This window comes from Talpa occidentalis, unplaced genomic scaffold, assembly GCF_014898055.3.
Source record: "Talpa occidentalis isolate TD23 unplaced genomic scaffold, MPIMG_talOcc4v2.1 talOcc4.12, whole genome shotgun sequence".
Taxonomy (NCBI): domain Eukaryota; kingdom Metazoa; phylum Chordata; class Mammalia; order Eulipotyphla; family Talpidae; genus Talpa; species Talpa occidentalis.
This window is the reverse complement of record NW_023601212.1, coordinates 76,820,702-76,964,880: the sequence shown is the minus strand read 5'-3', so window position 1 is coordinate 76,964,880 and position 144,179 is coordinate 76,820,702. Positions and strand designations below refer to the sequence as shown.

Below are 144,179 nucleotides of genomic sequence, written 5' to 3'. Positions count from 1 at the left end.
GGTTCTGTCTGCATTTGTGATGCAAGAGATAAACAGAGACAAGATCTTGTACATTTATTCAGGTAGAGATCTGGGGACAGGTCTTACTGACTCTGACTGAAGCCAGAGGGCAGAAATAGAAATCCCTCTTAAAGTTATGGATTAGGTGAAGTGTAGGAGACAAAAGGCATGTCTACAATAAGGGATGCAGAGATTTGAGATGCAAAGATGAAAGTGTAGTAAAATAATGAATGGAAGATAGATTTAGAGCAACTTAAATAGAATATGAGCAACTGAACTAGCTACACAATTAAAGCACAATTTAGGGCTTAATAACTCCATACCATTACTCAAAACATTCCCTCCAGAGCAGAGAGCTACCTGATCACCTCCCAGGGACACCCTACCTAGATTTCACGGTCCAATTTAAGACTGTATCCTCTAAGAAGCCTTGATCAGCTTGACTCCAAGTGACATCTGCACCTGCTGCCTTTGCATGCTTGAGGCTGTGCTTCTTTCTCTATCCTGCCCAAACTTGAAGGCCCATTACTTCAACCCTTCTCTTGGCAATATTGTCTAATCCCTTAACTGTATTCATGCATTCCAACAGCCCTGCAAATGGTTTTGAAGACAGAGTTACAGACATAGAGTATCTGCTGTGGGGAATGAGAACAGACATTGCAAGAGATGTGGAATGACATTCACACCTCAGCTGAGGTTAAAAACAACGCATTTTTAGACATTAACGGGTGTGGTTATGTGGAACAGAGGTCCACGCTCGAATCTAACAGGCTTTAGAATCCAACCTAACTGGCTTTGAATTCTGGCTCTATTACACACTAGCTCTGTGGACAGTCAAGCAAGTCATTTCACTCCCTGTTAATTTGTTCATCTCTAAAACAAGGATCATAATAAATAGGCTGAAGTCTTTTCATTCTGAAATGCAAATTCTCATTTGACCTTGAGGCTTTCTCAAGCTACAGTCCAAAACACTCCTTCATTCTCTAAAGTCCAGCTTTTGAAATAGCACTTCACACTTTCTGCCTTCACTTCTTTAGCTCTCATTTACTACACAAACAGCTACAGCTGAAGGTCACTAATAGTCTGCTCAATGCCACCTTTTCCGTGAGACCTTCTCTAATCCCTCAATTTGTGATACCACACAGCTCTGATATAAAGTTGTAACTTGCTTCACTCCAGGCCTCTCTCATCCCCTTTCCTGATATTTATTTGTCTCCACAGCACTCAGCAACTTCTACATACCCTGCCATTCCCTTACTCAACCTCTGCATACTGTGCTGTTCTGTCAGTTCTGCCATCTGCATCCCTCAATAAGAATGTGAGCTCCTTGGTGGCTGGGATTTTTGTCTGTTTTGGTCAGTGCCAACAATTTTGATGCTAATAAGTGTTTGCTAAATGAATATATGAGTATGTGCTCATCTAACCTTGATTTAACCTCTGAGACACTTGATGCTGCCTTTGCTTCCTTGTTCTTGAACTTCTGGGACATTCGTCCTCAGGTTTACTATGGCCACTGGCCCCCCTCCCCCCATCTCTGTTGCTCTTTCCTTCAAGATGTCCCCTTGTTCTCTATTTGATATTTTCCTTCTCTTTTCTTAACTTTGATGACATGTGAGGAAATCTTTCAGGAGTTTCTGAGCATTAATGTGTATAATCCTTATAATTACAGCAACCTGAGAAGTAGGTATTTACCATGAATACCTCATTTTATAGATGAGTAAACAAAGGCACAGAGAGGTGATTATCTTGCCAAACACCAGGAAGAAAGTAAGTGACAGAGCAAGGACCACTCCTGGGCAATGTGGGTTTGGAGACCTTGTGGTTTGGGCATCCCTGGTGGCACGAGGGGTTAAGTCTCAGCACTATGAAACTATCTGCAGCCACTGCAGCATGAGTTCGATCGCCAGCCAGGGAGCTGACCCACATGGCGCAGCAGACCTCCTCTGTCTCGCCCGCTGCTCCCCTCAGCAGTGTATTTTAGTCAATCTGCCCGTTCTGTTCCCTACTCTGTCCCTGGTGAATCCTCTCACCCTACCCACATCTCTGGCCTGCACCCCAGCTCTTGCATGCATAAATAAATATATCTTTAAAAAAAAATAGAGACCTTGTGGTTCTTAACCATGATTAAGACTTAGCACTGCTAACGCTGCACATGTGCTCTGAATGCCTCCATGCCTCTTTCCGAGCCTGGACCACACTCCTGAGCTCCAGACCATGTGCTGAACTCACCTGGGCATACCTCAAGTCTCACATGCTGGGTTCCAGATCTCCACAATAAAGGGATATTACAGTAGAGTGAGTCAACTGATTTCTTGGTTTCCCAGTGCATATAAAAGTTATGTTTATCCTATATTGAAGTCTATTGGATATGCAATAGCATTATGTCTAAAAAAACTGATTAAAAAATTGATTAAAAAATACATTACTGTTAAAAACTGGCAGCCACCATTGAGCCTTTAGCTAGTTATAATCTATTTTCAGTGGAGGGTCTTGCTCTTGCTGCTGTCTGTTTGGGGTGGTGGTGGCACTGGGTTGGGGTGGCTGTGGCAGTTTCTTAAACTAAGGCAACTATGAAGTCGGCTTCACTGATTGACTTCCATGCACAGAAGCTTTCTCTGTAGGGTGTGGTGTTGCGGGTTTTACCAACAGTAGGACTTCTTTCCAATTTGGAGTCAATACTCTCAAACTCCATTGTTGCTCCATTGTCTCAAACTCCATTATCAACAGGGTTTAGTTTACATAATAGACTAAATCCTGTTTTCTTTTTTTTTCCCCATTTTTTAAAAAAATATTTATTTATTTATTTATACAAGCACTGGGTACAGTCAGAAGCGCAGGAGGGTGAGAAAATTCACCAGAGCCAGAGCAGAGAAGAACAGGCAGAAGGACCGAAGTACACTGCTGAGGGAGGCAGTGGGCGGCAGGAGAGGTCTGCGCGCCATGTGGGACCCTTGTCCGGGGGCCAGGGATCAAACCAGCGCTGCAGAGTCTCAGGCAGCTTCACAACCCAGCACTCAACCGTTGTGCCACCAGGGAGGCCCCTAAATCCTTTGTTTTCATCTCAACAACGTACAGCCTGTTCACCAGGAGCAGTTTCTCAAGAAAACACTCTCTTCAATCACCCACAAGCAACAACTCCTCTTCCATTGTATTCGAACATGTTTGAGATTTAATTCACCTGCATCACCCCTACATCCCTAGAAAATAGCATGTCTTTGGCACACAGCAGGTGTCTGTTCAATAAACGAATGGCCACCTCTGCAACAACTGCTTTATTCCTGTTCCTTACCCTCCTGTGAGTCATCCACCTTGGTAATCACCATTCATCTTTTGCAGCTTAGTCACCCTCACCAGGAACCCATCCCTAATTCTCTCATCCTGCCAACTAAGCAGATACCCTGTTTTGTGTAATTTTATTTTGTGCAACCTAATTTTATTACAGAGTTTATGTTCTGGGTGGTAGGCGAGTTTGCTTTTCTGTCCTCCACAAACAGCCCTACTCTCCACATCAGTTATAATGAACTTTGCTTTGTGTGAGTTTGGTGGGCCCAAGAGAGCCTCACAAGGACACCGTGAAGAGTTTCCTAGCACTATTATAAAACATATTCACAGAATTTCTATTTTTGAGGAGGGCTGTCTTCATGAGGACTTTGGGAGAAAAGTCTTTCATTTCTCAGTATCAGGAATAGTTCTGACATTGCAGTGCAACCTGTTAATTCTAGTGCCAGTGTAACAGGGTGGTGTCCAGAAAGGGGGAGGTTCCAGGTTCCTTCCCCACCAAAAAGGAGTAGGGAGCTGAGCAGGGAGAGAAGAAGCTGCAGAGGAGACTGAGGAAGGAAGGAAGCAGGATGGAGCCAGAAGGAGACTTGGAGGAGGCACATGGAGCCGAGAGACATGTGAAGAAACTGTGCTTGTCTTTTCGTCCTGGACTGGGTGACACAGATGTGGGTGAGACCCGTGGGGAGGTGACAATGGCGGTTTTTGTCTTGATTTTGATTTTGCTCTTTTCCTTCTTGACTTGTCTGGTTGTTTCTGATCCTTTTCTGTGGGTCCCCCCTGTGGAAGATGCTTTAGACTTGTGGCAGGCTTTGGGGCCTTGCTCTGGGCCAATCCTGCTTGGGTGGACTTTTACCCATGAGGGAACGCGTAACTTTGGGTGCTGATTTAGAAACTATATTCTTTGCCTTTCTTGTATAGTTTACTAATTGTATTAAAGTTCCTTTTCATTAAAATCTCATATGTTTTGTGTTGATGTGGTGGATGGCAGAACCTATTTAGAGCAGGCAGTTTTGCGGGGTCTGGGGTGCCCCTCCCTGCCCTGTAACACCAGCAAGCACAGGGCAGGCTCAGTATCTGTTCAGGCAGACGCATAAAGAGAGTCTTGGAGTCCTCAGTGGATTTTTCAGGCATTAATTCTCCCTCAGGGAACCAGATACACAGGTGCACCAGGCAGAGAGGCTGGCATGCAAGGAGGCTTGCAGGGTGGGGCAGGAGGGCTGGGAGGCAGACAGGCAATTGAGCCTCCCAGCCCCCATTTGAATCCTTACGCTCTTGCTCTAGGCTTTCTCTGGCATTCTCTCTCTCGCGTAGTCTTGTGGTCTCACCTATTCTTTAATCATACCACTGGTCCTCTTTGAGCCCAACCTCTAGGCTCATGCATGCACACCCATACTCCAAGTTTCCACAATCACCCACGAGTGACCCACACCCATGCTCCCAAGTACCTTCTGCATTAACGAGATCAAGGCCACAGGTGATAGCCAGAGGGTAGTGGCATAAAAAGCCTGATTAATTCATTTACACTACACTAATGAACCCAGCACATGCTGATGCTGATCAGGTTCTGCCTCCCGTGGGCTGCCTAGAAAATCGGGACTCCATTACAGAGCAGGCACACAGCTCTACAGTTCATCTTTACTGTTATAATAGCTATTATTTGCTCAAGTTTATACAACCCTTCCTTTAATATTAATGGTAACGGCAAACATTTGTTGAGCATTTATGGTGCTTCAAACTTTGTGCTAAGTAACTCAGGCTTTTGTAGCATTTAAAATAATCCACTGAGTTAATATTTTAACAGCAACAAGTTATAGGTCACAAATTTAGCTGTGCATATGACACAACTTTCCTTATTACCTGTTTTCTCTGCCTCCCCAGGCCTGTGCTTATATTTTCAGAGGTTTCGGTGTTCAAAGCATCAGCAGAGAGGCTGGGCTGTGGGTGGCCCTTTGTACCTCGGTGGGTTCATCTGTCCCCATCAGGATCCCATGAAAGGGACTTTACTTCCACGTGATCTCAGTCACCGACCCTCAGGAAGGGCAACTCTAGACTCACTGCTAAGTTCCCATTTTCCCAAGTCTACCCTGAGTCTTTGTACCTCTTCAGGTTTAATCAAGGGGAGGCCCAAGGCCCATCCAAACCTGTCCTCACATATTTACATATAAGGAACACACAGGGACCCTGAACTTCTCAGCCAAGAGAAACCTGGAGCAAAGGTTTACCTTCATGCACTATAGGCAGTCACACACAATGACACGTTACTTGAGGAATATGTAATCAGTAGGTTTAAAGAAAACATCAGTAATGTATGTAGCATGCACCCAGGAGAGGGAGCAAATTGTTGGCTGGAGAATTTTGTTTTTAATTAAACAGGTAATGTATGCTTGCGTTTAGTCCTATAAATGAATATGTATTCACCACAGAGGCATGAATCCTATTAGGCCCTCCTGTACATAAACTGTATGGGTGATTACCACTGATTACTGTACTATTAGAGACCTGTGCATGGAGTGGCTTGATTGTAGCATGCCTGGCTCCTGAAAGGGCTCCCATGTGCTTTGCCTGAATTGTGGAGAATCAGCAGGGCTTCAGATTGCCTGGCAATTCAATTGTGAGTTTGCACAGTTGTGGTGGGGGCTGCAGCAGCACACCGTTAGATGGAACACTATCTTTACTCAGCCCTGAGAAAGGGAAAAGAGGGAGAAGATGGCAGCAAGGAGCCCCCAAGAGACTTGTCCCCTGAGCACGGCCTGGGTGCAGATGACCCTGGCAGCACCTGCTCAGCGATGCCATCTCAGTGACTCGAGGACCACAGTCACCTTTATTTATATTAGTCTTAATAATTTCATCTCTAACCTACCACGTTCATACTAGACACTTGTATCTCACTTTGGAAATCACGAATGCAGGTCTAGCAGTGAAGTGCATTGAGCTCACCTGGGCTTTCCCCAGAGTGCCTCTGCTTCCTGCTTTCCAGGGGGACCCTGCACACCGGGTGAGCACAGCGCATCCCCCTAAGTCCTCTGCTTCCTTTGCTCTTCCTCTGCCTTGAACTCTGGCTTCCAGCCTTTACCTTTCCTTCCATCAAAAACACTCATGCCAGGCCTCCCCTGGTGGCAGCGGTTGGGCGCTGGGTTGCGAAGCTACCCAAAGCCTCTGCAGTGCCAGTTCAAACCCTGGCTGCCGGAGAGGGTCCCACATGACGCAGAGACTTCTCCTGCCACACCCGCAGCTCCCCTCAGCAGTGTATTTCATCAGTCTGCCTGTTCTGTTCTCCGCTCTGACTCTGGTGGATTCTCTCACTGTAAGGGCAGGACAGGCCACAGAGCAGGTTTTCTATTATCCCACAGACTGGGTGAAGGAGGAGTCAGAGTCCTCAGTGGTTTTTTTGCAGGCTTTTATTGGGATTTACCCGGTACACAGCAGGCAAGGGTGCTGGGAGGCCAGGAGGCTGGCAGTCCTCCCAGCCCCCAGCAAATCCTCGCTCTATCTGGGCTCTCTGGCATTCATTCTGCTGCTTCTCGGCTTCTCTTTTGGCTTCTGCTGTGTCCCTGTGACGCCACCCTTAAAAGCCCAGTCTTAGCCCAGGTGAATCCCATCTACCTATGCCCACACCCCACTCCAGGTGCCCGCCATCAGGCATGCATTCAGGACCGCAGGGTTCCGTCATCTATCCTAATGGCAGGAGGGCAGAAAAGCCTGATACCTTTTACCTTACTCTACAGTCCACCCCCTCAGGGTTTTCTGCCATACAATCTACATATATACAATTTTCTTAGCAAACATAAACAATGCAGCCATGGCCCACAAAACCAAATACATCACAATATAACAACAAAATACAAAAGAACACAAATAAGTCCAGGCCGGGGACCAACCTAGTGGCAAAAGACAATTATTGGCACCAGCAGATGATCCACCAAATCTGCTGCCGAAGGCACTGCTCATACGAGGGAGGGGAATCACTCACGGCATCTACTGTAACACACCAGGAGCAGTTAGGCTTCCTGGACTTCTCTGGCTGTGGTCTCAGCTATAAGCCACACACAGCATCCACCCCCAGGATGCACTAGCTCTGGGATTGATGATTCTATTCTGTTGGGGGTAATTGCCAAACCTCAGAGTTTCTGTCTGTAGTCGCTCCAACATTCGGCCTTCATGGCCACCAATGCGACTCGCAGACCCCTGCACTCAGGCCAACCCACTGCACAAGCACATGGGTCGGGGATCCTTGGATACAAACTCTACATTCGGCTTGGGCTCCACCCCAAGCCACATTCCCCACCTGTCCCCCAAAGAAGGGTTCCTCAGCTCCTCACCCTCACTCGAGAACGAGCAGGGCATCATCCACAGGTGATTTTACGAGACCCACTGTCCTTCCTCAGCTTATTTAGTGCTTAACAGCCACTGAGGGCTTCCCAAACTTAGCATTAGTACCAGCTTTTGCCTTCTCAGTTGGCTTTTCTCCTCTGCCAAGCTGTTGGGCATACACATGCTGCTTTTGGCCATCAAGGCCCACTGGCCACCACCAGAGTCTCAAAAAAAACATAACCTGCAAAGGTCCTCCACCTTCTGGCGGGTTTGTCAGTCCAAGTCCATCAGTCCAAGTCTGTTGGCCTCTCCCTGCATCAGCACTGGCAAGCTCCGAATCGTGGTCCTCTCTTCGCCGATGATTCTTGCTGCCTCAGGGGTCGTTGGCTGGTCCTTTCAGGTGTCGTTGGCTGGTCCTCTTGTGTGTCTCCTCCTCCAGGTGTGGTCTTATTCCGTAGCTCCTGGACCTTGTCCACCCTCTGTGCCACCATGGTGCCTCCAGCACTGTCACAGGCTCACACAGTCTGTTACTCCTTAGTCCCTCCAGGTCTTCGGAAGGCTCCATGCCCGTCTGCATGGATCATCCTGCCAACTATACCAATTGTAAGGGCAAGACAGGCCACAGAGCAGGTTTTCTATGATCCCACAGACTGGGTGAAGGAGGAGTCAGAGTCCTCAGTGGTTTTTTGCAGGCTTTTATTGGGATTTACCCAGTACACAGCAGGCAGGGGTGCTGGGGGGCCAGGAAGCTGGCAGTCCTCCCAACCCCCAGCAAATCCTCACTCTATCTGGGCTCTCTGGCATTCGTTCTGCTGCTTCTCGGCTTCTCTTTTGGCTTCTGCTGGCATCCCTGTGACGCTGCCCTTAAAAGCCCAGTCTTAGCCCAGGTGAATCCCATCTACCTATGCCCACACCCTACTCCAGGGGCCCGCAGGGTTCCGTCATCTATCCTAATGGCAGGAGGGCAGAAAAGCCTGACACCTTTTACCTTACCCTACACTCACCCTCCCGCACTTCTGACTATACCCAGTGCTTGTATAAATAAATAAATAAAGATTTAAAAAAAAAAAAAAACACTCATGCCACACAAAAGGCCTCACATTTATATTAAATATCCAGAGTAGGCAAATCTCTATCACCTCAGGCTGCTGAAACAAAAACCATTGACCGGGTGGCTCAAGCAACAAACATTTCTCCAAGTTTTGACAACTGGGAAGTCCAAGATCCAGGTGCCAGTCACTGTCCAGTGCATGCAAATCTGAACCCTAGAGGTCTGTGTTTGAAACTACCTCTCTCATTGAGGGTCTTAAGGCATGGCTTTCTTCTTTAGGAATTCCATGAACCAGATGACAGGTTTAGGGCAGGTACTGTATTAGAGTGAAGAAAGGAAGGCTGCAGGATATTTATATACAGTTAACCCCATCTCCAAAGTCTGATATCCCTGAAATATGGAGAATCATAGATGGAGTCAAGATGTGAACACATTTGGAAAAATGAACAATCACTCTAATGTGCAGAGATGGTTACGGATCAAAGAAAATTGATCTGTGTTAAATTTTTTATCATTAGAATTATCCTGATGATAAATCTTTGTTCCATGACAGATCAGCCTGAGCCAGGCTGAGTTGAAAAGAAGAAATGGATCCAGAGAAGCAAGAGCCCTCCTGCACCTTTCCTAAGGCCAAAGGTCTCTAGGCAAATGACTATGGGGACACTCAGAGTCCTGATGATGACCCCTGCAGGCCACAGCACCCACACCAACACCTGCAGAGTACATCTGTAAACCAAGCAGAAGGCCAAATGGGAAATATCATTTAAACCAGGAATACCATCAATAACAACAGTGCCCCTTGCTTACCAGCTAGAACCCTGGTACATGCATGGGCGGACTCAGTAAAGAGTCCAAGTTGAATAAGCACTTGCCACTTAGTCCACCCAGAAACTTCTTCCTGGGGCTGGAATGTCTCCCAGCAATACAACTAGAACTGAGTAGCCTGCTTTCTAACAATGGCTGCTGAGGAACAGAGCAAGCCAGGTGGGCCTGTCCAACCCACTTAGCCCAGGTGGGACAGGCACCGGGCATGTCAAGGTTCTGTAATTAACCATTCACTGCTGCCTTCCACAAAGTAAAGCTGTAATTTCCTGACTATCCAAGGTGACACAAGCTCCTCTTCCAAAGGCATTAATTAGGAACATCTCATTCCCTGTGGCAGGGGTGGAGCAGATCTTTCCAACTCGAGTGTGTATTTATTTAGAGCTATTACCACATAATATTTACAAGATACTTAACGTGCATTAATTACCCTGTAATGAACTCTATGGCTATAATATCCATGTTCTGTCAGGACTGTAAAGTGCACACCCCCACACACATAGTTTTTTATCACCTTGGGGGAAAAAAAGAAAAATTAAAATTAATTGCATACCATTAAATGCTTATTTTTAATAGAAAACTTGCAAATGATGTGAAAATGCAATACAGGGTACATAGTAAATCAAAAGCAGATAACACACACTTCTAGACACACTCTACTGTTTTTATGAGCATGTTTTACAATCCATTCATTATGCTGTCTGTCCTTTTGAAAGCTGGTTATTATATCGCTCATACAAAGAAACATGTGAATGGCTGTGCAGCAAGCCATGAAAATCAGAACAAAACTGAATGTTTCTGCTGCTATTTGAATCTTCCTCCCTCACTTCTCTGCCTGGAGAATTCTTATGGGGGGTGTACGCCTGTAAAATACCACTCAAAGCCTTGTATGAGTGAGAGAAAGAAGAAGACAAGCCATGGCAGGTAATGATTCAAGATGGTGGTTAACCAAAAAATGGTCAGCAGTCATCCTATTTTGTCAGGGCTGACATCTTACCTAGAGGCAAGGAGATGAGGTAAGAAGATTAGGCTTGCACAGAATGCTCTACCTCATAGAATTTGCAATATTGTGATTTATGAGAAATATATACTTCCTTATTCCTTATTCAGATAACCAAACTGTATTTCTCAAACATATTTGATCTTCATCCACAGTTCTAGGCCCACAGTTCACTAGTCTTGGAATGTCTGCAACCCTAAATGTGGAGAGTGACGAATGTGTCTCGTTATGTTAGTGAAAGTTGCCAGGAAAACCAACTTAAATCAAGGGTGGGACTTTCAACCCTGCCCCTGATTTTCTGGAAGGAGAGAGGGGCCAGAGGTTGAGTTCAATTGCCAAAGGCCCATTAGTGAATCAATCATGCCTAGATAATGAAGTCTTCATGAACATCCAAGCAGAGGAAGGCTTTGGACAGCCTCCAGGTTGGTGAGGATGTAACGATTTGGGGAGAATGGTACCCCAGAGAGGGCATGGGAGCTCTGTTCCCTTTCTCTATAACTTACCCAATGTTTCTCTTACATTTTGCTATTCCTGGATTATATCTTCCAAAATAAATTGATGATCTAGTGAGTAAATGGGTTTCCTGGATTCTGTGAGATGTTCTAGCAAATAAATCCAACCTGAGGGCATATTCTGGTATTCTCTGATTTATAGCCTTATGGTCAGAAATGCAGGTACTAGCCTGATCTTTCAGCTGGCACCTGGAGTATAGTTTTGGGAGACTGAGTAGTTTACCTATGGAATGTGATATAATCTCTGGTCAAATAGTGTCAGAATTGAACTGAATAGAGCTGAATTTTCAGGAACTCTGCTGGTATCCAAGAATTGTTGCAATTGGGGTCCACATTGTAAATGGGTTGGGAACCCTACGCAGAATGCCAGATCACCTCTGCATATACCTCTCCCCCAGCAATATAAGTCATCTTTATATTATACAGGCAAATCACCATCCAGGCTGTCTTTCAATGATGGAAATATCCTAATACATCAAGTAGAGCTTAATTGATTCCATTTTCAAATATCTTCCTAATCAAAGCCAAAATCTTATCTCTTTATAAATTCTACTCATTTGTTATAATGTTGACTTCTGAGCCCATGATATTCATCAGTGAGTTTGCCCCCTCTTTTATTTGCCCACCTTTTAATCATTTGATAATAGGCATCTAACCCAAGAGTCTTAAACATTTTGGTGGTTTGAAGACTATCTTTACCTTGTTAGAGGTCATGCCCCAGTCAAGTAGTTTTTTCAGAAGTTATCTATGGGTAAATATAGGAAACCTATAATCCAGATCAGGGTCTTCCAATGGCTATTCATAATGACCCTGCTTTTCTAGGAATCTTCTTCTTGACCCATAAGAAGGAAGAGTCTATTTCCCTTTCAGGACAAAGGGTTTTTCAGGTTCTCATTGGCATCTTGATGGTATTTTACCTGGCTGGATTCTATCCCAGTACATTTGTGAGTTTCCTAATTACAGTTTCTAGTTTTATGATAAATTCAGGAGCATCTTTTATTGAGCTTACCACTTATGACAAGCATGCACTAAAACTATGAAATGAACATCTTATTCCAAGAGGAGGATTACAGACAAGAGGACTAGTTGACACAAATACATGCTGGAAATGATCCAGACAAGAGGAAAATTGAATACATTTCCTAGGTAATGCCAAACATTCCTTATTTTTATGCTAACTGAAAAATGTGAAAATTACATATTGAATTGTCTTTTACTAACAAAAAAAAAAAGACCATGGCATAGCATTGCGTTTTTTTGGATCATAAAACTGAGAATATTCATTCAACAAACATATTGACAGCTACTTTGTGCCAGATATTATGGGAGACTTGGAGACAGAATAGCTGTAGATACTGCCCTAGAGCTCCCACAGAGGACACAGATATACAACTTTGATTATGGTGTGTTGTGTGCCACAATAAAGTCATTTCTGATTTGCCAAGAAACCTCTGAGGAGAAAATAACCACCTCAAGCAGACAGAGGCAATGTTAAGTCAGCTGGGTATTTAAGGGCAGTAAGAGTCATGGGGAAAGATGAGGTTAGGGGGAAAAATTCCATTCAAAGAAAACAAACAAGACCAGTAGAGTGAGAGAACATGGCAAATTTGGCAACAAAATTACTTAATTATGACTGAAAACTAAAGGGCATGGGAGCAAGAACAGTAAGAAGAGACTGATTAAATAGTTTGGGTTTATGTCGTGTATGGCATTGGGTGCCTTGCTAAAGAGTTTGGGGTTTAATATGAAGGAGATATGAAACAATTTGAATTTTTTGACCTAGAAAAATTAAAATTGTGTTTTTGTGTTAGGACTAGAAGTTGTGTGACAATTATAGAAGAAGGAGTGCAGGGTGACTCAGGAAAAATTATTGTCCCGGAGTCAGCAGCTTCTGCATCTCTTCTTGGAAATAATCCAGACCTATTGAATCAGAAACTCTGGAGGTTGGGAGCAGCAATCTGTGTTTTAACAAGCCCTTCAGGTGATTTGATGCATGCTCAAGTTTGAGAGCTACAAATAAATGCTGATGACTCGTTGAATCCTTCTAAACATTGCAGATTCCCAGAAAAATGTGCTAAGACTCCCATCATTGATAATGAATAGATGGAGTCCAAAATGAAAAGAGTCTGGTGTTTTCTTCTTAAATTACATTGCATTTCAATCATAGATGATATCTGGAGTCTAATGTACACAATGACTATTTCTGAGTCTTTGGGTCCTTATTATTAAATGGGGGAAATTGGCAGAAGGAAGAGTGATTGGCTGTTCTGTTATCAGTCATTGTTAAAGTAACAATAACTAGATGCCAGACTAGAGTAACAGGAATCTTTTTCTTCATCTTTTGACAAGATGATGACTATAATAGACTTTAATGTTTCTATATTTTACTAAGACAGACACTGTATAGTTCTTTGAAATAAGTGGACAAACAGTATGTTTTATATCCATTTATTAACATACAACCCCATTCTTCAAGGGTCCTGAGCAACATAGAGGAAATACACATATTAAAATAGTAAAGTAATATACAATAGTCAGGTATAATACTACTCTTTGCACAGAAGGGGGCCCTGAAAGTTTCCTTTTTGTGACAAATATTAACCTTTTAGCTACTAGAGGTAGAGCATCTGGTAGGTGATCCCAGGGAGGGACCATTGTAACAGAAAGGCACTTGTCAGGGACAGGGACGATCAATCACATGAATGATGATCATCTTACCTGAAAGGAACATTAAGGCTATCATAATTCCCTGACATTAAGATTGTCATAATTCATTAAGAATGAGCTTATGTTGGTGGGAGTGCAAACTGGTCCAACCACTATGGAGAGCTGTGTGGAGATTTCTGGACCTACTAAACATAGAGCTTCCACAGGATCCAGCAATTCCACTCCTAGGTATTTACCCAAAGGACACAGAAACATCAATTCCAAAGAACACCTGCACCCCTATGTTTATAGCAGCACTATTTACAATAGCTAAGCTTTGGAAACAGCCCAAATGCCCAAAAATAGATGACTGGATCAAGAAGATGTGGTACATATATACCATGGAATATTACTCAGCATTCAAAAAAGATAAACACATGCAATTTGCAGCAACATGGATGGCGCTGGAAGGGATCATGCTCAGTGAAATAAGCCAAAAAGAAAAAGAAAAATACCGGATGGTCTCACTCATAGCAGGAATCTAGAAAACTTAAATAAGGGACCAGGAAAATGAATAACTATAAGAAAGTGAAAATCAAAATCAACAAAAACTATGAACCAGAGACACTTTTTGGGGGGTGGGGGCCGGGAGGGGAGGGATTGGGGTCAGAATGGGAGGATTGCAATTGTATGGGGAATATAAAAATAAAATTTATTAATTAAAAAAAAAGAAAGAATGAGCTTATGCTGTGCCATTTGTATGCATCTGATCGGATCAATCCCATAGTGCCCATCTCTTCTTATCCTCTGTCCAAGACTACATTTCTAAACAAAAATGGTCAAACTTTAAGTCTTCATCCAGTTTTGACTCATTGATATAAAGTATCAAATATGGATTATTTAATCATGTGTCTCTATACATTTTTTAATTTTAGTGTTTCCATTCTCACAAATCCACCTCCAAATCCTTCCTGGTACAAAATAGGCAACAGTGAACATTTACTGAGAGCATGAATCATGGCAATGTGGAAAGTTACTGGGAGAGAAAAATGAGAGATCCAGGGTGTGTCTGGACAACTGCCCTAAGAGATATTTTGAGTGAGTAACTTCATTTCTCTATACCTCATTTCTTCATCTCAGAAATAAAAATATGTTTAAAAACATCATTATTTTCAACCTCTACTAGCATGGATGAAATGGGAAAAAGAGAGTCAGAAAACTAATGACCTGTCTGGAAATTTTATAGGCCTAACCAAAATATCTGCTACACTCCTCAGAAGTTTCTGGAAGATCCAGGTGGGGGCTCTCTTTCAAGTGAGCAGGAGTTGATTTATGACTCTAGTCCAAGAGCCATGAGAAACTCAAGGGTCTAAATTGCTGTTTCCTTGAAATTATTCCGTTCCAGTGAACTCAGATGAAATGAAGCAAAAGCAGACTCTCATAGAAACCCTGGTGAAGCAAAATTGCTGATTCTCATGAGCCTCCAACCTGCCCCTGATAAATCTGCTGACACCGTCTAAACATAAGCCTCTCACAAGGTTAACAGGAGCCCCATCAACAGGAAAGAAGATGTAAAAGTGTCTTCTAACCTAAATTCTGAGAGCCAACCCAGGTCATTTTTCTGTCAGTCTTTGAAAACAGACCTAGTCTGATGTCACACCTTGTGTCAACCTTCCCAAAGTGACAGCCAAAACTTCAGCACTTCAGTACTTAAGATTTTTACAGAGTTTCAGATGATGTTGAATAGTCAAGATACTTTAAGGCCCCCAAAGAAGGGGTGCAGGTTTTTATTAGGGGAGCAATTGGTTTTAAAAATCCAGACTTCCACTGCTGAACTTCACATGTAACATCTCATTTAAATCCACACCGAAGTTTTATTAGTTGACAGTTGAGGAACCTGAGACTTAGAGAAAGCTCAAAATATGTGTCTTCTGAGAAATTTTCAATTTTAAACTCAATCAAGAGCAGCTGTGAAAGTGTGAGATCATCTTGGCATCTGATTTAAAATGCCAGTGAAGTCTTTGTCTCTTTCCTTTCTTTTCTGCCAGACCAGATCACAGCTTGCATGCCTTTCTACAGAGGCTAGCAATATTGCAGGAGCGTTTGCCAAAGAGCTTTCATGTTATTTAGAGGGAATCAAGGAAGAAACTTGAATGATGATGATACAGTGTGCAACTTCAAGAGAGATGGGGAACAGGGAACAGGAAGCCAGTTTTCAGGAAAGAGGACATGCAGGGGAGAAATTATCCCAAGCAGGGGTAGAGTGATAGCAATTGTAAAATTGTAAAGAAAAAGTTATAAAATGGATCTTTCATTGTAAACTTCAACTTGTAGATAAGTCCTGAGTCTTTTGACAACCAAACTAAATCTGAGAGAGAGCTGGAGGAACATAACATAGTGACTGATATGAAGACCAGGACTTCTTCACATGAAAAGTTGGTGTTAGAAAAGCAGCCCTTCCTTTACTGAGAATGAGTCACAAAAGGTGTATCATGCCTCTATGGGGGCCACACTTATCGTCCATGATTTGGCCATCATCTGGCGGCCTCTACCCACATAATCGGTGTCCAGTCTGGGTTGGCCCTGACTGTCGTCAGTGAGACTGTTGGTCTGTATGAGTCTCTCGCATCTCAGCGTGGTAACTGCAGGGTGGTTAGGGAGTGCTCAGAGAGACAACAAACAAGACAGAAACTACATGGCTCAGCACTGGAGTACCACTGTCAAAGCAGTCACAGGCCCTTCCAGAGGAAAGGACACAGACCTCACCTGTCCCGAGGTGTTAACATTGTCTCTCTCCTTTTCTGGACCATCACTCTCCCGGCCACTCTATGCAAACCTTTCACTCTTCTCTGGGCTCCTTGTTCTCCTTGGCATGTCTAGATAGTCTTCTGCTTTTCCCCCAGACACAATTTTGGCTATTAAATTTCCAAAAGTTATGGACAAATGGTCCCCAGGTTTGTGGGATGTGGGCTGGTCTCATGTTCATCTAGGCTGGTTATTTTTGCTAAGTTTTATGTATCCTCATACCAAATCCTTTGTGAAGGTGTAACTGTTTCCTCATTAAAAGGTGAGGAAACTGAAGCTTGGGAAGGCTAAGCAAGTGACCCGCATTCCCACAGCTAGTGAGTTGTCTAACCACATCTTCAGCTGCAATCTGAAGGCTGAGCTGTACAATCTGGCCGGTGCTGTCAGTGACTCTTCACAAAGTCTCTGTTCTGGGCATGCAGTACGTAAGGTTGGTTGGCCATGTAATCAGTACTGGCTGGTAAATTCTAAGCAGAGGTAACAAATGTCATTTCTGGAGAAAGATTTAACTGCTGATGTAAGACCCTTGTCCAGAATTTTCTTTTTTCCTTTACCATTGAGACTGGCACCATTTGAGAGAGTGCCTGCTCGGTCAGCCTGAGTCTCTAGGTGACCACGATGAGCAGAGCTCCCTGCTAACCCACAGTGGACTTGTAGCTTGAGGGAGAAACACTTGTGATTTTAGTACATTTGTGATTGAGTTATTATACTGTATAATCCGGACTCTACCATTGGATTGACTGTATCATCTCTTTGATCTTCAGTTTCCCTGGTAGTAAAATGGGATGATAATTACTACCTAGAGACACTGCTGAAGTGATTGGACATAAAGTATAAGGGTAAAATATCAAGCTCAGTGTTTAACACAAAGTAAGATATACTAAATGTAGGATAATGTACAGTCACCGGTAAGGAGTACACCTGGCTGTGGCCTGAGCAGAATGGGGACGAGGTTAGTTCAGCCCCACTCATATGGACAGCCTGGAACCTGTCTCCATTGTGGACCTCTTCATTAACTAAGCATCTGCCTGGTACCTGTAGGATATAAACCAGGTAGTCTCTGGTGGTAGAGAGGCCAGAGAGAAGCAAACCACAGTGTGGGGAAAAGTAGTGCTGTTATGGCTTATTATGAATGAGATGATCACCAGGATCAGAATGGGTCATAAGTGAGATTCAAGCCAGTAGGTGATATAGACAGAATAGACTTCTGTCTATATATGGCCTATATAGACATATAGGCTTCTCTAAATATGGCCACACTTCTCTAAATATGGCCACAAAAATAACTTGATGGCCCTGAGTTTCCCAAAATAGATCTCTCTCATAACCAAAGAACAACCAGGTAGAAAAATGATGTTTTAAAAACTGAGTTTCATTTCCCCCTAGTGAGGGGGGAACTTCCCCCCGAGAGAACTGAGGAAGTGTCTCTTATTCAAATGGATGCCAGTCTATGATTGTCCAATTATTCACTGCATTCTGCCTTTGATGGCCCAGATGTTCTCAATTTCTTGTAATAAATTCTTTCATCTGAAAAGTCGTTCTACTCAGAAATGCAAAACCCTCTCCAGTTCGCCAGCTTTTTTGATGAGCTGGTATAATTGGCCTTCAATTTGCTTATTGTTTTGCAATAGAAAGCCCAAGTTTAATTTCATTTCTGTAAACCTGTAGACAAGAGCCGACCATTCCATCATTTAAGTCATTCTCCTCATTACCATCCTCTTTAGCTCTGCCCACCCCCATCTCCATTTTCAGGAAAAGGTTGTGGGAAACTTTTTTCCTTCTTCTTTTTCTACTTAAAAAAGAAGGAAATTTTCTCATTGAAAGATATTTAAATTTGACTCAATAACATTATTTATTGGACACCTCTTCTATACCCTCCTATTTAAAAAAGCAACATATGTACTTATCATCATGTGTAATGATCTGTCAATTTATTAACATCTTTAATTACTAACCTAACTATATAGAACAATATTTATTGAAATCCTTCCATGATTCTCCAAACCACGTAAGGCTTTGTGATAGATACAGATGTGCACAAGGTAGATTTCTGGCTCATGGAGTTTGGGTATGTTCATAATAAGTATATAACAAATTATCAATAGCAGATAATTAAATTTGCTCATTCATTGATCAAACAATTTATCATGGTTAAATACTATAAGATCAAATTTTCCTTGTCTTTATATTTTACATTTTTTGTGGGACTAATAAAGCGCCCCCCCCCCAGTCACTGTCACCATTTTTCAATTCCATGTCCAACATTAAGGCAATTTCACTTTATTGGGTTGAGGAACTGGACTCTGTGATGGATATGTCACGGACATGTGTTCAGACCATAACATAGAGATAATGTGTCAGAGAGGTTATAGCACCTGCCCTGAAGAACTGAGTCCAAATTTGTGGTAATATAGCTGCTATGTGACCTCAGTCAAGTAACCTAGCTTCCTACCTCAGTTTCCCTATTCATCATGGTGAATTTGACCAAGCTAAGGTGTGTCAAGCTATTATATTACTTTGGGTATATTAATGAGGATGTTTCTGAAAGAAATTAACATTTGAACCAGCAGACTGAGTGAAGCAAATTGTCCTCTCAATGTGGGTGGGCCCCATCTAATCACTCAAAGACCTGTCCAACCACAACAAAAGGTTGAATAAAGAAGAATTCACTGTCTTCAAATGGTAAATTTGGTACAGAGTAATCCAAACGGAGGCTATACAATTGGATGTCCTGGGTCTCTAATTTGTCAGCTATAGAGTTTGGGATTTCTAATGTCCAAATTACACAAGTCAGTTCCTTAAAATATATAAAGTTCTGTTTCTCTGAAGGACCACAATTAATACACTATGTATTTGGGATAGTAGGACCAACATCATTAAATGTTATGATATAGAGAGTGCTTAGAATGGTTTCTAGCACAAGTTAATGCCTCTGTAAACATTAGCTGCTGTTAATCTCTAGGTTCTGGCACACAGAGCTTTCTGGCTATTTATATCTCAAGATGTCTCTTCACTACCAATGCCCTTATCTTGTGCTGCCCCCTTCCAAGACAGAATTGATGCTTCTTTGAAGTACTTAGCTGATGTATTCATTTTCTCCTTTTGTTATTTCACTTGAAATCACATCTTCTCCACTCAGTGAAAAATGATTCTGTTGGGTCATACACAGATTCAAACAGAGTAACTCGACATAATCAGAAATTACTTGTACTCTGAGATGTCAGGTGGGTCTGCAGCCATTCTTCAAGAACATTTTTGGTAATTCTATAGATGAAAGAGGATTGTGAAGATTTTATAAACCTTTCTTTTTCTCTTGCCCTTCTTCCAGATGAGAAGAGCCCTCAACAGACCTTTGTCAAAGAATAAATTTCTAAGGCCACCAATTTGGATCTCAAAAGCCCAGTTTCAAAGGAACCCTCAGCTCACGACAGACACTGCTATCTAAAATAAACGCCCGAATAGCTATCAGTTAAGGTACACACAGAGCAGATGGGAAATCTGCTATTTCATGATTGCTCTGTGAATTCAAGAGGTCTTTGTCTGAGGACAATAGTAATATGAGCAAATATTCAGGTTTGCCATTATGGGTCAACCAGAAGATCAAGCAAGAAAATCAAATTAAATCTAATTGACTCAGTGATGCCAGCACCATTAGCACAGAAAACAGACACCACCAGACATCTTTCTCCAGGTCTCCTGGCCCAACTCTTAGAAATGAGGCTAGAATATACCCATTCTAATACTTCCACATATATTTGGGGTTAAGTACAATGTGGTTTTATTATTTCTATTTAAATAAAGCTGATTCACCACAGTGAAATACTTCCCCTGTGACTTTAACCAAATGAGAGTCCTCTCAAAAGACTCTAGACATGTTATCAATATGAAATGTACTCTATTAGTTATTTAAATGCTGCTAAATTTAAGCTCTATTAACAGGATGACCAGGAAAATAATCATCTCTCATCCATAACTGTTCTGTCAATCAATTTAAACAAGTTAACAGTAAGATTTGATTTTACCCACAACTGCTTGCCTGCATTTTACTCAAAGGGGGAAAAATCCTGTCTATAGCTATATATCTTTGTTTCCAGACCTGCTCTATCCCCGTTGAAGACACCAGCTCCCACCTGATCTTTCATCTTTGGCACTTCCCTCTCACATTCCTGTCTAGTGGATCACAGAGGCTGATGACACCATTATCCACTTTGCACTTACATCTACCCTTTCCTCTCCTCTGCTCTGCCATCTCTCCTATCACAAAGGAGCCATCATGGGCAGATAGATCTGGCTGGAAGACATTCTAGGGTTCCCTGTGGAAAGAAAAGTTGAGGGCAATTGGGTGGTAGCTTTAGAAACTGATCGAGGCAAGAAGAATGAAATTTTCCCAGCAGTTTAAGTCACTAAATGTCACAGATGTAAGATAAAAAAAAAAATCTAAAACCAGGGTTTATCTGAATGGTCTAGTTCAAGGAAACTGGGCAAATAAAGGCCATGAGCTTGGACAGCAGTTAAGTGCCACGTGATGTGGAAGTCAGAATCAGGGCTTCAGTCATCCCTGCTTGGGTTCAAATAAGATTAAATAGGCAAAGCAGGATCAGGCAGGTTTATAGCAGACAAGTACAAGAGCTAGATGTCAAACTCCGACTAATGGCATCTTTCCCAGGAACATGCCATGTAAAATATTTTATATATATATAAATCCCTGGTAAAGATCTTATTGTATCTCCTCAAGGGAGATACAATCAACAAAAATATGAATGATCTTCTTGCTTTCATTTCTAAATTGATTCAAAGGACTGAACCTTGGTTTGGACAAATATTGATTATTTGTAACTGAAATCATATTTAAATTTCTCAGCTCACTTTTATTCTCAGAAATGCATTCTACTAAAACTCTCAAGTGCTGATAACTATAATCAAGCTATCATAATCATAATAATTATAATAATGATAATAGCAATATACTTGTATCACACTTTACAGTTTATAAAATGCATTCCAAGATGCTTGCAAATGTATTATCTCACACATAAAAGGGCATTTTCCTATATTGACAAAGTTTGGTCTTGAGCATGAAAACTATCAACAAATTGAATGATCATTACGAATTAGCACTTGAAGGTCTTTGTGGCAGGCTTTGTCTGCAGAGCTCCTCAAGCTCCAGTACCACCCCAGGACGACGTCTCAGAGCCACATCTGCGTTTTTGTTGCTGGTCAGCCTTGGGCTGCCAGAACCCAAACAGTCTGTGTGTAATACAGCATGGAAGTGACTAAGAATTAATATTTTTCCCCAGAATGTTCACATCCCTTAACCAATGACTGATGGATATAAAGATATAAATACTTGGACTCCTTTATCTCTTGGCTAGGTTAATTCTGAAATGTGTGATAAAAAGCATTTCCTAGGGCCTCCCTGGTGGCACAACAAGGGGTTAAGATGCAACCTATGATGCTATCTGCAGCCACTGTAGCACAAGTTCAATCCCCAGCCCAGGAGCTATCCACATGGTGCAGCAGACCTCTCTCCTTTCTCGCCTGCTGCTCCCCTCAGCAGTATATTTCGTCAGTCTGCCTGTTCTGTTCCCTACTCTGTCTCTGGTGAATCCTCTCACCGCCCTCCCCCCCACACACACACACCTCTGGCCTGTACCATAGTTCTTGTATACATAAACAAATAAATCTTAAAAAAATAAAGCATTTCCTAATGCTTCCCGTGGGCTTAAGCTTCAGTTGTCCTTTGTCATAGCTAGAGTTTTAATTACTTTTCCTCTGGTATTACTTCCTCTTTTCCATGCTATCCCTGCAACTCCCAAATTAACTCTGCACCCTCAACCCACTTCTCAGAAACTACTTCTTGGCTGACCCCTATTCAGATCGTGTCAAAATTAACCATGAATATTCTGAATCAATGGATAACATGAGCCGAGCAAAAGATAAAATTCTCACTAAATGAAACAACCTAAATATCCAACTGAACATTCATTTTATTCTTTAAAATGTCTCTCACCTGTCCATAGTAAGACAGTGGCTGCTATTATCATGCTATTGTAAAAAAGGTATTGAGTGGACAAGTATTGAGCGGGCAGTTTGAGCAAAAATGAAGTCATTAACCTTGACCTCTCAAGTTCACAACCTAGATTTTAGACACAGAAACAAAGCAGGACTGATAGTGTAATAGTGGACATGAACTGCAGGTACACAGAGGAAGGAGACTGACTAACTATTCACCCATGAGCAATTTGAAGTGTAACCAGACTTGGAAAAACGGAAATAACAGCGTCAGGAAATAGCCACCTCTGATTGCACCCCAACCAAATCAGAGGCCTACTGCTTGCTGGCTAATTCCCCTTCAGAAGAATGGTGTCAGTAGCATATCATCTCATAATCTAAACAAAAAGACAAAACTAGAAGTAGTGATCTTAACAAATCCTCAGAGACCTTAGCATTTGTCACAAATCTTGTTTGCCCTATCAGAAAAATTGATGTCTCACAACCAGTTCTTATACCACCTGTCTCTGAAGATAGAATAGAAATAGTCCAAGTTACAATCATGTTCTGCTGGAAGAAAACAAACAGTTTTCACAATAATGCATCAAAGAGTGGGACACTTCCTTTAATCTCTGTATCTCTGCTTCACTGAATGAGTGCTAAGCTGTTCACTTAAGTGTAAAATCAGTCATCTTCACCCCTTCTTTCCATTTTCAAATATGAACAAGATAATCTTAGGACAACAAAGACGGCATTACTTTATATAGTAGATAACAAACAGATGCAACTTGTTTTTTTAGAAGCTCTATGGAACAAATATATACAGTTTTTAGAAGGATTGTGATAAATTTGATGGTTAGCTCAATGCTGATTACTAATAGCTTTGTCCAAGATCACTCAACCACATAAGATAAGGGCAGAAATTTAAATAGCTGGCTGCTATTCACTTAGAAAGCTGTCTGCTTGCTGCTAGTCAGTCATTTTTGCAAACCTTTTACGTGCTTGTTTTCTCTTAGTCCTCAGAATAGTTTCTGATTATAGATAGATAATCTTGGTTTTGTTTTGTTCCTTTGTTTTGTTTCTCTATATCACATATGAGTTAAATTATCTGGTATTTTATTTCTTCTTCTGACTTATTTTGACTATAATCCCTTCCAGTTCCATCCCTGTGGTCACACATGACAAGATTTCATCTTATTTTTATAGCTGAATAGAATTCCACTGTATAAATGTACTTCATATTCTTAATCCATTTGTCTGTCATTATGCACTTAGGTTGTTTCATAAGTTGGCTATGGTAAATAGTGTTTCAATGAACATAGGAGTGTATATATCCCTTTAAATTAGTGTTTTTACATTCTTCGGGTAGATTCCTAGGAGTAGAATTGCTAGATCATATAGTAGATCTGTATTTTGAGAAACTTTCAGCCTGTTTCCATAGGGGCAAAATTCCCATTAGGGGTATACAAATGTCCTTTATCCTACATCCTCTCCAACACTTGTATTTCTAGTCTTTTTGATATGGGATATTCTCACATGTGTGAGGTGATACCTCATTGTGGTTTTGATTTGCATTTCCCTGGTGATATGTGATAGAATCATTTTTTCAGATGCCTATCGATTGACCATCTGTATGTCCTCTTTGCAGAAGTGTCTAGCAGTTCTGCTCATTTTTTAATTGGGTTAATTGTTTCCATTTTGTTTGTAGATCATGGATATTAGCCTCTGGTCAGATGTATGATGTACAAATATTTTCTCCCAATCTTAGAAGGTGGACTGAGCAGAGGCTGGTGTGATGAGAGTGGATCATATCTCAGCAAGTATTGAGCATTATGCATAACACGTAGCATCTGTTACTTGACACAGTTCTCTAAGTACTCTCAAATAGTTTCTCTATATCTTGAACACCTGTGTTGCAGACAGCTGTATGGTGTACCCCCACTCACCATAAACAAGGGGGTATACAACTAGACCTGCTGGTGTAGTTTGTGTTCCAAATACCTAAGCAGTCAGGTGCACAAGTGAAGGAATAGGATTTGGAGTTAAAGAGGTATCAGCAGGTGCTCCCAGTACAAGAGCTCCAGGGGGCCCTGAATCTTTGTCTTCACAGTATCAGAAGCTTCTGCAGCTAATATGCCCTTTTAATGGCATCCAGGCTAGCTGCAGGGTGACTGCTCTAACAATGCATGTGTTTTCTACTAATTAGAGCATCATCATTATTTTGAAATACTTGATATGAAAACATTCTGTTGGATTTGAAACACATTTGCATTATCACAAAAAATTTCAACATTACATTTGTCAGTGCAAAAAAAGGATAAACTGTTAGCTCCATTAAATACTCTTTAACCATTGCAGATTTTGAATAGTTGTAAAAGTGGTTTTAAATTTTTTATCACCTACCAGTGTGAATAAATTTTCTCACCACTGGTGACTATCAAAAATTGGAAAAGATCGTCATTAAAAGGTCATTATCAGGAATTGAGTATTGCCTTGTTAGGCATAAGCCCGAAATGAAAAATTATATTCATGGAGTAATTATAGTCATCGAGTAATTATATTCACAGCTGAGTAAGGTCCAACCAGACAAGTCCACCTGCAGACAGTAACTTTAAACTGTGGCTATCATATAAAACAAATAGCCACTGAGGTTCTGGAGACTGTACTGAAGCAGGTGTATCCCACTGGGAAGTCCATGCTCAGAGAGAGAAGTATCAAGCCATTGGCCATTTGCATAACTTTCAGCCTGAGATTAAACATGGTTGACATGGTACATGGGGCAGTGAGGAAGCCGATGGGGCAAAAAACGTAGCTCTCCGTCCAGGGGAACCATTAAATCTGGGTCAACTATAGTGACTGGGTAGAGAGACAAAATATCAGAGATAGAACCTTATAGTTTTATCTTCCCATAACCATAACTCTGACTACCCCCTAAACCAAGAACGCAACTGAGTTAAAGAAAGCAACTGAGTTAAATACCAATGATCTGAACTGATCAAAGTTACCAACCAAGAAGCAGAGTCTGTAGTTTAAGTCCAGGTAAGTCAATTGCCCACCAAAACAAAACCCATAAACATTTATTATTGAGAAATTAAAAAGTCAAAAATTTCTACAACTGTGTATTCATAATGTTTTATTATTCAGTTAAATATATATATTAAAAATATATATAATATATATAAATATATGTGTAATATATATCACACACACATATATAACACATATATATTATTTATATATAAATAATATAAAATATATAAATATATTATGTAACTGAATAATAAAACATTATTGAATAATAAAAAAACAGAAAAATCTCAAGAGCATATTGACCCATCATTAGTTCTAATATAAGCCAGATATTAGAATTAAAAAATGAAAGTTAAAACAACTGTCATAACTATCCTCAATAATGTGAAAGAAAATATGCTAGTGACGAACAAAAAGACAGGAAGTGATAGTAGGCAAAGAGTAATAATAAAAAATAGCCAAATGGGAAGTCTCTAACTGAAAAATATATTACATTTAAAAAGTCACTGGACAGATCTAACAGAATGCCAATGACACCAGGCAGAGTAAGTAAACTTGAGCTAAGATCAATAAAACTGACCCGTAGAGAAATGGTAAAATTGAATATATAAAATTACATTTATAATTTAGGGTTTTCAATAAGGAGAACTCCAGACCTAGATGTCTTCACTGGTGAATTCTATCAAACATATAAGAAAGAAATAATAATAACCTTATACAAACTCTTTCCTGAAATAGTGCTATTACTTTCCAATTCATTTTATGACACAGCATTACACTGATTACAAAACCAGAGGAATATATCACCAGATGACTTCATATTCAATATATATAGCTGTCATAACTTAGGTACAAAAATCCCACACAATTATAGCGAACTGAGTATTTTTACATAAACAGATAATAAATTTGGACAAGAGGGTTTATACCAGAAATTACAAGGTTGGTGTGAAATCTGAAAATGAATCAATGTAATTCACAATATCGTTGGAATAAAGAGAAAACACATGATCGTTTTATCTTTTTTTTTAAAGGTTTATTTATTTATTTATACAAGAACTGGGGTACAGGCCAGATGCGCAGGAGGGCTAGAGGATTCACCAGAGACAGAGCGGGGAACAGAACAGGCAGACTGACAAAATACACTGCTGAGGGGAGCAGCAGGCGAGACAGGAGAGGTCTGCCGGGGCCATGTGGGATTCTCGCCGGCGCGCCTGGATCAAACCCACACTGCTGAGGCTGCGGACAGCTTCACAGCGCTGTGCTCAACTGCCTGTGCCACCAGGGGAGGCCCAACACATGATCATTTTAATAGATGAGGAAAAAACATTTTTAAAATATCTCTAAGAAAAGTAGGAGTAGAGGGCCTCCCTGGTAGTGTGAGGGCTTAAGACGCAACCTTTAAGGCTGTCCGCAGCCACTGCAGCACGAGTTTGATTCCTGGCCAGGGAGCTACCCATATGGCGCAGCACCTCTCCTGACTCGCCTGCTGCTCCCGTCAGCAGTGTACTTAAGTAAATCTGCCTGTTCTGTCCCTCACTCTGTCTCTGGTGAATCCTCTCACCGACCCCCACCCCCCCCTACCTCTGGCCTGTACCTCAGTTCTTGTATGCATAAATAAATAAATCTAAAAAAAAGAAAAAAAAAAAGAAAAGAAAAATAGGAGTAGAAAGAAATATCCTTAACCTGATAAAGGACATCTATGAAAAACTCATGGCTAACATCATCCTCAGTGGTAAATGACTAAATATTTTCTACTTAAGAAGCAGGAACAAGGCAAGACAAGGAAAACATTTGTATATATTCAGTTTCAAAAGGAAAATTAATTCTGTATTGGTAATGACATGACTACGTACTAATAGTCTTAAGCAATCTGCAAAAAAGCTACTAGAACTAATAAGTAAATTTACAAAAGTCCTAAGATAAAAAGTTAATATAAAAAATAAAAGTTAATATAAAATTAAATGCATTTCTATATACTAATAAGCATGCTCAACTAGAAAATGAAATAAAACTTACTTTATAATTAGAAAAAAATAAGTAAAATACTTATGAATACATTTCAAAACATTTAATTTTTTCACTGAAAACTTAAAAATAAACATTGCTGAGGAAAATTAAATAAGTCCTAAGTTTTGGAGAGTTATAATGCTAATGGAGTCAAAGACTGAAATATTGCTTTTCCCTATTTATTCTATTAATACAAAATAATTTAAATTGATATAACAAGAGGCTCTTTTGAAGAAATTGACAAACTGATTCAAAAGTTTATATAAAAAGTCAGAAGTCTAGAGAAATCAAGAGATTGATTTACAATTCCTAATTTTAATACTTGTTATAAATTTACTGTAATCATGATAGTGTAGAGCTAGCAAAAAGGTAGATGCCAAAATCAATAGAACAGAGTAAAGAAATAGACCTCTGTATTTATGACCAATTGATTTTTGACAATGCTTCCAAGATAATTCAATGGGGAACGTTTAGTCTTTTCAATAAGTGTTGCTAAAACAATTGGATAGTAGTATAGAAAAAAAATAAACGTCAACACTTACCACACACCATACAAATGAATTAATTTCAATTGGGTTATAGATCTAAAATATTAAGCATAAAAACTGTGCAATTTCTAGGAGGAAAACGTAAAAGAAAATGCTTTATGTTGGGTTAGGCAAAAATGTCTTTAAAAAAGGTACAAAAAGCATTAAAAATTGATGAATGAGCATCATTAATTAAATTAAAAACTTCTTTGTAAAAAACAGAGTGAAATACTGATAAACACAATACACAATACAGATAAACACAAAACACAGATCAGTATCAAAACCATTATGTTAAATGAGTAATAGCCAAATCACAAAATACCATATACTATATAATTTCATTCTACTATATAATTTCTTTCTACAAAAGCCACCAATATAGAGGCAAAATCAGATCAGCAGTTGCCTTATACCAGGAGTTAAAGAATCAAGTGAAAAGGAACTGCAAACTGCAATGCATGCCTTAGACTGAAGGTGTTCTATACCTTAATTGTGTTGATCATTACAAGACTGTATAAAATTGTCAAGACTCATTTCTATATAAAATAGATGAATTTTATTTTATATAGATTATGTCATAAAGCTAGGAATGACCAAAAAAATTATGTTGACAGACGCATGCTAAAATTTCTCATTATAAAACATTGAAAAGATTATGATGGAAGCTTAATATAAATTCAATATTTAATATCTGCCCTAATATTTCTATTTATTTTCCTTAATCATATAATGTGAAACAAGTACCATGATTTTTTTTTCCCCCTTAAGCAGCCTATGGGCATCTTCAAACCCCTGTAACTTACCTAAGTGTTCCATGCAATTATTATCATTTTCTGTGTGTACTAGGGTGTGGGAAAATTTGGGCAATAACTCTCGACTGTTTACATAAACTCCCCAATAAAGCTAAGGCTGAGGTCAATAAAGGGTTTGAATCAAATGGCTTGCTTTCAACCTCCCTCCTCATTGTCGCCATCATAAAGTACAACAACTCAGTAGTATTTGATACATTCACAGTGTTGTGAATCATCGCTACCACAGCTTCAGTACATTTTTGTCACTCCAGAAAGAGACCCTTATCCCAACCCTTGAATGTATGTATTTCAATCTTTGTACCCTTGAAATCTCAAAGCCACTTGGGTCCCCTGTCACTCTACCCAGAACCATAAGTGAACAAATGCACTCTGGTGTCAGTGAAGGGACTTGTGCTCAGAGTGTGGGAACAATTCTCTGCAAAACGTTTTACACACCTCAATCAGAAAAAGTGCACACACCTGCAAAGTTAAGTGCATGCATGTGCTCTCCAAGATGGAGGTACCCTTAGGCTAAAAAAATGACCAGGACATCCCAGCAGGTCCTACCCTGAGGCAATCTCAAATCATTGCCATTTTTTAATCAGTCAGTGAAGAAACAGCATGCCATACCCACAAAACCACTCTAGAGAATTTATGGGGGAAAGTTGGGGTGGCTGGATCACAAAATCAAACAGCAGAAAAAACAAGTTTTGGGAAGTTCAGGTACCAAGGCATTTCAGGGGACTTAAGTGATAGAGAAAGTCTTAGTGTGTATCTAGGTGATGCCATTCCACTGTCTCAACTCAGGAATAGCCAGTACCACGCGACCACCCAGTGTCTACTCCTGTCTGATTGGCCTTAGATGGTCATGTGCCAAAACCTTAGCTAGATAAATGGGGTAATATGATCAACAGGTCTATCGGATCCTCAGGATACTCAGGAAATGATGGAGAGAGGCTTTGCTAAAAAAAAAAAAAAAAAGTAGGCTGTTTTTGGGCAACTGATATTATGCCTCACTGTTCTAGCACCCAATTAATAATAGGTAGCTCTAATCATGCGGTCACAAGGACACGTGAGGCTTAGGAAATCAGCCTGATTGCAAAGGCTGGTACTTATGTAAACAATCCTATAAGTTATGCCCAGTGTCCAGGGAACAGTGGATGGGGCAAAACAACCAAATCCAAATCAATCTGAACCAATCCAAGCAGCAAGCACAGTTCTCAGTCAGAGTCCACTCACACCAGGGGCCCAGTCATTGTTCCAGATGCCACTATTACACAGAGAAAGACTCAGGTGACTCCCTACAGATGGACTGCAGGCCATGAGTTTGAACATAATTCTTCCAATTAAGTGGGGAAAGGCGTAGGGCTTCAGGCTCTTTCATAACATTTAGGAGAAAAAAATCAAAATTGAGCATGGTCGAGAAGGCGTACAGTAGAAATGGCAGAATTATGGGCTCTGAAGTAAGGCAGACCTTAGTTTTACTTTCAGTTCTTCCGTTTCCTAGCCATGTGAATATCAGTGAAATATGTAATCACAGTGATGTGCATTACCACTATTACTATGATGAAGAACTACATGGTGATGAAAGTGGTAGAAAATAGGCATTAGAAATAGGAATCCAGCTCAGGAACACGAGAATTACTAATTCCAGACCCTATCCACCTAGTGTGTTCCACTCCCTAGTGATAACGCAGAAATGAGATAAAGTTAAGGTTGTTTGCAAAATATTTTTTTTTGAGGATTTTAAACTCTTTTTAAAATTTTTTTGTGTGGAAGAACTGGGGTGTGGGCTGGGGGTTGGGGTGAGAGGATTCACCAGAGACAGAGTGGGGAGCAGAATAGGCAGATGCAAAGAAATACACTGCTGAGGGGAGCAGCAGGCGAGACAGGAGAGGTCTGCTGCGCCATGTGGGTAGCTCCCTGGCTGGCCGGGGACAGAGCTCATGCCACAGTGGGGATGGTGCTGAGACTTAACCCTTAGGCCACCAGGGAGACCCCTGTTTGCAAAATATTTTGACCCCACTTCACAGAAGCTACTGAAAGCAATGACAACAGAGCATTTTGTATATATTTTTTTTCTTTTTAGTGGACAAATATTATCTAAGAGAAACAACTCATTTTTATTTTCACTCCGTAGATCACATAATTTTGCACAACTCTGTTTGAAGAGCTGCAGATTAAAATGCAACTATACAAAAGATATATCTTCAAGAATAATGATGTTTGTTAAAAAAAAAAAAAAAGTCACACTGCTCTCCAAATGTACATTCTCTGTTTTTCTTCCTGAGGTACAACATAAAATTGTCATTTTGGTGTTGTCAATACTTATTTAATTCATGTAGAAGATATCACTTTCATTGAAAAGCCAGTCCCCAGCCAATGCACACAAAACAGCCTCGTGGGTGTGGAACAGAACTGCTGACTGCACTGTGGATAAGAACACACATCACTACCGATGGCACACAAGTAACAGAGTAGAATTTAATGTCTGTCACTTGCACAGTATGTTTGTAAGTAGAACCTTGATGGGGACCAATTAAAAGGAATCAAGCTCTAAAAGAAAAGGAGTGGGTGCTGCAGGGAGGAAGAAATAAGGGAGTATTTATGGAGAAGTCATTTGCTTTTTATCTCATAAAGACCAGAAATTCTCTTTGGCAGATGGATATATCTTAGATGAATAAAAATGAGAAAATAAATTACCTAAAATGTACTGTGTTTAGTAGATAAAAACTTTCAAGACATGACTGCCACAGCAAAAAATAGTAAAACAGCATTCTTGATGGCATAAGGGATATGGGACTATTGGTGCAGTTTTCTGTGCTCACTTTTAATGCTGGAACAATAAATCAAAGAAGTTTCCTGTAACTCTGTCTTCCTTCCTCTGGGTCCCATTTTTCTTGTTCATCCTTAACTTCCAAGTTCCCAGTAGGTCCAGTTTATCTCCTAAGGTCAAGGGAACCCCATGCAGCTGCCTCACCTCATGGTTTCCCATTCTACATACATTTTTCTCTTCAGTAATTACCATTCCAGGGAGCTTAGAGTCCTGTGCGCTACTGGCTATTCTCATAAACACATGAAGATATCAGAAGAAAGCATTTCAGTTCAACTTATCTCAGATCAGATGTCTTTTATCAAATAGTTCTTATTCAAAGTGGGTCAGGAACTACCAGGAATCTGAGAATGAGAAGAAGGCATCATGTCATGAAGAAGGACCCTGGGAAATGCTCAAGGACTCTCATCTTAAGAGATGGGAAGTGGTGTTAATGCTGAGCACTTATTGTGCTCCAGGATGACAACAAGACTTTCTTACTTTCTTAAGAAACATCAAGGAGGAGGCCCATTTCATGCTTGATAAAACTGAGATTCATAGAGATTAAGTAACTGGGGTGAGTAAGATTAGGCAACATAAATTGGGAGGATTGGAACTTAGTTTAAAATTTCCACTTTGGGGGCCTCTCTGGTGGCACAAGGGGTTAAGTCTCAGCACTCTGAAGCTATTCACAGCCACTGCAGCAAGAGTTTGATCCCCAGCCAGGGAGCTACCCACAAGGCTCAGTAGACCTCTCTTGTCTCACCCGCTGCTCTCCTCAGCAGTGAGTTTCAGTCATTCTGCCTGTTCTCTGGTGAATCTTCTCACCTGTTCTCTGGTGAATCCTCTTACCCCCCGCACCTCTGGCCTACACCCCAGTTCTTGTATGCATAAATAAATAAACCTTTCAAAAAATATTGCCACTTTGTAAAACACGTGTTTTTCCCACTACACTTCCTCTCACACAAGACACCTCACAAAAATTTAATTCCACTTATAGGAAAATCTAATCCCTAAATGAATTGCTTATTTGTGACCTGGAAAGCCATAGACATGGATTCAAAGTCTAGATAGAAGTCACCATATTTTGACATGTATTTTCTTCAGAATGCATTTGTTTATATTTGGAAGGAAGAACATGGTTTTTTCTGCAGCCACAGGGTATGAGGCAAGAGGGGTATGGCCTCCAGGGCTCCTTACATATGGAGGCAACCAACATAGACCCTTGTCTAGGTGTTTGGGGGATTATCTGCTATGGAAGTTCTTATCAAAAGGTACAATTGAGCTTTCCTACAAGTGATGGTGTGACCATGATGGTAATCTTTCAGAGAAAAAAAAAAATGGAGCTGAATGGGGAGTTTGACACTGAGATAGAGTAAGATTTCTAGTAAATGATGACCAAGAAAAAATTTAAGTTCTGCAATATATCTCCAGTGCTCAAAAGAGAGACTGGCATGTAACAGAGACTCAGAATGAGCAAATTAATTGATTAACAAAAAGGACTGAAATATGTGTGAACTTTTCTGCAAGAGAGAGGTTGGAGGGTAAACTCTGGTGATAAAGTCACCCAGAAGAGAAGGGCCAATGTATATTGTGTGGCAAACATAGAAGCTCTTATAGCTCAGGGAGTGTGGTCCTGTCATAGTGAAGTGCTGTCATTACCATTGATTTGCTTGGCATTATTTTGAGTTTTCTATCCCTTGAAGAGTCCTCCCACACGATATCTCCCACATCTCTCTTCAAAGACAGAAACCTTGAGACTTAATACAGAGTATGACTTGTGATTAGAATAATCCTTCATTGATAATTCATATATTCAGCATGAGGTCCACTAAGGACCATCTGCTTTCCATATGCCAAATATTTCTTTCCCAGGCAAAATAAAATTTGCAATCCTAAACTGGATCACACTCTTGGTTATCTCCTATTATTTTAGTTACATGGCATTGAGCTCTCAAAACAAACTTAATTTTCATCATATTGAATAAAATAGAAATAACCCAGCCAGGCTGATCTATTAGGAAGAAGGTAGGTTGCACAAAATCAAATGGCAATATATTGCTGCTGCTCTAAAAAAGAATTGCTACTCTAGAGAATACTCCCTTCCTAAATGGCTATAAAGGCCCTGTGCTCCAGAAAAGGCAGAAGAAAAATTACCTCCCAGCTTGTGCATTTATTTTTATGGCTGTGGTTGATTGTTCCTCCCACTCCTGCCTACAACATACCCCAGTGCCTGTCAATTCCCAGACCTAATCCGACACCAGTTTCCAAAGCCCCAACTGGGCCAGTTTGCTGAAATGACATGATATGGTCAGTTTTTGCCAGGCACACAAGTCAGGAATTATAAAGTGAATGAATCTATCTGTCTTTATAAGTACATTGTGAACTTTATAGTTTAATATTAAACTTGCATCATAAAAAATGGCTCATAAATGGCTAATAAAAGCCTAGTTTACAGCTTATAAAGTGCATCAGTACTTTACACCGGTTTGCTTAGGAAGATTTATGTGCAAGCTCTTTGTCTCCTGGTTAAAGATTATTTCCCCCCCAAAAATCCATTAAAAATAACTTTTGAAAAATGGACCTTTGGTTGAACTCTGTGCAATGCCAGATTTGAGGCATCCAAGACATTCAACCCTAGCGTGCTGGTGCTTATTAATGTCACAGGATGTGTCTGGGGTTCCAGAGAGGCCCAGGGTGGATAGCACCATGGGGTGTCCTTGGAAGCAGGCACAGTCAGCACTGATAAATTGGCATTAACCTCATAATCAAGAAATATCCACATCACCTTATATGAAATGGTGTGCTAGGCCCACTTCTGGGGGCACAAAGAGCTTTGTGGAAACAGCAGAAATGCCAGCATGCCAAGTGTCAAACCACAGAGTTGGTGGGCTCCCGCCAAGAGCACTCGGAATCTCCTTTAATGAGTTGTCGAGATGGCCCAGCCCTTCCTGCATCTCCCACTGTCTCCTCTACTTAATGCACTCGTGATGTATGTAACTGCAGCCCACTCGCCCCTCCGCCCTATTGCAATTTTTATTACCCATGGCACTGCTTTATCCAGGTTTATCTGCATCATTATGTTCTCTTCTCCTATTTCATTTTTGATTTTTATTCTAACTCAGCGACTGGCAGCTGTGTTGCCATCTCCCCTCCAGCCTCTGGGTGCGCCTCTGTGCTTCCAGAGACCAAGGACCTTCGTAACGTATAAACTATAACTCAAGACAGTGGTGGCATCTATGATGCAAGGCCTTGATGTGGGGTAGGAAGCTGTTCCTGCATCGGTCTTACCTTGAGGTGGTTGTGACGCTTTGGGGCATTTAGTGAACTTAAAGCAGGTCAGAGGTAAGGGGGCAGTGAGAAAATTAAATGCTCCCTAACATGTCAAATGATTCTCAGATGTTGCCTTGTCTGCTAAATGCAGTTAAATCCCCTGCTTCCCACCCAAGCTTGTTAAGATTGGATGAGATGACAGCAAAGGGCTTCAACTACTATCATACATTTTCCAAATCTACAAGAATGTATTCATTTTATTCTCCACTACTATCCCTTACACCCCTTCAACCTTTTCACCTTTTCTCCTTCCTCCACCTGACTCTTAACCTCAGAAACCTCCATTCAGTTATCAATGTTCTATACTTTATAATTATTTTGTTTTGTCCAGTCATCTGCTTTGTTTCCTTATATTACTAAAGTGTGTGAAATCATCCAATATTTGCCTTCATCTTTCTGGTTTACTTTGCTTTGGATAATTCCCTTAAGTTCCTTCTATTTTGCTAGAAATGATAACATGTCATCTTTCTTTATAGCTGGATAGTATTCCTTGTGGGGCTACAGCACATCTTCTTCACCCAGTCCTCTATCAGGGGACACTTAGGTTGCTTCCAAGTCCTAGCTATTGCACATAATTTGCAATAAACATCAAGTGTAGAAGTTTTTGAGTTGATAATTTTATGTTCTTAGTATAGATACCCAAAAGTGGGATGTATTAATTATGAAAGGGGGATTTCAGCACTGTCTTTGTCAACTTTTTAATATCTAAAGAACAAGCAATCAAAATTTATGTCCTCCTCATTTTTTTATTTTATGGGAGTAGTTTCATATTTTCTCAAGAGGCATTCAATCACCCTTGCATTTATGAAACTAAATCAAACTAGATCAAAGGAATAAAGAACTCAAATGCTGCCCTCACTCAGTTTTCTAAGAAAATAAAGAAACTGAGATGTTGGCATAAAGAACAGCGTGCACTAAGGGGGAATTGCTCTGGGGCCTTCTTGAAGAAGCCAAGACTTAATCTACATCTTGAAGACAGAAATCATTCCTTGTGATTCTAAAGCAACATCAAATGAACTTTAATTTCAGAGATTTGGAAAGGGAGGCGCTCTTCTTTCAGGAATTACCTCATCTCTGCCAAATATTGGTGACTAGAGTTTAAGTCCTTCTACATCTCATTCCAAAATGTTGATGGAAAGCCAAGTTGTTTGATCAATTGTAGCAAATACAAAATTAGAGTGCCACATGGGTTGTGTCCTTTGTATTCTTTCATTTGAAGAACTTCCCCTTTTGGCAACAAAAAAGTTTCATGACCTCATCCCTGGACCACAGTCAAGGTAGAAGACTCTAGTCTAAGCCCCAATCATTCCCAATGATGCATCTACCTGAATCTGAAAAGATACAGGGCTTTCACCTAATGACTCTAAAGCTAGGAAGAGAATATAAGATGGAGAGAGGGCTTTGGGGACCTGGCACCCCAGTATTCAGATATTCCAGGAATTCTCCAGCCATTCCATATTATAGGAGAAAGTAACTTCTGTGTTTCATTTGAACCAGGTTTATTGAGTTTCTGGGTCTTGTGGTCAACAGCACGCTCACTACATCTTGAGTGTTAGGGAATCCACAACGAATGAAATGACAAATCTTCTTACCATCCTAGTTTCTATTATAGTGGGAAGAGACATTCCTGATGCCAATTAAGCAAGTAACATAGACAAGATGACAGTGATAGACACGAAGAAACATAAGGCAGGAAAAGGGGAGAGGCCTAGGAAGGGGCCACTGTTGTTTGAATAGGGTGGCCTGGGACTTGGAGGTAAAAGTGTGACTCCTGGGGTAAGAGCATTCCAGGAAAAGCCTGTGACCATGGCCCCCTTCCTGAATGGTGCAAAGGAAAGAGGAAGTAGAGGAGTAGCAGACAAAGAAACAGTAGGGGCCACTTCCTGCAGGAGCAGAGGAGCCATTCTGAAGACTCTAGCTTTCACCCTGAAAGAGACAAGAGCCTGGAGTGTGGGGCACAGGTGTGGCAGTGTGATATGCCTTCTGTCTCTGAGCCACTCTAACTGCTCTTTTGAGAATAGCTTGCTGGGGAGCAGGAAGGGAAGCAGGGAGACCACTTAGGCTAATACAATGACTTAGCAGGAAATACTGGTGACTTGGACAGAGTGAAAGGAAGGAACTGGGGGAAACAAGTTGGATTCTGACTGTAGGACTTAGCAGCAAGTGAGTGTAGAGTATGATAAAAGAGGTGTATTTTGTTTTTCCAAAGCAAATCAAAGAATGAGGGAGCCATTACCTGGCATGGGGAAAACCACAGGGGAAGAGGCTTAAGAGAGGATGTATATATACAAAATGAGAACATAATTGTGTGATTAATTTATGTTTATTTTCCTATATACCCACATCTCTTTTCTTCTTATCCCAAACTGGTATCTAAGCTCTGCCATTCTTTTAGCCAGGGATTTGAGTGGGAAGAAACAGAAGTAAGAACCCTTCATCCAGGAGTCCTTCCTAAGTGTGTAACAGACTTAGCAAACCTTGTTGAGAAAATGGTTCTGGATCTTTGGCCAGAGGAATAAGAAAAGTCTTATAAGGTAAGGAGCTAGAGAAAGGACATCCCTCTCAGGCTGACAGGAAGAGGAAGTCTGTGTTCCCAGGCAGGGGAGCCAGGTCCCACTCTCTGGCCATGCTGCCGGGGGTGCAACAGACGCCCGCAATGAGCAGGTGCACAGCCCTTTGGCTCTGGGTCTGCAGCCTTTGCAGAATTTCCTGCTCTGAGGAGAATAGCAGTCAGCAGAGAGAACCATAATTTAAGGAGAGCAGAAACAGAATCAAGAGACATGGAGGTGTAACCTGTGGGGACCAGCGAGCAACTCCAGGCACCTGTGGTGCTGCAGTTATCAGAAAACCCTCTACTTGGCTCAGCACGGTGGCGGGACGCCAAGATGTCTGCAATTAAATTTTCTGCCAGCTTCAGGGAAAGAGGAGTTGAGAGTTTTGAGAAATGAGTTATTACACTGAGTTATGGAAAATGAAAAACATGGTATTTCTTGAACATCTGAATTTGTGTGTCTAGATTTATGCCTGTCAGACAGGAAAAGGCATATCAAATGAACACAGTCCAAACTACTTTATTTTATGAGTTCTATGTTTTCTGACCATTTTCTGTGAAAGTCTATCTGTGGCACACTTGCAAAATCAGCATTATTTTTATCCTCACCTCACTGGGAACCCCAGCTGTTAAGAAATCCTGGCCAAGACCCCTTTCCATTCAGTACTAACCCTCTGTCACCACATAGTGCTATACAGATAGATTTTACCCCATGCAATAATAAAAGGTTTCTTCAGATAAGGCACATAAAATCATTTTTCTTGTGAATGAAACTATATTATAAATACTCCAGGTAAAATAACTCAGTATAGAGATTTCATGAAAGCCACTTATCAAATGAATGCCATCCCGAGTACACAGACCCCCAAATGATGTGTAAGATCCATCTACTTGCTGTGGCTGATGCATTGCAGAACACTGAGCTTTCAGATAGGCAGCTCTAGCTCTGCAATCCCTGTTTGTAACTTCTTGTTCTGAAGACTAAGAATCTTGCACTGGAAGACAGTGTTTGACTGAGGCTGGTTGCTGCAGGAGTGAAATCAGTGACATACAAGTTACTTCAGGGATGGAGAAGCTGCCTTCCAGAAGCTGCCTTATTGAGTAAGGTAGATATCTATGGGCTCCTTGGGTCATTCAAGGACAGAGTGATCAATTAACTCAGACTTGCACGGTTTCTGTAGATGATTCAATCACGCTCAACTTGTCCAAAGGACCCAGGAGTCCTCTCAGGCTTGCAGACCCATTGACAGTAGGAATTTGGAGTATGACTAACTGATCTTCCAAGACTTCCAGAGCCCCCAGCAGAACCAATGAGCCTGACCACAGTCAACCTCTCCAAACTTCTGTGATAAGGATTAGACCTGCAACCTGTCCAGCCTTGGAAAACCATCTGAGGCTGCTTTGTGCTAGAGTTGACCTTCACCAAATTTCTCTCAGGGAAAACTTTCAAGTTGTTCCAATGAACATAGAAGCAATGGTTGTGAACACCCAGAAGTCCTAGAACCTGAGGGATCTGCCTCCTTTCCTTGTTTCCCAAAAGGCTCTTCCAAGAACTCTGATCCCAGGGATTTCAGTCCAAATAAATAAGCCCCTCCTAAAAGAGCAAAGAGAATGGTGTTCCCCACTTTGGCTCCCTAGGTACACTCACTACTCTGGGTTCAAAAGCATCATTCCTCTCCATGCCCATTCCCCAACAAACGCCTTCCCTGGGCTTAAGCCATTTGATCAGGGAGTGATCATAACATACAGCTTCCTCAAGTCTTCACATTGCAACTACCCCTGGGATTGGCTACATAATTTGTGGGTACCAGTGCAAAGTAAAAATGTGAGATTCTGTGTTCAAAAGCAATTGAGACCTGAATAAAAATTACTATTTGTTAATAATTTCAAAATTCTGTCATCAGAACATTAAACTAAGCATGAGGTGGCACAGCTCTTATGCCTGTGGAGACAGCCCAACTCACCCCTTCTATCTACAGCTCAAGCCACCTCGTCAGTGACGTGATAACAATCAGCAGTGTAATAACAATGGTTTCCTACAGTCTCCCTCAATAGATAGTGGGCCCTGAACCAGACCAGATAACCATACAGGCCTGCCCAGAATATAGGGAGTCATGAGGCCAACCAGCAAGGTCATCCTGGAGCACCGCTGCATGTAGGAAGGGAGAAAGACAAATTGCTAGAAGGGAACGTTCCAGCTTATAAGGTGGAAAAATCACTTAGGGAATCACTTTTCAAGGTTAGGGAGGTAGGCAAGGGAGGGGAATTCTTGAGTCTCTGGTGTGAGCTTTGGCCTCCCAGAAACTTTTCAACAACCAGAGAGCCTCTTCCTATGATACAGTAAAAACCTGAGGTTCAGACAGAATGAGAGATTGGCTTACGTTTTGCAAGTAATAAGTCATGAATGAATGACATGTCTCCTTGTCTTAACTCACTTAGAGAAAGCCTTTTGACATCCTCACTAACAGCCTTAGATCCTAACCACTGAATCCCCATTGAACAATCATGCAGCATAACCTACTTGACTCATCTAAACTATTATCATATACAGACATGGAGATGAGAGACCTCGCCCAGTTGTGGGCACTTTTGTGTTTCTTATTTTGCTGTTGAGAAAATTCAGTGACCAAGAGGTTAAAAAAATACCCCACAGCTCACATAGTATCAAGTAAAGGACCATCCAAGGTTTGAATCCAGAAAGAGCTGCTTCCAAGACCATTAGCCATTGTGCCTTTCCACTTTCTTTAATTGTGAACAACCATTTCTGGCACCAGGTCAGCACTTGGAAGAAGGTGCATGTAGATGCAAGGAAACTCCTTTAATACAAGATGGTGCCTCTAAAAGCATGTGAATAATCATCCTGCCACCACACACAGTGTCACAGTTAGTCACAGCATACAGCGTTCAAATGCATGCAACTTCTAAATACTATTCCACTGAGTGTTTGGATCCACATTAAGAACAAACATCACTAGGATGTAGATACGACAAGGGTTAAAAGAGGCAGTGATAAAGAAATCTAAAAGAAGCTGAAGAGTGGACTCTGGGTCCTGGAAACACCACCCACAGGCTGGTGTCACTGGGTGTCTGGGCTTTGCTATTTCTATTAGCTGAAATGAGCTTGATTGGAGGAAGTAATTTCTAAATGCTTAATTGAACTCTATGGTTTTTTAGACTTGCTGTTACCTACAGAAGCTCCACTGAACTTGCAGTATAGTTTATTCCTTTCTTTGTTCATTTGTTTGGTCCTTTATTTGGCTGGTTGGATTCAAAGACCTCTGGACTTACCTTCTTGGGAAATTTCTATGATCAAGTGCTAGTAACAAAGGCATTCGCCAAATGAAACCTTAGAGAGCAGGTGATGTGTAATGTATCCTATAAATAAATGTAGAAACAAAACTCTAAGTACCTGTCCTAAATGTTGCACTAGTGATGTCCCTCCCTCTAGGAAGATCCCTTAAACCAGCAGACGGCCCCTAGGGCCAGGACTCAAGAAAGAGCTGTGGCTATTTCTAGAAGAGTTCTATTTCAACCCCAGCTCCCAGATAGCATTGTTCTACCCTGTTTCTTGCATCCATCCCCCTGCCCGTCCTGTTTTGGGCTTCTAAACTTTGTTAGTCCAGTAAACCTTTCTTCACATGCCATTGTTTCAGAGCATACATTAAGTCTCTATATTTCTGAACCTGGAGGCTGTTTCTCACACACAGCTTCTACTTGTCCTCTTGACTTCATCCCTCTTCATTTGCTTTTGACTAGTCTAAGGAGTTACCCGCCCACTCAAGCTTAAGCTCTTTAGATACCATGTGACTGGGGTCAGCTCACCCACGCCATTACAGGATGCTTGTAGAGTCGCTGGATAACAGGAGGACTTGGTCTCATTTCTTAAATTCACTTTAGTTTCCTTAGAAAATTGGAGATCATAATATGCCATGTTAGTTGGTTTTAAAGGACAAATCTCTAAAGTTTTCAACTCAGGACTAAAATGCCAGTGATTGAACTTGATGAAGAGGAGGAAAGAAGAAGAAAGAAGGCGAGAACTCCAGTGATAAGCCCAAAGAATTAGCATGCATCTGGAAAGTTACCCTGTTACCACTGGTACCAAATGAGGCAGCTGAGATCAGTTAAATTCACTGAAATTTGAGATCAGTCATTTTATAGAAAATGATTTTGATGAAATTAATTCAATCTGCAATTCTGGTTTTTAAGCAGCAATAATGATTCCCTTGGCTAAAATGTTGAGCTTTTAGAAGGGGAGGGAAACTTTATTATTACCAAGTGGGGTATCCCCCAAGAGTTCTGACTGAGATCTGTAGCTGAGCCAAGACATCTGGCAATTTCAAAAATTGAACTTGATCTTTAACAAATATAGACACAAATGTGAAGAACATAAAATCGCTCTTCAGAATGAGCCTTAATGGGCTACGTTGCCTTTCAGAAACATTTTCTAATGAGCCTTCGGACATGAAGTGATTCCAATTTGTGATGCATTTGAGGCAAAACCAAGAGGAGAAATTACATTTGCTTTTCCCTACTGGGTTGTTAAAGGCCCCAGATTGACAAGCCTTGAACACTCAACTGGGGGCAAAGCTCTTCATGTTTAATTCCCTCACTGGCAGGGCCAGCACCAGAAGCTGAAACACAGTGGAATCCAACAAGCCTGTTAACAGATACCCAGGGCAGCCATGAGGGAGGTCGCAAATGTACCCGGCACTGTACTAAGCACTGGCTGATGAATGAAGAGGGAGAAAAGATGCAGAGGTGAAAGAGACAAAGAACTCATGAACTAGGAATGGGTGGTCCACACACCTTCTATAATCCATGTCTCTATATTCTCCTAAGTGGCTTGGAGGATTGGCTTTTGAGTAGCAGGTTCTGACCTCAGAAGCTACATTCTCCCTCCTTACATTCCCCAACCCCAGGTACAATGACTATCAATATGCACCCCAGGGAATTCTTAAGTTTCAGAGGAAATCTGTTCCTAGAATGTGAAAACTGACACATTTTTAAATATTTCTTTTATTTATTTATGCAAACAAGTACTGGGGTGTAGGCAGCAGGTGCAGGGGATAAGAGGATTCACCAGAGACAGAGTAGGGAGCAGAGCAGGCAGATCTTCTGAAATGTATTGCTGAAAGGAGCAGCACGCAAGACAAGAGAGGTCTGCTGCACTATGTAGGTTAGATCCCCAGCCAGGGATTGAACTCATGCCAAAGTGGCTGCTGATAGCTTCAGAGCACTGAGACTTTAACCCCCATGCCACCAGGGAGGCCCAACTTGTACATTTGATTCATAGTTTACCAATACGCCTAAGTGGTGCTCACGGTTTAATGTTGAGCAACTTTCACATCTTGGCATCAGTTTAAACTGGACAGAAGAGACTCTGAGTAAGTTTTACAGACTTTCATCAAGATTTAGCATAAGATGGATTTTTAAATTCCCAGCAAATTTTAAGTCCCTTTCTTTGTAGCTCTCTGATTACTTCAATAGTTATCACTGGGAGTTCATCACTGGCTCCAAGCCAAGTGCTTAATCCACCAGTAAAGATAGATTAAGCCAAGGAGTGAGATCAAGGAAAGAGAATTTCCAGGCCTTGGATATCTTTGTGACTTCTCTGGGAACCCACACTCTATTAGGGGGGTCTGAGATGAGAGCTAGTCCATAAATAAGACTCCATTAGCAAATTAGAAAAGGCACCTCCTCTCCCCAGGGCAGATTAGAGAGCACACAGAAAATCACAGTCTGGCCTTTTGGACTTCTTTAGAATAGACACAAGAATGTGCCTTGGTAAGCAAAGCCTGGACTGAACTTCAGCCCCACTCACCCCTCAGCCAAGACTCCCTGTCCAGGTCACAGCCTGTTCAACTGGAAGCAGTGGTCCTACTTTGGAGAATGGCTGTTCTTCTGGATTCTGTCCTGGTCTCTTTTCTGGGCATTTGCTCCTGCTATGTCCCTTAGCAGGCTGCCTCTGGTCTTCAAAATGACATGGGCCTCTATTCATCAGTGCCCATTGCTCTGGGGCATGCCTGCCTCTGCCAAGCCCACTACACTGCCTGGCATCCAGTCCCTTGCAATCTAATATTCGGGGTCCCGGAGAGACTGTTAATCACAGCTCATAACTAGTACAGTAGTGTGGTTAAGAATGTTGTCTTGCAAACTTGCTGTCTAAATTGCAATCCATGCTCTACCTTTCTTAGGTATATAAGCTTCAGGAAGTTTCTTTTTTTTTTTTAAAGATTTATTTATTTATTTATACAAGCACTGGGTACAGTGAGAAGCGCGGGAGGGTGAGAGAATTCACCAGAGCCAGAGCGGGGAGCAGAGCAGGCGGAAGGACCGAAGTACACTGCTGAGGGGAGCAGCGGGCGGCAGGAGAGGTCTGCGCACCATGAGGGACCTTCCTCTGGTGTCCGGGGAGCAGCCGGGAATCGAACCGGTGCTGCAGAGGCTGCGGGCAGCTTCGCAACCCAGCGCACAACCGCTGCACTACTGAGGAGGCCCTTCAGGAAGTTTCTTAAGGAATAGTTTTCTCCATTACCTCCCCTGGAAAGTGATGATCATAACATTAACCTCACAGTGCTGCTTAAAGGGTTACCTGAGTTAGCACCTAAAAAAGCAGTAAGAGCAGTACCCATTCCACACAGTATTCATCACATTATGTGCTAAATCTTAACTACTATTGTTCATCCAGTGAATGATGTTTCACATTAGGAGAAATTATATTACAATCCAGCTACCTCATTACGTGCCCTTGATATCCCTCTGTGTGGTTAACAATGCTCCAAAATCAAGTTTTGGAAAGCCACAGGGTAATTCTAGGTGAGGGCAATGGCTCAGCCTTCCTACTGCTGGGAGTGGAGCCGCACACAAGCCGAGCACTCCTCGTGCATGTATATTTATGCGCGCATTATGGCTGCATAAATGGGGCAGTATTTCATGTGCTATGGAAAGCTCCTTTAAAACTCTTGAACCTCTTCCTCTTTATTTGTAAATTGAGCAATAATTACATGAGACGATATGTCTAGTCTATCTACCAGTTCTTCCTCCTCTTCCTTTGGGGCCTCTAACCAAACTCTTGTTCTTCTCTGCCCTCTCTACTCCCCAAGGCATCAGAGCAAAAGTAGAAAGGAAAAAAAAAAAAAATCACTCATGACCTTCCTCCCAGAGCAGGCCTATCAGAAGGTTATGCTGTATTTTCTTCTTCTTTTATTTTTTTTTAAAGAGGCATGGTTTTTTATTTATTTGTTTGTTTGTTTATTTATACAAGCACTGGGTACTTGTCAGAAGCGCGGGAGGGTGAGAGAATTCACCAGAGCCAGAGCGGGGAGCAGAGCAGGCAGAAGGACCGAAGTACACTGCTGAGGGGAGCAGCAGGCGGCAGGAGAGGTCTGCGCGCCATGTGGGACCCTCTTCCAGTGGCCGGGGAGCAGCCGGGATCGAACCGGCACTGCAGAGGCCACGGGCAGCTTCGCAACCCAGCCCTCAACCGCTGCACCACAGGGGAGGCCCTGTATTTTCTTCTGGAGCAAGTTAGGGCTGTCCCCTCCAGACTGCGGTCTCGGACCCTGCATAATGGAGATAGAAAAGACAGCAAACAGCAGCCTGGAAGGGGCTCATGAGTTTTAAATGAGATTATGCAGATTTGAGTGGCTGGCATTGCATTATAGAAGCATTGTTGCTTCTTCCCTAGCTTTGGTGCTGCTTCCAAGGTTGGTCTACACCAGTTATATTTTTTTCTAAATCACCGCACACTTTGGCCCGTGTATAAACCTTTTCTGTTCGGTGTGATTTTTCTGCCTGGCGTCTCTCCTCTGTCCCTTCCCTACCACCCTGTGTTTTGCTGATGGCAAATCAATGGCACATTTTTCTTAAACAGCCTGCACTTGGTATTTTACTACCGACCATGAGGGCCCCCGCCTTTTAATTACTCCTGCTGAGCCCTGCACTATATATAACACTAATGTTTCTGGGACTGCCAGCAATTAAAACCAAAAATAAATAACACATTACAAGCTGCAAACCCAGTCAGGCCTGGGTAATGCTACGGATGGATAGAAGGCTTTTGTTTTTAATTGCTCAAGTTTCTCCAGACTCTGTGGAATATAAACACCTGACAAACAGCTGTTTGCCAGAGCAGAGGAGGCTGGACTTCAGTTTCTTTTCTGATCTTCTTTTCTCTTTGCTCGGTCCCAGGAAACAGACTGACACTCTCTGCCTCAGTGTTTCTCTCTGCCAAAGGAGATGTTCAAGACCAAAGTGGGTGCACATGTGGTGATGAACATGTTCTTCTTGGTCACGTGTGGAACTGAAGCAAGTTATATTGATTTTTGCTGCTGTTTCTGTTTTTCTAGCTTGGATGGAATACTGAAATGCCATTTTTGATGAGTACTTACTTATTTCATTTATTGAATGGGTGAGTTTAGTACCAAGGATTGTCTGTCACCTTGAAGAACAATTATAAAATCAAATAATGAAGCTGTCTTTGAAACCTAGCTTGGACAATGAAGTAGCTTTGGTTTTTTCCTAAAGGAGATGTGTGTGCAGTGCCCATATGAAAGGGTTGCCTAGGGTGCCCACAGCTCCCAGTTGTGGGGCACATTGGTTCAGCTTTGCCCTGAGTGTCATGCAGCCCCTGTCCCTCAAAAACCTTCCAAGGACATCTGACTTTTCCCCTACCTGATGGACATAAGATTAAAGGACGGCACTGGGGTTGGAGACACAGCACTATCAAGTTTTCACAAACCACTGTAGCATGAGTTTGATCCCCAGCCAGGGAGGTGACCCACATGGTGCAGCAGACCTCTCCTATCTCACCTACTGCTCCCCTCAGCAGTGTATTTCAGTTGATTTGCCTGTTCTGTTCCCCACTCTGTCTCTGGTCAATCCTCCTACCCTCTGCACCTCTGGCCCACATCCCAGCTCTTGTATGCATAAATAAATCTTTTTTAAAAAGATTAAAGGACCAAAGGGTCCTGATGTTGTAAACCCATTTGACACAGTTTGCAAAGTAGTTCTTAGAAAGTTGCACCTAAAGAAACTCTGTTTGACAAGGTCAGGAAGGATTCTCCCTGTTGGTACTGCTGGGTGCCTCCTTAATGACTCCTTCCAGTACCAAGTATCCTGTGGACCCCTGGCCAGTTTCCTCTCTGATTAACTCAGAGCCGCCTTGGTATGCCTTAGAGAGCTCAAAGGCAAGTGCTGCTGTGGAGTGAGGCCGAACTCAGCACCTGCCTCACCAGCAGATGGCTGTGTTGTGGTTGAGTTCCCCTGCCCCCACCACCCTAGTCTTAATGCCGCCATAAGACATGCAAGAAATTCAAACACACCAAGGAAAATCCACATGCATTTTCCTCTACCCTTGGGTGTCGGTGGCTTTGCTGCAGGCAAAGCATCTCTCTTAAAAGCGACAAATAATAAGCCTTGACAGCAGCAGTACTGAACTAATGCTGACTCATGAATGTCATCATTGTTCTTTCCTGCTATGGGCATTAGTCCATGTTCAGCCCTAAGCCAGCATGTCTGCATAGAGAACAAAGCTGATTATCTTAACAATGGCTTTATTCTAGGCATGCTGCTAATGCAGGTAAACAAGTGTAAGGCTGGGCCTCACTTTGGGGGAAGAAACATTCAAGAAGTAAAAGCCAAGAGGGCCTACGAATGCATTGTCCATTTGTTCCATTGCCCATTGCTTCCTCTTGATGGCTCCCTTCAAAAGAAGAGGGCCCGTGAATGGCTTTTGGGTCCCTGGGAAGTACCAGCCTGCCTTATTCATTAAGCTCAAGAATCATCACGAGTTGACTGCCAACAAGCCAAGAAATACTAGCGCTCTCCTTCAACTCCAGCATTGCTCGCCCTTCCTGGCACCTGTCAAAGCTCTGGGTACCAAGCTCCCTGCCCTGGGGGAGGGCTGGAGGAGAGGGCAGGGGACACGCTGTCAGCAGCCCAGCTGCCTGGTACAGCCCAGCTGGAAGCCCAGGCTCATTGCCTCTCCATCTCTTTTCAAGTCACATCCATCAACATCCTTTTTTCACCCTGTCAGGTTCCTGGCCCCCACCTCCACCCCAGCCCAACCTCTGATTGGCCTGCTTTCCTTGAACAAATGTTGGATTTCTTGCTTTGATGGATCTCTTGGCACTGCAGCTCCTGCTACACACTGGATTGAACACCATACTCATTTCATTTGAGGGGTAATCATTTTTCTCTTGCAAATATGGAGTGGAGATGGTTAAGGGTCCTACCCACTGCTCTAGACATTTTGGCCTCTGAGAGGGCATTAGACGGTCAGAGGAAAACAGGACTCCTCTGTTAGAGGTGGCAAAGGTGGCACAGGGGGTATGCAGGGATGAGTCACCTGCATGTCATACTCTGCTGGAGATGAGTACTCTGGTGCCTTCAGGGCTAGACAGATAAGGCAAGAATGGAAAACTATCCTTTGTAAAAATAACAGTGTGGTGGCACCCAGAAGTGGAGTCTGCATACCCTTCCAAGGACATTCAAGTTCAACTTGAAAAGTAATTGCTACCCACAGACCACTGTAGAGAGGCCGCCAGCTGGCAGTACCTGGATCGTGGTGTGTGCCTGCCTTAGAGTCACAGACACCTGGGAGTCGATCTTTCACTCTGCCACTTACAAGCTACCCTCCTTTGGAAACTGCCCCCTTTGAGGATCACTTCCCAGTTATAAAATGGACATTTTGATGACTCAGGCCTCTGTTGTGGGAGTATAGAATCTCCTCTGTCATGAGCCTGATACAATGCCTGGCTCACGGGGGAGTGCAGAGTGTTTGATTCCTTTGCTTTATGGTCTTCCAGAGCCTAACCTGGCTCCAGTCCCCCTACTCCAGCCCAAGGTGGCAAATCCCTAAGTGGCTTCAAATGAAAGATTGGAGCCCTGAAGGACATCTCTATTCTTAAAAATACAGAATTTATACAGTATCAAGTACCATGGAAATGGATCTTGTTGCTTCTCCTGGTCATTGTGTCTGGGGCACTCTGCTATTCTGCTTTCAGTCATCAAGTTTCAGACTAGGCCAGGCCCCCTCCATGCCACATGATCACGCCTGGCCAACGAGAGCATCGCCAGGAGAGAATTCCTGGAAGGCTCTCAGGTAGCGCGGGATCCAGGCTAGTGAGGTAAGGAGAGGAGCTATGGTGGTGGAACTTTCAGAGAGAGGCATTCTGTTTCTACTGGAGCTGCCAGGGGTGAACAGGGGAATTACACAGAGCAAGAAAATGAAGGTAATGAGATGAAAACACACCCATGAGGTAGAGAAAGGTGAGAACACAGGCATATCTAAACCTATGCAAACTTCATGGGCTTCATAAACTAAGAAAGCCCCCTTTCTGCACAAAAAAAATAATAATAATAGAACTGGTTGAGGACTCATGCCCCAATGAGTCAAGTAAATGGACCTGTTATAAATGTGTCAAGTTGCTAAAGGAGGTAATCTGGGAGCACCCACCAGTGAAAGAACCTCATTCGTGTCTAATAATCTTCAGTGAAAAATTCCCTCTCAGGTAAGAGATCTCGGAAATAAAAAGGGCTGGGTAGTATCATTCATTCATTCATAAAGGCTTCTTAAGCACCCATTTGGTACAAGACACTAGGACTTCTGCTTTGCTCCTACTGGGTTCTTTGATTTCTAGCCCCAGAACTCAAAACCGGCAGTTCAGCTTGGTGTTCTGACTTCACTCAGATCACAAGGAATAGCTTTTCTTTATGTAGCCATAAATATTGATCAGATGACTTTTTAAATCATCTAATTGCTAATTGCACATCTGCTTAGAAATGTCCTTTGTCCAATATTCCCTCAAAGCAGCTGCACGGGAACCTGAACTGTAATTTCCCTAACACATCCGTCAACATTCACGCCCAGCTCTACACCACCTACAGAAATGTACCAGGCACAGCTGCTTTTCAGCACTCACACTATAATTCGCCAATTACCAAGGCTTAAAAAAATCATTCCAGGGTGGACCAGGAATTATGTAAGCCACAGATATAACAGTGATTATACCTGGCCCTTCTGGGTGGCTCTCACCTCAGCCACAGGAATCACTTTGCAAATACTAATTAGATGCATTCGTTCAGGATGCCCATGTGGAATGTGGCCGTCACTGGAAACTGGAAGAGAAACCCTGAGCACTCTCGCAGTCGAACAGGGCTCAGAGGCAGCGTTCTTCCACATGGGTACCGGAGGACAAATTGAGAGGACAGAGGAGGGTCTGGCAAAGATGGAAGGGGTGGAGGGAAAAAGAATGGAGTAATAATGGTCCAAATTTTCCCAAAATTGATAGAAAAGATGGAAAATTGGGACGATCCCCATGGGAGTTATGATCAGGGAGCCAAGTCTACCTCTCTCCAACCTGGCTGACCTGGACTTGTTTGAGGTTTGCTGGACCTCATTGAACCTGTGGGATCTGGTCCTCAAACCCACTCTGCGACCACAAAGTATTGGTTCATTGAAACATTCACCCACAAAAATTCCTCTAGGAAGCTGTGCCTAAAAACAGTCACCATTTAGCTGATGAGACATTTGAAAGGCCTGAGCATTATTTTCCTGTAAACTGCAAAGAAATCCAAATCATCTGCAGAATCTGTGGAGCATGCAAACAGAACCAGGGGGCATTTGTTTTACGACTGGTGCATTTTCAGACATCAGGTTCCCATAGGCTGAGAACTCCTCTCTGCAGTGAGGCTGTACATGCCATCAAAGACAGATCCCTCTCATCTCTGGGTCAAGACCCCTCTCCACAGAACTGTGCCTACAGGGGCACTGCCAGCTTTTGCACAGTAACTAACCTGTCATGCTTTCACAACTGGCAAATGGGCAACTCTTTATTTAGATAGGCTAACATTATCAATCACATCTTAATCTGGCCTGGGAGACATCCTGCCTCTTAAAGAAGACACATTTTTGCTTTTATTCATTACATGTTACTATGATGACTTCACTCAGAAGGCAGTCATTTCCAGAATACTGGCACAGAGGTGATGGGGAAGTGAAATGAGAAGGTTTACAATAGACCCACACATGCCACCTGCCTGCCTCCCAACATTGTCTTCCTTTGTTTTCCAGTCCTTGGTTATAAAAGAAAATTCAGAGTGCCGCCCACATCTTGCACTTTCCCACCATGAGCCTGTGTTGATCTGCTCCCCCTCCCCTCCATGGAATGCCCATTCCCAGGCTGCCTTCCAGTGTTCAAGACCCACAGCGGGCCTCCCCTGGTGGTGCAGGCAGTTGAACCTCGCACTGTGAAGCTGTCTGAAGCCTCTGCAGGGCTGGTTCTATTCCAGCCAGCCGGCAAGGGTCCCACATGGTGCTGCAGGCCTCTCCTGTCCTGCCCACTGCTCCCCTCAGCAGCGTATTTTGTCAGTCTGCCTGTTCTGTTCCCCGCTCTGTCTCTGGTGAATCCTCTCACCCTCCTGCGAATCTGGCCTGTGCCCCGGTTCTTGTATAAATAAATAAATATATCTTTTTTTTTAAAAAAAGGCCCACACAGGACCCTCATCCCCAAGTCAATCAGACTCAATTGTCACTCCTCCAAGGTCAGCATATGTTTGAATCTTTCTTTTTATAAAACACGCTATTTCTATTATAGCCATAGATCTTGTTTAAACTTCCATAATTACATACCAAAGGCTAGGAATCATGTCTTCCTCACCTTGATATCCCCAACAGTGGTTGGTATACAGTAGGAGCCCAATTATCTGAATGAATAACTCTGACAGATGATCTGGATTCTCTCTGAAGACTACCTTTAATCATTCTATTACTTGATAGCTTTAATTTTTAAAATATTGTTCCTTCTCTTGATATTTAATCTTATCACTTTCATCTATTTGTCTTAGGTTATCCTCAGACATTATACAGAATAATTCTAATCCTTCTTCCATGTGGCAATCCTTTAGATGTGCGAATACAAGATTAGGCTGTGCCTCCTTTGCTCTTAATCATACGGCTTAGGCTCTGTACTCTCTAGAGTGCCCATCACATCACTCTGTCTGCTGAGTGTGCATTCTTGGGATCTGTTCTCCACATTTACTGGACTTTCTGTTCAAATTATGCTGCCATTGAGCACAATTCATAGGTAGCCACATAGGCTTGATTACTGTTGTGTGATTTTGGAAAATGATATTAGATGAATCGATTCTCCCACAGCGCCTACTCCCACCTGAGGTGCTTTATCTCTTCTGAACATGCTTGCCACCAGGACACTTTTTTCTAGATTATTGCATCCATGGGTTCAATTACAGTTGTGAGAGTTTGGGCCTTCTGTTTGGGATTGATCAACCATCCTCTCAGTTACTGTAGAATTCTTAGTTAATGTTCAAAGTGCATTTATATAACTGTGTCTAATATAATAAAACTGTTCATCCACTCAACCTTGAGACAATCTATTACTGAAAGACAGGAGAGTAAGAAAGAGAAAAATATTGAGAATGAAGGAGAAAGAGAAAGACAGTAAATCTCAGGCACCCAGCTGCCTGCACACTCAGGGCCAGAACCTCCTCTAGGCCACCCTGGAATCTTATAAGACAACTGCAATACAGGTAATACAGATCTGGTTATAACACTCTACCACCTACAACAGTCAATGGCTCCCCTTTTCTCTTGGTATAAAAACCAAAATCTCTAACATGATCTTAGTGATGAAGACCACTAAGATAGCACCTTTAGAAATCACTTAACTGTCCCTTATTTCTCTTCCTTAGACTAGACCAAGCAAACACCCTTATTTCACACTGCTATACCCCCAGAAACCCTTAACCATGGTCAGATAATTTTATATCTATTTTGTGATTATTTTATTAATGTCTATCTTTCCCTCTATGGTGTAAACTCATGTTATGGACCATGTCCATTTCTTCTCAGCACCTTATCTCCAGCATCTGGCACAGATTTCTACACAGTAAAAGTTCTTAGTAAGCTTTTGTGAATGAAAAGAAAGAAGGAAGATATGTTAGACTGGAAAATGCCCACCCCATACCCTAATCCCCAGGATTTGGAAATGTTATCTCAGATGGTATTGGGGATTTGAAGATGTGATTAAGTTAACAGTCTTGAGATTGGAAATGTGAGTTTATCTATGTGAGTCCAATGTGATCACAGGTGCTTATAGGAGAGAGGCAAGAAGGTCAAATGAGGAAGTAGGAGATAAAAGACTAGAAGCAAGAGGTTGGAGTGATTCAAGGAAGAAGTCACAAGCCAAAGAGTGTGGGCAACCTCCAGAAACTAGAAAAGCCAAGGAAACAAACTCTCCCCTAAAGGCAGTGGGAGGAAGCAACCCTGCCAACACCCTGGTTTTAGCCCACTCAGGCTGATTTTGGACTTCTGGCATCCACAACTATAGGACAATCAATTTATGCTGTTTTAAGTCACCAGTTTGTAGTAAGAAAAAGACAAAGAAGATATTTCTATTTCTACTATTTGGATAGTAGAAAATACTTTACCTAAAGATAAAAAACACTTTAACTAAAAATATCTAAGAGAAAAGATCTTTCCAGAAAGCCTGAAGTTCACCTGTCCCTTAAAAGAGGCCCATCTATGTGACAATGTAGGGTGCTCAATTTCATGTTTTTCTCTTGAGTACTTCAGCTTTCCCTACCTTCTTAGCACACAGCTGTGCCTGGCACACTCTCCCCTGCTCTGTTGATGCCTGGAAAACATTTCTTTGGGCTCAGTGGCCTCTCTGCATCCTGCCAGGCATCTGACCCTGTCTATTCCCTGTCTCTACCCCCAGTGACTTCTGCCTAAACCCTGGTAGTTCAAAGGGACTACTAAGCAGCCCATGAGATACCTGAACTGTCATTCACAGTGATGGGGTTGAGGGCAACAAGTGGAGCCCATGTTTTTTAGGTCTTTGTCCAATGCTCTGTCCACCACCCACAATGTCTCCTGTCCACCAGTCAGAAAGATCAGGATGCTTGGCACCTCCATCTAGTGAGATAAAAACGACCCTTACTAAAACTTTGCAGACCAGAAAGGCACAACTGAATTTCCATCTGCAAATGCTGCTCAAATGTATTCCAGAGCTTGTCTTTTTCTCCCTCATTGCAGGCCAGGGCTTGCCTGGCATGTGTCCTAATTTCTCTCTGTTTCAAAGAAGCCCCCTGACCTAAGGAGGCCGGTTCTCCTATTCAAGGGAGTACAACCTCCCTGCCTCAGCAAGTGACATGACATTTGCATAAAGCCTGAATTGAGATGCTCTGGAGCGAGTGATGCCTTCAGAAAGCCCCTTGCTCTGTTCCTGTCCATCAGCCTTGCTGGAGATCATCTGCCCCACGCCCCTGTTTCCGCACAGGCAGCCTCAGAGCCAGCCCAGGGAGGCAGGAATTGGGCCAGCTGCCTGACGACTTTAATGTTAAAATGTGTTGAACATTCACAGGCCACAGAACTCTGCTAAGTGAACCAAATGGGCCTCCCTAAAGCCATATGCTCACTCCATCACATCCCAGCTGCAGCCTCCTGCAAACAGGGAGCAGACTTGCTGGGGAAGCTTTGGGATTTTTTTTTCCTTCCTGTTGAACTGCTAATACCAGATGCTGATGTCACAATCTGAGAACTGGCAGAGAAAAGTCAGCAGCAAGCAGAGCGTCCCCAGGGAACAAGAGCAATCCTTTCCTAACAAGCACTTTTTTGAGGCCTCTCTCGATTTTTGCATTTCCCGTGGATACTTAGAGGATGATATTAGGAGGTATGGCAAAGACTAGCTAACTCTTAACCAAAAACACTTTCCTTTTCTCTTAGGCATACAGTTTGACTACATTTTGTCAACCTCCCTTGCAGTAAGATGTGGCCAGTGACTGAGTTTGGGCCAATGGAATAGACCAATGTGCCACTTCCAGGGAAATGGAATCTTTCATGAGTGAGGGTGACCAAACAGCCCAATTTGCTTTAGACTGCCCCAGTTTTAGCGCTGAAAGCCCTGTCTCCTGAGAGATCTTTTAGTCTCTGGCAAAGCAGAACGGCTGCTCCTGAAGTGACTGTCCTGACCTTGCTTAACATGCTACCATCCATTACTTTGCCTCTGCCCCCTCCCCCCATCCCAAAATGTGAAATTGCTCATTAATGTAGAGCAGAGTCCCTTTTCGGGGGAAAACTCACATTAACCAAACTTACAATCCTGATGTCTAAGGCCACATGACTGTTTCTCAATTTACAGTGAGAAACTGTGTAACTGAACTGCTGAGTAGAAGGAGTTTTGAAGGAGCAAGATATAATCAGAGGAAGAAGAATTTGTTTGAATGGCTGGATGTTTGAGAGCTTCCTAATCAAGCAGAGTTGGCCTTAGCAACGGGACAGGAACATTTAGTTAACCACAATTTTCACATCCACCCCATGGAGGTGGCGCCTCTGAAACCCTTAAAGACCCTCCCTTAGCAATCTCCCCCTGGCAGACCTACGTTTCCAGCAGGGATCCTCTGCTCCTCAAAGTCTTTCTCTGAATACATGAATAGCTATAATAAGGTGTTGTCTATTCTTACTGTCTCTTTACGGTGACTTTGCCGTCTTCTGCTCTGATCTATTATGTATCCATATTAAAGTTTAACGCTCCTTATTTCCTTCATTTCTCAGTCCTTAAGCAATGATTCACTTTAGACCCCAAGGACTGACAAGAGCAATGAAAGTAGACTGATTACTGCCCCTGGCACAGAAGCCCTTGTCAGAACTTCATAGTCTAATGTTATGTTTAGTACCAATGAGACTTTAAATTCTGGGCCATAGGGAAATTTTTCAGGAAAGCCCCACATAGCCTTTCTGCTTAGACAGATGCCACAATGTCTCTAGAAAAGGGCTCTAGAACAGGATCTCTAAGGAATTCCAAGGCTGCCTGGACTTATAATTATGCCTTTGGCAGTAGGGGCCAGGACACAGCTTAATTCATATTTCAATCTTATAGGGTGATCATTGGCATGGTAACATAACAATTCCCCTAACTGTTGTCACTTCCTATAGTTCAAGCCCTCTCTCTTTTCCCTAGCAGGCCAGATTAATCATACTATATTTGGACAGCTAAATGGTGAGCCCAGTATAAAAAGGGTTTTCTGGCACAAGAGGCTGGTTCCGAACACATTACTGATGAGATAATCAATTTCTCTGGCACTGGGATGATGGAAACAACTTGTTGTTGATACACAAGTCACCATATACAAAAATATATCATTCTAGGAGGTAATTTGCATGGGTGGATACAGGACTGAAAAACAGAAGGGGAGAAGAGGAAACTATTGGCTCCTTCTTTCCTCGGAGCTGGCAGCTCTATCCAAGAAACAGCACCAAGTCAGTCATCAGTCCTTCTACCCTCTCTGTCCAAGCCAGAAATATCAGGGGACTGGTGGTGACACATAGCCACCTCCTCCCAGCCTGCTCCCAAGTTCCGTGTCAGACTCTGGAGTTCATATATAAAACAAGATGGTTCAACTAGTTGGATTCTAAAGCCTCTTTCAGTCCCTATATTCTATTTTAATTGATGCTTTATTAAATTCTAACTCACAGCTCTTCAGGCACATAGGGATCAATTCCGTTCAAAATAGAAAAGAAAAAGCAGGACTTCATTTGGCAAATATTTATGAGCATCTTCCACACATAAGGCATACTATGCTACATCTTCCGCAGGAGACTCAGCGGAGACTCACGGAGATGCTACTTTGAGTCTGCCATCTTATCTTGGTGACTATTTGATGCTGTGTAACCAGAAGTCATTAAAACAACAAGGCTTTATTTACTTGTTTTATTCCTATGTTCTGGGCATCCCTTTGCCTCTCACTCCACTCCTGAGCTCTGTCCTCTCCCTAAGGATCTTAGCTGCCCTTCAGAGATATCCCCTAACTCAGAGATGTAGCAGGATGGAAGAGGGGGTAGGGGGTCAGTGAGAGTCCAGAATGGACACCACTGAGGACCATGAGTTAGATCCTGACTTCCTTGGGGGAACTGAGCTCCAGTCCAGCTTTGTGTTTTTCATTCTTGAATTGAAGGTCCTTCAAAATCTAGCCCTAGACTATATATTCGAGCATATTTCAACTGACCCCCCCCCCAAGCCTCTGCTCCTAGAAGGGCAGCTGGTCCTCTCGAAGCTCACTGTCCTTTACACTTTGGGGCCAGATCCTGCCTTCCTGCCTGTGATACCTTTGCCTCTCTCCCTTCAGTGACTTGCTCTAGTCCAGCATCCTTCACTAAGCCTGCCCTGACCACCCACCACGCAAAATCCCACCTGCTCCAGAGACCATCATCCACACGCTGCCCTATGCTGTAGGAACAGGCTGCCCTTTCACTGCTGGTTGACATTTCCCAAGTTAATGAAAATTCAACATTAAGATATTTTATTGAGCATCTGCTAAGGGCAAGATATCATGTTATCTCTACCCTGCAGCAATTTGAAGACATAATCCCACTCTCCAAGGGATTCATAATCTGGTGAGGAAGATAAACAGGTGTGCAAGCGAAATCATCAGTCAGTAGAATAAAACAGATGTTCTGAATAGTATGCGTAACACCCACAGGTAAAGAACAAGGAATTCTGACACATCTCCACCTGCAAAGCCCCAAATTCCTGCCCACAAGCCAGAGGAGTTTCTAGACACAAACTCACCAAGTGTCCAGAGGGACACTGTAGAATCACCCCTAAAGTCTGTTCTATGAGTACAGAAACGTTTTCCTTTAGACATTACCCACTTGGAAAGCACAAGTATGTCTTCCCAAGGGGATGGGGCAAGGATGTGTCCATCCACAGGGAGAGAGAAGGGCTGGGAAGATGGCATGTGACATGGGGAAATGGGTGGCCAAGGAGCTCAATGAGCCACCATCCAGGCAGGGGAGGGGCCAGGGTCTCAGGCAAGTGGTTCACCCTCTCAGATAAACTGGCCCAGGGATGAGCAAGCTGGTGTCAGAGCTTCTACAGAGGTATACAGGACAGGTGTCTTGGATCCCCTACAAGACTTGAGGCGTGATGAAGGTGAGTGTCAGGAATCAGACAAGACTTGAAAGTCAAGGCCCAAGGTCTTATATGCAGCAGCTGGTAAGGGTCAGTGTCAAAGCTGGAGGAGAAACTGCTCACCTGTGGGCAGTCTACCCCCTCACCTCTTAGGCTCTCAACCTGAGTTTTTCCCTCCAGAGCAATGACTTGCTGCTGGAGAATCCCAGTCCTTGTCCTCCTGAGAGCTTGAGATCCAACTAAGACCATTCCTTCCAAATTCCTGACAATGCTGCTTCTTTCCTTTCATGGACATGTAACAATACCCAGCTTTTAAAGAACAAGTATGCTCTATACTCAAATACCTTCAGTCATGGTCCAAGCAGACATAGTTTAGAAGATAGGCTTCCTAAGTACCTTCAAAATCATCTTTTCTCTAAATTCATCACCCCAGATAATTTTATAAACTTGGAGACATTAGCTAGTGAAGATCCTCATGATAACTTTCCCATCAGTTTCAGGGACCCCGCTCTACCCATCTACAGGGAGATGTCCCCACTCTCTCTCTGCTGCGCATCTGTCTATAATGAGACAGAGAGGGGCCTGGTTGACTCTCCCAGGACTGAGGAGAGGTGGTACAGCATTGTAGTTACCAGAACTAATCGAGGCCCTAAATACCTTACCTTAAACTAATGCTCTGTTATGTATTTGCTGTGTGACTTTGGACAAGTTCCTGCACTTCTCTGTGCATTTTCCCATTAATACTACCCACTCCATCAGCTGTTTCATAAATTATATTAAATTTATGTAAAATTCTATGTCATAAATGCTGGGTAAATTAAACTTGTTTTTTTTCCCCAAGTGAGCAACACTTTGTCCAAAGAAGTTAAGTGCCCTGGAACTGAATTTCATGCATGCACTGACGTAACAGAATGGCTAAAGCTGTTGAGCAGAAGCACAAGCCCCAGTGTTCCCCATTTTTCCCACGTGGGAATCCACCCACCATGAGGACTGACCTTGGCCCAGCGTTAACGACACCAGTTGTTAATAGTCAACCTGCCTTCATCTTTATTGTTCTCAGTGGTCGTGGGATACCTTTGCTCCTTTCTGCCCTATAAATATTATTTCCATTTTCTGTATTTACTACTCAAATTGATACATTATACCACTAGCTGTACATTTGTCTTCATTCTGAAGGAGTAATAGATCTTTTTTTTATAATTCAATAATTTGGTTTTTTATACAAAGCAATTCAAGTTTCAATTCCTGGGGGAAGGGGAAAAAAATGGAGGAGGTAAATAGCACCACCTGAGAGAGAAAGAAAAAACCAGAGCTCATGCAGAACCCCTGAGGGTGAGAGAGAGTGCAATTTCTCAGGGAAAAAATTATCCCGCGAACATCGAGGTCTTTCACACCATTTGGATCCTGAACAACTATTATTGGCAAGGGCTGGTTAGGGCAAGAAGACAGTTAACAGGTCTGAACAGGGTGCTGTAAAACAGCCAAGAGTCTTCTTTTCCAGATGCTCACAGAAGCCAGGGGAAAAAAATCTTTCTGAAAATCGTATCAGGAATTGGAGGGCACCCAACAATAATGGGGACACTGCCCACAGGTGACGAGGGGGTAGCATCACTCTCTTGGCTGACAGAGGAGGTGAATCTTAACTCTTTCCCCCTAGCAGTTAGTGGAGTGGAATTTCAACCTGAGCCAACCAGATAGCACAGTGGCTGTATGGACCACAGAGGAGGCAGAAGAGCTCAGTGGCTCCAAGTTGGTGCTGCTCCTTCCCAGCTGTGTGCCAGTTGGGCAGATAAACTCTCTGAGCTCATTTCCTCCTGTCTAAAAAAAAACAACAAAAACCAGCCATGATACCTGCCTCACAGCGACATAGTGGTGTGACGGAATACAGAGATCTGTACCAAATCCTTAGCGCAGGCCCTGGCATATGGTAAACGCTTAGTATAGATTAGCTATTTTTTTCAAGCTGTTTTATAGAAGAAAACCTGGCTCACATCTATTTCATGTTCTACTTACCAAATTTCGATGGGAAGGGAAATCTATACCCTCACATGCAACAAGCAACTGTTAGGACACCAGGTGGGTACCCTACGGTTCAAATCAATTCTGACACTCACCCAGAATACTATCAGATCCCACAGGTTAAGGACTCAGTCCTACAAGATTATTCTCCTCCTTTGGATGCCAGTTGCAAGTCTATTACCTGTGCTTTTGACCCACAGACTGATTTTATATTTTTAAAGATTTATTTTTATGTATTTATGCATACAAGAACTGGGGTGCAGGCCAGCGGTACAGGAGGTGAGAGGATTCACCAGAGGGGAGCAGAAGAGGTGGATCTACTGAAATACACTGCTGAGGGGAGCAGCAGGTGAGACAGAAGAGGTCTGCTGCACCATGTGAGTTATCTCCCTGGCTGGGGACCGAACTCATGCTTCAGTGGCTAGCGGTAGATTGATAGTGCTGAGACTTAAACCGGTTCACCACCAGAGAGGCCCCTGACTGACTTTAGATTGGAGGGTTCAATAATCCCTTCTTTGGGTTTGATTAATGTGCTAGAGCAGCCCACAGAACTGAGAACACTGTATTCTTCCTTGCCCCAGTGCCTCTGACCCTGCACTCCTCTCTACTCCCCACCCTGCCCCACTGTCCTTGACCCTGAACTCCTACCTCTTCAAATCCAACACTCAGGCCTCTTTTAAAATCCAGTGAAGATCCATCTTTCAACGATGCCAAATCTTTTCTACACATTCAGGCAATATTTCCCTCTACTACTTCAATATGCAAATTTTGACATTTGTGTTTATAACTGTGTTTATGTGTGTGTGCATGTATGTACACATATGTACACATATGTATATTATATGTGTAGTCTATCTCTAATATGTATATATACAGTTGATCCCTGAACAACATGGGGGGTTAAGATTCCCAACCCTCACATAGTTGAAAATCTACGCATAGCCTTTAGTCTCCCAAAATTTAGCTATAAAAGCCTGTTATTGACAAGAAGCCTTACTGATAGATAAGTGATTGATACATATTTTGTATGATACAATCAATATGTATCACATATTGTATTCTTTCTTTACTGAAGGCTAGAGAAAAGAAAGTATCATTAAGAAAATCCTAAGAGGGCCTCCCTGGTGGTGCAGCAGGTTGAGCGAAGTGCTGTGAAGCTGTCCACAGCCTCTGCAGCATGGGTTAGATCCCCAGCCGGCCAGGGAGATACCCACATGGTGTGATAGACCTCTCCTGTCTTGCTCCCCTCAGCAGTGTTTTCAGTCCATCTGCCTGTTCTGCTCCCCGCTCTATCCCTGGTGAATCCTGTCACCCTCCCGCGCCTCTGGCCTGTACCCCAGTTCTTGTATAGACAAGTGAACCTTTTTTTAAAAAAGAAAGAAAATCATAAGAGAAAATGCATTTATAAGACTGTAATTTATCAATACCGAGCTTTACTTTACCTGTTTAGTAAAGTAACAAGGATCCCACAGTTCAAACCTGTGTCACTCAAGGCTCAACTGTGTGTGTGTGTGTGTGTGTGTGTGTGTGTATCTGTGTCTCCAAATTAAAGTGTTTTAAGCTGAAGAAACATTAAGGGTTATCTGTTTCAACCCCTCTTTTACAGAGAAGGGGATCGCTTCCTGATGCTTTAGGAGACTCTCTGAAGGTGACAGAACTGGCACTGGAATCCAGCTGGGATTTACTCCCTCAGGGTGGCCCTGGAGGAGAGTATGACAGGACCCACAAGATCTATATTTATAAGATAAGCATGATCCTTGCAATCTCTTGAGATGCCTGAATACTCGCTCCAAAGAGACTTCCCCCTCAAATCTCCTTCTGCTCCTCTGTTCAGTCACACCTGCTGCCCGAACACTCAGACCCCTGTGCTGGTTTACACATCTCTGCATCCCCCACAGTACTTAGAAATGGAAGTTGCTCAATAAACGTTTGTAAATGAATGAACGCTTGAGTGGGGCACAAATAATGGGACTTTGCAGGGAGGTCTGGGGGGAACAAAGATTTACCTAACAATTTATGTTGCTCCTGACATGCCATGCTTTTTTCCTTGCCCAGGAGGCCAATAGCACAAATACATGCTTTGCCATGAAAAATTCACAACCGTGCATTACTCAGATACCCTGGTGACATTACTTGCAAACTGGAAAACCAAGGTCATAGCAAAAGCTGCCATAAATCAAATGTGTCTTAAACACAGCATCTTCATGTTGGGAAATCTGACCCATTTACTGTGCCTCCCCCAGGATAAAGGTGACTGAGCACACCTCCTACATAAAGTGAGAGACAACATCTGATACTGAACTATAACCGATGCCAACCTGTGCACTGGCCACCCACTCCAAAGCATCAAATCACCCCTCCTCCCACCCCAATCTATAATTCAAGGCAAAACTCGTCTTCTACACGGTGCATTAGGCAATCACACAAGGAGATAGGAGAGGCTTTAAACCAGCATTTCCCAACTGTTCCACATAATATTCCTAGATGTTTGGCAAATAGAAGCATTTGGTGGTCAAATAATTTGGGAGAGAGGTGTAAATGCTATCCCATTCTTGAGGGTCTCACAAAGTGCCTGTGAAAATTCCTGCAGAGAAGAAACCTTTTTAACCTTTACTCACCAAGGATTTCCCAATCAGTTTGACAACAAGCCCTTTCATGACACAAAGCAGCAGCAATGGAACTCTGAGCTCTATGGTTGTAGTTATTTATAACTATAGAGGCTATTTGGGGTCCTTGTGCTTCTACTTCCATGCATCCTTGGGGGACAGGAGACTTACAGGAGAAAAACATAACCTTAACTGGCATCAGTGGCAAAGGGGCTCTGCCTTCAGGCTTCTCGTGCATGACTGTGTCATGCGTGAAAGTCCTCAGGTGTGTGTCTGGTACCCCAGTGAGTAGGGGCTGTCAAAAAAAAAAATCCGGATTTCATAGGGAGAGCCTTCTATTCAAAAGGATGGTTGGACTGTAGGGCACTGGGAGGTTGGGAGTTGCAACACTATGACCATAAAATCTGCAAGCAGCTCAGTGTTAGGCAGCAAGGGGTAATCAAGACTAAAAGAATTAGATGTGAACCAGATGTGGGGAAGTGGGATGAGAAAGTGTCAGTGACAGGAGAGTAAATCAGAGAATATTTTAGCCTGAGCCAACCTGTTCTAAGGACCCTCTGACTGAGAGCTGGGTCTATGTCCAGGGTTCTGGAAGAAGGAGGAAGCTTCACCAAAGTTTGGGTCATGAGCATTTTGTTCCAGTTGGTCAGTGGGGGACAAAACAGTTCAGTTAATCATTTATGGGACAAAGGATGAGAATTGGAGCATGGGCCAGACCTTGTCATCAGTACATAGTGGGGGGCATCTGTGAGTCTGACCTAAGGTTCCTGGAGAAGAGTGGGTCTTTGCAGTGAGCCATTTCCCAGAACTCAATGGGTCAGGAGAATTCCTGTGACCCTGGCCATTTTCCAGGAGTGCGGGCCTAAGGTACAACCATAGTGAGGGGTTGTTCATGGCTCTGTTAATCCAGCACCAACAAGGTATGGGTCGCTTGCGCCACGCCACTCTTCACTGGGGTCCTTGCATGGTCAGAGGTGGCTCTTTTAACCTTCAGGCCTTGTTGTGGAAAGGGGCGTGTGCCCAGTTATGGGGTGAGTTGGGCTCAAAAGCTGCATGGTGTGGAGATAGCCAACAAGGTGTGACAAGACAGCTGATGCCTCACAGGGCGGCTGCCCCCCTTCTCCCCCAGTAAGGAAACCCCAGTGTCCCTGCTCTTCTCTACGAAGGTGCAGCCACAAGACTAATGTTCTGATTAATAGCATTTGGAAAATTGGGGCAGGAGATCCAGGAGCATTCCTTAAATAGAGATGCAGAGCTGGCCACGTGTTTATTTATTGCTTTTTTTTTTTTTTTTTTTGCCTCAATTGAAGCTGCGGCAACAGTGTCTGTTCCAACACCAGCTGCCACTTTGGATCATGTGGTGACCTTGAAGGTGGAACTCCGGCAGTAAAGCTGTTTAGGAAAATAGAAGGGCAGGGCCAAGCCTCAGCCCATAGCCATTCATGCTCTTGCTTCTATTTCATAAAAAAACAAACTAGTGCTTTTTTTTGTCATTAAGCCATTATAACTTCCTGCCTGTGTTGGATCAACCCAATGACGTTCCCGATGTACAGAGATGGGGAGACAGAAAAGGTACAGATCAGTATGCCGACAGCTCATTCTGCTATTATTTTCTAAAAATCTCTTTTTACCCTCAGGACACGCTCACTAAATATACAACTTTCTAGGAGCCAACTGCTACCAGGAATACTCCTTACAGGCCTGTGCAGTGGCCTGGGGGGCACAGGTAGGGCTGGGCTCTGTCAAGCCCTTCAAACTCCTTTCCCTAAAAGGCCAGGGTGTGCTATGACAAATACAGATATGAGCCTAGTGGTTCAAGGGCCTTTATTGTACTGATACTACTAAGTGCCAAGTACTCAGGATGAATGCTTACAGTCCCCACTCCTAGGGGAAAAAGAAAAGAAATTCAGATACAGAGGAGACATTTAATAAATGTTCCCCCTGAATCAGGCCAAAGACACTGGAATTCCTCACTAGAGACAACCTCAAAATCCAACAAGCATGTCTCCTCAGCCAGACCTCTGCGAAAATACCCTTGAACGTTCAGGTTGCCCTGCAGTGGACTGTGACCCTGGTCCCATCACCAGGTTAGCATGATATTGTCTGTGGGTGAGAAGAGCACTGAGAAATTATATCTTACTGGCATGATCATTACGAAAAGTGTTTTACGAAGCTTGAGAGCTCTCAACTCTCCCCAGAATGGATTGTTCAGGAACCTTTCTCCATGATGATACAAAAAAGCACTATGGTGATTATGAGCAGACCTGGGGATTTTGCTGATGTTGGCATTAACCCATTGCATGACACTGAGCAAGTCCACTGTTCTTGAATTCATGTTTTTTCCTGTGTGGATTAGGGTCCACTGCTGCTGTAACAAATCGTACTAATTTAGTGCCTCCCTGGTGGTGTAAGGGGTTAAGCACAGCACCGTGAAGCTATCTACAGCCTGTGCAGCACAAGTTGGATCCCCAGCTGGCCAGGGTGCAACCCACATTGTGTAGCAGACCTCTCCTGTCTCGCCTGCTGCTCCCCCCCTCAGCAGTGTATTTCAGTCAGTCTACCTGTTCTGTTCCCCACTCTGTCTCTGGTGAAACCTCTCACCCCCATACCTCTGGCCTGTACCCCAGTTCTTGTATGCATAAATAAATAAATCTTAAAAAGAAACAAATTGTACTAAATTACTAGCTTAAAACAATGCAAATTTATTATCTTACAATTCTAGAGTTCAGAATTCTTTAGGTTGTTCTAATCTCCAGAGTTCTCTTGTTCTAGTCTCTAGGGTTGAAAGGGTTCTGTTTCTTCTGGAACCTCCAGGAGAGAATCCATTTATTTCCCTTGGCCAGTTTCAAAGGACTCTCTCCTCCATCTGCCAAGACAGCAGCAGAGCACCCTCATGTCTCTCTGATTCTGACTCTCCTGCCTCCCTCTATTTGAACTAGTCATTACATTGGGCTCCCCAAATAATCCAACATAATCTCTCCATCTCAAAATTCTTAATCATATCAATAAAGTTCCTTTTACCATATGAAGAAACAGGTCTTAAGAATCAGGATGTGGACATATATAGGGAGCCATTATTTTACCTAACATCACAGGAAAATTTGAAAATTAGAAAACACTCCAGAGTCCCTTCCACCCATTTATAGCTTATTCAGCATTCTTATTTTTCTTCTGTGTGATCCAGATCCATCTAATCTTCAGCAGCTGTTTCAACAGCATAGCACTGGCTTCAAATGACCAAACTTATCTAGTCAATACTTTAATAAACACTTTTGGAGAGAAAAGGCCAGAACATACACACAAGGGAGCCACCTGATTCCCTTCACAACAGATCCTATCCCTGCTGTATTCTAAGTGCACAGGAGAAAGGCAGGTAACAAGGAAGGGAACTGAAAACCCAGAAGAATCTGGCATTGTGCATACGCACACAACTGTGCACACACATGTGTATGCACACAAGTGTGTACACACACAAAGTGTGCACATACATACACATATGTGTTCAAACGTCTACACAAGTGTTCACACACACATGCATACTGTAAGCAAGATAAATACAAGAACCTAGTCTGGCTTGTCTGTCTGCTAGCCCAGGGGCCTGGCACAAGGCCTGGAAGAACACAGATGCAGGAATATGGTGGTGGGGGACCTCACTTTCACAGCAGTTTGCAAGGCTCCACCATCTTGCAGGGCTAACAGCTTTGGCAGAGTAGCAAGGAATCCAGGAGACCCAGTTTCTAGCCTTCATCCCACAATTTACTGAGTGTCCTTAGCCTACTAGGTCTCACTCAACCCTTCTGGCAAATGAAGGCAGTTTGCCCCCCACAAAAATGTCAAGAGATTGAGACTAGAAAGAAAGACATTAAAGTATTAACAGTGTTTATCTCTCATTGATAAAATTGCTGGAGGCATTTAATTTGTCCTTTATACCCTTAATTTTTTCTTTATTCCCCAAATGTCTAACAACAGAAGAAACATTTTTATAAGAAGAAACAAGGCAGGTTATTAAAATGGAAGATCATCTTGGGCTCAGTGTTTTGCAGATTTATAACAACAGCTATCATTTGGTGGACAGCTGGTACTTGGCAATCACCAAATTCTTCGTGGTGACTTCTAAAATAGCAGGCAACAGCCACCAGTCTGCTGCCATCAATCCCTTTCTGGTGGATCCTCCCATTACCCAGCCTCCAGAGGGCAAGTGCCACTGGCCATTAGGATTCTTTCTCAGCTAAATAAGGCAAAATAGTCTTCAAAAGAAAAATTAATTTTGGATATCATCTGGGCTTTCCCTTTCTGGGCCTGTGTCTTGCTGTAAGAATAAGTCTGTGATTTATTTATCATCAATGAAAACTGTGGTTCAGCATTAATGATTTCAAGAACATAGCTGAAACCCAGGAAGGATGACTTTTCTATGATCTGAGGTCAAAATAGTGAAATAGCTACTCTCTCCAGGGGGGCCGTGTGTGTGCGAATATATGTGTGTGTGTTCTGTATGTGTCTGCAAGCACGTATGCAAGCACAGATCCTTTATAGCACCCTTATAAAATCATCTACACCAACAGGCTATTAATAAAGTTTCATAACCAAATTTGGATAAAACTGAACCCTGAAGGCAGTTTCTATAATCCTCATCTGAGAATGAGTGAGCTCCCCCCCACCCACCGCCCCAGCCTCCACCAAAAGCTCAGCAGAGCAGCTCCCACGGGACCTCCTTCCTCTGGCCTTGCACACTCCTTAGTGTCAGAACAAGCCAACTTCTGCTTCACTGCATCAAATCCCTCAGACACTGATCCAGCTCTCACAGTGCACCAGACATTGGGCCAGGACCCGGAGGAATTAGCAAAGTAAAATTGTTTATGCCCTGAGCATAAAACAAGTTGCAAAGAGATACTGATAGCAAAGCTCTCCCCTCCATCATGTGGACAGAGCCAGAGAAAGAATTGAGAAGCACAACTGGAGTCAAATATAAAAACAATCTTTCGTTGTAATGGGGGTACAAGGAGGCTGAGTACAGGAGCTCTGAAGACCTCAGAGAAAAAGGTCATTCCCAGTAACATGAGAGCAGCAGGATGGGTGGTAGAGATGGCTATTAGCGGACAGGTATGAATGTGTCTCTGTTTATCTTAGAATTACTTGTTGGTGGTGCACACATGCAGAAAGCACAGCAGAAGTTAAGATTAATCCCCAAGGGGATGGTTTTCATGCCCAAGGGGATGGTGGTTCCACTTACCAACAAGGGAAGACTGGTTTAGAAGGATTACCCTATTAATACTATCAGCACTGTCTATACTCCTGACACATGCCAATTGATCTCAGTGCCCGGGTACATGTGGAAGTGTTTGAGGTTCAGGAAGGGTGGCTATACTGCTGTGTTGAAGAGGTAGCACAGAAGTTCGAGCATGCAGTTCTGCACTTTTGCTGAGCATGAATGTTCCCTCTGCAAGTCCATATATGGATGCCAGCTTTCAGCAGGGCTCCTCCAAGATCCACTGGAGGGCCAGAGGGTACTACTAGGAAGAAAGGCAAGTCATTGTTCAGAACAACAGGAAAACAAGAAAGAACAAACCAGACTCACCCTTCTTTCTGCAGGTTTCCAAACTTCCTGCAGTGCCTCCTACTGGCATATCCTAACATGGAACCAGTAGCTGAGAGATACAGTGTGGCAGAGTCCCCTGCACCCCTATGTGCAAAACAGATCACACCAGGGTGGGTGGTGGCTACACAATAAGAGCTGAACTAGCAGTACACCATTCAGGACCTCTGCTCACGCCCACTGATGCCTTAATGTCTAACCTGCAGGGCCACAGATCTGCACAGCCATAAGTGCAGGCAGCTGAATATGAATCAAGAATGGTGCCAGTAGGAAATAAAGTCAACTCGTTCTAAAAGGAATGAACCAAAACACAACTTGAGCCTCCTAGAGCTGATAGCATCAGCAACTCAACTTCTCCTTTCAGGGACTTCTCACTACACATCCTCACACAGACCACCCTGTGGGGAGCAGGTGCTGAGTGACACTCACCCAGTAAAACAGCCTCAGACAAATAGAATTCCACATAAAGAACTGGTTGACTCTCTTGGGCATGAACATCCATTCTTGATATGAGAAACTGGAAGCAGCCCTCACTCCCATTGCCTGGCACCCTCCCTGGCCTACAGCTTTTGGTGACCCCTCATTGTCACTTGATTTCCCTTCTGGTAGAACTGCCCTTAATTTTATCCTTAATTCCGTTCTCCTAGGGTAGACTGTAGTTGAATGGATAGAGGCCTAGTGCCCTAAGTTCTGACTTGGAATTCTTCCCAAAGACAATGTCATGTTGAATCTCAAGAGTTTCCAAAGAGAAAAAGGATTATGACAGATACATATCCCTGGCCAGGACCAAGTAGAGCTGGGATTGCTATAACTGGGAAGCATAACCTTCAGGCTATTCCAACCACACTCATTACTCTCTCTGGGCGACAGAAGCATTTAACTTTCAAAATACTATACACCAGTGTTCCAAAGAGTTATCTGAAGTTCTCTAAAGAGAATAGGCCAGATTCACAAGGATAAACAGAGGAAAATACTGAGTGAGCAGAGACCTGTAGAAAGGGCATTATGACGTCTGCTGCACAGATTCCTCTGGAGCAAGTTCCAAGGCGTGGCTCATGGAACTGCTGCATTGTGAACAGCGGAGAGCAGTTTATAGATGAGCATTCCCTGGGTTGCACCCTCAGATAGTCTGATTCAGCAAGTTTGGGCTGGACCTCAGAAATCCAATTAAAAATATATAAATGAGCGCATTTCTGAATGTAACCTGAAATTTCAGTGGTACAAGCTGTCTGTGAACTGGATAATATATAACACCTATGGAAGGACTGTTTGCACCATTTCTGCATTTTATTTAAGGCCATTTCCAAGTTTACACAGAGAACAGTGAGGGAAAGCAAATTTGCTTGGCCTCTTTTTTTATCACTGTGGCTCATCAGCAACTTCTGCTGAGAACAGCAGAACAAACTTCCTTTTAGCTCGGGAGCAGCAGGTGAACACAGTTGCGTATGTGTTCCAGAAGCTCTAGGGCTGATTTCAAAATACTCTTAGAACAGGCCCCATTTTATCCAAGTGAATAATATGGTTTCCCTTCTGTAAGCAAAACCATGATATATAGGCAACTCTGTGTTAATTGGATAAACCAGTGGTAAAACCCCTAAAGAACAATTAACTTTCATGTGAAATACTCCCAGCTGAAATCTTGGAAAACTTGCATGTAATTAGTACTCTCTTCCAGCTCTCCAAAGTATAAAATACAATACATTAGGGCTTGTAACACTAATATTGCCGAGAACACGGCTAACGTGGGAAGTCTAATTTGCCACTAATATGCCAACGGCAGGCTAGTTGGTGCTTTTACCTGTTCTAGCTAATTGTTTGCAATGTGATTTAGAAACTCCAATCCCTATGATACAGTGTGCACGATGATGGTTCTCATCCCCAGTGCAGGCTGTGGCAAGTCACGAAATTCTGATTTCAGGTTCACAAATGACTGCAGAGGTCATTTGGTCCAGTTCCCAAGCAGTGTCTCACAGAGCTGTTGTGTTATAATCAGCTCAGAGCAGTTCATAGATGACTATTCCTTGGGTTGCACCCTCAGGAATTCTGATTCAGCAGTCTGGGGCTGGACCTTCGAAATGCCAATTACAAAATCTAAGAGCATATTTCTGAATGCCACCTGGTTTCTGTGGTACAACCATGTGTGGGAACCACACTATCCTGAACCTTCTACTCAATGCACAAATTCCCTCTGTAAACTTGAGTGACCAGTGCCATCCAGCCCTCTAATTGACCATCCCCAGAAATAAGCAGCTCAGTCAATGGGGGGTTCCTGGGGGCCTGGGCTGAGAGGGTTTCTGGGGCTATATCCAGATTCAAGGGATGACTGGGTCAGGCTAAAGCACTCCCCATCCTGGGCATGATAAGGTGTGCCAACATGTGCTTGCCACTCCTGATAAAAGAGATCTATTCCGATCTCTTTTAGTTTATAAGATTGAAAACAGTGGTCTCGTTTAAAAGTTAGCCTTGCACCAGAATTTTGACGCAGGAAATGACCAGGTCAGAGGCAGAAAACTTGGGTTTTCATTGTGGTGCCAGCAGAACAGTGCTGCCTACAGAAATCAGCTTAACCCCCCAGGTCTCAGTTGCCTGTTGATTATCTAAGGGCAAGCTATCTGCAGTGAAGTGTTTTGAGACTCAAATACGCTTATGAATGTGAAGAGGCTTTGAAAATGCTTATTTATAAAAAAGTAAAGCACTCTCATTGTCAGACAATACTGTCAAACACTAATGGTATTTTCCCAGGAGTCCAGGTGCTTGAGCAGGTAGCCAAATATATGCATGTGTTAATATAGAACCGAAACACTGAGTTGTTCTTCTCATAATGATATCAAGACTTCTTTTGTTATCACAACAAAGGCTTGTTCAAACCCAGAGCATTCAGAAAGTGAGTTGGCCTGGCTTTCAAATAGCTTTTGTAAACATTTTGTAAACATCTACCTCTCCGTCATTCCCTCCTTTGCAACTGCAACAGCTCAGCCTAGGCTGGGTTGGAATTTAATCAAATTGCTTCACCACTGGCTTCAACTCCTGCAAAAGCATTATGTCACACTCAGGGTCACTTAACCTAATGGGCCTGACTAGCCCCTGTTATTTTGAACTGAGCATACTTAATTTGTTAAATGCTAGATGAGATACACATTGATTAGAATGAAAGACATCAGCTTGTAAAACTGATTAAATGATTTGTTAATTTATCAATAATCTCCTGAAGGACCAAAAAATAGGCTTTAATGAGTTATATACCTTACAATGCCTAGCATTTATGTTTTGTTTTGCTTTTTAATATGGGTGAATTTAAGACCTGCTTGTTGAATGAGTGAGTGACAGATGGAATGAATGACTAGTTCACATGTGACTTCCAGGCCATTTGTGACTTCCAAGGCTACCTGTGCAATTATGGCAACTAAATGTAGGTGTGTGATATAGCTCCTCTAAGAAATCATTGCTTTAGAATGAAAACAGTTAACCAACTGTTTTAATTTTAAATTTAATTAAAATAAACCAATTAGTTTTAATTTTAAAATCATTTGACACTTCAGGGGAGTGGTTTGTCCTTAATTTTTGCAATATACCTCTGGTGGTATCTTTGTAGCTCAAAGGCAGGGAAATAAGGTGGTTTGTGGGGATAGCCCCAGCTCCTGATCACCCAGAGTGAATTCCATGTGTGCAATTAAACATATTATCATTGTGAGTCAGTTCCCTATTTTGTAAAATGTAAGTCATAATTGTATCTACATCTCAAGCAAACAGGTGGGTGACTATTGTGAGGATGACATGGAAAGCACTAAGATGATCACTAAAAATTCACGCACCTAAAATGCTTTGGATGATACTAACACAAGCCATCAAATCAAGAAAATCACCAAGTTGATTGGTAGAATTTATAACCCATCAAAACAAACCAAGACGTTGCTCCAACTCGGCTCTCACAGGTCAGTATCACAACCTGTCAATTCTGGTAAAATATTTAGCCCATAAGAGCTATGGGAAAGTGAGGGTAGACTGAGGTGGGTGAAATTTTAGCAAACTGTCATTTGTTGAAAGCTACCACATGCTGGTGTCTGAGTAAATACATACTGGCAGTATTGGGAGTGGGTTATAACAGAAATTTATCACTGCTCAGTTCTGGAAGTTGGAAGTCCAAGATGAAGACACTACTATGGTCTGGTGAGGACCCTCATCATGGTCTGTAGCCAGGGTCTTCTCCCTGTATCTTCACCTGGTAGAAGGGGCTAGGGATCCCTCTAGAAACTCTTCCAAGGGGACTATTTCCATTCACGAGGACTGCAGTCTCATTATTTAAACACTTCCCAAAGGCCTCACATTCTTATACCACCACCTTTGAGTTTTAGGGTTTCAACAAATGAATTTGTGGATGGACATAGGCATATATAGACCATAGCAACTCAGCATTCTGCTTGGCACCAAACATATAAGGAAAGTTCTATACATATCATCATCTTTAACCTTCATGGTAGCCCTGGGAGGTAGGATGGTTCACTCCAATTTACTGGAAAACTAAGTGGCAAATGACATCCACTAGTTTCATAGCTCTCCTAACCGGAATGCAATATGCTTAGGGTTTGAACCTAGACCTGTGTGATTCCAAAACCTTCCATTCACTCGTTTAATAGTTATTTGTTGAATGTTTATTACATGGAAGTCCCCACATAAGAGGCAGAGGATAAAGAGAGATGACCTCTCTGCCTTTATGAACCTTACATTCCTTATGTTTTTCCACTTTCTTAAAAATCATTAGCTGTAGAGTCAAGTCATGTGTTTGACATTAGCAGGAAGTAATCTTTGTTTTATAACTTGATGATTATTTTCCCTCTGCTTTCAAAGACAAAATAACTCAAACTTAGTCTTGCCCATTGCAGATGAGGACAACAGTGCCCACTCTGTATGGGCTCCCAGCCCTGGTGTCAAGGACTTCTGTTCTTGGAGCAATATTCTCAGATTTAAAAATAAATGACATTGATTTAGCATTAGTCTTTTTTTTACATAAGAAATTATCTCAACAGGACTTTTAAAGATATAAAATATACAGTTTATGTAGCCTCAGGTTTCTTAACAGAGTCAAATCAAACTGAATAATAAAGTGAAACAGAATAATAAAATAATCCAATAGTGTAAGATCAAGTCAGGACTGATTTGGAAGCACCTTTTATAATTACTAGGCTGGAAGCAGTCTCTGTAGATTCAGCAGAACTGAATCATGAAATGAATTAAGACCATACCAAATTATTAATACTTTTCATATGCTGTTAAAACTCTTCCTTCATGCCTCTCTGGGAGCTGGAGCAAAATGTCTCAAATAGCAGGCAGGGAAAATTGAGGGAAATTAGTAAATAGGATATTGCTTATTGTTCTTTAGTATCTACTCATCTAATCCTTTGAATATTTATGAACCTTTATTCTTTTAAAGACTTTTCAAACACCTTATCTCATTTGACCTCCACAGGATGGTTGTGAGGTTCTGGAGAGGCATCTCCCACTGCAGTCAGTGGTAAGGACTTGAGGGTGAGGCCTCAGCTCTGCTACTCCTGCTGGGTACCTATGGGTAGCTTCCTTCACCTGTCTGGCTTGCCTGGTCTCCCCCATTCAGGGAGGATGACAACACTGTGATGGACTCAGAATTGCAGCAAAGAGAACAGTTGCTTAGTCAACAGCTGCCTTCCCCTCAACTTCAGAACCCAGGTCACACTATCCTCAGGAATTCTGTTGACCAGTGGCTGAGCAAGTCAATGGACCCAGGAAAGGCCATATCCACCCCAAGAGGGACTCCTTGAATGGTAATCTGTGTTCTAGAACTAAGCTGGCCGAAGCTCTGCCTTTGTCTGATAATTCGCCTCTCCTAAGTCCTGCTTCCTTCTGCTTTGCCATTAGCATTGTTCCCAGTAAACCTTATTGATCTCAATACCCCCTCAATATCTGCTTACAGGTACCTACTGACCAACAGCACTCACCTGGAGTACCAGGATACTTGAGACAGGTGACATTCTTAGATCAGAGTTGGTCCATGCTAATAAGTTCCCCATCAACATTAGTTGTCACTGGTGCCTTACTCCCCCCAACCCGACTTTGCACTTAGAAGAGTAGAGGCAGTGCTGCTCAGAAATGAGAGAACTAAAACATATTTTTTTCTGCCAATCAGTGATTTTAAAAGATGCCATCTCAAAGGAGACTTTTGACGATTACATTACTTGACATAGGTCAGTCATAGCCATGAACTCACATCAGGGTCACTTTCAAGGTGAGGAGCATTTATCTCTCAAGAAGGCCCTTGACTTGTGTGAGGACAATGTGAAAAGCCCTAGCTGCTTTAGAAGGATTCCCAAGATCATCCACTCGGTCATCCCAGGAGGCACAAGTCCCAGCAGCCCTCTTTGACTTTTTTTCATTTTGTCTCAACTAACTAGCTTTATATATATATTTTTTACATATGTGTCTCAATCACTTGTCTTTATGACAAGGCTCTACAAATAACCTCTGAATAGCACTCTGTGCTTTTCAAACTGTACAAAAAACTCAGAAATGAAATGCATTGTTCCTGCTTCAGGTGCTTAATTTCCTCTGCCATTTAGAGATTTTAATCCCTCAATGCAAAAACATAGGTGTTACTCCATTTTCCTCTTTTCCCTACCATTTATTAACTGTTTCTCGGGTGCCAAGCCCTGTGCAAATTCTTTACACCTCACTTCATTTATCCTCCCCACAACTGTGGAGGTGAGTGTTATGTGAAGAAACCAAGGCCAGAGAAGCTCAGAGTCTGGCCCCAGGTCACACAGCTGGTACGTTTTTTGTGTCCTTTGCAGCTGAGAGCTCTGAGTAACAGACAACTGTGGTGAAAAATAGCAAAAAAAATTCAGAGGGACAGCATGAGGACATTTACAGACATTGAAAGAGTCCACATGCCACTCTCAAGTCGACTCAGCCAGGAAGAATGCTCCATACTTCTATGCAAAACCTCCCTCTCTTCTTGATCTAGTCCTCTGTTTATAGCCATTTAGGTTCTTTCCATTGCTTAGCTATTGTGAATAACGCTGCAAGAAGCATAGGAGTGCAGTTTTCCTTTCAAATCAATGTTTGCTTCTTGTGCATCCCACATCAAAGTGCAGTGTGATGCCCCTGATGGGCTGGACCTAAGGCACAAGCCTCTCCAGGGAGGTTAGAATCCAGCATCGTCAGCCCTGGGAGTGGGAGATGGTCTTTGCACATGGCCAAGTCTCAAAAGTTGGGAACTTTCTGAGACCTCAGCAGGTGTGGAAAAAAGAAAACTGCTTTCCACCTCGAAGGTGTCCACAGACCCTATGTATATATTAGGCTGCATAGCAAAGCGGAAGTAAGGAAATAGATGAAATTAAGGTTGTTAATCAGTTGCCCTTGACATAGGAGGATTATCATGAATTATCTGAGTGGGCCTAATATAATCACACAGGTTCTTGTAAATGGAAGAGGGACATGGAAAGTTCAGTGTATCAGAGGGAGGCAGTGAGTAAAGACTCTTCTGGTCACTGGTGACTTTGAACATGGAGGGAGAGGCCATGAGTCATGGAATGTGGGCAGCCCCTGGAGGCCTCAAAGGGCAAGGAAATGGACCCTCCCTAGGGCTTACAGGGGGGATGCCCTGCTGACCCCTTAATTTAACTCAGTGAGATCCAGTGGATGGTAAGATAATAAACACGAATTGTTTCAAGTCTCCAAGTTTATAGTGATTTGTTACAACAGCAATAGGATACTAACACAGCAGGTAAGAAGCTGTGTGGCCAAGGCCAGTGTCTGCAGGTCTGCAAAGTCAGCACTCAAGGCCAGGACTGAGTGTTTCAAAGGCTGGTCCTTGAGAACTCTTCTCCATAATGATTTGCTATGAAATGAGGACATGGAAGGCTGGGACGTGGAAAGTCGAAGGAACAGGACTATGTGGTGCAGCAGATGGCAAACAAGGAACGAAGTGCATTGCAATCATCTCAGTAAGACAGAGAGAAAAGGGAGCTGTAAACCCAGGCTTTAGAAATGCTGTCTAGTTGGGGAGAATAAGATGAGCTGGGAGTGAAGGACCTGCCAGGCTGTGTTTTGCTTCCAAGTTACCATCTAAATCTGCATATGAGGAAATAGAGTTTGAGAAAGACTTAGCTTTAAAGACTAAATTAGGTCATACAAAATTTTGACAATCTCCAGGATCCAAGTTATTCAGAAACTATAGTGAGATCCAAGAAGACAGAATCAACCATAGCAAAATCAGAAACACACTGAACATTTGGATGGAGGAACAGATTTGGAGTTAAGTCCCTTAGCCTATACATTAACTGCAGCAAAGCAAAACAAATTCATTTACGACTATGAAGAAGGGAGAGTGTAAGCAGTTTCTAGGGCACAGAAGGGTGATACATGGAAATTAAGAGTACACTATTACTAAATTAAGATATAAAATTAGATTGATATCTCTATATTTGGTATGTTATTTTTCCTTTTTTTTTTTTTTTTTACAAAAAAATACTTCTAGGGACTTCTCAATGTTCCCTACTTACTGATACTGTCCTAGATTTTCCTGAGAGCAATTAGAACCCTCAATTGTAAATCAGCCATAGGGGCAATGTTGGGAACTTGGTAAGAAAGAAACCTAATACCTGCAGTTGGAGAAGATATCTGGAAGTGCTCATGGATGTCAGCTTCCATTCTCCCCAGAACCATTTGAACTCATGGCGATGGGTCACATTTTTCAGTCTCTGAGTTTCCCTAAATATCTTCAGCAAAACAGACATGGTCCTGAATTGCGATCATTTTTTTCTGTTCTGATTGGGACTTTCTAATGAATCTTAGCACTCTCCTAAGACCCAGAAACACAAGTCCAACTGGCAAACCCTTGATATGTGATCCCTGTTCTGCCCTGTGCTATTTTTCCTACTCTCTGTGTGGCCCCCCTGGGCTTCTATCCAGTTGGGATAAGGCCCTGAAGTTGCTTCCTAGACCCTGACTCTGCCTTCTCACTTTATGCAATGGAGCCGGAGGAGTGCTTACACCCCAACTCTGCCCAAAGGACTAGTTCCAGCCTGACATGGGGAGGGAACTATCATTTGTCTCCTTTCCAGCCAGGCTCTGGGTGCTCATAGAGATTCTCAGGGTATCTCAAGTTCTGTTTGTCTTTAGAATTTCTAATTTCTTCATCATCTTTTTCCAATTCAGTCTTGATTTCTTCCTATACTGTTTTCTCCCTTGGGGATGTGTGTTCAATCCAAGCATCTGCTTACAGCCTCCTTTTGAATACTTGGGCAAATATTCATTGAATTTCTGTTGCATTGTTTTCTCCTCTCTCAATAAATTATCCTGTCTCCTCTTAGAGGCCACAGTGCCTCCTTTACTGAACTCCAGTATCTTTGCGTGCATGAAAAATCCCTCTGAATTTATCTTCATCTCCTGTGCAACTTCACCTTGATTATTTTCCACAGTCTGCACTTCCCTGCAGCTGTCTGACACTAATGCACTTGTGTAGCTCACAGGAGAGTTTGCTAACTTTGCTGCTTCCTGTTCATGCTGGTTCGTCTCTAGTGAATGAGCTGTAGGAAACAAGGTGGCTGCCTGAGCACAGACCCCTGGAGCAAACTCAGCCTCCCAGAACCAAGTGCCACACATGATTACCAGCCCAGAACCCTGCCTGACAAACTCACCAGCCTTTTTCTGCCCACATCAGAGGAGGGTGACTTCAGAACAGAGCAGAATGGTATCAGCCCCCTCTGTCCCTGGGTGCCATTTCCAGGCCTGGGCCACCCCAGAACTTCACAGTCCCAATATGGGTCCCCTAAGCTTGAGGCTAGAAGGAAGGCAGGTTTATACCCTGAGGACCATTCTGGTTTAAAATTCTGAGAGATAATATGAGTATAAAGTGCTATAATGTACTTAGAAGAGAAAATATAAGGACCATGCAAACATCAGGTGTTTCTCTAAGGGCCAACACCCATTCCCACTCCACTGGATGCTGCATGTTCCAAAGGATACCAGAATGAAGAATTTCATTCTTTGCAGTCCAAATCAAGATTAAGGATAAGGAGAATTTCGCTCAAGATGTGGTCTCAGGGAAACCGTCCTCAGGGCAAACTAGCCTCGTCCCAGGGCGCTTCACAAGCTCCACAATCTCATTTCCCTGAGCCTCATGCCCTCCTATGAAAGGGAGACAATGACAACTGTGTAATAGGATTGCTTTACAAAAGGAAGGAACAGATGTATTTGATTATGTCTCTGCCCTTTTCCCTGGCTTCTGATCTAGCAGTAACCTTCTGGGTTTGATATTCTAGTTGGTGATTTTATGGGACTTTCACGAGTATAGAGACTCTTCCAGGCATCTTGGGCTTGGGCAAGACCCGTGTTCACAGAGACAAAAATGCACAGCACCAGGGAGAGGCGTAGGCCTTTGGGGTGGGTCCCCTTGGGTTCAAATCTTGTTTCTGCTCCTCGGTTGTTGAGTGGTCTTAGGCAGGCAATGAGCATAATAATAGCACTGATAGGATTGTGTGAGGATTAACAGAGATAATCCATGTGACATATTTAGCAAATATTTTTAATCAATACTTATTAATTTTTAAGTCCTTGATTATTTTGACATCTTATCATTTTTCTAGGGGGATAGAATGGGGAGGGACTCTGAGGTCATTTTCTCTACAAGAAGAATATATTAATGTTCATAGCACCTCTCTATGCACAAAGTTTTGTGTATACTGGTCCTCAAAACTGAGATGAGCAAGCAGGCACCATTGCTTCCAGCCAGTTAAGGGGAAAATGGCAGCATGGAGTTTAATGGCTTCTCTAAAGCCACCTGGCTCCAATTCCTCTGACGTTTAAGCACAAACACCCACCCTCTCCTGCTCTCACAATGAAAGTCGAGTCAACGGGAGCCTGTCCTCTGGGCTAGAGTTAAGCCAATTTTCTTTCAGACCTTTAATAAAACCATTTGTTTGCTTTAGTACCACGTGTAACTTTTCTTCTCTGCCTCAGATGCTTGCCTCTTAGTGAGAAAAGGACATCAACTCCGTTACTCTGCTGGTCTTTGAGATTCCGGGCATCAGAGCAGAATCACTCTCTGAGGTCAATCCAAATGATTATTTGAAAGACTCAATTTCCTTTAGAAAAGGCACATTGTCAGTTCAATCTACTGTGGAATTTGTAGTATTAATGAATTGAAGTATACTTTAGGGATTTCTCCCAGATGCTTATTTTAATTTAAGCTCTAGGGGTTTAACTTTCCAAAATACTCAATTTTGTTCATTATGAAAACTAATAACTGGCTTATTTCATTGCTAATTTGGGTACGAAGGTTAATTATCTATAGTGGAGTGGTCTCGAGCTAATCTAAAGTCTACCTGAACACGGCACGGTGGCTAATTGATTCCCCCATGCTCTGAGAAATGAATATTTCTTTGTGGGGGAAAAAAAAAACACTCCACAATTTGGATTCTTTTCATCTCTGTCATAAAAGGAGCAGGGTCTCTCCCAGAAGGTGTGCAATCTTGCCCTTTTTAGGATGCTGTGGCATCCATTCAGGTATCTTTTAAGAATGGCTACTCGGCTCCAACTTAGCATCTTCCTCTCCCCCTCAAGAAGCTCAGTCACAGCCCCCCCCCCCGCATTGTTTATTCAGCACAAGTTTAGGGAATGTGGATATACATGTTCAGAAGAGCCTGATCTAACCAGAATGCCTTGTCTTCCACATTACAACAAAAACAATGAAACAGCAGTGGCAGCAGCAGCCCGACATCTTGTTCTCATTAGAGTTTCAAAAGGGCAAAGGGTTTCACATGCATTTCCTCATCTTCCTAAAGTCCTGTGAAGACAGAAGACACAATTTATTCTTCCCCTATGCAGAGGAAGAAACTGAGACCAGGAGAGACCCTGGTTCACACAACAAGCAGGTGTAAGACCTGGGAATAGAAAGCTGGATTCCCGATTCCTATTTCTGCACTGTCTACTTGACCACACCACCTCCATGATGTACATCTGCAAGCCATGATATTTCTAGGGTGTCTACAGTTTCAGATACCCTGCTATCCATTTCTGTTTCTTCCCCTCCACCAAACCCCATATTGCTGCAGGAAGAAATGTGGGCAAATGAGGCCGATGAGACCACAGAGAACACATGTTATTTGACATTCATGTCTTTGCCCATCCTGCTGCTGGCTCTCCTCTTGGGGTAGGAAATGAGGTGTCTGGGTCTAATTGATTCTCTCACTCCTCCCAAGGACTGAAGCAGATTTGGCCCTGAACTTCCTAGGCACATGTTTGTCTTTGGATCTCTTTATTCTCCTCCACCTCTGATTTATTTAAAAATTACTCTCTAAACCAACTTGAAGCAGCTCAAAATTAATTTAAAGTCCCCTAAAACTGAATTTGTCAATGTCCACCATTGTAATTTGTTACATTGCATTATAACCTACTACAGAACCGTGGCAATGTCAGAACTCCGATGATGTAGTATGGTCTCCACGTACAATATATCATAAGAGCAGTTTCAGCTTTGATGATAGATTGGGCCAGCCAGGGAAGAATTTAAAAAGAGACCTAAATTTCTAGGATTTTTTTATTCCCTTTAAGTGGTTGAAGGCGTCACCCCCAAGAGATTACTGAAAGTCTAAATCATTTTTTCTCCTTTTGCTCTGCATCAAAAGGAGGTCTGCAAAGGCAATTAACCCAGCATGTTGGCACAATTGCTGAGGCATAGTTTACTTGTGTTGTGGCCTTGTCATTTCAGCCATGACATTGTCCCATCAGTTGGGAGAGAGAAAGTGAATCTGTTGTAGCTTAAAGGCATCTCCAATTATCTAGATTGATGGTGCATTCAGCCCTTTGCAAGGCACCAAAGAACTAGGTCCTTGGTAGGGTTTGTCCCCAAAAGAAGGAAAAAACTCACTGAGTCTACACACCGTGTCCCAGGCTCCCTTTGAGGCCAGTGCCTATTAGGCAACCTGCTGAAGTAAACACATCAGTGTCAGGCTGAGGCCCTTTAGCCATGGACAATAACCAGGGGGCTCCACAGCAAGACACACTCTGCACAGCAAGTGGCACAGCAGCTCCTGGACTGCCTTGAAGGACGTTCTGTCATCCGGCCATTCTCGACTCCTCTGATCTAAGTAGCTTAACAATCCAGTCAACTTATTCTATGGAGGAGAAACTGGACCAAAAACTTACACAAGATCAGTCGCTAGCGCTTAGAAAATCTCAGGGTGCCTGTTTTACTCTCTAAACAACAGATCTAACATGTAGGTGGTCCAGATGAATTTTGAGCCTGGTTACAGTTAATTTGTTATTTAAAATACTCTTAAGCTACGGAAACAACCCAAATGCCCAAAAATAGATGACTGGATCAAGAAGATGTGGTGCATATACACAATGGAATATTACTCAGCAATCAAAAAAGATAAACTCATGCAATTTGCAGCAACATGGATGGAGCTAGAAGGGATCATGCTCAGCGAAATAAGCCAGAACAGAAAAGAAAAAATACCGGATGGTCTCACTCATAGTAGGAATTTAGAAAACCCAAATAAGGGACCGGGAAAACGACTAATTATAATAAAGTAAAACTCAAAATCAACAAGCAACTATAAACCAGAGACACATTACAGGGGGGAGTGGGGGTAGGAGGGATTACAGGCAAAATAAGGGGGGTGAGAATTCTATAGGGAATATAACCAAGATAAAAATGCATACATTGAGGGCCTCCCCGGTGGTGCAGCGGTTGAGCGCTGGGTTGCGAAGCTGCCCGCAGCCTCTGCAGTGCCGGTTCGATCCCTGGCCGCCAGCAAGGGTCCCACATGGCGCGCAGACTCTCCTGCCACCTGCTGCTCCCCTCAGCAGTGTATTTTGTCAGTCTGCCTGCTCTGCTCTCCCCTCTGACTCTGGTGAATTCTCTCACCCTCCCGCACTTCTGACTGTACCCAGTGCTTGTATAAATAAATAAGTAAATTTAAAAAAAAAATGAAAGAAAATGCATACATTGTGCAAAAATGAAAAATGATGTAAAAAATATAAAAAATAAACTACTCTTAAAACTTGGGAATTATTTTTCTTTTTAATAATATGAATTAGCATATCTATCTCTGTGATGACCTCTCTGTTCTTGAGTGAAAGAGCAAGGGAGAGTTGTAAGCACTACACTGAGCACTGAGAATTGGGCCCCCCTTGTGACTTAAATTCATGCTGAAGTTCAAATGAGTCCTGTAGGACAGTTATAGAACCTAAAGGGGGGCAGAGGCCTACCGACAGGATAGGAAGAATAAGAACCTAGCTGGGGTCTCTGAAGATAATTGCGTCAATGTTACAACTGACCATAAATACTGCTTTCTTCTCGGTGTTCTGTGTTCCCATCTCGGGAATGATGTTTCTCCCAGTAACAATAACCTATGTGTGTACATGCTCCTAGACATACATGAAGACATAAATGATGTGAGACTGTGAACAGCGCAAAGCGAGCTCCACATGGACATGTGCTGAGGTCTGAGTACTCCCTTGGTGCCAGGCCCAGGTCTTGGACAGAAAGGAGGATGGGAGCAGGCGCATGCTGACCACTTTACCATGTAGATCAGCTGTGGCTCTCACTTCAGACAGCTCGAGCTTTTAAACACAGAAATACGCTGAGGGCAGGGAGGAAACACAGCAGTGAGCTGCCTAAAAATGTTCCTTGGACTTGATCTGGCTTTGATTTGGCTCCAGCGCCTAATCACTGTTGTTCAGTGGGTGAGCAAAGGCCCCTGATCTACTCACACTGCTGGTCCGACTTAGATCTAGCAGCTGTTGTGGTTGCCTCGGAACCTGCCCCCTGTTACAGGGAATGAGAGAGTACACAGTCTCTGGGGAATGACACTTGCCGTGTGACCTTGAGCCAGCCCCTCAGTGTGTCAAATGTCAGTGTTCTCACTTGCTGTTCAACCCAGTATCTGACCCACAGGAGTATTTAATAAATACTGGTTGTCACGTTTATCAAAGTGAAAAGGTCCAGATACTTCAGATGTGCTACTTACAGCTTGGCTTTATCTGAGCTTAATTATAAAGGCTTGCTTTTTTCTTATTACTTCCAAATCATTGACACACTGTGGCTCCACCCAGAGAAAGTGGTGACCACTTCATCCTCGATGAACTACTGTTAGAAGATGCACTACATTCTGATGCAGATGACGAACATGCTGTACTTGAACAAACCAACTTGAATTAATAGCAGCTGTTCTGTTCTCAGCAACTATTATGCAATTTACCCTTGCCTCGGGCTCCTTTAAAAATGGAAATACTGCGCTTAAGCACTGGGAAAAATATCATTTAATGAAGAATCGAAATTTAATCTAAAACATGGGAAAGAAGTCAAAATACCCATGCTTCAAGAACTGGGTATAGTATTTCCCCAGGTTGAAAGGCTCTTTTTTAAAAATTGAGAAATTAAAGATCCATCACATGTTTAATGTCCCTGGTAATCAAACCAAATTATATTTTATCATGATTAGACCTAAAGTGTATTTTAATCTATAGTCTCGTATGCATTCTAAATCTAAACGAGTGTTATCATTTCATTCATTTCTCCCCAAACAAACAAAAGCCTATGTAAGAAGCAGCATCATGTCGACCTTTGTGATCTGCTAAAATGGGGCCAAATTCCTTGATTTTGCTTGTCAAAGCCTTAAACATGCTCTGGGGGGAGTCAGAGGTGGAATGTGAGGGGCAAATCTAGTCCCCTCATCTGCCAGTTGCTGTAATTTGTCTGTTTCTAATGTCATCACAAGATGATGCCAGCACAGTCAATGTGCAACTTGAGAGGCTCAGTCCAGGACAGACCACACAGGTGACGGGATCCACCATCCAGAGTGGAGACACCAGACCAAGCTACCACGGCTACACCATTATGCCATGGAGATGTATAATTGCACTTTATGATGTTTGCACGACAACAAAATCATCAAACACCACATTGCTCACAATATACCTGTTATAAAGCGTCATGTGACAGCTCCCTGAATTCTGGATGAGGCTTCCTCCAACAAGGCCCTCGTATCCTCTGAATGGGCTATGTTTCCTGAACTTCTGGCCCCTAGAAGAGGATTTAATCTGCAGCATGTATCTCCCTGAGCCTCTCTACCTTCCTCTTTATGTCCCCTTCATTTCCATTGTTCTTTTTTCTTTTTAACTCATTTTTCACCCTCATGCTCCCACTGAATCTTCCTAAAACATGAGCTGGCCCTGAGTGTCTCATGTTGAGGGCTCATTTGCAGTCTTGGGCCTGAGACAGGCATCTGGCCCCATGTCCTCCATAGCTCTGCTAGAGAAGAAGGTAACTATGGAAGGAGCTGGGATATGGGCAAACTGGGGACTAATGTGGTTTTCTTTTTAATTTCCATGTATGTTGTGGGCACACAGAAACTCATCTTGCCCCTCAAGAATTAAGATCCTGGGCCTCCCCAGTGGCACAGCAGTTGAGCCCTGGGTTGAGAAGCTGCCCGCAGCATCTGCAGCACCGGTTCCATCCCCAGCCACCAGGTGAGGGTCCCACATGGCACACAGACCTCTCCTGCTGCCCGCTGCTCCCCTCAGCAGTGTACTTTGTCAGTCTGCCTGCTCTATTTTCAGCTCCGGCTCCGATGAATTCTCTCACCCTCCCATGCTTCTGACTGTACCCAGTGCTTGTATAAATAAATAAATAAATCTTAAAAAAAATAATTAAGATCCTGCCAATGCCACTATATGCTATAAGTTATTGGGATCCATACCTGCCACAGCCACTCAGCTTTGGCCTAATCCTCAAAGGTCATTTACTGCTTCCAGTCCTCAGATGCTTCACAAACAACCTTCTGGCATCTCAGCGCTAGGAAGACCATTTCCCATTTCTCCTAATTCTTGTCCTCTTTCTGTTTTCCACCCAGACTGAGAGATTAGGAGAATGAAGGGTGTCCCACCCCACATTTAAAAAAAAATAGTGTTCCTTTGACTTTCTCTTATATGGAAAAGAATCTGGAGTTTTAAATTCATGAATCAACAGGTTATTTTATCGTTCCAAACGCTAAATTTGAAATTTTACTACTAAGAACATTATAAGTTCACTCATTTTTCACAATCGGCACTTTGGCACTCCAATCTAGTGCTTCCCACTTGACAGGGCCCCCCAGAGATGTGCCACAGGAGGGCAGGATGTTCTTGATGTCAACCTCAAAGGTAGCACTTTGAACATCCCTAACTTCCTCTTAGTAACACTCAATAGATCTATTATTCATTAGCTTATCTAAACCTTTCCTTGAAGCTCTTTATATTTTCAACCTCTGATAGAGTCATATTTCTCAGAAGATAATTAGGTATGAAGGTAGTTTCGACCATTATGGAGAGTCCTTAACTGAGTAATTTCATCGTGGGGCTCTCACAGAGTCTGATAATGCCTCAAAGTGTCAGGAAGCCTGAAGACCCTGTCATTAGGCTCTTTCTGGGCCTTCTTTACTCCATGAAGAGAACCATCCATGCCCACCTTTTCCATTCTTGAGAGCAAGTCCTTTATCAGCTCCCACTTTTGACCTACCTCCAACTGTTCCTCACAGCCAAAGACATCAAAACTTCTAATATTAAATACTGATACCAAAGACATTAAAATACAATATTGAAAAGAATGATTCCTTGCTATTTTTGTCTCGCTAGAGTGGTCATTGAATTTGACTTGATGTTCCAATTTAATTGCTATGAAAACATCTCCACCATAAAGACTTCATTCATCTCAACAAAGGCTCCGGGACTCTACTTTGTGTGAACTTGTTTCATTTTACTCTTTAATATTAACAGGGCACTTTTATTTTCTATCCCTTTGAATTTTTTATTTTAATTACCACATGACTGTTTTTGTACATGAAAGGAAATTGGAAACCAGGCTGAAAACTCTATTTTTTTTTCAGTAGCAGCAAATGGGATGTGCGTCCTTACGCTAACACAAGTATATTGCATTATGTTTGATGTGAATAGAGTCCTTTAAGAGAGTGATAATCTAATACTAAGGATTAATTGTATGCAGAAACTCACATTTAACAAAGTGCTCTTCTGGTCCTGATCTCAACCCTGCAAAAAGGTAGGGTCCACAGAATGATGGTCATTTTGCAGATAAGGCAATAAGGAAAGTGCTCAGAAACATTCACAGACAGCCCCTTTCTCTGGTCATGGTACTATGATGCCATCAAATCGGGTAGATCTAAACTGCCTAAGGTGTCTACACCAACATGACCTTAGTGTTACAAACACTTGACCTTACACAAATGGCCACAGATCAGTGCAGGTGAAATAGGTGAAATCTGAATTAGGCCTGTGGATTGTTCTAACATCAATTCCCTGTCATATTGTGCTATAGTCACGCAAAACATTAAAATGGGGGGAGGGGTTGGGTGAAGGACCGTTCTGTATTATGTTTTATGCCTTTTGTGTGTTTACAATTATTCCATTATAAATTCAAAAAACTTGATTTTAGTTAAGTCTAATTTCTCAGAGACTTCCTATATTTCACAGTTTAATTTTAATTAAAATTAAAAAAGTTTAATTTTTTATTTTATTTTTTTCGCCAAACAATGACTCTTGATAAGGGCACCAGTAAGACTGACCCACCTACTCCAGTTAGATCTCATCTTAACTATATCTTAATTATATCTGCAATGACCCTATTTCCAAATATGGTTACATTCTGAAGTTAAAAGGATTAGGAGTTGAACATAATCTTCTGGGGAGACAGAGAAGAAGAGGCATAAAGAGGGCCCTGCACACAGGGAAAAGGCCCTGCAGCAGAGGCATAGAGAAGAGTGATATCTGTACAAGCTGAGAAGCACCAAGCACCACCAGCAATCCCAGAAGCTAAGAGAACAGCTTGCAGCAGGGGCTACCCTAGACACTTCAGAGGGAGCAGCGCCCTGCTGACACCTTGGTTTCAGACTTCCAGCCTCCAGAACTGTGGAAGAAACTTTCTACTGTTTTCAGTCATAAAACCACAACAGAATAATAGACCCAGTCATCAATTTCACACACACACACACACACACACACACACACACACACACACACACACACACACAGATGCATTGTGCCAATACATGAGGGAAATCATGGCAACTTTTGTCCTACTTAAGTTATTTCCTACTGATGATTCTAAAATTATTAAGGCAATGAACTCCCCTAATTAATTCCATGAAATACAATGGAAAATTATTTTTTAAAGTTTGAGCAATGAGGGACATAAGATAGGATCTAAAAAAGGGCCATGTGTAAATTACGCACCTGGGGGTTTAATGGTTGAAGCTGCCCAGGAGTCGCCCCGTGAGGGGGCTGCCAGCAGCACTGGGATGGAACAAAGCTCACGCAGCATGAGCAAGGCCATCACCCATTTACATCCAGACTGTCCAGGAAACACCCACAGTATCACTATTGTCAGTGTGAGGTGCCCTTGCTAAAGAGGAACATCAGTCAGCAGAAGCTGAAACCAAAGAGAATGACAAGATGCTCACTAAGACGAACTGGTGAGGAAATATTTAATCTAAAGAAATAGAAATGTGAACAGGGCTTTGGAGCTGTCTTCTTGCATTTCAGGGTTGTCATAGGGAAGGAAGATTAAATCAATCTGCAGAAGTTAAAGCTTAGTTTGATGAAGGAAATTAGACAACAAACCTCTTGGTTCTACATAAAGACTGAGTGTCTGTTAAGACTTGCCTGCTTCAAATATGTTCCCTAATGGCCTCTACATTGCTGAAGTCCCGCCACTCATGTTACCCCTTCAGGATAAAGGTAGATTTGCCAGGGCATTCCTTATCGCCAAAAGGGATTACACCTCAAACCATTAATTCCTATTCACATATTTGCACAAGTTAGTTTCACAAACCAGCTATGAGAGCAGAAAGACCCTAAAGGAAGAGATAACTCAACAAACCTGCAGGGCAAGTGCATTGAGGGGAGAGTATTGGGAGGAAGAGACACATTCAATAAGGAGAGTCCATGGAAGGTTCTTCTTCAAAGTCCTGTTTGCAGCCAAGAGGGGCTTTTGCCACATACTCTCCCATTACAAGATGAGCTGCTTTCTAAAGAATGCCTTGACTTCACACACACACACACACACCACAAACACACACACACACACTGGGGGAAATCTAAATAAGACCTGTGGATTGTTACAAGGTTAATTTCCTGCTGGTGATAATGTGTGATAGCCAAGCAAGACATATCATTGGGGGAAAATGGGTGAAGGCTATATAGGACCTCTCTGTACAAAGTTTTATAACTGTTGTGAATCTATAACTACTTCAAAATAACAAGTAATTTTTAAACACTGGACTTTAACTAAATCTAATTTTTATATTTTCTTTGTTTTTAAGCAGAATGTTTACAAAATTGTTTGACCATCTATAGGCTCAAGTAACAAGTTACACTTGCCAATATATCTGGTGTCAAAACAGATCATTGTATAGCCCCAGCCTCTCGCCTGCTCCCTTTTCTGCTCCCTCCTCACACCTGCCCTGGGCCACAGGTCTTCAGTAGGAGGGAAGACAAAGAGAGAGAAGAGGGGAATGAGTCAAGCAGAGAAGGACAGCAAGTAGAGAGGGAAGACAGAAAAGAGAAAGGAGAGAAGCAAGCTAGGGAGGAAGGGAGAAGAAAAGCCAGCATTTGTCATTCAAGAAGATAAACATTTTACAGCCCAGCTTGACTGTGTCAAGAACACTTGTGTTTTAATAGTATGCCTGCAAGCTTTCAAAACAAGTGTTTACCTGTCACAATAAACAGTTATGAGTGAGGAACACAAAACAGAGAGAACCAGAAGCTGGCAGGCTGCCAGGCTGCCTCGTGCAGCTTAGCACCGAGCTTGTCATTCAGCAACTGCAGTCAGCTTCTCTGCTGTCTCCACAAGGATCTCTCACAGATGGTGGTGCCTCTGGGTTCAGGGGAGGCCATTTAAGGCCAGAGGGAGCTGACGGACCAGGTCCTTAAAGGACCCAGGCAGAGGCCCAAAGAGTGTCAAGGAGCCCAAGAGAAGAAAACCCCAGAGACTTCTGGAAATACCCTTTGTGGAGAGCTGTCACATAAAATGTCACATACTCCCTCCCCTCCCACTTCTTTATCTTTATATCACACTCACACGTTAGGTAACCAAATAGCGAGGGCCTCTGCTTACTTATAATTTACTGCTGGGAGCTGTCTGTCTCATAAAAACTAACTTTTATGGAGTACTTAATACTATATAAAGAGCTTTCTTACCCATCTGTTTCAGTTAATCCTCACAATAAACTCTTGAGATTTGCTGGGCAATATCATTTTGAAGAAACCAGACAAGTCACTTCACCTTGAGTCTCAAAGCCCAACATCTAGTAAACAGCCACGTGAGAATGCAGATGTGTGAACATGTGGCTCAAACTGCCTGTGGTTCTCAAACCTGGGTGTGTGGAGGAACTGCCTTGCTCTGACAATTTAAAAGGCAGATCCGGGCTTCTCTGGTGGCGCAAGGGGTTAAGCAGCAACCTAAGCCCTTATTTAAATGAGGCCAGCTATGAGTGAGACCATCCAGTATTTTTCTTTTTCTTTCTGGCTTATTTCGCTGAGCATGATCCCTTCCAGCGCCATCCATGTTGCTGCAAATTGCATGTGTTTATCTTTTTTGAATGCTGAGTAATATTCCATGGTGTATATGTACCACATCTTCTTGATCCAGTCATCTATTTTTGGGCATTTGGGCTGTTTTCAAAGCTTAGCTATTGTAAACAGTGCTGCTATAAACCTAGGGGTGCAGGTGTTCTTTGGAATTGATGTTTCTGTGTCCTTTGAGTAAATACCTAGGAGTGGAATTGCTGGATCATATGGAAGCTCTATGTTTAGTAGGTCCAGAAATCTTAAATAAGGGACCAGGAAAATGAATAACTATAAGAAAGTGAAAATCAAAATCAACAAAAAACTATGAACCAGAGACACTTTTTGGGGGTGGGGGGTGGGAGGGGAGGGATTGGGGTCAGAATGGGGGGGTTGCAATTGTATGGAGAATATAAAAATAAAATTTATTATTTAAAAAAAAATAAATGACGCCAGGAGGCTAAAGAGAGAATGCCCACAGATGGGCAATCAGCAAACAACAGGACCTAATACACCTGTATCTCCCCTGAGAAGTGATGGTGCTTCTCCTCCCCAGCAGGAAGAAGAAGGTCCCCCAGAAACTGGGTAGGGGTCTGCAGACTTGTATCTGGGGACATGCATATGGATCTCATCATGACATACACTTTCCAATCTTCCCCTTTTCTGTAGTTTATTTCCACTGCGGCACGAGTTCGATCCCTGGCCAGGGAGCTACCCACATGGCACAGCAGACCTCTCCTGATTCATCTGCTCCCCTCAGCAGTATTTCAGTCAATCTGCCTGTTTCATTTCCCACTCTGTCTCTGGTGAATCCTCTCACCCCCCGCACCTCTGGCCTGTATCCCAGTTCTTGTATGCATGAATACATAAATCTTTTTTAAAAAAATAAAAGACAGACCCCTGCACCTTTCTCTTAGGGCTCTTGAGTCTATAGCTGTGGGCTGTGATCCAGGTATCAGCATATTTCATCATTCAGGAAGCTGACCAAGAGCCAGGTCGTCAAGGAAAGACAGTGTGAGAACAGCATCCTCTAGAACCTGGGACCCTGAGAGGAACAGCCCATAACCTAGCTGTGAATTCCACCCCCCAGAGCTGAATGCTGGACACGGAAGAAACATCCAGCCCCAGGGGCTACTGAGCATGTGAGATGTGGCTTGTCACATGTGTTGAAATGTTAGATTAAATAAAATACAGCACTAAAATTAATTCAGTTCTTTGCTTTTAAAATATATTTCCCAGACAATTTGAATTTACTTTTGAGGTCTGCTGCTAGGTCCAACAGCTTCCCACAGTCTGAGGATCCTTTCACGGGGAACCAACACTAGGACGACTATTAGCAGGATCATTATTATTGTCTCCACAGACAGTGAGAAGGGGAGGGGATAGGAAAGGGAAGGGGTCAAGAAAAACTGGGTATTTGTTGTTGTGCTAGGAACAAATTAAATAAAGCATATAGAGTAGTTAGTAATTCCTAGAACACTGTATGTGCTCAATAAGTGTTGGTTATGTTATGAAAACTAATAGATAAAACCCTTATTTAAATGAGGCCAGGAGGCTAAAGAGAGAATGCCCACAGATGGGCAATCCGCAGACTACAGGACCTAATACTCCTGTATCTCCCCTGAGAAGTGATGGTGCTTCTCCTCCCCAGCAGGAGGAAGAAGGTCCCCCAGAAACTGAGTAGGAGTCTGCAGACCTGTATCTGTGGACATGCATATGGATCTCATCATGACGTACACTTTCCAATCTTCCCCTTTTCTGTAGTTTATTTCCAAATAAACCCATTTTGTTGTTGGAATAATGGATTGTTTTTGTTTGAAGTCAGGCATTGTTGTTACCCCAGGGGCAAGAAAAAACATGTCCTTGACATTTTAGTTGTGAAAATACAATATTATTTCATTATTATTATTGTGGTCATTATAAGTTTTTGTTATTTGTTGAAAGAATAAAATGCTAAAAACAACATTACAACTGTATCATTTACTAAACAATCTAAGCAAATCATTTTGCTTCCCTCAACTCTGCCTCATTATCTGTTCATAGTGATGAGGACATGTGTTTACAGGTCTCTGAAAGAGTCAAAGAGGACATGTATTTAAAATAGGTGTCTGGATCTCAGTAATTAATACCCTGATTCTTCCCTTCCTCCATATCTCTCAGTGACAAATTTAGTGTCAAGTATCAATTACCTGCTCACCACTATAAGTCCCTTTCTGGGTCAGAGGAAACTCAGGGAACCCTCAGCCTGGGAACTGCCCAGCATCTCATACACACAGACCTCCCTGCTCAGACCTCACCCACTCTCAGGTGGTGACAGCCTGGAACTATCCCATGAAGCATTCCACTCTTCTGCCTGCCTCCATTCCTACCGTGAAAATCCCATTGCCTAAATTTGCCTACACAGGAGTCTTGTTCAGTTCTTTCCAGATCTCCCTGGAAACTAAATTTGGTTCCAAAACATCACCTAAGTGCCTCCTTCTTGCTGCAGCTCAATCAGAGTCTGAACACCCCATCCAAGCTGCACCTTCCTGCCTCTGGCCCCTGCCCCCAGGGCGTAGTGCTGAGAATGTTTGACTTTACTTGCAGCACTTTTAGGATTGGTTTTCTTAAAGGGCTGCACTAGGTGATTTGCAAATCTTTGATAAACAATTCAAAGATAATTCTATGAAAGTCCTAGGGAGTTTGCATTGTGCTTCCTAGCAAGAGCAACTCACTGTATAGTTGGCCTTGGTAGAGCTCAACATCCAGAAACTAACACAGACTAAATAAACCAACAGGCATGGGTCAAAGGTCAGTGCCTTTGTCATTTGCACAAGTGGCACCAGCCCTGTGCTAGACAGCTCTGCTCCAGGTCATGCAGGAATACAGTTCGAATAGTTTAAGCCTCATAGAAGTCCTGCTTTCAGGAAAGCACTTGAGTTATAGAGCCTGAAGAATAGAAGGCACTCTTTGTTCTTTACTGAATAAGCTGCTAATGAATAGGAGAAACCACTGAATTTGGAGCAATAGAACAGAACAATTAAGTGTTGGGTGATTCCATCATGTTGCACACTGAACAATACTTAGAAACAGAGAAAACCCTGGTGCACACATACATATTTTAAGGAATGTGAGTAGTTTGTTACAAAGAATGTACAAAGCAGCCAATGTTGCTTTGCTCAGCACATCACTCCCATCCACTTGTACCATGACAGGCATCTTTCAATCAACACTGGAATGACAAGGAGACACTTCCCATGTGGCCTCTGGCCCACTAAGCCCCCAGCCATTACTGGATGTCATTGAATACTCCTATTTGGCTGCAGGAGGTCCTGAAATGTACCAGACATGGGGCATCAAATATCTTCATCATGCCAGGCTCTGTCACCTAGCCTTGAGCACCAGCAAGTTGGAGTTCTCTAGCCCAGTGCAGGGGAGGAGAGATAGGCTGTGAGTACATATTACAAGTGAAGTAAGGGATTTTTCCAATATCTCTGTTGAAACGCAAGTTGCCAGAATCTATAAATCTCAGTCTTTGGGGTTGAAATCACAATGGTACAGGATTCATATGTGAAATTCAAAGAAGGAGAGAGAAAGGGGCTGACCTGGTAGCAGTTCTGGCACTAAGTCCGGTGGCCTTGGGCAATCACATCACCACTGTGCATACCACTTTCCTTGCCTGTATCTACATTTCTTCTCTGGATTTTGTAGGCCCATGAACCAGTGAATTATTATTCACGTTGCTATTTATGATCCCCCCGTACTCCAACCACCCCTTGGACTAATTCAGAAGAACTGGACGCATTTAGAAGATGTATCTGTTGTCATTCAATAGAATTTATGTGCTTGTCTCTGAGTGCAACTAAGGCAGAGATGAATAAGCTTTGGGGGCCATATCCTGGAAGTTGGCACAGAGTCAGGGCTGCTGACAGAAGGCTGAAGACAAAAGCAGAGAAATAAGACTCTATCTGGGTGATACAAGGGAGGATCAGAAAACATCTGACCTAATTCCTGCATCTACATGGACAAAACAGGGCTTGGTCAATAGCAAAGGGGTTTGACACAGCCTACTGGAAACATTAGAAACCTAGTGTTAGCGGGCCTCCCCTGGTGGCGCAGGCGGTTGAGCCCAGCACTGTGAAGCTCTCCACAGCCTCTGTAGAGTCAGTTGGATCCCGGCCAGCTGGAGAAGGTCCCACATGGCGTGGCAGACCTCGCCTGTGTCGCCCGCTGCTCTCCTCAGCAGTATATTTCGTCAGTCTGCCTGTTCTGCTCCCCACTCTGTCTCTGGTGAATCCTCTCACCCTCCCATGCATCTGGCCTGTACCCCGGTTCTTGTGTAAATAAATAAATAAATCTTAAAAAAAGAAAAAAAACATAGTGTTAGCTCTGCCCAGGTGTTAACCAATGCACTGTCCTACGTTAACTCTTCAGCCTCACACGTGCTGTGAAATTTTCTGATGAATCTTAAAGGAAAATATTTCCCCATAGGTTGTTACTATGCTGGGGAAAGAGGCTGTGGAACTTATCCCATTCCAATAGCAATTCTGATAAACTTTCTCCTACACAGTGTGAAATTCTAATCAAGGTCTAGGAGGCTAGATTCATTAATTTTAACGAGTCACTGGAACAGTCTAAAGAAGAACCCTGGCTAATAAGGCCTTGCCAGAGTAAGATGTCATGCATCCTTCCAAGCAGGAAAAACACATCCTCGGAAAACTAAAAGCAAAAAAAAAAATTACATGACATGTTAAGGTCAAATTGGGGTGGGGGAGGCACTTTGGAATCTCTGTTTTTCTCAAGTCACAATTTACAATCTACATTTCAAGGTCAATTGAACTACTTGATGGCCAATTTAGGGACAAGGAAAGAGCTACATGAAGAATTATAAATGGGCACAAGGGTTCTGACACCAAGCAGACCCTCAAAGCCACACTCCACTGAGTCTGTAATGATCTCAGGTCATTCCCAAAAGTGCAGGTCAAAGGGGCTCTGTGAGCATGGGCACCGTTGATTTAGCACCAGACTGGTGACATCCATTTTGCTCACTCTGTGGGCGGACTTCCAGTGTGGCAACTTGGCACTAATGAGCTGTGAGGGGGGAAATTGGGATTTAAAGTGTTTGTAGAAATCTGATCCTTCTCTGACAGCTGGGGGCTCCCTTTTCAATTCTGAAACAGTCATCCTGTTTTTGAAATGACACCAGATATTAGGGTGGCAGAGATGAGGCTAGACTTGGGCAGATGCATTTGTGGGAAAGATGGCTTCGCAGCCACTGCCTGAGAGGCACGGTCACCACTGAGATTTGGGGTCAGCTGAGGAGTCACCTGGGGGAAGAGATTAGACGAAAGTATCTGAGGAAGCAGAAGAGAGAATTAGTCCATGTGTGGTTTTCACTGATAATAGTTAAGGGGTACCCCGACCTTTGGGATTGGAAAGGAAAAAGATCTTTCTCCAAAGCAAGACTAAATGCCTACATGGGTGTGCAAATATGAATTCATTTAGCTAGATTCATCTGGGTGCTGAATAGAAATCATTGAGTTCTGTCTTTGCAAAATTTGTCTTGAGATTATAAATTGTTGTATTAATTGTCCCCACATGTTTGAAGACTAGCTGCTTTGGATCAGCAAGGACATTTATCAGAAGTGCAGATCCCCAAAGCCCCATTACCAAAGATTTGAATTTAGTCAGTCATTAGTAGTTCAATCCTCACACTGTGTAGCTGGGAAAACAGTCGTCGTAGAAAATACATTTAACTTTCATAACTCTCATTAATTCTTCTTGAGAAAGCAAGGTACAGAGGCAAGGGAGATGATGTAGCTGGTTCCAGGCTGGGCCATGAGCCGAAGCGAGGTGCTCATGGGCCAGCTCATTGTTCCATCCTATGCCAGCTCATTTTTTTGTGAGCATTCAGAGGACTTCTCCCTCTTAAATCTTCTGCTTGTCTAGCTGAGACACCCAGCTTCTTGAATATCATACAGTCGGCCCCTGAGCCAGGTTTAACACCACATACTCATGTGCATTAAACCCCACAGTTCGATCCCACACTTCATCAAGGTGTATGCTCAGCCACGATGCTCACACATGCCCCTAATACATTGTGACACCCTATTACTACAGCACCTTTATGAGCTTCAAGGGAAATTACATTTTAAATTATAGCATACAAGTATAATGGAAAATCTAATTGTAGCAATGACAGTTTATTTATCAATCATTTATCATTTTGATTTATAAGGTGCCCAACTTGATTTAAAGGTAGCTAATGTTTAAAAATCTCAAGGTACCCATATAACCAAATACACATTGAAAGTAACAAAGTGAATAACTCCTGCTTTTCTGCAGCCTTTTGCTCATCTTTTCCACACCCAGAGCTGAAGCTGGAAGCACATCAGAGTTGATCCTGGGCATTTCCTGCCAGTATCTCAGAACCTTGATAGAAAATTTTGTTGATTATACAACTCAGCAATTATAAAGTGTCAATATTAATGTGGAACCAGGGTTATTCCTATTAATATTGTTGTCTCTCAGAGCTTCAGAATTTAGAACTGGAAAGGATTTCTAGGGTGATTTCCATGCCTCTGTCCTTCTCCCTGTTTCTAAGGAGTGTGTCTTTACAATTCACTCATTGATGTCTGTAGGTACAGGTTATTAGCCCTTCAAGTGCAACCCACTCCCTGGTTTAAATTCTTGCATCCTTACCTCCAAACCTTTCCTTCTTGCCAACTCTCCACAGACTTTGTTCTAAGATCTGAGCACCACGCTGATTATGCTCATATCTATTCTTGCTTGCCCTTGACACTGTCTAAGAAGCCTGGCTCCGGCCTTCACCCACCTCTTCCGGGGCTTAGCTTTCACAATCCAACAAAACAATCTGCCCAAAACCAGATCGCCTTGACTATTTTTTAAGAGAATTGAAAACAGGTATTCAAACAAGTACAAGTACACACATATTCACAACAGTGTAAAGGTAGACACAGCTCAAGTGTCAGCAGATGAATGTATAACAAATGGTGGCATATCCATGTGCTGGAATATTACACAACCATAAAAAGGAATGACATACTGATACATACTACGACGTGGATGAAATTTTAAGCATTATGCTAAGTGACAGATGCCAGACACAAAAGGTCAATATACTATGTAATTTCATGTACATGTACTACCAAGAATAGCTAAGTCCATAGAAACAGAAGGAAAATTAGAGGGGAACAGGAAGAAATTGTTTAACAGCTACATGATTTTACTTTGGAGTGAGAGAAAGTGCTAGTTGCACAACATTGTGAAGGTACTAATGTCATGAAATTGTTCACTTAAAATGATTAATTTCATGTTAAATGAATTTTACTTCAATAAATTAATTTTTTTTTAAGATTTATTTTATTTATTTATTTATACAAGCACTGGGTACAGTCAGAAGTGCGGGATGGTGAGAGAATTCACCAGAGCCAGAGCGGGGAACAGAACAGGTAGACCGACGAAATACACTGCTGAGGGGAGCAGCAGGCGGCAGGAGAGGTCTGCGCGCCATGTGGGACCCTCGCGGGGGGCCGAGATAGAACCAGCGCTGCAGAGGCTGTGGGCAGCTTCACAGCACAGCGCTCAACCACTGCGACACCAGGGGAGGCCCTTCAATTAATTAATTTTTAAACTAAGCTATAGGTGAGCTGACTACCTTATGATAACAAGTCCCCCTACTATTTACTTTATGTAGATTCCTTCACTAGTCTTATTTTGGTCTTTTTGGCCTGAATTAAAGGAAGTCTCTAACAGGTTTTTGAAATGGCATTAAAATCTGTCCAAATAGTCAAAGCCAGTTGCTTCTGCAGGCCTTGCACAAACACAGCTGCTTCAATTCTAAGCTTTAGAACCCGCCAGCACAGTGCAGATTTGGCCCAGTGAATTGAGCTCAGTCTGCCATCAGGCCCTAGACTTGGTAGCTCAGTAGTTGTTGTGGAGAAACTGAGTTAAAATTTAGTGATTGGGGCTTCCCTGGTGGCACAGGCAGTTGAGCGCAGCTCTGTGAAGCTGTCTGCAGCCTCTGCAGTGCTGGTTCAATCCCCACCGGCCTCAGAGCAACCCACAAGGCAAGCAGACCTCTCCTGTCTCGCCCGCTGCTCCCGTCAGCAGTGTATTTTGTCAGTCTGCCTGTTCTGTTCCCCACTCTGTCTCTGGTGAATCCTCTCACCCTCCTGCGCCTCTGGCCTGTACCCCAGTTCTTGTATAAATAAAATAAATCTTTTTAAAAAAATTTAGCGGTTGTGCTGTTCATGGAAAAATTAAAATTATGGAAAAGCTGATCTGTGTCACAGAGTAATGGGGCCAGGCTAATTAATACTCATTTTAAAGTCAGGAAGGAGAAAATAACATAACCATTCACTTTCTAAGAGCAGCCCCCTGCTATCAAGGCACCCCATTCCCTGAGGTTACAGGCCATCTGCATTTTCACTCAGTTGACTGTGAAATATTTAAGTGAGTAGACATAACTCTTCCCCTTTCACATAACCTGAGACGTGGCAATCCCTTAGCTTCTTGTCCAGAAACAGAGGGTCAGCATGTCCCCCCACAATCCCTGCTGAGGTCCCTGAATAGCTCCCCCAGCAACCTGGAGCACAGGAGTCCTGAAGTCCAGGTGTATTCTCAAGGAGAGCCACTACCTCTCGGGGAGCAGGGTCCGAGACAAAGCTCAGGCCAGCAGCCCATTCGTGGGGACTGTGTTCTCAGTAATTGAGTCTCAGAGTTCTTGGAAGCTGATTTCTAAGGAGCCCCAGAGGGAAACATCCACGCAGCACTCGGGCAGGCACAGGGGCGGTGCGGCTCCGTGTCACACTGCCACGTGCCGCCCCTCATGAACAGCTGACTGACGGCGCCACAACAGCCACCTGGGACCGTCACTCTGTCAGCACCAGTGCTCAAAGGAAGATCAGATTCAGGGTCAAGAGGAGGTGACAAGAAGTTATGGCAGACGCTGTGGTTCCAGATGGATCTCCATGGACGACTTTCTACCCTGAAGTGCCCCTCTGGAGAGTCTGTGGTCCTGAGGCTTCGCATCTGCCTCCACTCGTCTCAAAGAGGCAGCTCTCAGCCCAGTATCTGCAGGATACTGGGTTTTGCTGAGGCACTCACAGATGCCTCCACCTGGGGCAGCTGCCTCAACAGGGGTTGAGCAATGGGAGAAACCAGCAAAAGACAATGCCACTCTTAACTGTGACCTTGAGCATGTCACTTCTCAAAGCCTCCATTTTCCATATGTAAAATGGGGCAAGCCCTGCCCGTTCCACCAGAGCAGTCAAAGAGCCCATCATCCAGCAAATGGGAGTTCTTTATAAATGTCCCCTGCCTTGGCTCCACTTTTTCACCATTCTGATCAGAAAGTCGGACACCAGCGAGGACCTGCAAGAATCCCTAGTAGGGCTCTTCTGGAGGGAAGGCAGAGGGAATTGCAGACTCGGCAAGAGCTCGGCCTCAGCAGAAGAGGCAAGTGTCATTAGCAGATAATTGACTGGGGAGAGCGCCACACACCCCAAGGTGAGGCACAGGGTGCTTCCCATATCAATAAGGTCAATTATCAGAGGATGTAGACTTCCTTGGTGCTGTTATTAACCTATATTGCTCTTATTAACCTTTCTGATGAAGAATCTTTCAAAAATAATTATATTAAAGCACAATTCTCTGTGCGTTTAAAATATGTGAATGTTCCATTTCAGTACTCCTGTGTCATGAGATAATGAACGCCCAATTGCCCGGCTACCACGATGAGGTTTTAATCACACTCTCTCTCCTCCTTGCTCCACTGCAGTCTCAGGGCCAGTACTGGGAGCAGCAGGAAGCGCAAGGAAGCCCACAGGGGAGAGTTGAAGGGCAGGCCTGGAAAGGGAGGAGCCAATTTTGATGGGAAGGGAAGGGGCCAGTCCTCTCTCTTTTTGGAAGCAAGCAAGCAAACGGCCACCCACTTGGGCCACACACTTGGTGTGTGTTCTGGGCCCTGGGAGGGAGTCCTCTTAATGAGTGCCCCTATGTTCTCCCTGCAGCCTGGATTGCTTTTTAAGAAGGACACACTCAGACTCCACAATGAGAGAGCAGAGGTCAAGAGCAAGTTCTCCTGAAACGGAGGACTGAACGGCCGCTCACACATTTTAATTTTGAGAGGCAAACGGCAGGGGTCCCATCCAGCATGAACATGTGTAAGGACAGGTCAAGGGATTTCCCAGGGGCCAGAACTTGAGGGGAGGGTAATAGGGGGTGTCCATGAAAGAGTGGAGATCGACTAGAAGGGGTAGAGTGGTGGGTAGGCATATTTGGACATATTTGGTTGAACTTGCCCAATTGCATAACTGCCTAAGTGCTGCATGGGACAGAGACTGATCCCCTGGGAGTCAGGAGGCCCCTGGCCTGTCATCTAGCTGCATTGTTGCATGTGTGGTCACCGCCAGCTGTGAGCTTAGCCACAGTCACGGCTACAGTGGCTGCTGCCTCCATGTCTGGGGTGCACAATTTCTTTCCTAATTATTGAGGTACTGCTTTCCTTTTTCCTCCCAGATGCCAGTTCATACGTGGGGTTAACTTGTGTTCCTGAGACTGGAGAGCTCTCAGAATATTGCCTGGTATATACATGGGTGCCCGAATTTGATGTGGTTAGCAGGGGATAGTGGAAGTTAAAGTGCAGTACATTTTAACTCTCTTCTCTCCCAACTTTGTGTGGGACAAAAAAAAAAAAAACTTTGTTTGTATTTCCTGCCAGGAGCTACCTTGGATTCATTCTCCTGGCAGCTTTGCATTTGGACCTTGACTGTCCCATTCAGAGTCCTGGTTGGCTACTGGTGCCCACAAGGGACAGGTGACTTCACAGTTTGTTCAGGAATCTGTATTTTGAAGTCCTGCTCTCTCCTACTCCCTCTCGCTCTTTACTCCCATAGAATCTCTCACTGATGAAATCATTGAGCACACTAGAGTTTGATTATGTTGCTTTGATGAGTACAGGTGGCACAGACCCTTCAAACAGAGAATATGAGGTTCTTCCCTTAACAATTTAGGATTCCTGGGCACCCCTTTGTTTTACGCAGTATCCTCCATCTGGGCTCTTCTCTGGATGGACAAGCAAACCCATTAACACCAGATAGATTAGGAAAAGTACAAAGCCAATTACATACATATAGAGAATGTATATGGCTATAAATTCTGAATGGAACAAGGTGAAGGCTTACATCCCAAATGAAGAGGTAGGATGAAGCTTGGGGTATCAAAGAGAGAGATGGGGTCTCATGTGACCTGAAAGGAATGACTTCACATGACAGAATCTTGCCTCTAGATGTTTGCCCTGCTTACGATTAGTTTCCCTGATGAAAAGGTTAGCAGTTTCTCTTGAGACCTGTAGGGTTTTAATTAACTTTAGCTCCACATGCCAAGGTGACATGTATTAGATAAAACCTGCTCTGGAAATCTTGGAAAAGCCTATCTGAACATTTTGGGGAGGTCGACCCTATATAGGCAAGAATTACCTGGTAAATTCAAAGCCAAGATCACCTTGTAAACCAACCTTTACCTTACGATCGATGCCCAGAGAATGAGCCTCTAGATCTCTTTCCCTCGTGAGCCATGTCAGGGGACAGGTGAGGCCAGAAATTTCTTATAGTTGAAAGCTCCAGATAGTGAACAGAAACCAGATTATCAGGAACAGCAAGGCAGAAAGTGGTGAGGCCAAATGTCTCCAGGCAAAATGGAGAGACTTCTATCAGAGAGACCAGCGTCTGAGTGAGGGACGTAGTCTCTAGAGCAGAACTGCTAGACCTGGCTTCCCAGCTCCTCCCTATTCTAGCTGTGCAGTCTCAGGCAAATTGTTGCACCTTTCGAGACCCCATTGGTAATATATATTTTTTCTGAACACTAAATGGATAAACATATGCCAGGTTTAGTCAGGTCAATAGCCACTAGGTAGTAAGCACTGCATCTACATGGGAAGAACATGCAGAAGAACCATGCATGTTGGAGCAGTGACAGAGGCCACCAAACACACCCGAAGCTATCTCAGATACTGACACAGCAACATAGATCCAAACATGGTTCCCCCCAGGTATATTAAAGCCCCTGGCACTTTAGCAACAAAGTGATCAAATGGGGAAATAGTGCCTGACCTGTGGAGTTACAGGATTAGGAAAAGTACTGGCTACAGAAACAATGCAATGAGACCCAGAGGGCCCACAGGCCACGTCCAAGCTTGGATGCGCAGCCTCAGGGCCTGAAAGCTGGTGAAAACACAAGCTGCTGGGCTCTGCCCCAATTTTCTGTTTCAGTGGGTCCGCAGTGGGACCCAGAAATGGACATTTCTAACAATAACTCCACATGATGCCCAGATGTTGCGGGGCCCAGGCACTGAGCAGAAGGAGCAATGACACTGGAGAACTGAGTGTTGTCATTCAGGAATGTGACTTCGACTTCCCAAATCTTCCAGTGTGGGAAAGAAGTCTTAAACTTGGAGTTCTATGTGTTATAGCTCAATATGTGATGCACCATGCTGTCCAGAGCAGGCCTGGCCATCCTTGTGGACTCGGGCAGGACACTGGGTACACCCCACTGGAGCCGGGGTGGCTGCTGGGGCAGCAGAGACTCTGGCGACAGTAAAGTGACAATCAGCCGAGCAGCTTGTGTTTTCGTCTAAGTTTAGAAGCAACATTTTTTGAAAATAGTATGTAAATGTGACAGGAAAAAACCCTGAAAACTGTAGGTCACATTCCAATTAAAAGAAAAGGGTCTGGGTGGGGAATCAAAAATGGGGGGAGAGAGAGTTGGGGAAAGGGGAAGAGAGAGAGAGACAGACAAGACAGACAGACAGACAGACTGGGGAGAGGAAGGAGTTAGCATCTCTAACCAAAACCCACCTGTCAGCTTTCAATGGGAACACCACCTCAGGATTCAATGAAAACCAAAATGCATTAAAATGAATAAGAAAAAGGAAGAAATCTAGCTTTCTGAAAACCACAAAAGGGCAAGAGTCTCAAAACACCTCTGAATATCCAGAAATGTGTTTTCATTTGTACAAGTTTCTATGAATAGCATTTGCTAATGAAATTCTCTAGTTGTTTATCATATTAATTAAAAAGGAATACACATTTGATTTCCACTGGAACCTTGCCATTCAACCAATATCATCAAGCTCTTTTAATAACGATCTAATTTTCTCATATTTTTATGAGAAAGATTACCCTTATGACAATCAAGATCTTTGTGGGCTTTTTTTATGTCATGAAAATTAATATTTTTTTTCAAAATGAAAGTTTAGGAAGGAGAATTTGTTCACATTTTGCTAATCTAGTCATTCAGACATATAAATATATTTTGTGTGAGTGTTTTCATTTGCATTATTTAGATCAGTTACAATTAGAATCCAGTGACTTCTGCTTACTATTCTGGCTAGCCAATTTAATTGAGACCAGTTCTATGCTAGCCTAATTCAAAGTCAAACAACACATTTAAAAATGAGAGCAAGTATGTATTACAGCAGGGATTTTACGTTTTGTTTGCCTTGGGTCCTTTGTTTTCAGTTTGATTTTTTTTTTTTTAAGATTTATTTATTCATGCATACAAGAACCAAGGTACAGGCCAGATGCGTGGGAGGGTGAGAGGATTCACCAGAGACAGAGCCGGGAACAGAACAGGAAGACTGACTGAAACACACTGCTGAGGGGAGCAGCGGGCAAGATAGGAGAGGTCTGCTCAGCATGTGGGTATCTCCACGGCCAGCGGGGATCGAACCGGTGCTACAGAGGCTACGGACAGTTTCACAGCACTGTGCTCGACTGCCTGCGCCACCAGGGAAGGCCCTGTTTTCAATTTGATTTTAAGCTAGACACCTGGATTTTAGGAGGAGTTAGACACCTGAATTTCTGAGGGAGGTTGGAGAGCAGGCACAAGGCTCCAGACCAGATGCAGGAAGCTATTTGTAAACCAGAGGCAAGGTTCTAACTCTCTGGCACACTTAGTTTTAGGAGATTGCAAATGCCCTGCCTCCAGTTATCAGAGGAAAGTTGAGGTGTCAAAGACCAAATACTCAACAGTTCCCAGCAGATCAGCCCATGCCGTAATGATGAAGACAGGTGGCTTGGGTGTGTGTCTGTGCTGAGAGGTGGGTGATTCAAGGGCAGGGCTTTAGTCACTGGCTTTCAAAGTAGCTTAAAAGCCATCTCGCTCACAAGCAGTCTATCTCCAGTTATGTCTTACGCCATGACCACATTGTAATTCTGAGCCCCTTTCCACCTCTCCCATTAAATTGGTACATGTGTGGCTGTATTTTAATTTCTGATTCACTTAATTACCCATGCTGTGCTCAAGATCCAAGGCCACAATTACTGTTTCCATGGGAATGAGATCCCTGGTGCCTTTTCCATTCCCCTCCACATTCATGTTAATGTCACTTCATCAATCCTCCTGGGCATCCCCATCTTCATGGAATGTTCTCCATGACAAGGCCAGAGGCCGTCAAAAGGGGGAATTAACCCAAATCATAGCAACAGATGCCTTCTGCCAAGGTGGTTTTCACATCATTTCTTCCCCCAGGCTCAGGTATCTGTAGAATTGTTTACAGTAACTCCTGAGCCTCAGCCTCCTACCTAAGGAAGGTCCCAGCAATGCTTCTGCCTTCTTCCTTGTGGACTTAGAAGATGGGCAAGATGGCAAGTGTCACTGGGTAGCAGAAGAAGTCAGGCTCTGGGATATCAGAGGATCTTCCCTGTTGGAGATGCCATCATTTAATGACAGTGCAGCACAGTTGGTGGTGGTGAGAGGGGACTCGCCCTGGGCCTCGAAGGAAGAGAATTCTGAGCAACACTAGTGTGTGGCATCTCCAGTTCCTTTACCTTTACAGAGCAAGGACTGGAGTCTAACATGGTGCAAAGAACGTTCTCGTTCTAGTGGCACCAGGTCCACGCTGAGCTGCTCAGGGAGAACGGAAGTTGTCTCTCTTGTTGATAACTAGTCAGCAAAATGAGAAAAATGGTCATTGCTTCATCAGGCCATTGTGCAGAGTAGACCAGATGGTCTTGTGAAGGCCCTCACTGGGTTCTGAGTCTGTGGGGGATGTTGGCAATGCCAATGCCCTTTACCCCTCACTTAGCTTTTAAGAAGGGACACCAAGAAGTAAAGAGACTCTCTTGGAAGTCTGATTCAGGGACTAAGTCATGGGCCATCAGTTCCCTGTGATATTTTACATTTCCAAGCATCCTTGCTAGAAAATAACAGAAGCCAGGCTCACCTCCCTGCAGGGGCAGAGGCACCAGCACAGGGTAGGTGCTTGCTTGATGAGCTCTGATTCTTTCCTCCCTCCAGTTCTCATTCTGACTCTGTCTGAATCTACGCAACCTGGGGAGAACTTAACCTTTCTGGGTCTGAATTTCCCTACCCATAAAACCAGAGGCCTTGACAAGATCTTCTTTGTATTTCCTTCCAACTCTAACATTCTATGATTGTGTGACTTTGAGTCACCCAAGGGATATGGTAATGGGTTACATTACACAAAAGACTTGGATGTAATATTATGAGCTGTAACACAGGCTTATAGCAAACTCGCCTGCGCTCCCTAGCAGAATTCCCTATTGTTCTGAGTGTAATGAATAATCCAACACAACACACTGCTCAATCTGAGCCCTGCCCTAGTCCACATTCGGGGCCAGCCAGAGGCAACATTGTAAAGCAGGAGGAGGATGCTGTCAACATCTCCTCTGTGCTCAGGCATGACCCCTGCCACATAAATGTACTCACCTACCTGACATCACCCACCATGGCCGATACTGCCAGCTCTCACTACTTCCTGCTCCCATCTGAGCATCAAAATTCACCATCCTTTTTGTTCTATTCCTTTGGGACCCAGTGCACTTTCTGTTGATCTTGTGAAACAATTCATTTAAGTACATATTACTTGCCTTAAAAGATACAAAGGTGAAAGAGACATAGTACCTCTCCTTGGGAGGATTCAGCCTTCAAGATGGGGGATCCTAACATATAATTAGAAGTTGGAAAACAGCAAGAACAAAAATAAAAATAAAACAGCACTTGTGGGGCCTCCCTGGAGGCACAAGGGTTAAGACGCAAGCTATGAAGCTATCCGCAGCCACTGCAGCACTAGTTTAATTCCCAGCCAGCCACGGAGCATCCCACATGGCGCAGCAGACCTCTCCTGTCTCGCCCGCTGCTCCCCTCAGCAGTGTATTTCAGTCAGTCTGCCTGTTCTGTTCCCCACTGTCTCTGGTGAATCCTCTCACACACACCCCCCACACCTTTGGTCTGTACCCCAGCTCTTGCATGCATAAATAAATAAAATAGCACTTGCTTAGAAAAGCTAAAGACCATCGCTCCCTGAAGCCAAATGGGATGGCTTTATGGAAAAGTGGCATTTAGCTGTGCATCTGGTATAGGTAGGATTTGATAGGCAGTGATAGAGGATTAGAACATTAGGGACAGAGATAAAGGGTTAAACAAAAAATGGTAAGTAAGAAAGTGTACAGTGAACTTTGGTAACCAAGGATAATCTGATTTGACTGTGATCATGAAGAAGAGCAATGAATGAATTTTGCAAGGCTGTTGAAACTCTACCATGATATACCCATCTCAGGAGTTTTTCAACAGACAATGGAAAACTGTTGAAGGTCTTGGGGAAGGGGTACAGGGGCAGGTCACTTTCCACAGCAAGCTTAACCCAGGCGCTATGCTTAGGAGGACTGAAACAGATAATGGGGAGGTGGTAGCAGGCTCAGGGGTCTCTGTATGTGACCTGGTGAGAGAGGCCAAGATTTGAGATGCCAGCAGCCAGGGGAATGGCGCTAGAAGCATAAGATGGAGAGTCAGTAGGATGAGGCTGTGATAACACATGCAGGCAAGGAGCATAAAAAGGAGACAAAAGACCAAATCCTAAACAACCCCAACTAGAGAAAGGGGAGGTTAAGCAGAACGCTGGGTCTGAGTGGGAAGAATGAATTCTGTTTGTCAGACACCGAATGTATGATGCCTTTGGGATGACCAGAGGAAGTGTCTGGGCCTGAATGCAAGACAGGGTGGGCTGAGAGCCCAGACTGGAGAGTCAGCTGAACACCACAAAGTGTTTCACAGTGTCTCACACAGTGAAAGAGGCCGCTGTGGGGTTGTATACATCTGTAAGTACAGGAGTGTTGCAAGAAAAGGCATGGATGCCAAGTGCAGAGACTTGGGGAAAACTACATGGATGGGGTTGAAGGAGGAAAAGGAGTCAGATGAGAGAGTCAGCATCATGGAAGAGCCAGAGCAAAGGGATTCCAACAGTCACAGCTGGTGTCTGCTCCCAGTTACAACTTCAGTCCAATCGAGAAACGTGGCTTATCCTGCAGCACCTGGACACAAATGTGGTGTGTAGGGGGAGCAACACAGGACAGTCAGCCCCACCCTCACCAGTGGCTCAGCCCTGCTCTAGCTTAAGGGGAGGACCAACCCCTTCCAGCATCCCTGTGAGCGCCCCACAGAGCAGCTTAGTGGGTGCAGAGAGATGAACAGCTTTGCTTTCAGTAGAAAACCTTCTAGAAGAATGGAGCTTTGTCTGTAAATACCTTCATGAGCCTGCAGGGAGTGCCTGCAGGGAGTAGCTACAGCATGCTGCAAACAGGTACAAGCAGGATGGAAGACATCAGAGGGCAGAGGGAGACTGTTCTGTGCAACAGAGGGAAAAGTATGAAAAAATGTTGGGAGCAAGTTGGAACTGAGAGCAAACTGGAACTGGGGTAAGGCTGGGCCTACACTGGGGGGTGGGGCAAAGGATGTTTTAAGCATTGATATTATATGGCAGAAACTTAGGTGCATATCACCAAGTGAGAGTCAATCTGAAAGGGCTGCATACTGCATGGTCCCCTATACCACATTCTGGAAACGACTAAACAATGGAGGCTCTAAAATTGATCTGTGGTTTCCAGGGCTGGGAGGGCCAAGGGGTGAATAGGAAAAGCATGGAGGCTTTTGAGGGCAGTGAGCCTGTTCTCTGCAATACTGTGATGGTAGAAGCATGTCACTATCCATTTGTTCAAACCCATGGAAGGTACAACACCAAGAGCAAACTGTAATGTAAACTATGGACCTTGGGTGATAATAACATGTCAATATAGGTTCATCAACTGCAATAAATATAACACTCTGCAGGATGTTCATGGCAGGGAGGTTAGGCAGGAGGATGGCGGTGTAGGGGGCACATGGGGACACTGTCTTCCTACCCAATTTCCCATGAACCTAACACTGCTCTAAAAAATAAGGTCGATTTAAAAGGTGGGACATAATGGACATTGCTTCCTTTAAATACTTGTTCATTGCTGTGGTGTGAACCTTTCTTCTTTCTTCTTGTTTCCCAGCCCTCTCCCACTAAGATTTTATCAAAGATGCTAAAGTCAACACCTCCTTAGTACATGAAGATTATTTTTTTACTATGTGAGAAACTAATGAAGAGGCTAAGTTTTAGGTAGAAGCCATCTTCACAGGCCTGGAACCAGGGACACAGTACACTCCGGGAGAGTCCAAGTCTTAGGAACAGAAATCACAGGAAAGCTTTGAATTCTCCCAAAGGTGAGGTAGGTGAAGCACCCCTCCCCCAGGTGTCAGGACCCAGGGAGTCCCCACTGCAGCCCAGTTATGCCTGGAGGGCTCCAGGTTGGCATAATCACAGCCTGCCTTGTTGAGCAGCGATTCGGAAGAGGAGATTGGACAAGGGTAAGGGCACCACATGAACTGGGAATGGACACCTGTGGTCCCTTGGCTGAGCCACATAGTGAATGCTGGCTTTGAGCTTGACCAAGTGCTTGGATTTTATGGTTCTTCCTGCTTTATTTGTTCTTTTTACTAATATATTTTTATTGTGGTAACACAGTTACGTCATTGCTTATAGTTTGGAAGTGCAGGACCTCCCCTTCAGGCGTAGTCCCCATAGTATGACCACATCAGGTTCCATAGTCCCCCACCATAACCCCTGTGTGCTCTCTCCCCACCCTATTTTCACCCCTCCCTGCCTCCTCTCTACTTTGAAATATTAAGCCTCTAATAATATTTCTTTGACACTTCCAAAAGGAAAACATTCTTTATCAGCAAGTGAAACAGGCAGCAGACTTCCCAGCCACTTATATTATTAAAGGCCAGCACATATAGCACGTTTCCTGCCAGAAACTCAGATTCTCTACTTCAGGGGTCAGCAAGTAACAAATAGCCATCCCACCTTCTCCAGGAGGCTCACTGAGCTCCAGCCTTCACCCTGGGCTGATCACAGCAAGCACCCTGGCAGCTGACAAACAGGGCGGGCAGAGAAAGCCAACCCCAGTGTGCTGGACCCAGAGCTGCAGTGGCCACATAAGCATTGTGCATGGTGAAATGATCTTCACTGACTTCCATTAATCTCTCCAGGGCCTCCTGAGGTCAGAGATGTTTAAACAGCAGCACAGGTTGAACTTGCTCACCAGGCTGGCTCTGCTCACATACTCCCCAGGGCTGCAAGCTTTTTCAGTCATGGCCAAACCACCAGGTGAGCAATAGGTGAACTGCAAGGTGTGCAAATATTTGGCTTCATCCATGATCAAATAAATCATTTTTCCTTTCCCTGAGCTCTAGGAAAATCCAGCAAAGCCTGTGGACTTGCCTAGGAGCGGGGATTTACGCACATAAAACACACCTTGCTTAAAGCACACGCCAGACAGTAAAGATAGTTCAATTTTACACACATACACAAATGACAACTGGACTCTCAGAACTTCACTTTCCCAATAACACATCTCAAAGCAGGTTAGTCATTGCACAATGACAAGTGACACAATGCACAAAAATAAAAATCTCTATAGGATGAGTTAAAATAAGCTTTAGTTTTCCAAATCCCTAGGTCATAAAGATTTGGGTCCATGTTGACTATGTAAGGAAAGTTGCTAAAATCTTTTTATTTTTCTGAAAGTTCTGAATCCTGGAATTGGTCACCTAGTACAGCATTGCTTGTTTCTTCTTCAAAGGGAAACTAACTAAGAGCAGTGTACCAGGGACACCTTTGGCAGCCAGAGGAAACCCTGCTGTGCATCCTACATGGTGCTGTGGGCTTGTTCTGATTCCTTCCAGATGATTCTAGACAAGCTTGGTAACACAAGTTTAGTTACATTGTTTTGTTGACTTCCTCATTACCAATTTTTTGAAGATGAATTTCTCTAAGGAAATTCAGCTGCTGCCTATTTCGTGCAACTTTTGATTAAACAATCTATGTATTTTGAATACAACCTCCTATTCTTGCTTAGTAGCACAGGGCAGAAACTATGTGGGAATTCAGGTGCTTTATGTGATTTAAAAAAAAAAAAAAGTCAGTCTGTTTCCTCTTCCCTGACTTCCAAGAAGGCATTGCCAGTGATTCACTCCAAGGCAAATGCCAGCTGCCAATACCTACTGGATCCACTCATTGATGAGGGCAGTATGTTGTTGGCACCAACTTAATGAAACCACCCACAAAGCAAGGAGTCCCCATGCAAGTCACAGACCTTGCCAATAGTCACTACACCAGGGACACACAGGATTCTCCCCTTGGGACTATAGTGTTAGTACAGAGCTCGCCCGTCCTCCATCGTGAATCATCAACATACCTCAAATGCAGAGAGCAATTTGGGATGTGTTGATTGCTCTGAAATGTGTTGATTGAAGTAAAAAGGTTATCAGGACACTGGGCAGAGTCTTCCTTTACACATACATTTAACCTCCAGTCTCAGAACCAAATCTCTCCAAAAGAGGAAAACCCTTTCTCTGCAAACCACAGATGACCATGCAGGTTATCGCACACTGAAATTGCATCACCTTGTCTCTTTCTCAGGTTTCATCCTTGTGATGAATTCATCAGTGCTTAGTCTCTAGATCTTTGTCTGACTGGATTCATTCTCCTCCACAAATCCTCTTCTCCTGACTTTCTCCAAATCCCTGCTCTGGTTACCTCCAAACTTGCCTGCCACATGGCAACCAAGACTACTGCCCTTCAACTTCCTTTTTAGTCTCTATAAAGTGGCCATCCCCCAAACCACACATCTGCTGCATGCTTTAAAAATGTCTAGCTACTCCAGAAAGAAGGGACAGAGCAAGATGACAGAGATACTGATAATCTAGGAGCCAGCATAGTCATCACAGGGAAAAGAAAAGAGGTCTGTGGTGTACATGTCAACTATTTGTTTCAAAACTTCTCCTTTTCTATAACTGGCAACAACCAAATGAGCTAAGCCGTGGTATATCCATGTTACAGCTGAGGCCTGAGTGTTGGTGGTGATGGGGGAATTGCAAAGACCATGTGTGAAACTGTCCAAGTCTCTCTGATGACAGTGCTTACAGGAAGGGTGTTCGTCCCCTTCACTTTATTGCCTGTGATTGATCTTCCTGCACCTGTCAAGTCATGAACCTGAGATGCCTCGCATTGAGATCAGAAATATGAATTTAGCATCCCACAAAAGTGTGGATGCAGGAACAAACATAGAAAGCTCACTCTTGATCTTTTTATTTTAAGATAATTATAGATTCAGAAGATGTGGCAGAGATAGCATAGAGGGGCCCCATGTACCCTGCATGCAATTTTCCCCCCAACTGAATCTATACGGTTGTATAGGTAGTAATTGTGCAACTGGTCAGTTCTAAATATATCCTAACTTCCATTAAGATCTTCTCTTTGTTCCATGAAATAATTAAAAGTACAATTTAAAATTGCAAATATACAGCATTTCTTCAACTGGTATTTTTTAATGATAGCTAATTTAATTCTATTGTACACAGAAAATGTGGTCAATAAGATGTTCTTTGACATTTTTCTGAAATTTGTTTATGGTCCAATAAATGATCAATTTTCATAAATGTGTCATGTATGTTAGAAATAAATATATATCTGTTCATAATTGGGTAGAGAGTATGCCTATTATATCTTGGAGATGTTCAGAGATATTTTAGTAATCGACGACCTTATGAATTTTTGTCTGCTTGATCTAATACTGACAATGATGTACAATCCCCCATAATGATTATGGACTCATCTAATTCTCCTTGCAAAATTTAGTCATGTTTTGCTTATATGTACTTTTGAGGCTATGTATTATTTAAAGTTTAAAATTGCTATATATTTCTAAAGATTATTACTTTTAATATCAGGTAGATTCCATCATGTCTAATGATGCTCTTTGCTTTAGAAATCATTTGTCCAACGTTAATGGAACAGCTTTCTCTTGGCTAGTACATGCCTTATCTGTCTTTTTTCATCCGAATACTCTCAACCTCTCTGTATCTTTGGGTTTTGAGTCTGTCATTTGTAATCTGCACTGAGATAGATTTTTCTTTTTTTTTAAATTCAATCTCTCAATATCTGTCTTTTAATTTATGAGTAGAGTCTACTTACAGTGAGCACATGACCTGATTTTATGTATTCATTTTTGCCAATCTATTTTGTGTTTTCTTACCATTATTTTTATGCTGTTTAAGTTTTCTATCCTGTATCCATGGGTTAATTAATTTTCCTTTTTACCTTTTTCCTTTCTGCTACTTTAAAGTTACATATTCAGGGGCCTCCCCGGTGGCGCAGCAGTTGAGCTCTGGGTTGTGAAGCTGCCCCCAGCCTCTGCAGCACCTGTTCAATCCCGGCCGCCAGGTGAGGGTCCCGCATGGCGCGCAGACCTCTCCTGCCGCCCGCTGCTCCCCTCAGCAGTGTATTTCTTCGTCAGTCTGCCTGTTCTGCTGTCCGCTCTGGCTCTGGTGAATTCTCTCACCCTCCCGTGCTTCTGACTGTACCCAGTGCTTGTACATAAATAAAATAATAAATAAATAAATAAAATCTTTAAAAAAAATAAAGTTACATATTCAATTTCTACTTAGTGGTCAATATGCTTACTTTTGTTGTCAATATGCTTTTTTACTTTCTTTCTTTAGTGGTCAATATGCTTTCCTGCCTAAATAAGATCTCAAGTTAATCAGTATCTCTACACTTGTCCTCAACAATTAGATGACCTTGGACCATTTCCTTCATACCAACTCCTTTTGCTGTTGTAAGGCTGTAGACCAGGTATGAAGCACAGGATATGTGGTAACCACCTCCCCTGATGTGTTAAAAAAAAAAAAATCTGAGAGAATAAAATCAACATCAACATGTAGAGAAACTAAGTGGAAAAAAAAATATGACAGAATTTGAATTTCTGACTCTACAACTTGAGCTGCCTCCTAACCTTTCCTTTGGTTTGTATGATCCTGGGAAGAGGGCTTCTTTCATCCTAGATCAAATCCTGGGCTTTGGTCTGATTGAGCAATTCCAGTCCCATGACTCTTCCTGACCCAGTCTTCTGCTCAGAAGGATGGGATTTGGCTGTGTGCATAACTGAGGAAGAGTGTTATCATTTTCTCCTGAATGACATGGACTATATAAGAGCACCATCAAGTGAAAACTGTCATGAAGAAAAGGAAAATAGGTATCTGGCAGCCCCCAACTGCAATCATCCGCCCCTCGAGTGAAGGAGTTATTAATTGTGGGGCAAGTAGACTTCATGTTTATGCTAATTTATTCCTTCATAAATATATCAATGATTTTTAGTCATTCATATAAATATTAAATACCTGCGTGCCAAGTGTCAGGGAAGAAATAATAAATAAGGCGCTCTAGCTCTTGAAGAATTCTAGGTTTTGTTGTTAGCGATTAAAAACTAAATTGTAACATCTATAATAAGGACATGCATGAGAAGCTAATGGCAATGAAATACAAGTAGATCAGAGAAGATCTTCCCAGTGAAAGTATGTGCTTAGGTTGAGTCCTGTAGGGTGAACAGAAGTTGTATGGATGAAGGGGCAGATGAACAAAGGGGGTTACATTCCAGGGGGGAGGTGGATAGTGTGTGCAAAAACTATGAGCTTGATGTAGAGCACATCTCCATGATCTATCAATAATCTCCACTCTTCAGAATTCTCCATCATTTATTTCTAATCCTGCCATTTTAGCTACCCAGCCACTGTTATCAACATCCACAGAATACTGTAATTTTGCTCAATAAATTTTAATTCTTGGTCTATAACTTTCCATTTTATAATAAGATGATTGAGGCCCAGCAACACTTAGTCACATGCTCTAATTTAGGAAGTTGTCTCTTCTTAGGTAAAAACAGAAGCTCACTGAGGGCTTAATTCTTATCTGATTTATATCCCTAAAGAACATGAGAACATGAGACATATAACATGAGACCTCACTGTTGACAAATATAAGAATGAATTAATGATTAACCTGAAGCTAATCTCCCCACTTTTACTCCAAGATACAGACTAGAAAACCCTTTGAAAGAAAAGTTAGGGGCAATAAAAACACTGGCAGCCTTTTAATGAATGTAACCAGCTAAATTGTGCCAAGTGCTTTTTATATGTTTTTTTTTTTTTTCATAAAGCTCATAATACCTCTATGAAAGAGGTCCTGTGTTGATTATAATTAGTCCCAATAATAATAATTAGCTTCATTTAATGGAGAAAATTGAGGCTTAGAGTTATTAAATCTCTTGCCCTAGGTTACATGGAACAGATTGGTTCCATGTGGAACTCAGGTTGGACCCAGAGCTATCTGCTTCTGGAATGCCCACTCCCAACCACTGCATTCCTAGCCTTCTTTCCAATGAGTTCTCCTAGATAGCTTAGTGATGGCACAGATACAGAAGATGCAACTTTCATCTCTACCTCTGCCTTTATATACTCCAAGACCTTTTCCAGAAAGAAACCGCTCAGATATTATTCTGGAAATCTGAACAAATACAGAGCCATTAGCATGCAGGAGAGACCTGAAAGGCTGGGGGTTTTGAGGCAAATCCTGTTTTACCAGCTTCTACTCAACAATCCAACTTTCCAGCACTGCTCCTTTAGAAGGGACTTTGGGGATGACAAGTCACTATTCATTTCTTTCATCCATTCCTTCCATCAATAGTTACTAAACCAGGCAGTTCATTCAACATGGCACCTGCCCTCAAGAAACCTACAGTCTAGTGGTAGAGTCAGGCTTACAACAGAGCATTGAGGTGCTGTTGCCCATGTATTTTAAAAAATAGAAAAAGGACACCTGCTTCCAGAGACTGTATGCCTCAAACAACAGAACTTTATTTCCCATAGTCCGGAGGCTGGGAAGTCAGAGATCAAGGTGGTGGAAGATTGGATTCTAGGGAGCATTAGATTCTCAGCTTGTAGATCATCACCTTATCATATCCTCACATGACAGACCGGAGCCATACAGCTTTCTCCAGAATTTCTTCTTGTGAGGGCTCCACCCTCATAACCTAAATACCACCCAAATAACCTCCAATTAATGATCACATTGAGGGGTAGGATTTCAGCATATGAATTTGGGAGGACACAAACATTCAGTAAATAGCATTGTCTAAATCATGCAGAGATCATATTAGCTTTCATTTGATATTTTTGGCACAACTTACACAAGCTTGGAAAGGTTGGGTAGTTGTTCTAGGTCACAATAAATAGTGGGATGCAGTTAAGGACCCAGTTATTTGATCTCCACAGCCAGCTCTAACTGTGTTCATGCACTGAAACCTATATGCGAGATACTTTGGAAGGGAGAGAATAGCAATGCTGGCTTGAAAGAGATGGGAGGAAGCCACTAAGAACTTGGTAACTGATTGAATTAGGGAACAAAACAGTGGGCTCAATGCAGACCCAAGGGATGGAGAACTTAGAGCCCCAAAAGCAACACTTCAATACCAGGTAGTCCTGATGATTAGGAAATTTGCATTCCTGTGGTTTCTACCCGTTATTTCCAGAAGACATTGTGAATAAAATCCATACCATTGGCTTTAAGAGGACCCTTCTAAACTTTGAAGACAGCTTTCTTCTTCTTTCCTCCCAGATGATGACTCAGTAATTAATTCTCAAACACTAACTACGCCACTTAAATTCCAGATCCTTCACAGTGCTAGTTACCTACTTCTTAATGGACTTTATCTCACTAACATCCCTGAGTGGGCACAAGATAAAGCAGGCTGATCACCAATCGTCACCTCCCTGGGCTGATACCTTGCTCCTATTAATGTGGCCCAAGTGTCATGGGCTTCATCATGAACTGACCACCTATATTGAGCTTGAAGCTTTTGTTAAGTCAACTCATCTATCAAGGACAAACATGTTGACATCTTTTTAAATGACATCCAACCTTTCTGTGGAAATGAGCAGCGGGATTAGATCCCAAAAGTCATCTCAGAGATGTTCCTTGACAGTGCTAGGTTACAAATCAATTTTAATCTCTCACCTATTAGTTTAGGGTGAAACAACCCCCAGAACACAGCAGCTGCATTAGAATACAGCAGCTGCATTAGTGAAGCAAATGACATGCCACCACCAAGTCTCCAAGCTTGCCCAATTGCTTATTTCTCTTTACGACAGGGACAGATGCCATTAGAGGGTTTTAACACAGGGCACACTAGGGCAATAGAATATCAGCTTCCCTAAAAATGTCTCCTTCAAAACCACACCCACGGAAACTCTAGAGGCTTGCTTAGCAGGGCCTTACAGAAGTGTGAAAAGAACAGGATATTGTAATTACAAAATGTAGATTTGCTTCTTGATCCTGCTACAGAGGAAATTATCATGGTACACTTATCTTTCCTGACCTCAAATCCTTTATCTAAAAAGAAGAGAGAGAGAAAGAGAGATCATCATATCTGCTTTTTAGAGTCTGTGTGAGAGAGAACTGGGAATGATGAAGCAGGTGATCCAATGATAACCACCCAGCAGAGGCAGCCATTAGCACTATCTAAGCCAAGCTTCAACCAGTGGCAGGCCTTATGTCCATGGCTTCCCTTTCAAGTGGAGCCAGGTGCCTGTCCTGGTGCCCCAGGAATGCCAATGTACAGAGCACATGCTGAAAAGCATGATGGATTGATGGGAAGCCCAAAGTCCTAGGCATGGCAGGAAGAGCATGGGCGCTACTATCTCCCTACCTCCTCATCCCATAATGTCAGCTACTACATGGGCACCATGAATATTGTAATCAGACCCCATAGTGTTTTACTGCAAGTGCTACACTCATAAGGTGGGCACATAAAGCAACTTTACGCTTTCTCTACATTTCCAGAGGTGTTCTTTCCTAACACTGGATGAAATCTTAGAAAGTTGCAATGCTTTTCTGGACCGGCCAATATTAGTCATGAGAACAATGTCATTTCACCATACTAGAACTCCAGATTTCATTCAGCAGTAGGTTCCCCTTCCTTTCTGGGACAGAAGCCTGCAGCGAGGGGTGGATGGAGAGCAGGTGTTCATTGGGCTCCTGGTACCTCTCCTTCCTCTCTCCAATGGCTGCTGCCCAGAACAATCATACAAACCAGTCTGCCCAGAAAAGTCCTAAACATGATTATTGGAGTACCCCTTTCATTCTAACAGTGCCCCAGTCTGGACAATAAATGCTGTGGTCACCCACTTTCACATCCAGCCTGGGGAAGGAAAGGATTATTAGTACCTGAGAGGCAGGCCCAGCTGTGATGCGCTATCAGTTCCCTGCAGAAGGAGGGTGCAGGAGGAGTTAAGTTGTGCTTTGTGGGGCAGGTTAGTGGGTTTTTTCAGAGTTGCTTCTACTAAGGACCCCACCTCCCTCCTCAGAGTAAGATCTGTCCTGCTGGCAGCTTCTAACCTCTTCTCCAACTTCTCAACTTCCTGTTACCACCTCTTAGATTCTCACTGTTAGGATCCCTACCCCTCCACATGGAGTCCTTGAACCCAGGTCCAGATCACATCCTGCCTCTGGCTCCCTCCCATGCCTACAGCACACAGCACGCTCAGCTTTGCCCTACTTCTGGGGAAGGGGCAGTGGGGGAGCCGAACACATCAGGGCAGCTTTGTTACCCTTTCTCTGGGTAGAAATCACAAACTAGTCCTCTTGTTTCCCACTTTTCAGAAACACAGGTCAAACTCTCCCAGAGTGAATTCCCTCTCAGTTGGATGTCTCAGGAGGAAATGCAAAACACCATGGAACTCTTGGTCATTTCTTAAGGTTTCTTGCAATCTGAATTCTCACTCACACCATATCGCTCTGGCAGAGGTCCATGTGCCTTCATATCACAGTGTAAGGGGGCATGGTCCCACCCCCACAAGCCCCCATCACTTCCACATCCCCAGACGGGTACCCACTCATCCTTGTTAAGTCCAGAGCAGCTGCTCCCCACTCACTTCTACCATCTGAACCACAGAACTGTCAACAAGGCAAATTGAGAATTCATGACAAAGAATCAGGCTTCTGGGAGTTTGCAGATTGTGAAATGATTTGATTCCTATCACTCACAGGATCCAGGCAGTGCAAAATTGGCCAGGCGACCAGAATTCTCTGGAACTGTGACTTGATTTCTCTGCAAGATAGCCAGAGATGAGGACGCTCCACTGGGGGAGGGATGAGGGTTCAATAAGGATCTGATGAAGAGCAATGCGGGATTCTAACCAAAGCAACCAAAGCAGCCGCACGTGTGGTGGCCCTGATGTGACATGTCTTTTACCTGCTGCATCATCTAAACAAATCAACAGCAGCAAAAAGCCTTCTCCAAGGCTATATCTGAAGGTACACTAGAGATTGATTTTCCCAGCCTAAACAGTAATCTTCATTAACTGTTAATATTTTTTTAGGACCTGACATTTATCTTGACCAACATTTCCACCTTGAGATAAAGTATATTTACAAAGTCCTTACCTGAGAAAGCTTGAAGGCAATGGAGATAAGGAAATGGACATCTGCACCAGGAAAAGGGTCCTTCCCAAACAGGAGGTTTTGTCGCACAGGGGAGCCTGGTAGAAAGAGGGGCACATTTCTATCAGCAGTGACCCTTGAGCTCACAGCAGTTGGCCTAGAGAAGACCAGCCACTTCTTTGCCTCCGCTTGCTCCTGGCCATGATTGATGCTCACACCAACTAGTCACTTATTCTCAGAACCACATTTGTAAGCTCCTCAAGAACAGTGAATCTTTACTTAGTGTGTGTCTCATTCCATCACACCCTTAAAATGCCTGAGAGGTTAAAGACCATATTTTTTTGCCCATGTACAATGAGAATTAAAGCACAGAAACCTACCTGCAGAGACTTCACAGGATGGTTAGGCCATCCTCAAGGAGCCACCAAACTACAACTAGTAGCTGCAGTAACAAAAACAAACATGCTCAAAATGAAAATAGCGTGCTTCGGTTCATCTCTGATGCGCATGTGGTGCTTTCTCTGTTCCCAGGTCATCCCGTTGCTGTTGCTTTATTGAATTTGTGCTTCTCTCTTAGGTGGGAAGGGAATTTTATTCATCCTTCTTCCCAGGTGGAAGTGAGAGCTATTGGGAGGTTAAATGACTTGCAGCTCAAAGACTTAAACTCAGCTTTTACCAGTTAAATATCCTCGTAGAGATCTCCCACTGCCATATTTGTAATCAAGAAGGGGCACCGCAAAGCAGCCACAGGGTGACTCCTGAATCCAACGCGCAGGCAGTGCCACCTTCCCTTCTCAAGTTGACAAGGATGTGGGCTGCCGATGTGCCAGGCAAGTTTTCTCCAAGTGTGGGACTTTCTGCTGAGTATTGTATGTGCTCAACACATAAGCCATTAAAATGCAGGAAAATAAACCATTGGAGAAAGTGAAAAATGACTGGGAGGATTCTGTTTCCTCAACTTGAAAACGATAGTTTTTGTGAGTAAGCCGTGAAATGCTTTCTGAGATTTGTTTAGGCTCACTTCCATTTCAGGATCAGTTAGAATGAAGTGATGTTTAAGTCTCCACTTAAGTAAACAAATTCACCCCATTTGTTAATATCATCAGGTTACTGTTCTCACCCACCCACCCACCAACCCTCCTGGCAGGGAGACGCCCTTCTTTCTGGAAACATGTCTGGCTGGCTTCCCTATGGAGGGAGTGTATTCTCACAGTCACAGGCGGGACTTTGGCCACAGCTCAGGGCCTCTAATGGGATGCAGAGTGTCGACAGGCTGTTCAGGTCAGCAGCTGTGCAGGCATCTGCAGAGGGCCGCCCACTGAGCACGTGCTTAAAATGATCATCTCAAAATGCTTCACACATGAACTAGATAAACATGTCGAAACATTTGTTATCAAATGGAACTCTGGTTATTTTAGGTCTCAACATTTCCATTACTTGCATCTTAGCTGTAAGTGTCAACTTTTCTGCCCAAACAGCTTCAGATCTAAGATCACCTGGGCATGATCTTGGATATACATTTGTTTCCAAAGATCTGCTGTCATAAGTGATCACAAACAACAGAAATTATTCTCTCACAGTTCTAGAGGTAGAGTGGAAAACAAGGTGCTGGTGGAACCGCACTCCCTGGGAAGGCTCCATAGGAAACACACCCCTCAAGCCTCCCACCTCCCAGGGGCCCAGCAGGCACTCCTGGGCTTGTGACTGCCTCCCTCTCATGTCTGCCTCTGCCTTCACATAGCCCCTCCTCTCCCACCTGCCTAATCTTTCTCTACCACCCCTCTTACAAGGACACGTGATTGGATTTAGTGCCACTTGGGTAATCCAGGGAGAGCTCATCCCAGATCCTCAATTTAATTACATCTGCAAGGGCATGTTTTCCACATCAAGTGCTATTTATAGGACCCAGCTATTAGGATGTGAACATAGTTTTTTTGAGGGGCTACCTCGAAAGCTACTCTAGTGATCATCAATTCAAAAACTCCAATTTAGGGATTAAGTAGATACATAAGGTCAGAAAGTCAAAATAACAGTCAAGATCATGCATCTGGATGGAGCCAGACAAGGAGCCAGGCTCACTTTCTTGACATGGTGACATCACTTACCCAGTGCTCGAGGCATAAACCTGGGGCCATTCATCAGCTCTCACTTTGCTTCATCTCCTAGAGCCAGTCTAGCCCTTTACTCACACACAGAATCCTGTCTCTTCTCACCACTTCTGCCTCCACCAGCCAAGCAACATCCCTGGTTTGATCTACTCACCTCCCTGCCTCTGCGCCAGGTTCCCCATAGTGCACTTTTCACACCCCACTCAGAAAGTACGTGTTCAAGAGAAAATCAATCTCCTGCTTCAATGTTTCAAACCCTCAGTGATTTCTCATCACACTTAGAATAGAATCCAGTCCTGCCCGTGGTGTCTGTGCCCAAATGACCCGCCCTCTACACCCTGACACTTCCACCGTAGCAAACTTGCCTGACTTTCTGTCCTCCAAACAGGCTAAATCATTTCCTCTTTTCTAAATTTGCCTTCTATACATTAGGACCTTCTTCTGCCACTTCTCATCAAGTCCTGCCTTAGATGTTACCTTCTCAGAGAAGCCTTTCAGAACAGTTAACCAGACCCTTCCCATATCTGTCAATCCTATTTTATAGAATGTTTTATTTTCTTGTATGTCTGCATTTCCTTGGCACTATCTTTATGAATGAAATTAGCTTATCTGTGTATTTATCACTCATGGTGTGGGACCATCCCCCTGGAAAGAAAAGATGCAGTAGAGCAGGTATTTTTCTTTCATGGTCCCATGGGTTCCGGGATTTGGAGTGTTCTAGAGCAGAGGTAGAGTGATAGACTTTCGGATTAAACTGTGAGTTTGGATTCTAATTCCATCACGTAATGCCTTGCTATTTAGCTTCTCTCTGTCTCACTTTTCCTACCTGTAAAATGGGCACACAAGTAGTAATGTGCCTCATAGGGATGCTTGAGGGCTGAATGGGTTAAAGTATGTGGAAGGCAGGAGAATAAGGTCTATATGCATCTGCAACTGCTATTACCCTGAAGACTTCCCAGTACATAGAGACATTGAATACATTTTGATTGAATGAATAAATCAATGAATAATTCCTAATCTAGCACTCTTCTCAGAATATTTATATCATAAAAGACAAAAAAATCAGAATTAAATGTGAAGACCTACAAAGGCAACTTCCTTATCTTTTATTGATAGACAGTTCAAGACTATGTGATTGAGAAAGGTAAAAGCAATGAAGAGGGTTTTCGCCTCCAGGCCCAACTTCACCAATGCAGATTTACAGTTGGATGGGAGGCAGCCCTTTGCACTCAGTTCTGATATCATGCTCCATGCTCGAGTCCTAAGAAAAGTGGGTTGGGCAGAGTCAGATGTGTATCTTGCATTCTAGAAACTTGACAGCATTCCCCCAGATAAAACAGCATGTGGCCTAAGGGATTGAGAACCAGGGGCGACAGTTAGCATGGCCTGTTTGCACAGTTAATGGACTCAGAAGATGGGTAATTATGTGCTAAATGTCTGTCTCCCTCACTGTGCAGCAAGTTCTATAAGGGCAGGCACTGCGCTCCTTGAATTCACTTCTGAATACCCAGGGGCTGGCAAATACCTGCTACTGAACAACAACAACATTGAGGTCTACAGTAATAATAATAACTAATATTGATCAAACACTGATCAATGAGTACTTCATAAATGTTACTACTAGAAAATGCTCAATAAATATGTATTAAATGAATAAGCAAATAAATGTCAAGAATGGCGAGGCAGTTCTGAGAGCAGTGAGGACCAGTTCGCAGTCATGGGCCAGTTAGGAGCATGGGTTCCATCCAGAAGGCAAAGGGTGAGGACACAGTAAGGGGATTTTATCAGGAACTGCCATGGATTGGTGTTTATATGGCACTCTGGCTCCCATGTAAAGAGTGGGTTGGGGGAGACTCAGAGGGAGGTCGGGGCACCAACTGAATACCTTACCAGCTTAAGAAGAATGGCTGACAGTAGAACAATGGAAATGGACAAAGAGCTGTCAGAGCTTAGTTTTTAAATGGGCTATGGCAGCCTCCATACACTATAGATCAGACTATGAATAGCTCCCAGTGAATGAAAATAGCTGTCCGTTATTGAGAGCTTGTTCCATGCCATGCACTATTCTTGGTACTTTGCACAAACCAGATAATTTAATCCTCAAAAGAACCGTATCACATTGAGACAATTATTATATCCAGGTCACCTAATCATTACCCATGTTCTAACCAATGAGATATATTCCCATGCTGATCTCTAGTTACAGTTTCTGCCTTTCAGAATGAGTATATGAATCTATGGTACTATAGGAACAAGGTTTAGACAAGAACAGAAATTGGACATGAAGAATGAAAGGAAGTGTACTCAGTGGACATGACCAGCTTCCCAGCTTCATGGCCATGCAACCTGCTGAGAAGCACAGGACTCCCACTCAGAAGAGCCCCCAACTTGGTCACTTGGTCTACTGCTCTGTTGTTGCTGTCGAGATTCTTGGTACTTTTTAGATGAGAGGTCTCCCATTTTCATTTTGCACTGGTCCCTGCACATTATGTAGCCAGCCCTGCCATGTAAATTGCACATAGCAGATTCCAGATGCATATGGAGAAAGGTTTCTGTTTTCACATGGAGTGACTGAATTCCTACTTGACTTGATGTCCCCTTCAGTGCATATATTCATGCAGATGCTGGACAACCACACAGCAGAGATGTAGAAATAATTTACTTTTCAAGTAGAGAGCTAGACTATACCATCTCCCCGGAACCATCCACATTATTCAGAGTAATGATAGCATCTCAGATTACAGCAAATTGCCTCCAGTAACCAATTCTTTGCAGGCGAGAATTTTAACCAGCGGTGTGCACCAGAGTCAGTCAGCTTGACAGTTTTTCAAGATAAGTATAACCAGGCCCCACTCGAAACATGGAGTCCAAATCTGTAAGGGTGTGCCTGGGATATGGATTTTTGGAAATGCTCACTTGGTTATTTTTAAATGCACCCCTGATTAAGGACGACCCCTCAAACAGGTCAAATCTGGCTTCTGTCTAGCTACACCACTCAAAAGGAACACAGCACTTTGTGAGATGTGAAAGCAAAACTGACTGACATAAAAACTAAGTTGTAGTTGGTCAGTTTCGATCTTTTGTCCCTCCATGACTTTGCAAACATGCTTATTCAGTCCTACCTCTAATACCCCAAACCCAAACCACTCAACAGAACATAAAATGATCCAGAAACCTAAAAGGAAGACAGGCTCAATTATGAGTGCATTTGATCAATACCCAAAAAAAAATCAGATGAACTCTGTGTTATTATCCTATATGTCTTTCCCTCTTTCCATTTCCTTCATTATAATAACATTCTCTTGCAGTGACAGAATCATATTGTACAAAGGAACAAAATCCTATAGGGTCTCCAGAGACATCCTATAACTACAGAGAACAGAATAAAGCACCTGGAGTTCAAGATTGGCCAGCTCATGTACCCCAAACCACTATCATCTCAGCAAACTCGTGTCTTCCCACTACCCCACATCAGCAGCAAACATGTTCTAAAGGTCTGTTCCCTTCCAGAAAACAAACAAACAATGTTTTAAAGCTAGGGACCACCTGCTGTGAGTTGTCTGTGATTTGAAACTGTCCAGTCCCAATTACATGAATCATCTCTAGATTTAGAAGTCAGCTCCTCATATTCATTGCCTATTCTGAATTTTAAACAATGTTTTCTAGTTTTCTTGTGGGAATCATTGCCAGGAACCTCTTAACTCAGTGTTTCAAAATCCTTGAGTGATGAGCTTGGAACTGTTGTCTCCACTTGGCAAACAAACTGAGGTTCTGTCTGCGTGCAGCAAAGCAATGCATGGTTTAGTCAATTTTGTGCACAAGTCAGAAGTCCCCTGGACCATATGGAACAGTGGCCATCAACTTGGAGGATATTATGAACTGGACCACCATGTGCCCCAGGAATATATATGTCACTGCCCTGATTCCCCAATGTGACAGTATCAAGAGATGGCCCCTTTGGATGCCTGTTAGGGTTAGATGAAGTCATAGGGTGGGGACTCATGATGGAATGAAAACCCTTACAAAAAGAGACATTGAGAATTGGCTGTTTTCTCCCTCCACTGGTGTGGAGTGAGAAGTCAGACAGTGAAAAGCCAGGAGGAGAGGCCTCACCAGTGTCCCAGTCTTGGAGTCTGGCCCCCACAACTCTGAAAAACAAATGTCTGCTGTTGAGCCATCCAGTCAGTGGTATTACGTTAGGCAGCAGAGCAGACTAAGAAGGGGGCTAAAGGGGTTTAGAGCAACCCTTTCCAGCTTCCTTAACTAGGATGCCATGCTTCTTATTTCTGCTCATATCTCTGATTTCCTTTCAGTCTGACCATTGGTGAGGATGCCCCATCCTTGCATGCAAGGACCCTTTGCTTTTCCATTTTCTAACTTGTGCACACACACACATGCATGATCATGTACATGTGTATATACACAAACACATACATAGATGTTTGCACACACATGCATGTGCATGAAACACACATATGCACAGTCCCTCCTGTTTTTGAGAGAGCTATGAATTGTCTTGACTTCACTTATTATATATCTGTATTCTTGACCAAGACAAACCTCCAGAGATATCTCTCCATTCTTCTTCAAACAACCCCCCTGTACTTCTAAAATCCCAGCCCCCATGACCAAGCAGGCAGCCACTAGGAGCCATTTGACTTTTCAAGCCAGTCCTTGCCCATATTCATCACTGAAGCAATCAGCCCAACTTTTATTGCAGTCCTGGTCCCTGATGCTTGTCTTTCAGTCATTAACCTTAACAATGTCAACAGTGTTCACAACTCCTGGCCTGAATAACACACAAAGCAGGCTGCCCTGGACACCAGAGCAGTCAGGTTGTAAGTTGGCCTAGGTACCCATGGGCTGAGGTGGATTGCCCCTTCTAGCAGAGAGGGCTTGAGAAAAACCAGAAAAACAAAAGAGATTGACACTTAAGCAGCTTTTGTACCAAGCTGATGCCAATATAGACAGATGGTTAGTAAAAACTTTCCTAAATAATGGGGTTATTTGGGTCCATATGTCTTTAAAAAATAACAAAGACAGATCAAACAGCAAAATGAAGGAATAATGAATATCGAAAGTTGGCCATCATCATAGAAAACTGAAGGACAAGTAGAGAAGTCCCTTAATGAGGGGACTTGACAATTCCTGGGCCAGGACTCGTCATAATGATTGCTAACCCTCAAAGAACACATGTGACTTTGAGTGCTCTGATTTTACAGACAAAGAAACTGAGGTCAGAGAAGTTAAACACCTTGCTCGAGATTGCTGTCGATGAATGCCCAAACTGAGTTTTTGAACCTACAACTATCGAGGTCAACAGAATAACATTCCTCTAAGATGTCCACATTCAAGTCCATGATACCTGAGAATATGTTCCCACAGCAAAGGGGAGTTACAGAAGCAGATGGAAGAAAAGATTGCTAATCGGCTAATTAGGAGGGAGATTATCCTGAATTATTGCAGTAGGATGTTTAAATGTGGAGTGGGAGGCAAAAGAGCCAGTGTTAAAGTGATGTCATGTGAGAAAGCCTCAGTGGGCCATTTTGTCTCTGAAGATGGGGAAGGGGCCATGAGCCAAGGAATATGGGCAGCCACTAGAATCTGGAAAAGTTAAGAAAGATTCTCCCCTAGAGTCTCCAGAAGGAACGCAACACTGACAGCAATTTGGTTTAGCCCAGTGAGACCCATTTCAGACTTCTGACGCCCAGAATGGTAAAACAAATTCATGTTGCTTTAAGCTACTAAGTCTGTGATATTTGTTACAGAGGCCACAGGAGACTAATATAACCAAGCACAAAGTTGGCGTCTGTTCATTTTGACTATGGTTGCTTTTCTATGATTGTCTAGCAAATTATTTCAAACTTGGGAGCCTAAAAATGGCACAAATTTATTAGTGCCCTTTGTTTCTATGTAGGAAGTCTAGGCACAGCATAGTTGAGGGCTCTGCTCAAGATCTTATGAGGCCAAAATCAGTATGTCAACTGGGCCATGTTCCTTTCTGAAGACTTGCAGGAAAATCTAATTCCCAGCTCATTCAGGTTGTTGGTCAAATTCAGCTCTGGCAGTTGTAGGACTGAGATTCTCCTTCCCTCACCAACTATCATCTGAGGGCCATTCTTAGCTCCTCATACACTACCTGTATCCATGCCATCAGAGGAGCTGCTTTGTATAAGTCCCTCTAATTTCAGAAAGGACTCAGAAACTTTAAAGAACTGATTAGGTCAGGCCCACCCAGCAGGCTCCCTCCTGATTCACTAAAAGTCAACTGATTAAGTGTCTGAATTACAACTGCAAGATCCCTTTTGTTCTAGAAAGTAACATCAAGTGATATCTTCTCACACTTAGGTCCCACTCACATGCAAGAGGAGGGAATTATACACCAGAGGGTAAGAATCTGGGGACTGGCCTTAGAATTCTGCCTTAGAATTCTTCAAGCACATTAATATGTATTAACTGATTTGACTATACTTTACTCCACTTCACCCTCACCATGTGAGGGCTATTGACTTTCTAGGTAAATGACAAAAAAAAAAAAAAAAAAAATCTGAAAAAAAAAAAAAATACCTGAATTTAATATGGACTTCCATGCCTACCAACCCGCTCCCCCATCTGAATCTCTCTCAACATTTTCTATCACGGTTCATATCATTATGCAAACACCCAACCAGAAACCTAGTCATGTTAAGAGCTAATCCTTACTGAGTACCAGGTACTGGCCTGAAGCATATTTCCCTATAAATCTGTGAGGTGGATATAAGTATGATTCAAATTTAAAGGTGAGCAAAACACAGCACAGAGGGTTAAGCAATGCTGTTGCTTTTAATTAGGGGGCAGAACCAGGATTCAAAGGCAGTTGTGTGGCTCCAGAGCCAGATTCTTAACTTCCAATCACAAGGAATAAGCACCACAGGATTGCATACTTGCAGATCAGCTATTGCCTTCACTGCTGAGGCAATTTCTCCAATGTGGCTTTTTTCCCTCCTTACAGAAACCAACAAGTTCACAGTGTATTCTAACAAGCCCTAGGAATTGTGGTAGGTGGGGATGGGGGAACGATATGACATACTCAGCCATTTCTCTAAATGCAATGATTCGAGATTCCTCCACTCCCTACCTTCCACCCCCAGAGTTTCCAAACAGGAAACTCCTAGCAAAACCCAGCTGTGTGTCACCCCCCTATAATCCCTACTATGAGAGTAAAGAGGAGCACAGAAGAGGGAGCAGGAATTTTGCCAGCGAAAAATGTTTGTGCCTCACCCACACATAGAAGGTGGAGACCACATCAGAGAATAGCATGAACAAGTGCTTTCTCTGGAAACTATGGGATCATTGTCTTTCTTAGGACCCCAGTGTGCTTAACACATGTAGGATATATTTAGAAATGAATCTTGCCTGTGCATGGACAACCCCAATGCTGACAAGCTGCTGCTCTGTTCACTTCCCACTGGCTTTCATCTGGATTGAAAGTTCCTGGGGGCAAGTGCTGAATTCTGCTTTTCTATTTAACTTCTGCAGCACCAGACTTAACAGGGTCTCAGTAAGGATTTGGTGGTGGTGGGTTAATATTTTTCCAAGAACGGGCCTCCCAGAGGGTTGAGCATGCTATGAAGCTGTCCGCAGCCTCTGCAGAGCGGGTTCAATTCCCAGCCAGCCAGGGAGATTCCCACAGACCTCTCCTGTCTCGCCCGCTGCTCCACTCAGCAGTGCTTTTGGCCTGTCTATTTGTTCTTCTTCCCACTCTATGTCTGGCGAATCCTCTCACCCTCCTGCACCTCTGGCCTGTACCCCAGCTATTGCATAAAATGTTTTTTTAAAAATTAAAAAAAATTTTTTTCCGAGAGCAACAGACCCCATTTTTGGCTCCATTTTGACCCCTATAATAACATCTGTCTAGATAGAAACATCTATTTGTTCTGCAAAGGCCTAGAGCCTTGGAGCCTAAATCTCTCCTCCCCTGCTAGCTATTCGTAGGCAGTGGCTATGATGGCATCTTAGTCTTGTGAGAAACATAAAAGTGTAATGTGCTTTTGTTGCTGCATCTGTTAATTACTTTATTCTACCTCACCGGATCTTCTGTGGGGGGCAATGACCAAAAGGAGACCATGGGGGCTTTTCTAGCAAGTGTTTTCAAACTAGTCGTGTACTTATCCCCATTGTTTCCAAGAAAACCCAGCTTGGGAGATTGCCACAGAGATGTTCACAATTTGTAAAATTTCTTAAGCAATTCAAAGTCATTCTTAGCAAATCCCCTCCTCATCCTATATATGCACATGACCACATGCTGCCAGGTAGATTATTCTAGAATCATGCTAGTGATCATTGTTAACAAACAAGAGAGGTGACACTTCATTCCTGCAAAAGTCAAAATGGAAATTAAATTTGGGAATCTGAGTTGTATCAATCTACACAAAACAATCTGAAGGAAAGAGTTGAATTTTCTTGGTCTTAAATTACTTTTGGAAATGGGCTTAGTTGGTAGCTGGCATTCTGAATTCATTCAATTGCTATTTTTAAAATAGTTTCTTTGTCCCTTCAACTGAACTGAATTTTTTTTTAAGAAAGCTTATTTTTTTTCAGGAGCTCTTAGATTTTCAGAGTTCCATTAATATACCATGTAACTTTCCCAATTCTGAGTCCCAGAGATTTAACATTTCTTAAATTCTTGGATGTAACTAGCGAACCAAGTTGAATATGGTGTCCTTCTATAATTTCCTCATGGCTCATTGCCGCCTGATATCCTTTCTTTTCTCCTTTCTTCCAAGAACCCACGTTCTCATTACATGATCCAGAAAATAAATGTGATATCCTGAGCTCTACTTGTTGTACTGGAACATGAGGGAAAGTATCACATATTAGAGGTGGCTGAAAAAAACTTGGAGCAGCTTCCAATCTAACCATGGATACCATATCCAGACTACCCTGACTTTAGAGGGAAAGAATATTCTTCTTTTCTCATGTCACTTGAATGTTGTCTGTTATACTCAGCCACTCTAAATCTCACAAATATAAATAATTTCAAATACGCCTTTCACTTTGGATATTCTAGAATCCCATTTTTCTGTCCCTCACTTTGTCCTTGGCTATCATCAATCATTATGGAGAAGCAAGGCCCAGAGAGGTTAAATGTCCTGGCCCAAATGCCACAATAGCAGAACCTAGGTCATCACTGATGAATTGGCCTTGTCTTTACCAATGCCTCTTGCACTAAGCAGCTTCAACATGTCAACCCACAAGCACATTACCACTCATCCTGACACTTTTGCGTTTGGTTTCTTAGAACAGCCTGACTTTTTAAAAGCTGAATTATCACAGCACCGCATCAAGTAGAGTAACACTCAACAGTATTCCCATCCATCATTCCTTTTCCTTTAAACTGGTGTGCATTGATCACCCAGTCTAGAGAATTGTGACAATCAATAACTTTTTTTCAGAGAAATAGTGTGAGACTAAAGAAATTAGCTTATTTTGAGGTAGAAAGAAACAAGATGTCAATCAAATCCTTTAAACCTAACCTCAAGTAAATGCAGATGCCAATATGTGGAAAATTTAAGTCACAACTGCCGAAGTAACCCTTAGGGGAGAAGAATAGAGCTGATGTACTGGTTAGGTGTGGACAGGGCATGACACAAAGAATTCCCCTCACAGTGAGAACTCATATCTTCTGGGACACCAGAGAGGATATCTACTCCACCCATCGACTCTACCTCACCACTATGACACTTCCTATCATAGTCTGTATTCTGATGGCCATTGCTGATTAACCAATTAACAAATTTAACAGCTTAAAACACCATTTTATTTTGCTCACAATTTTGTGAATCAGGAACTAAAGAAAGGGTCAACCAGAAAGTTTTCCCTTGAGCTCTCTCACATGGCTGCAGTCAGGTGCTGACTAGAGCTCAGTCCTAGGAAGGCTCAGTTGGGCTGGGCATTCAATATGGTGCACATACGTGATTGACAGTTGATGACAACTGCCACCTGGGGTCACCGTGGGGCTGTTGTCCTAGACATGTGCAGATGGCTTGTTCAGCTTGATGGGCTCAGTGAAGTCAGAATTTCTACATGACAGATGGCTTTCCCCAGAGAACCAGGTGGAAACTTCATGGCCTTTGTGAGCCAGCCTTAGACTTGAAGTCATTATTTCTACTGTACTCTCCTTGTTCAAGTAATACCCTGGGCAACCCATCCAAACTCAAGGTGAAGGGGCTTTGACCCTATTTCTTGACAGAAGAGTGTCTAAAAATGTGTTGTTTTTTTTTCAGATGTCCCTTTGCACATCAGAGATGGGGACAGTATGAGTAGATTACAGAAAGCATTGGAAAGTGTCCACTTAACTGAATGCTTTTTTTATCTCACTATGTCTTTGCCTTTCCAAGTGGTCTTTGCCTTACATCCTCAACCTCAGTGTGTTCTATGCTGCAGCTTCCAGTACACCTGATGCCAACAGTCTTCACTTTGGTGACCTTTCATGATTTTCCCCTCTCTTACTACTCACATCACTTATCTTCTCTGGGTCATACAGTCTCTGTCCTGTCACCAATCTCCAGGCATGACGACTCTCTCCTTTAGAGAGGCCATCATTTCAAAGCCTGCCTCCAAAGCATCTTCAAAGGAGAGAGTAAAACAGATCCTGAATGCAAAGGCAGAAAGAGTATCAGAAAGGTCTTTGTCAATCTGTAAGAATCAATAATGTTCTGCCAGGCAGGAGACCTGTCGGAGCCAGGGAAACAATGAAATTCCATCCTTGCTGAAATACCAACATCCAGAGGGACAGACAACATGCAGGCAGAAGATAAGGCATCCTGTTGTCCCAGGAGGCTAGAAGTTACAGTCTCCCCTCGAATGACACCACTTCTAGGATTAGGCCTCTGCTCTTAGTCCTCCTCTTGATCAGCTTTCTGCCTGTGTTTCCACACTCATCTCCCGCCTCCATCAAGCTAAACCACACTGAAGTAGAGTTCCTTGCTAAGTCAAAGCTGTATGCATGAAGGGACCATGTTCCCAGGAAGCGCAAAATCCTCCTGGGCAAAACACAACACAGAAACCCCCCCAGCCAGTACACCCCCTAATCCACTGGGACTACATCCCAAGACCCAAATTTACAAGATATTGTTTGAATGCATTAAGGCTCTGAAGGCATGAAACAGTTTAACCTTACTCAGGCCCTATGAGATAGGTAGTTATCATTCCTACTTTACAGGGTGAAAGAAGGTACAATGGGATTAACAACTTGCCCCCAGTCACATCTCTGGTGGCAGAATCAGGGAGGTAGATCAACAGGTAGGTTCAGATAGGTTGATACCAAGGCCATGTTCTTATCCTTCATACTCAACTGCCCCTCTTTACAGAGTGGCCTGGGAGAGCAGTACTGGGGTGAATGTGGTTGGAAAGGTACATTGGGATTAAACTGTGTAGTGCTCTATGTCAAATACAGCTGGAACTCTCATACCTCATGCTTTCAACAGATCTAAATTGAATACCCCCTAAGTGCTGTAAACCTGAGGTCTTGGCATAAACCATAAATATATTGTCCCCATTCCCATGGCGTTTACAGTCTCACCCTACTACCTACTCACCAAAAGATGACATGGAACAAGGTAAAAAAGCATTTTGCTCCAGGTGTAGTTTCTACAGAACAAAAGGAGGAAAGTGGTAGTTCTTCAGGGATCATCCTTAAAATGTCCTTAAATGCTTAAGTTAATGAAGTGGTGTGGGGCGCAACCTCCCACCTTCCAAAAATGACTATAGACCTGAGGCAGATCACTGTGGATTCCTTAGGTGGGGACTATTTGCAGTAACAATTTTTTTCATGGTTTAGTTAAAGAGAAAACTATTTTGACAGATGTTCCTGGCTGGTCAATGGTTTTCCTCCATGCAGTATTCAGAGACTCAAGTTTCTACTACACTGTGGCTCTGTCAGTTCTTAAGTTCTAGTCATCATTTATATGCAGCTGGCAGAAAAGAAGAGACCATTCAAGAAGGCACATCTGCCATTAAGTGGTATCAGCTGCCTGTGTGCTCTTTCTGATGGCAACTCAAACTCATCATATGACGACACCGGACACCCAGGCTGGATCATCTAGCCCTCTCTTAGAAGTCACTTCCCAGCAAAAACTCCAAAACTATATCTCCATGTTATATTTAAATAGAATCAAATCCTGGAACACCAATTCAAGGCAATCTTGAATATGAGTAAGAGGCCACAGGAAGATGTGCAGTATTGAACCACAGTGACTGGAGAGAGATTGATGGGATAGTTTATCACCTTAGTGCTCCATCATCTTTATGTGACTGTCCCTTCATGTCTCCATTGATGAGGCCATCTTCTTCCCAGGATGCCTTCTTGACATACTTCCCCAATACCAGTGGCAAAGATAGACCTAAATTTTGAATTTCTGGAAAAGCCATTTCCCTATCCACAAACGCTACTTCGCTATCTCTTTTCAGACTTGCCCTGTCTAGAGCACCTAAGTTCTAGCTGAAGGCTTAGAGAGCAAAGCCTAGGTAGGAGTCAAGAGGGAGGGAAAGTGGGAATACACAGAGAGGCCTTATTTTAATATGACAAGACCCCAACAGCACTGAAGCTGACTGTTAGCCCCAGCAAAGCTTTTTGTGGGAAATTTAATGGGGTCTTCAAAATGTGTTAATCAATTCCAGGGGCAGAGGGACTCTTCAATATCACCTATTCAGATGCCTTTATCTAATACATGAGAAAACCAAGACTCAGGAGTTAAGTGGCTTCCTAAGATCTCATAGTGTTTGAGTGGAAAGTCACTGGCATGGGGAGAAACACTTTTTAAATATTAGTTTCCATCTTCCCTAGGTCTCCCCAGCCTTCTCTATGGCCTAGCTCCTGCTTATCCAGTTTGGCAGCTATGACCAATTCTGTGACACCGAACTGTCATTCTGCTACATTCTGTAGCATCTGTCAACAGAATATAAAGACTTAGCTCAACTAACACATCACCTTCCTGTCAGTTTCCCTGGCAAGGGGGTACATAGTGGATCCTGGCCCCGCTAGCTCTATCCCACTCCAGGATATTTGCAAGGGTTGAATGCAGACAAATAATCAGTTGGGTTGAATCTCCTTTTACTAACTCTCCAAACCGTTAGGTTTGTACACACGTAGTGTCTTTAAACTTGCAGCTGATTTGGGTCGTCGCCCAAAGGACACTCATTTTCCAGGTAAACCAAAAATTGGAGAACCACTTACCGAGCCCCCCATGAATTAACAAGTCACCCAGTGGAACCTCCACCACAGTTTCATTACAACTGCATCTGCAAAGCTTAGAGAGAGACTGGTGGGGAGGAAAACCCGCAGCTGTTTTTCAAGAAATTAATTTCTATCCCTGCAGTGATCAGTCCTGGTTAAGTGAGAGAATCAAATTATCTAAGTTACTTCTGCTGGGAAGGTCGGCTGCTCTGAATCCTGATGAAAAATAACACAATGGTGCTATTTAATTTAAAACCTCCGTCTGCTTCACTTATAATTCATAATGATTATGCCTCGTGTTTATGTAGTATCCAAGGATCGCAAAGAACTTTGATAGCATAAATGATTCATCCTGGGGACCCTACAGAGAGGCGATGCTGGCCTCTCTTTCTCCACAGGGAGAGTGAAAAGGGAGCACTGAGTCCAATAACCTGGATTCCCAACTGACTTTTCAGCACAAATCAACACTCCCACTCTAGTTATTTAGGACTTGGCATCAATCCTGGCCAGACTAATGTATTACACAAATGGACATCATGATATCAGGAGCATAAAAGAGATAAGGAGTTATGGCTTGCAAATGTAAATCAATAAAGACCATGGGCTTTCAGCCATTTCTTTCTGAGAAAAATGCTTCTAGTGCTTCCGGCAGCCTGGCCAGCATATGGTAGCCTTCTACAAGAAAGCCTTAAATGTTGATCTAATAGTTCCGAACAGTAGAGAGACAGAATGAACTGTGTAAAAATGACAATAAACACGTGTCCTGCACTTTACAGTTTACAAAGCACTTCTGCATCTATTGCCTCATTTACATATTCCTCTCTTGCAATACCTTATGTGCTTTGCACTTCTGGTTAAAACTGGAGCTACCATTCACACTGCCTCCAGGCAAAATGCATTGCCCAGCAGGGCTCCCGCCTTAAGCTTACATCCAGGGCAGCAGGGACTCTGCAAAGAAGGGTAGCTTCACTCAGTTCAAGTCATGACAGCCCACACCCTCTGTCATCCAGGCCCTTCTGTCAAAGACCAGCTATTCTCCATGTTCTGAACCAAGGGATATATTAACAGCTGTGTTCATGCTTTGTGAAATACCTACTAGGCGCCAGGCAATTTATCAAGGCTCCTTACCCCAGACTGACCAAATGTAATACTGCTGCAGAAATAAATTCTAGCCTTTTACCCAGGCCGGGGAAGAACAATCTGTACTTCAGGAATGGTGAAGTCAGGAAAGCTTTATTACTCATGCATGAGGTCCCAGACCTGGGTAGTCCCATAAGGTGGGAGCACCAACCAGTCTAGGGACAGAGGGTTTCTTTGATACATAGCCATCTTACATTGGTAACATTGGTCAGTAAGCACAAAAGTTTGTGAGAAAAGACAGGTATTCAAGAATGCCCTGGGAGATCAATCAGCCTGGCAGCTATCTGGCCTTGTTAAAATGTAACCTCCTTTAGGTAATCTCATCTCCATAGGCTTTAGAGAGGTAAAACTTGTTATTTACATTTACTTTGCATTATTTACTGCACCAGACCTGTGACTCTTTTAGCAGGAAACAGGAAAGATTTCATTTGATTAGCAGTTCCTTTTCAATACAAAGGGAATCTGAGGTTCAACTTGCCCAAGTTCAGAGTTCAGTAAAGGGTTGAGTCATTCAGAGTTTCCTCAATCCTTCCCCTATATATTTACTCCAGGAAAACTTAAGAATACATATGGGAGAGAAAAGTAACTAGTAGATACCAGTACCAACAGCCATACTCCTGCTTGAGTGCTCCTGGAAGCTCTTTTCTTCCCTCCTGGGGGCAATGCCTTTGTTGAGGAATCTGTGATAGACTTCTCAACTGCTCTATGGCTGCATTAACAGGAATATGATAACCAGAATAGGGGAGAAGCAGTTACTCCAGGGGTCCCATTCCTCTGAACACACTTAAAATATCATACCCAACAAGGATAGTGACCTTCTGGAACACATCCATAGGGAAGGGAGTAACCTAGCCAAATTTGAACTATTTGATGCAAGGGGCAAAAACCAAAATAAGCTGTAAGAAGAAGTTAGGCAGGTCTGGGCCTCCCTGGTGATGCAGGGGTTAAAGTCTTGTTATAGAGCAACCCCGATATTAAACGGGTTCCTGGCTGTGGGTCCTCACCCGCGCGCTTTAAAGGGACTTATGAATACTCTACTACAGACAAAGGGTTAATAAAAGGTTTATTTACAAGAGAAAAAGAAATAAGGAAAATGTACAACTCAGGGAGAAAATAGGGAAATAAAGTCTTTAATGCGTCCTACCCGATCCGACGACCTGGAAACCCAAAGTCACTCTCAGAGCTAGACGGACGCCGCGAGCTGGCCGAGGGCCCCAAAATGGAGAGAGCCCCAAAGCCCACATGTCTGCCTTTTGTATCCACCTGGCTGCTTAACCCCACCCTCCGGTCCCAGCCACCTTCCCTTGGGTGGTGATGGGATGTAGAGTTCCCAGTGTCTTTGGCTTTGGCGTGGGGTGGGGGTGGAGTCCACAAAGCCTGTATGGAATTTGCTTTGGGGCAGCCTTTTCCCCCTAACACTGGGGTGGGGGTGGAGTCCACAAAGCCTGTATGGAATTAGCTTTGGGACAGCCTTTTTCCCCTAACAGTCTCAGTGCTGTCAAGCTATCCCGGCCACAGCTGCCTGAGCTCGAACCCTAGTTAGGGAGCTAACCCACATGGTGCAGCAGACCTCTCCTATCTAGCCCACTGCTCCCCTCAGCAGTGTATTTCAGTAGATCTGCCTGTTCTGCTCCCTACTCTCTCTGGTGAATCCTCTCACCCCTGCACCTCTGGCCTATACCCCAGTTCTTATGTGCATAAATAAATAAAAATAAATCTTTTAAAAAATAAAGAAATTAGGGAGGCTTGTGCTATCTGTCTTCAACTCTTTGATGGGCTTCCTTAGGGAAAGAAAACAGCAGAAGAATAAACAAAGTTGGAAAATACAGTCAAGCTGGTTCAAATTCCTGCAGGTAATACGACATCTTGGTATGGGATAACATTAGTCCCTACACCTAGCATCGCTGCTATGACAAAATGAGATAATGTAATCAGCCTGGTGTCTGAAACACTGTAATCTCTTGGTCATTACAAGGTGGGATTTTTTTTTTTAAAGATTTATTTATTTATTTATACAAGAACCAGGGTACAGGCCAGATGTGCGGGAGGGTGAGATGATTCACGAGAGACAGAGAGGGGAACAAAACAGGAAGACTGATGAAATATACTGCTGAGGGGAGAAGCAGGCGAGACAGGAGAGGCCTGCTGCACCATGTGGGACCCTCGCTGGCCAGCCTGGATGGAACCGGCGCTGCAGAGGATGTGGACAGCTTCACAGTGCTGCGCTCAACCGCCTGCGCCACCAGGGGAGGCCCACAAGAAGGACTTCTTAACCTTCAAGAGGGGGAAATGTGCAATGGTGAAAAATTAGATTCTTCCCAGGACTAATTTTAGTCCCAATATTTTGAAAAGCAAAATCAAAAACAGCTAGCCTCACTGTGGGATAACATAAATGATTCCTTTTCTGCCTACTCATCTACTGGGTTGAGGAAATAGCCAGTCTATTCAGTCAAGTCTGGAAGGACTGTCTCTCCTGTTTATTCTCCCTATGGCAGGACAGGCCATATTACTACCAAAAATTTCTGAGTCATCAGCCCTTTAAATAATTGCACATTGCCTCGTATGAAAAATCATGTGTTCTGAAAATCTCTGCATATTAAGTTACAGCTAAAAGCTTTCAGCTCTACCCTTTGACTTAAAGAGGATGTTTGGGGTGGGAGGAGTCCATTTGGTGATGGACCTTCCAAATTGCAGGACCCAATGGCCAGTTCAGATTTCCAAGGCACACTGACCAGAATCCAGCCAGCTTTCTTGATCTTAATTTCTGTGTCACTGCTGTACCTTTATCCCACACACCCCCACATGAAAATACAGCAACAGAAAAAAAGCAGCCAAGAAATGCTTCACGCCTATTAAAACTGTTCCCATTGTCTGCAACATATCATTGTAGGAAAGATAATGTGATTGTCACGGGCAGGGAGAGGGGCACCCCAGGACCCCCAAACATGCCTGCTCTAAATTGGTTCTGCCATCCACCGCATCAACACAAAACATGAGACTTTAATGGGAAGGAACAATTAGGAAACAATACAGGAAAGGCAAAGAGTCTAGTTTCTAAATCAAGCACCCAAAGTTACCCGTCCCCTCGTGGGTAAAACTCCATCCAAATGAGATTGGCCCAGAGCAAGGCCCCAAAGCCTGCCACAAGTCTAAAGCATCTTCCAGTGGGGACTCACAGAAAAGAATCAGAAACAACCAGACAAGTCCAGAGGGAAAAGAGCAAAATGAAAATCAAGACAAACCCACCATTGTCACGTCCCCCACGGGTTTCTCACCCACATCTGTGTCACCCAGTCCACGACCTAAAGGCAAGCGCAGTTACTTCATGTGTCTCTGCTTCACATGCCTCCTCCAGGTCTCCTTCTGGCTCTCCATCCTCCTTCCTTCCTTCCTCAGTCTCCTCTGCAGCCTCTACTGTCCCTGCTCAGCTCCACCCTCCCTTGGGTGGGGCAGGAAACCTGGACCTCCCCCTTTCCTGGGGACCACCCCATTACCTGATGACTGTGTGGGCTGACAGTGCTCCATGCCTTTTGTGTGTGGGAAGGACCCAGGGAACTCCCCAAATCACAGCCCAAGAAGGGGAGTGTGGCCCTGACGAGAGAAGGCCTTCCACCCCATAACAGGAGTGGCTGATGCAGGACAATTGGGACGAGAATTGAAGGAGAGATGTGGCTAACGGTGGACTGAGAAAAAGACATACAAGCCCACATACTCCCTCCAGCCACAACAAACCTTTGGCTGTTCCCAAAACATGTTGGCCCTTCTGCTTCTTCTGCATTGAATGCCTTGTCCTTATCCAAACTGTGTCTATTCAAAAAGCTGCTGCTCTTCAAGTTCATAGATTTTCTCTGTCATGTGACTTTCCTGGATCTCTGGGCAAAAATAATCACTTCCTCATCTATGACTCCATGACATTTTATCCATATTTTATCTGATGGCGCTGAGAATATTGTCTTAATGATAATTATCTAAGTGACTATATCTCACATCAACCTTTGTCTCCTGATGCCAAAAGCACACTTTAGCCATCTCTGGATAGGAAATTTTAAGTCTTAATCTTTGTATGATAACCTGACCTCTTTCATTTGTCCCTTCCTTCCACCCACACTAGAATGCAAGCCACATATGAGGCAACCTGTGTCTCGTTATCTGCTTATGGCATTTATTTTATGAATGAACTGGCTGGCTGGCTGGCTGGCTGGGTGGATGGATGGATGGATAGATGGATGGATGGATGGATGGATGGATGGATGGATGGATGGATGGATGGACGGATGGATATGAAGGAGGCAATATAAGAATGGGACCAGCAAACATGAAAGGAAAACCACTGACACACAGGATGACAAGTGAAATAACCAGAAAGTCTTATGAAGGAATTGTCTGAGGCAAGTCTTTAAAGAAAAGTAGAATTTCAGTAGCTAGAGAAAGAGAAGAAGAGCCTTTCCGGAAGGAGACATAGTTCAGGAAAGGTGCAATGGGTGGAAAGTGTAGAGCAACGAGGATTCCTCAGTAGCATTAGTATGTGATACGTGAGAGGTCATAGTGTTACAGGGCAGGGAGAGAGGCACCCCAGACTCCGCAAACCTGCCTACTCTAAATGGGTTCTGCCATCCGCCACATCAACACAAACATGTAAGACTTTAATGGAAGGAACTTAATACAATTAGGAAACACACTGGAAGGCAAAGAATATAGTTTCTAAATCAAGCACCCAAAGTTACCCGTCCTCTCGTGGGTAAAAGTCCACCCACAGGATTGGTCCAGAGCAAGGCCCCAAAGCCTGCCACAGGTCTAAAGCACCTTCCAGTGGGGACCCACAGAAAAGGATCAGAAACAACCAGACAAGTCCAGGAGGAAAAGAGCGAAATCAAAATCAAGACAAAACCCGCCATGGTCACCTCCCCACGGGTCTCACCCACATCTGTGTCATCCAATTCACAACCAAAATGCAAGCGCAGTTTTTCATGTGTCTCTCGGCTCCATGTGGCCCCTCCAGGTCTCCTGGCTCTCCATCCTGCTTCCTTCCTTCCTCCGTCTTCTCTGTAGCTTCTTCTCTCCTGCTCAGCTCCACCCTCCCTTGGGTGGGGCAGGAATCCTGGAACCTTGCCTTTCCGGGGATCCTGTTACACTAGGATAAACAGGGAACTGCAGGCAGCAGTGCTTGTCCTCACTGTCCTATTAAGGAAATTGGAATATATCACACGTAAGCCAATAGGAGAGGTTTAAGGGCTTTCTCTCTTTGTATTGTTTTTGCAGAGGCACATGTGTCAAGCATTGTGTCTGAGAACACTTCCCATAACACACACGTTAGCAGGAATATAACTCCAGTTAATTCATTATCAGCCATTGGTGCTAGTGATTTTCCAAACCTGCTAATCCACAGGGCAGGAGATGGGAAAAAAAAAAACACTAGACACTCTGCAGACTGAGGTGAGAAATAAGATCTGGATCATGTCTCTGGGGGAGGATAATGATTAAAAAGAAGGGAAGAGAAAATAGCCAGTCTATTCAGTCAAGTCTGAAGGACTGTCTCTCCTGTTTATTCTCCTTGATGGCTACTTGCCAGCTTTTGAAGTCATCAGCCCTTTAAAAAATCATTGCATGACTCAATCATGGGTCATGCCATCTGGATTGCATATTAGTTACAGCTAAAAGCTTTCAGCTCTACCCTTTGACTAAAGAGGATGTTTTGGGAGGAGTCCATTTGGAATGTGACCTTCCAATTGCAGACCAATGGCCAGTTCACTTCCCAGGCACACTGACCAGAATCCAGCCAGCTTTCTTGATCTTAATTTCTGTGTCACTGCTGTACCTTTATCCACACACCCCACATGAAAATACAGTGGAGAAAAAGCAGCCAAGGAGATTCCTTTCAAGAATGCAACATATCATTGTAGGAAAGATAATGTGATTGTCACGGGCAGGGAGAGGGGCACCCCAGGACCCCCAAACATGCCTGCTCTAAATGGGTTCTGCCATCCACCGCATCAACACAAAACATGAGACTTTAATGGGAAGGAACAATTAGGAAACAATACAGGAAAGGCAAAGAGTCTAGTTTCTAAATCAAGCACCCAAAGTTACCCGTCCCCTCGTGGGTAAAACTCCATCCAAATGAGATGGCCCAGAGCAAGGCCCCAAAGCCTGCCACAAGTCTAAAGCATCTTCCAGTGGGGACTCACAGAAAAGAATCAGAAACAACCAAACAAGTCCAGAGGAAAAGCAAAATGAAAATCAAGACAAAACCACCATTGTCACGTCCCCCACGGGTTCTCACCCACATCTGTGTCACCCCGTCCACGACCAAAAGACAAGCGCAGCTTCTTCACATGTCTCTAGGCTCCATATGCCTCCTCCAGGTCTCCTTGCTCCATCCTGCTTCCTTCCTCAGTCTCTTCTTCTGCTTCTCCTCTTCCTGCTCAGCTCCACCCTCCCTTGGGTGGGGCAGGGAACCTCCCCCTTTCCTGGGGACCACCCTGTTACACAACTACATAGCCCTGCCACTTATTGAGCCTTCCCCCACACAACTTGATCTGCGCCCCTCTCTTCTTGGAGAATGCACCACTTATCAAGAGAAGAGGTAGAGGGTTGTTCATTGCTGTGTTTAGATGACAGAATAGGTACAAAGCAAAGCTGCTAGAGAGACACAAGGGAGAGACCCATGCTTGCTGGGCACACTCCCCATTTGGTCTTTGCCTCCTTCCTTTCTCTCAACCTGCCCTTGCAGATGCTGAGCTCCACCCTCTCCATGCATCAGCCAAGGAAAGGGTTCAGACAGACAGCCTTATCTGCTGCCTCTCACAGCCCAGGTCTGCAATGCCGCCATTACCACCATGGTGCCCACAAAAGAAAATGAGGAGGCAGCATTATTACAGCAATTCTAATTACCGTATGCTAATTGGGCCACCTTCAGGCTTGAGGATAATGCTATTTCCCTGAGATGAAATAACAGAAGCCCCTGCACTTGCCTTGCTCTACTTATTCTTCCATTGCTAGCAGAACATTCTGTACCAGGCAGCAGCCTGCAGATGCCCCAGGCAGGGAGGAGCCTCCAATATAATCTGCTGCTGCTTGACACCTTCCATATTCCAGTGGATTAGGCAGAGTTCTTGAACTAAATCCTGTATTGGGTGCTTTAAGAGTTCCTGAATGTCTCTCAGTCTCCTCCCATCCCCCCCCCCCATAAATTCCCTTATTTGTACATCTATGCATTTATCTGAGGGGGTATTCATAGGTTTCCATGCTTCTCAAAGAAACCCATACTTTTTTAAAAAAAATGCTAAAACCACTGGCCTAAAGGGGAAACCATCTAATCTATCAAGAGTTTCTTTATTCCCTGCATACCCTAGGGAAAGGAAGTCTAATAGAAAAACAAAGTGGAAGGAAGGATGGAAATTGAGATTGAATGTAGAACAGTCAACAATCAAGGGATCAGGGTATTATAAGCAGATACTCAGGCCCTCTCTGCCTGCCTTGAGCAAAAACTGTTTGCAGCTTTATTTTAAAAAGTTAACTTAGTTCAACCCCTTTGTTTCTTGTCATGCCTGCAATCTCCTGGTCCAAATTCTACCAACTGTTTTTAAACATAAAATAAAGCTTTAATTTCTTGTCTGGGCTGTTGCAATGCTCTCTTAATTTGTCTAACATTCTAAGTTTTTCATCAATTTATTTAAGTAACAAAGATGGAGAAGAGTAACAGAACTGTGCAGTAAACAGCCACATACTTACCGCCTGGATCCTACGAGAACCTCATATACCTGCTCTCTCACGCCAGCCAGCCAGCCTCTCTACCTACCCTTCACATCCACATCCCTGTGCTGCTCTTGTTTAATGCAGCTGTTTCGCTCCTGTTTCCTTCATTTTGTACCCCACACAGAAAACACAAATCTGACTATATCCCCCACCCTGCACCTCTTATGTGTCCTTAGATGTTCCAGAGGAATCATCATTGGACTCAAGCTAGGACACCTGATACAATGACAGTAAGTTGAATTCAACTGTGTGGACAAGTTATAGAGGAAAGTGTATGTGGAATGTATGGGTTATGCCACATTAAAGTTAAGTTTGTAATATTGGTTAAAATAAAAGTTAAGTACACAATGCATAATAATATTACATAAGCCACAGATAAAGAGCCTTTTCAATTAAACGTTCAGCTGATTAAAAGTTAATGTTTTCGCTTTAATCAGAATTACCATGTTGAATTACAGACTAAATATGAAAATCTATCTGGGGTAGCTAGAATTCCAGATGCTTCACATTTGATGAGAAAAAAATAATAACCTCTATCTTGCCATTGTTTTTAATATAAGTTGGGTTCAGCTCATTCATTCTGCTAAAGCAGTTCAGCATTAAGACAGAACAAAATGTGTGACTCCAGTGTTGTTATCAAATTTAGTCCAGAATAGGCATCTGCCCTGGAGATTTCATTATAAGGGTCAGGGATTCACATCTCGGCAGACAATGCTTTGTCTGTCCTATGCAGACATTCAGAATGTGATGTGATACAAGTTTTTATTGGAGATATATTAATAGATAAAAGTATCTTGCAGGACGTTGTTGGCATATCATTTTATTATTGTTATTGAGAGCACATGGGGGGACTATCTCTCCATAGATTACTCTATGCACTGCTGCAAGCCAAGTTCTGCTCCCAAAATTCTATGACTGTTACCTGCAAGTCTGGCCAGTCCTCGGAGGCTCCTGGCTGTGCCCCATGGGCACACAGAGGAAAGATATATTGTGTACAATAGCCATGGAGAAGACACACAGAAGATGAATTTGAATTTGATTTGAATCACCTCAGTTCTACCAGTGCTCTGTGGGACACTCATCAGCTTTGACTCATTCTAAGGATCAGATCCTGGGGCACCTACCATCATGTAGTCCACACAATTACTAGGTGAGAAGCATATTCCTGCCTCTAAGCCTAGAAAAGCCTTGGCCAGTTGCCTCCCTGCTTTCTTGTTGCTAGCACTCCAACTTTAAATGGGATGACATGTCAATTGCAAAGAATGAATTATGATTGGTCTCCACCAGTAAAGACTTTCTATTATTACTCATCACATAATTTCCAAGGGTCCCTTTTATTGGGAGTGGTTTTGAGACCTTGTTTTGACCAGTGTAATGTAAGAGAAGTGTGGCAGGAGAAGCTCTTGGGAGAGATTATCCTTTGTTGTAGCAGGAATCCCTTTGTTTTCCCATCTGTGCCGTCATTCTGCCTTGAATGAGTGAGTGAGGACCTGTAGCTCAAAGCTGCAGTATCCATCTTTAGATAATAGAAGGACTTCCCTGCGAATGAAGAGCAATCATGCCAAGGGTTTAGAGCAAAAAGATGGAGAGCATTAGTATCCTTGGTGGTTGAACATCTGCACCAATCCTGGAATTGTGCCCCTTCTTGCTCTGCGAGAAAATTAAATATATTAAGAGCTTGATCTACTGCTAGCCATATTTTCTGTTACTTGCAGCTCACAGCACTTCTAAATGATGAGCATAATTGAGTTTAAATACACAATAATGAAAATCTATTTCTCGACAGCATTTTCTAATGCTCACTTCAATCTAGTTCTTCCCTGCTGCCTTGGAGTTAGGTGGTGTGTGTGGAAGGGACATGAATCACTTCTGAACCCAAGCACTTAGTTGCAGGCATGGGATATTTATCCCTGCAGTACAACCAAGGAGGCTCCATAGGCCAGTGTCAACCTAGATTCCCAAGAGACTGTGGAGCAGAACACTTTATCAATCTATGTGGACATGTAGCATGAATTAAATACTTCAGACATATTGTATGAAGTCACTGAGATAAGGGGATTTTTGTTACCTTGATATAGCCTAG

The 144,179-nt window shown here is 43.1% G+C and overlaps 1 long non-coding RNA gene across 1 annotated transcript; it reads right to left on the bottom strand.

Annotated features, from left to right (window-relative positions):
• Positions 1 to 85,661: 85,661 nt before the first annotated feature.
• LOC129145517 (uncharacterized) lies at positions 85,662 to 135,547 on the bottom strand. Its single transcript, XR_008551207.1, has 3 exons — positions 135,486 to 135,547; positions 117,881 to 117,975; positions 85,662 to 85,686 (listed from the first exon to the last, which is right to left on the bottom strand). It is a non-coding gene; the product is annotated as an uncharacterized LOC129145517 (long non-coding RNA).
• Between the last annotated feature and the right edge of the window lie 8,632 nt (positions 135,548 to 144,179).